The sequence below is a fragment of the Lactuca serriola genome, chromosome 7, assembly GCF_051521515.1.
Source record: "Lactuca serriola cultivar US96UC23 chromosome 7, Lser_US96UC23_V15, whole genome shotgun sequence".
Taxonomy (NCBI): domain Eukaryota; kingdom Viridiplantae; phylum Streptophyta; class Magnoliopsida; order Asterales; family Asteraceae; genus Lactuca; species Lactuca serriola.
The window spans coordinates 172,698,620-172,842,798 of NC_136414.1; the positions used below are offsets into that span (position 1 = coordinate 172,698,620).

At 36.4% G+C, this 144,179-nt stretch overlaps 5 protein-coding genes, 3 non-coding genes and 3 pseudogenes across 11 annotated transcripts; 5 read left to right on the top strand and 6 right to left on the bottom strand.

Moving 5' to 3' along the window:
* The first annotated feature begins 34,529 nt into the window (after window positions 1–34,529).
* Window positions 34,530–35,105, top strand: LOC145064561 (cytochrome b561 and DOMON domain-containing protein At5g47530 pseudogene; annotated as a pseudogene).
* Window positions 35,106–35,694: 589 nt separating this feature from the next.
* On the top strand, window positions 35,695–36,282 carry LOC145064562 (cytochrome b561 and DOMON domain-containing protein At4g17280 pseudogene; annotated as a pseudogene).
* A 1,342-nt stretch (window positions 36,283–37,624) lies between these two features.
* LOC145061138 (glycosyltransferase family protein 28) lies at window positions 37,625–43,165 on the bottom strand. Of its 3 annotated transcripts, none has more exons than XM_079008529.1 (5): window positions 43,001–43,165; window positions 42,678–42,747; window positions 42,311–42,517; window positions 38,145–38,244; window positions 37,625–38,033 (listed from the first exon to the last, which is right to left on the bottom strand). In XM_079008529.1, the coding sequence occupies exons 3-5, from the start codon at window positions 42,491–42,493 to the stop codon at window positions 37,777–37,779; spliced, it is 540 nt and encodes a 179-aa protein (XP_078864655.1). In that variant the 5' UTR covers window positions 42,494–42,517; window positions 42,678–42,747; window positions 43,001–43,165; the 3' UTR covers window positions 37,625–37,776. The 3 variants fall into 3 exon arrangements, with proteins under 3 accessions (XP_078864655.1, XP_078864654.1, XP_078864653.1); XM_079008528.1 differs by having other exon boundaries at window positions 42,678–42,750; XM_079008527.1 differs by lacking the exon at window positions 42,678–42,747 and having other exon boundaries at window positions 43,001–43,163.
* Window positions 43,166–58,175: 15,010 nt separating this feature from the next.
* TK1A (Thymidine kinase) lies at window positions 58,176–59,348 on the top strand. The gene is made up of 4 exons (XM_079011265.1): window positions 58,176–58,450; window positions 58,573–58,717; window positions 58,797–58,918; window positions 59,002–59,348. Exons 1-4 carry the CDS (start codon window positions 58,266–58,268, stop codon window positions 59,207–59,209), a joined length of 660 nt encoding a protein of 219 aa, XP_078867391.1. The 5' UTR covers window positions 58,176–58,265; the 3' UTR covers window positions 59,210–59,348.
* A 3,023-nt stretch (window positions 59,349–62,371) lies between these two features.
* Window positions 62,372–65,939, bottom strand: LOC145062264 (Phototropic-responsive NPH3 family protein). The gene is made up of 4 exons (XM_079009897.1): window positions 65,658–65,939; window positions 65,490–65,559; window positions 63,825–64,919; window positions 62,372–63,068 (listed from the first exon to the last, which is right to left on the bottom strand). Exons 1-4 carry the CDS (start codon window positions 65,756–65,758, stop codon window positions 62,391–62,393), a joined length of 1,944 nt encoding a protein of 647 aa, XP_078866023.1. The 5' UTR covers window positions 65,759–65,939; the 3' UTR covers window positions 62,372–62,390.
* A 2,753-nt stretch (window positions 65,940–68,692) lies between these two features.
* Window positions 68,693–71,668, bottom strand: LOC145062453 (putative serine/threonine-protein kinase WNK11). Its single transcript, XM_079010057.1, has 3 exons — window positions 71,517–71,668; window positions 70,442–70,969; window positions 68,693–69,359 (listed from the first exon to the last, which is right to left on the bottom strand). Exons 2-3 carry the CDS (start codon window positions 70,943–70,945, stop codon window positions 68,973–68,975), a joined length of 891 nt encoding a protein of 296 aa, XP_078866183.1. The 5' UTR covers window positions 70,946–70,969; window positions 71,517–71,668; the 3' UTR covers window positions 68,693–68,972.
* Window positions 71,669–84,153: 12,485 nt separating this feature from the next.
* Window positions 84,154–86,068, bottom strand: LOC145061544 (DGCR14-like protein). Its single transcript, XM_079009056.1, has one exon. The coding sequence runs from the start codon at window positions 85,815–85,817 to the stop codon at window positions 84,282–84,284; it is 1,536 nt and encodes a 511-aa protein (XP_078865182.1). The 5' UTR covers window positions 85,818–86,068; the 3' UTR covers window positions 84,154–84,281.
* Window positions 86,069–86,119: 51 nt separating this feature from the next.
* On the bottom strand, window positions 86,120–86,199 carry TRNAL-UAG (transfer RNA leucine (anticodon UAG)). Its single transcript has one exon. It is a non-coding gene; the product is annotated as a tRNA-Leu (tRNA).
* A 20,035-nt stretch (window positions 86,200–106,234) lies between these two features.
* Window positions 106,235–106,329, top strand: LOC145065077 (small nucleolar RNA SNORD96 family). Its single transcript, XR_013688229.1, has one exon. It is a non-coding gene; the product is annotated as a small nucleolar RNA SNORD96 family (small nucleolar RNA).
* Window positions 106,330–108,423: 2,094 nt separating this feature from the next.
* LOC145065078 (small nucleolar RNA SNORD96 family) lies at window positions 108,424–108,518 on the top strand. Its single transcript, XR_013688230.1, has one exon. It is a non-coding gene; the product is annotated as a small nucleolar RNA SNORD96 family (small nucleolar RNA).
* Window positions 108,519–121,491: 12,973 nt separating this feature from the next.
* On the bottom strand, window positions 121,492–123,624 carry LOC145061941 (scarecrow-like protein 21 pseudogene; annotated as a pseudogene). Its single transcript, XR_013687346.1, has 2 exons — window positions 123,201–123,624; window positions 121,492–123,091 (listed from the first exon to the last, which is right to left on the bottom strand). The product of XR_013687346.1 is annotated as a scarecrow-like protein 21 pseudogene (transcript).
* Between the last annotated feature and the right edge of the window lie 20,555 nt (window positions 123,625–144,179).

Consider the following 144,179-nt stretch of genomic DNA (forward strand, 5'->3'; position numbering starts at 1 on the left):
CCGCTAGACTCCTTTGAACCAGACTTGATCTTCTTATTGGGCCTCGTAGATTCCTCAAACTTCCTCTTTTCGCCAACCTCAATCTTGTTGGCAGCTCTTCCCTTAATCATATCTTCCACAGACTTGGCAGCCCAGATAGCTGCCTCCAGAGTAGGAGCCTGACGCACTGGCACCGCGTACTCCCATGGAAGTCCCTTTGCGTACTTGTCAATTTTCGTCAGCTCATCCGGAACAAGTCGCAAGGCAAACTCCATCTTTTCTGTGAAGTTGTTCGTGTATTCATCGATTGACATGCTTCCCTTCTTCAGGGTTAGAAACTGGTTCTCTAGCTCAAGCAGGTTTTGAGCTGAGCAGTACTTTCGTTTGAATTGCACCAAAAATTCTGCCCATGTCAGTTGCAGGGGCTCATTAGGGCTCAGAGTCTTCCCCAAGGTATTCCACCAACGTACAACACTTCCTCGAAACTGACGCACTGCAAATGTGGTCTGTAGCTTCCCTCTGCAACCGCATGTCATGAAGGCTAACTCCATCTCCGAGATCCAATCCATGACCCCGATCGGATCCTCCTTTCCAGTGAAAGTCGATGGCTTGCAAGTCAGAAAATCCTTGTACTTGCATCCATTCCTCTCGACTTTGTCATCTTGGTTGTTTTGTCGAACTATTGGTGGGTTGACTTGACCAACAGTCCCACTGTAGTTTCCTTCCTCAGTCTGCCCTTCGTTCAACTCGGGCTGTTCGATCTGAATAGTGGCTTCCTCACGATTTTGCTGGAGCAAACGTCTAGTTTCCTCCATTTGACGATCCAACATTGCCTGGATCATCGCTTGCACTCCGGCCATCGTTATTGGTCCGGCAGCGGCTTCCACAACTGGTATTTGCTCGATCACGGGGGGTTGGTGTCCGTTCCCATTTGCATTCACGTTTCCACTACGGGTTATTGCCATCTTGATCTATACACCGAATAAGGTGAATCCAGATCTTTACTTAGGATTGACGGTTAAATCATCCTTATCACTCCGAAACGTTTATATGCTAGTTCTAATATCGTAGTCGTACGTTTAGAATCCTAAACACATAAGGTTTCCAGATCCGGTCGGCAACAGACCATAGATCCGAACAACTAACAGCATATCAGGCACAAGTATTTAGCACATAAAAGCATTTTAGGCACAATTCCTAAAATAAGCTAGTGCTCACACCTCACAATCATCGCTTAGCATTCTAAGTTTAAGTCTAGAAATAAATCCATATTCCTAGTTCGCTTAAACTAATGCTCTGATACCAACTGTGACATCCCCATTTTCACGGCCAGAAAAGACCGATGTTGTTTATGCTTTATAAAAATCAGAGTACTTCATTTTATAAAAATGTTGCGGAATTTGTTCCCAGAAAAACATGGTAAATACGTTATTAAAACATTTTCGAAGAAACGTATTTATTTCATTTTAAAACGTTTGGGATGTCATCGTTAATACAGAAACATAAGCATAAACAGAACTTACAATTATTTACACTAGTGATCTACATCTCTTTAAATCTCTCAGTGTAGTGTCACTTCATATCAACACCTGTGATATAAATAAACTGAGTGGGTCAGGTTGGGAAACCTGGTGAGTACATAGGGTTTTCAACCTACAATAATATAATTATTATGTTTAAACAATCAAATAATCAACCCAATTACCCATCCCCATTATCTTCTTTATTCTTAAGGATCTACCCTAAGAATCAGCTATTTCTCATTCATTCATTCCTAAGGATCATCCTAAGGAAACAACATGAAGTCCATTGTTGCCAATGACACTTTGGTCAAGCGCAGCTGCTAATCTTGTCACTTAGGCACAGCTGCCAGAATTGGGACATTTCCTATGAGGCGCTTCTGCCGGTATTGACCTTTTAACGCCACTGTCATGGTCATAAGGCTCCCTATTAGGCACAGCTGTTGATACTGTCCTTAGAGCGCAGCTGCTAGGACGTTTACCGTAGATCTAAAACATCTACGGGTTGTGGCGCAGCTGCCAGTGCTCATCTATAGGGTACTTGGTCCACTGCTGCCAATGTATTACCTATAGGGCACTAGGTCCGTACTACTAATGTTCCTCTATTTCAGCTTTTATCCCTCATCATTCATCTACCCATGTTTTACGCAACATATTTTGTAGATATAAAATACTTTATACAGTTTAAATCATTTAAAACATGTATAAAAATCTTTCACCAGCATAGACAGCAAGTATTAAGACAATATGCACACATAACACGTAATTTATATTAAAATACTTCATATCTATGTGTAAGATGAAAGGGACCATGCACTCACTTGAGAAGGTGGTGACTCGGTACTCGGACAGCGCTTCGTTTACTTTAAAATAATTTCCTTTGACGAAACCTAGTATTATCACCACTAGATTTTAGTCTAATATTACCGTGACTAATTATTAGTCTTATTATTATTATTATTATTATTATTATTATTATATAAGCGTTTAAACAATACTTTCCAACTACTATGTACAGACAGGGGCCAGACATAAAACACCGGAGGGCAGGACCATTTTGGCGTATAGCACTTCTGAAATCCAACAACCCTATGCGGCCCTTTAAACCAGATTCCCCGTACCGCGAGTAGTTAAAAGATATTATAACGACACTTATATAAGTCATAATAATAGCCCAAATATTTATTATAAATTTATAATAACAATACTAATTTTAAATATAAACTATATTTAAAATAGGGTAAACATAACTTACTTTCAAGGGGATTTTAGCTAGGAGTCGGGCTCTGCAGGGGCAGAACTTCGTCGCTGAATCTTTCTAAGAAAGATTCGTGCAACGCTTCAGCGCTCACCTTACTATACTAAAACTACAGAAAGAGAAGTCGAATCACGAGGGACCGAAATGCTCGGGGGATAAGGAGAGAAAGACTCTTGAATCAAGAGAATGGTGCAAGAAATATGAGAGCCCAAGCCTCTTATTTATAGTAATTGAATTTACAAAAACTACCCTCCATAATTACTTAATGACCTTATAGTTATATAAACAACTAAACACCCCTTTATAATACTATTTTAAATAGATTTAATGATATTTGCACTAAACTAATGTCGAAAGAACTCAACATTAGTCTTATAATGACCGCATCGTCGATACCTTTCTAATGATATATACATATGTATATATATGTGTACGTATATATGATTTATACTTTATTTTAATACGTAAATATGCTATTATAATTTGTAACTCGTTCATACGAACTCCGTTTTTGACGTTATTTATATCCACGCGTAGGTGGAGACATACTCTACAACTTTCGTTTAGACTCTGTCGGCTAATTTTGACTTTATTTTTAAAGTTATATTTTTAACAGGTCGGGACAGGATTGGTCCGTTAAAATCTCATAACTTCTTCATCCGATGTCCATTTTCGTCTGTCTTTTTATTGTTACACTACTAATAATGAGATCTTCAATTCTCGTTTAGGTTGTGTCGGCTAAAAATCGCTCGATCTAATATTCGAATTTCGGACTGTACACTGCTAATCCGAAACTTCGAAAAATCGTAACTTCTTCATACGAAGTCAGATTTGGGCGTTCTTTTTATCGAAGTTCTTAGTTTAACATATTCTACGACTTTCGTTTAGAGCGCTAAATCTAAATCTCGCTCTATCATAAATTTACTATTTACGCTTCTCGGCGCCGTGCCGGTTCCGACGCGAAACTTCGACGGGTCATAACTTCTTCGTTATAACTCGGATTTCGGCGTTCTTTATATGTACGGAAACCCTGTGACATATTCTACAACTTGGTTAAGATTATTTATTCTAAATAATCTTTTTGTCGAAAAGTCGTTTTCGAACCCTATTGCCTCTAAATTGACTAGCCCGGATCTGCAGGCGTTACACAAAGTACAAACAACCATTGAATTAATAAGTATAAGTTTTACATAAGTGTTTAAACATTACATATTCAAACACCAAAGTAGATACAGTAGAAGACAGGAGTCACAGTACGGTACTAGGTACTCTTCTCAAAAGCTTCGGGAGTGTACCCGTCTACTGGATTCCTGAGAATACACGTTATTTTGAAAGAGTAGATCAACATTTAAGATAGTGAGTTCATAAGTATTTTAGTTCTATAAAGTATACTCTAAGTTCTTTGCAAAAGTTCGTTGGTTCCTCCAGAAAATCCTATATTTCCTGATGTGATAAAATGATAACCTCAATAGCTCCCTCTACAATTACTTAGTTGATACTAGTTATATATAACCTGATATCGAATGGATAGTTAAATGGGTGTATCTGCCCTAAGCCCACAACCAAACAAGGAACATGAAGTAAGGCGGAAGTCATACATTTCACTATCAATCGTATATTACTTATATACAACTCTGATGTATAAACTAAGGAATTATAGAATTAGTCACTTAAGGTCCTAGATGTGTTTAAAGAGAGTGAATGACTAAGTTCCATCTAGTAAGAAGTTTTAAATCCCCATCAAACCGTTTCTGACTAGTAGTTTTAAATCCCCATAAAACCATTCCATTTGTAAAAGTAGTTTAATCCCATAAACCGTTTTATTTGTAAAGGTATTCTTAGTTATATCTCTTCTACAGTAAAAAATTGGTATTAATCCTGTAAAATATTATATTATCCATAATACTGATTTGTGGTTTTAAACGTTCCAAAACCAAAAGTAAAAGTATATTTTCCATACCTGATTTCATGATACGTAGTTTTTACTATAAGTAAAAACTAACAGAAGGTATATTTGGTCAGTAAAATAGATAGGATGTAATTATCTTTTCTTACTGTTTTAAGAGAAGTATATTACTAAGTAATTTACTCGTTCTTTTATCCATGTGAGTTCTATTAACCATACTAATATGACTGATGTGCCTGATGCGACGTTCTTCAGGCGTCGGAAATGATATGAAATTTGTCACCCTAGGCCTGCCGGCCAAACTGTAGCGAACAGTGAAGGTGCGGGATTGTCAGTCCCCTATAGATCTATACACAAATTCACGCTCTCCCTCCAGGAGATTCTAGTTAATAAGTCGGGACTTAAGGTTGTACTTAGATAAGTACACCATGAAGAGTCTCACAAATTTATTGTTTCAATGAGATTACAATGTATTATTACCCCGTGATTGCTAACCCTAGTACGTTTGTACCCTTGTTAATGCAAACCCGGTATGATGTATTATTACCCCATGATTGCTAACCCTGGCACGTTGTATGTGTACCTTTGTTAATGCAAACCCGGTATGATGTATTATTACTTCTTTAATATATTATCCATATACTAAAAGTATTATACATATCCTGGTATAAATAAATGAATTGTTAGTAATTTCCTTGGAATAAAAAGTATACAATCGTGAATCATACTTGTGTATTTAGTTTTGAATCATAAATTATAACTATTATAATTTATATGTTCTATCTGATTAGCATGATTTCTCATGGGTGAACACCTTTGCTCAGCATGATACAAAGGTAATGATACCGAATGAAGTAACCTTTTATATTCATATATATATATATATATATATATATATATATATATATATACAATTAAGAAGGGAACGACCTTCGGACAAATAACACCACCTTAATTCCACATCCAAACAAGGAAAAGGAAATAAGATAATTCATTAGTCCTAAGCCCTTCAAATCTTCTTTATATATTTATCGATATATAAACATGATTTTGGCAATTATAATTTGAAATAGTTTACAAAACCTTTTACAAAGAATTTAATAGTATTAAAAGAGTTCACATGACTTTAAAGATTTAACATGGCTTTAAGTCATTTTGGAAGTATTTGGAAATCATTAAAAACATAAGGAAATCCTTTGTGTGATTATTATCACATACAATTATTAACACAATTTATATTGTGTTCAATTTGTATTCCCCCCCCCCCTAAAAAGCATTTAAAAACCATATAGGGGTATGAACTCACTTGATAAGTGGTGATTTGGGCAACGTTTCGTTTCTATAGATGATCTTTCTCGAAGAAACCGCGAGTTTTTGATTAAAAACCGGCTTTACGCGGGCATCACTTCGATTAGAAAGAGGTTAGCTTCTCGAGACGGGGCTTTGGGGCTTGCTTCGAGTTTTAGACTTCATACCGAGGCTTTGGGGGGTTGTAAAGAAGTTTGGGGAGGTGAGAGAAGTGAAGGCCACGTGGCCGAAGTTCGGAAGCAGCCACGGTGCGAGGCGCGTGTTGGATCAGGAGTGGACCGAACTTCAGTCCAATCAGGAGGTGCCACAAGCAACTTCGGTCCAATCAGCAGCGAACACGTTTCCGACACGGGGAGGTATCGCATGCGAGGTGACGTGTCCGGATGCCAGCCATGCGAAATTTCCCGGTTTTCAAGATTTTTCGATTTTTGTGCCCGAAACTTGCGAAATTCATAACTTTCGTATACGAGCTCCGTTTTCGACGTTCTTTATATGCACGCATATTATTATTTTTAACAGACCGGGATAGGAAATCCGTTAAAATTTCATAACTTCTTCATCCGACGTCCGTTGTACTACTTTTGACGAGACCTTCGATTCTCGTTTAAGTTGTGTCGGCTTAATATCGATCGATTTTTATTTCGAATTTTTAGTTGTCTACTGCTAAACCGAAACTTATAAAAATCATAACTTCCTCATACGAAGTCAGATTTTCACGTTCTTTTTATGAAAATTCTCGGTTTAACATATTCTACAACTTTCATTTATATTGTTAAGGCTTAAAAGCCTTTTATCGAAAATTCACATTTTACACTGAACAGTGTTTTGCCAGTTTTGTTGCGGATCTTCGATTGGTCATAACTTCTTCGTTATAACTCGGATTTTAGTGTTCTTTATATTTTTGGAAACCTTGTTACAATCTCTACCACTTTGTTCATCCCAATTATGATTATTGATCAATTTATTTTCGGACCTAAATTTGACTGTTGTTACAAGATCTTAAGGGTCGCGTATTTAAGTAACCTACTCGACGATTTGGGAGGCCTCAACTCGAAGAGTAGGCTGGCATAAATGATACCTTAATTCCAGGGTTTTGCACCCTATTTAAACACCTCAAACCTTTCATGATGGCCTCATTTCCCAGCCTCCGCTGTCCTAAACCTAAATCTCAAGACCTTAAAGCTACTTTGAGTGATTGTGAGCCATTTTGGGTGTTATGGTGTGTGTAGAAGCCATTGGAAGAAGGAAAAGCTTTAGTACTCAAGAAGGAGCTTGTAGATCCAGAATCCTTGCCTCATCCATTACACTTTGCTGGTATAAAACTTGAATCATGCCTTGTAGTTGAGTAGATCTCCTTTTTGGGTTATTTTGCTTGGTTTTGGCCCAAATATCATGGTCCTTGGGAGTTGGACGTCCCAAATGAGTTAACACTTCAAATCTAGGGTCTTGAGGGGTTTTCATGGCTTAAAGGTTCCAACTTTATGTGTAACGTCCCAAAATTTAAGACTAAAAATTTCTTTTAATAAAACATTACTTTAAGCAAATTCATCATTTCAAAACATAAATAGAGTATTAGTTTCCAAAATACATGTTCGTTATCAGAGTAAACATTCCCAGGCTGTCTAAACTATGGTGTGTGCTATGCGATCACCCCGAGCTCCATCATCCGCTACCGGAAGTACCTGAAACCAAAACTGAAAATCGTAAGCACGAAGCTTAGTGAGTTCCCCACCCTACCACATACCATGCATAACCACATACTGCACATACTGAGCCACGCCCGCTAACCTGGGCCTCGCCCACTATAACGGCCCCGCCGCTCCAGGCCCCGCCTGGCTTCGAGCCCCGCTCGGATACAGATCTGTTTCACTTAGGCCTCGCCCACTAACATATAATAGCACGTAAACATATCACATCACATCAAATAAAGCTAAACACATACTGACTGATCTTGTCCTAAGGCCTCGCCTATCTCTGGGCCCCGCCCATGTCCTGCTACTGATGAGTCATGGAACCCCGTCCATACTCCTGCTGATGGTGAGGTACGGGCCCAGCCCACCCTCACTCATTCCCTAACTTGGGCCTCGCCCCTGATCTGCTGCTACTGAGATGTGGAACACCATCCACACTCTGCTATTGGTGAGATACGGGACCTCGCCCACACTCACCTCCCTACCAGGCATATACAAGTATCATACAGACAACAAGTATTAACTGTCACATAAACCATTCCTTGGGAACCCGCCCTCTATCATTGGACCTCGTCCCGAATATCATACTAGCATACTGTGCCTAGGGCTAACCCCCGGGTCTTCTACTCATAACTACATGGGCCGGCATTATGGCCGTAGACCCATTCATACCAAGGGAAACTCACCTGATACTGCTGAACTGTTGCTGCTAATCCTTTTGACCGCTACCTAACCACTGACTCCGAACTGCTGCTCCACTAGCTCCCCGAGCTACTAATATCAACATAACACTTAGTCTAACTGACCTTCAAAGGTCAACTAAGTCAACTCTGGTCAAAGTCAAAGTCCTGGTCAAAGTCAACCTTCTAGGTCAACCCTACTCGTCGAGTCACCTTATTGACTCGCCGAGTTCATATGTCCAGAGTCCTTCTCTTTGCGACTCGACTCGCCGAGTCAGTCCATGACTCGCCGAGTCTACCGATTACCGAGTCCTGACCTGTCCAACTCTCCGAGTCTCCATTCGACTCACTGATTTGAGTCTCAACTCGAAGGGTTTGGGGTTTCGCGACCTGACTCGCCGAGTCCAGGACAATCTTCGACAGACTCGTCGAGTTCCTGCCCAACTTCATCTAACTCGACGAGCTGTTCATCCCACTCGTCGAGTTCCTCCTCATCTTCATGCTACTCGCCGAGTCCACTCAAAGGACTCGCCGAGTCCATTCAGATCTCCAAACATGCAGAGGACTTTTGAGTCATGCAGGGACTCCAAACCATAGATCCATACTTCCAAAGCTCAATCCCCACGTAAAGTTGCAAACTTTACGTATAACTAAAGAGATCTAGGCTCAAAACATACTAGGGTTTGGTTTAAGGACAAAAGGGCTTCACCAACTACTCTTCTCCTAATGCTTTATGACATATTGGACCATCCCAACACTAGATCCGAAGTGGAAACAACATATCTAAGCCCCTAACTCGAATTGGGTCTCAATCAACCATAAAACCCACAAATCTCATAACAAAATAGATCTAGATGCAAAGAAGGGAAAATGGCAGCTTAATACCTCCAAGCTGAACACAAAATGAAGTAGATCTCGGATGTACACCTTTCCTTTGAAGCAAACTTCTTGATCTTCATGTTCCTTTCCATAATTTCCTTCTTCCAAAGCTATATCTCTCAAATGATGGAAGCTCACACGAAGTATAGGGTTTACAGGTTCTCTAGGATGATAAGGAGGCTGAGGGAGGGACATAACACCCTTTATATAGGATACAACTCCCGGAATTAGGGTTTTCCTCGCACAGACCAGACTCGCCGAGTCGGTCACTTACTCCTCGACCCGGATCCCGCTCGGACTCGCCGAGTTCCTCCTTGGACTCGCCGAGTCGCCCCTAAAAATTAGGGTTTTCTTTCCTTTCTTGGCCTTCAAAAACTTGGGTGTTACATTATGGCCATGGAAGTCCCATGCAACCTTTAGACCATCATTTTGGCGTTTTGGAGCTTCTAATGGCCATGCATGTAGAGAAAGCTGGGACTTTATGTGATCTTTCAGTCCCTATAGTCCAGATCTATGACCTCATGGTCTATCTTGCAGTTTTGGTAGTCTTCGGATGAAGACTTTTGCCTTTTTGAGTTAGGGTTTGAGCTTAATCTCATTAGGAAGGGTATTGATGGGTAAAGTTTGAAATTTACCCTCTTAGAGGCGTTTTCCAATCTAGATCCAGAGTACACGGTATAGATCTGAAGAATAATGGCTTAATGCATTAAGAAGGGTTAACATACTGAAAAACCCGACGAGTTTATAAAGGAAATCGACGATTTGATTAGAAGTGTCCCAATTTTGTTATAAAGGACGAACTCGAAGAGTTGGGGGAAACCCTGACGAATTGACCCGGGATATCGCGATTCTATGAGTTATGGAAACTTGCCGAGTTGGAAGATAACTCGACGTGTTGGATCGCGATTTCATGATTATGCGATTCAAGGGAACTCGGAGAGTTGAAGAGAAAACTCGACGAGTTGAGTCAACTCCGAGTGTTGACTTTGACTAGACTTTGACTATGACTTGGACCAAAGTAGACCCTTAAGGGGATTATAACTAAGAAAGGGTAATTAATGAAATCTTTTATATGTACGGGATTGAGTTGGGTTGATATTCGGAGTCGGGGACTGTTCAGCTACTTTCCAGTATTCGAGGTAAGTTGCCTTCCCGGTATAAGTGGGTCGAATGAACCAATGTCGGCCCACTAGTATTTGTTTATAGTAGAGATGATTGTCTTTGTGATAATTTTCTGGTATGCCACTATATGTTGAGATTTATGTGCTTGTGTGCTATGTTATTACGTGGTAGGGGTAGGGGTGAAGTAGACTTGTAACCGGTCGAAAGAGACCGAAGGGGTAGGCCAGCACCCAGATATGCTAGGCAATATGTATATGCTTTTATGCTAGGATATTATGTGATAGTGGTAGGGGTGAAATAGACCCCGTAACCGATTGAAAGAGACCAAAGGGGTAGGCCAGCACCCAGATATGCTAGGCAGTATCCGATTGAAAGAGACCGAAGGGGTAGGCCAGCACCCAGGTATGCTAGGCGGTAATCGGTTGAAAGAGACCGAAGGGGTAGACCGGCACCCAGATATGCTCGATGGTAACAGGTTGAAAGATACCGAAGGGGTAGGCCAGCACCCGGATATGCTAGGCAGTATGTTTATTGTATGGTATGCGGTATGATGGGGGAACTCACTAAGCTTCGTGCTTACGGTTTTCAGTTTTGGTTTCAAGTACTTCTGCTTCGAAAGGAAAGGAGCCGACAAGATCGCAACGCATCACACTATGATTTTCTGCACATGAGATCTTTCAGAGTTATACTCTGATGTTGTTTTCTTATGACATGTTTTGGTTATTGAGATATTGGTTTTTGATTATGATATGGGATGACACTATTGATGTTTTTTTACTATTGGTTTTTATAATTACGTAATTAAAAATGAAATTTTTGGTCATGAATTTTTGGATGTTACAAGTTGGTATCAGAGCCTTGGTTTGAGGGATTCGAACACACCTTCGGGGTGTATGTACTCCAATCGAGGGTTTGAGAGATTTTTACAAGAAAAATAATTTTCTAAAATTGAGAATAAGGGTTTTAGATAAAGAACAAGGAGTGTGATGCGTGCAATCGGTCGAGCTCAAGTAAGTTTTCCCCAAGATACCCATACATGTTATATTATGATGTGTAGTGTGAATATGTGAACTGCATGCTAGATTAGGGCTAAGGATCTAGGAAGGATGCCTTGTATTCCTACTGTAGGTACTATTTGAACTGCATGCTAGTACTGATTAGTCAGTGATATGATGGCTTGTTTAGGATATGCCTTGTTTTGGTTACTCAATGCTCGAATGTTGCTTGCTTTGTGCTTTTAGGAGTTCTAGTTATCTTTAATTAACTAGTAAATGAATATGTTAAGTTACATATTATAAGGACTAAATAATTTCATAAGGATAGTTCTAGCCTTATTTCACAACTCTTGTCTGATTCCAATCATTGTAGGGTAGGACCTCTCATTCGAAGAATTATCTGGTCTTAGTAATATGTAATGATGTTCGCGAGCTAGTTAGGGATAGATATCAGGGACTTCTTATGCAGCTGATGGCGGAGAATGGGTCGGAGACTACCCTAGGGCAAGCCTAGGATGAAATTAGTGACAGGAGCTATTCGATTGAAAATTGTATTCACGGATAGGAAGCGGCTTTAGTAACCCAAGATGACCTAGGAGGAAAGTATGGATAGATGTGGAAGGTAGTATGGGCCCGTACTAATGAAAGCAGAGGATCTATACTGGACTCTAGGAAAGTTATGGGGAACCAAGAGTGGTAGAGTGTGAGACCTCTCGATGTTATGTATGACCCTGACGATTATGTGTTTTGTTTCAGAATGGCGGTGACACGTCACAGAGCAAGGGGCTCCGGGTCTGGATCTGGTTCGGGTACGGGTTCCGAGCTAGTTGATGATGGATTACGCAAGTTCATTACATCCGAGATTACGAGAGGCATCCTTGAGTCGAACCCGATGATTTTTGGGTCGATCAAGGAGGGTATCATTGATCCATCATGGAGGATCGCCTTAGGGCGTTCAGGAGTGACATGGCACCTGGCTAGTCAGCGACTCGTACGCTCTCCTTCAAGGATTTTAGGGGATGTGGAGCACCATACTTCTGTGGGGTGAAAGACCCCATTGTGGCTAGGCAATGGATCGCAGACATTGAGTCTGCACAGGCAACGAGCTTCTGCCCTGAAGGGTCGAAGGTCAATTTTGTTGTTGGGTGTTTGAGGGAGCGAGCTAGAGACTAGTGGGAGGTAGTCGGTGATACTTTGGGAGCCCCAGCCATTGAGGCCATGACCTGGTTGGATTTTGTATCCAGGTTTCGGGTGGAGTTTTCGCCAGCTGTGGAGGTACAGCAGCTGGCCAGGGAGTTTTTGGGTATGTGTAACATCCTGTTTCGGATCGTCTATGATTTAGGGTTCGTGAGCTGCAACCCAGGCATGAGGAAGCCTCAGAGCTGCGACGAGTTGCTAGAAGCGTGGGGGCTTCTCGTCACCTTTCCGTGGATATGTGGTTCATTGGAAACGGAGTTATATTAAGGAAACTATGGAATTTTGAAGTTTTGACAAGATAGGTCCATAATTTGAGAAAGATGGCAGCGGAGTACGCTGGGCGTACGTGTGTGTACGCTTAGCGTACTTATGTGCATGACTTTTAAGCGAATCCACCTAGTACGTTGGGCGTACCAGAGGATACGTTGGGCGTACTAGGCACAAAGTGAAAACCCTAAATGAGGTGGGGGTGTTCCTATATAAAGAATAAGATTGTCTCACTCCTGGCCACCATCCTCAGACAATAAACCCTCTCAAACTCTAAATACTCGTCCATTGAGCTTGTGTGACCATTTGTGAGCTATTAAGTGTTCTTGTGTTTCTTTGGAGTGAAGAAGGAGCCTTGAAGAAGAAGGAGTGGGATTCCAGGCTTTAGATCTGAGCTTGTCTGAGTTAGAAGCTTCATGTTGAGTTATAAAGCTCAAAGCTTTCTCACCCTTTTGATTTATGCATCATTTTAGTGTATTTTAGGGTTTTAGTCCCAATGTTGGAGACATTGTGAGATATTGAGCTCCAGAGATTATTATCAGCTTATTTGAGTGTCTTTAGTGGTGTGGAGTTATAAAAATCGAGACTTAGACGTTTGAATCAACCCATGCATGAGATATGTGCATTTTGAGATGAGAATATGAGAGTTTTGGGTGTTTGTGACCTTACCAGCCATACAAAGGTGTAAAGTCACAAGCTTTATGGAGTAACAGCCATTAGGGAGTCCAGATTTGATATTTGAGTTAAGGTCTTAATGGGTTAAGACCAAAGGAGTAGGAAGAGCAAACCTGGACGTACGCTGAGCGTAATTCCAGTTTGCCTTGCGTACTGACCAAATGTCCCCGATGGCCAATTTGGATTTGTGCGTACGTTGATCGTACCAAGGGAGGTACGCCCCGCTGAACCTCACTATGAACTTTTGGGATAAGTCTCATTTTGGGCCTTAAGTGTTAGGCCTGGAGTTTGGGCTTGTTGCACTGGAGTTTTGGACCTGAGGAATATATATATATATATATATATATATATATATATATATATATATATATATATATATATATATATATATGTGTGTGTGTGTGTGTGTGTGTGTGTGTGTGTGCACCTTAGGCCCTTAAGCTGGGCTTGTCACTTGGACTTGAGAGTTGGGCCTCGGGAGAGCCCAATCATTATTGGGCCTTGGTGGGCCCAATAAGTTTTAGGTTATTGATGGGCTAGTTAGTGGACTACCTTTAGACCTAAAGAGTGAGGGTTTGGACTTAGATCTTAATTGGGTAATTGTGGATTTTGGCCCAGTGTTAGAGGTCAGTGTGCAGCAGCAGCATCTATAGGAGTTGTTCATCACCCGAGGTGAGTCTTCTCACTATACTTACCTAGAGTGGTAACCTTTGTGTGACCGGAGGGTCTTATGTGCTTATTTGGGTTATGTGATATTATGCATTTTGTATGTGTGATATATAAGATATATTATGTGTTTTACTGAGACAGGACCTAGGAACCAACCCGAGTTGTGGGACCAGAGGGTTTCCACTGAGACAGGACCGGAGGGTCCAACCCGAGTTGTGGGACTGGAGGGTTCCCCCTGAGACAGGACTGGAGGATCCAAACCGAGTTATGAGACCGGAGGGTCTTCACTGAGATACCACATTGGAGGGTCCACCCAAGTTGTGGGACTGGATGGTCCCACTAAGACACATTGACCGGAAGGTGTTATTGAGCTATATCCATGAGAGGATAATGAGATATGTGTGGTATTTTGGGAAACTCACTAAGATTTGTGGTTACCGTGTTATGTGATATGTGTTTCAGGTTCCTCTCAGGATCGCGGTAAGGCGCCGACTTGATTGTACACACCAGAGAAAGAGTTATGTTTTGAGGATCCTGGATTATTAATCTAATAATTATGGAGTTGCGTTTTGTAAATTAAATAAATGAGACTTTTGTGAAATGTGTTATGAGAAGTATGTGATTTTAAAATGAAAATTTTGTTTGAAAATTTACAACGTTACAATATGAGACATACTACAGACACGGTGGCGGAGATTACCGCCAAGTTAAGGGAGAGGGCCTTGTTGGTGCCCCGGTACGCGGGTGATGAGGAGATGGATAAAACTCGGTACCATGATATGTTGAGAGCTGACATTTGGAAATATGTCAGCTATTCGGCGTGCCCGACTTTGGATGATATGATAGCCAGGGCATGAGAGATGGAGATTGATATAGAGCACATCAAGAAAAGGAATGCGGAGACATGGCAGACGACTGGGGTTTCGGCGAAGAAACCCAAGGGATTCGACTCGAGGTTGAAGAGCCAGCAGGGCCAGAGCCGCTGTGGGAAATGTGGCAAGTCGCATGAGGGAGTTTGCAGAGTGGGGGGATCAGGCTGCTATAAGTGCGACAAGTTAGGGAACTTTAGCAGGGATTGTATTGCCCCTACCCCTACCATTTAGACATCAGACATGCTATGTTTTCACTGCAATCAGCGAGGCCATAAAAAGGCCAACTGCCCGAGATTGGTATCAGGAGCTCCAGTAGCAGCGCTAGCTCCAGCGACCCTACAGATCACGGATGGCCACCAGGGCAAGTCAGATGCTCCTGTGGTGAGGAGTTGAGCCTTCCAGCTGACCGCCGAGGAGGCGCGTGTTGCACCAGATGTGGTGACGGGTATGTTTCTTCTCCCTAGTTTTTTTATTTTATGTCAGTTGTAATATTTATATTCTATGTATCTTGTTTTAGGATCGTTCCATGTGAACGGTATCTCAGTGCTGGTACTATTTGACTCGGGGGATACCCGATCCTTTGTATCGCTCGCGCTTAGCAAGCAAATTGTTGGAGCTCTAGGGGAGTTGGACTGTCCCATTGATGTAGAGATTGCAGATGATAGGACCGTTCCGGTCGCGAGGGTTTATCGGGGATGTACACTGCAGTTGTTCGATGAGCAGTATTCCGTGGATTTGGTCCCTATTCCCCTGTGAGGGAATAAGGTTATCGCGGGTATGGACTCGTTGAGCCCCAATGGGGCAGTGATCGACTACGAGCGACAGCTAGTGCAAGTTAGGACCCCAAGAGGGGGAGGGTTGGTGATTCAGGGCGAGAGGCCGCAGGGTGGACTGACTTTGTTTTCGACAGCGAGGGCGAGACGCTACCTTCACCACGGTTGTGCATGTTATGTCGCCTATGTCATGGATACCCGGGAGAAGGGTAAGGCTACCGTACACGATGTATCGATCGTACGGGAGTACCTAGACGTGTTCCCAAAGGATGTGCCTGGGATACCTCCGTAGAGGCAAGTAGAGTTCAGGATTGACCTAGTTCCCGGTGCGGCTATGATAGCCAAGGAACCACATCGGTTGGCTCCTCTCGAGATGCAGGAGTTGTCTACACAGATGCATGAGCTGTTAGATAAGGGACTTATCAGGCCAAGCAGTTCGCCATGGGGAGTCCCGATCCTGTTTGTGAAAAAGATGGTCGGATCACACCGGATGTGTATAGATTACCGGGAGTTGGATAAGGTAATAGTGAAGAACCGCTATCCCCTCCCGAGGATTAATGACCTATTTGTCCAGATTCAGGGAGAATCTTGGTTTTCCAAGATTGATCTGTGATCAGGTTACAATCCGATGAGAGTCAGAGACGAGGATGTACAAAAGACAGCCTTTCAGACTCGATATGGTCATTACGAGTTCGTGGTGATGTCATTTGGACTCACCAATGCTCCTGTCGCGTTCATGGATCTCATGAACCGCGTATGCAAACCGATGATGGATAGGTCTGTGATTGTCTTTATTGATGACATCTTGGTTTACTCCAAGACGCAGGAACAGCACGAGGAGCACCTGAGGGAGGTGCTAGAGACGTTGAGGAGGGAGATACTTTTCGCAAAGTTCTCCAAGTGTGATTTTTGGTTACGCGAGGTGCAATTTCTGGGGCACCTCATCAACTAGAACGATATACTAGTCGATCCGGCCAAGGTAGAGACCGTGATGAGATGGGAGGTTCTGAGGTCTCCATTCGAGATTCGGAGTTTTCTTGGTTTGGTGGGTTATTATCGAAGATTCACCCAGGATTTCTCCAAGATTGTTGTTCCACTAACCCGATTGACCAAGAAGTCGGTGACATTCCATTGGGGGCATCAGCAGCAGGCAACTTTCGAGACTGTGAGGCAGAAGTTGTGCGATGTGCCAATATTGACCCTACCAGAGGGCGTTGAGGATTTCGTCGTGTATTGCAACGCGTCTATCATGGGCTTAGGTGCAATATTGATGCAGAGAGGGTGTGTCATCACTTACGCCTCGAGGAAGCTAAAGCCTCACGAGGTGAATTACCCGACACACGACCTGGAGTTGGGGACAGTTGTTTTTTCCCTCAAGATTTGGCGACACTACCTCTATGGTGTCCCCTGTACTATCTACACAGACCACAAGAGCCTGAGATACTTGATGGATCACCCAAATTTGAACATGAGGCATCAACGTTGGTTGGACATGGTGAAGGATTATGATTGCGAGATCCTCTACCACCCCGAGAAGGCCAATGTGGTGGCCGATGCTCTCAGCCGCAAGGCGGCCGCTGCTCTGATTCAGGATATATCCCTGAGGATGACAGTGATTACTCCGTTGCTGGAGCGGATTCGGGAGGCTCAGGTCGTGGGTATGAAGGAGAAGTACGGGAAGTGTGAGCGGATCATAGTAAAGGTGGCTTCATTTGATTATGATAGTCGTAGGTTGTTAACCCTGCATCATAGGGTATGGGTTCCTTACTGGGGAGGTGTACGCCAGGTTCTGATGGAGGATCCTCACAAGTCGAGATTCTCCATTCATCCTGGGGCGACGAAGATGTATTGGGATATTCGCCCTGATTGTTGGTGGCCCTACATGAAGTGGGATATACCCTGGTTTTTGGAGCGGTGCTTGACTTGCAGGAAAGTCAAGGTCGAGCATTAGCGACCTCACGGCAAGATGCAGTCGTTAGAGATTCTTGTGTGTAAATAGGAATACATCACTATGGATTTCATCAAAAAGCTTCCCAGAACCGCATGAGGAGTAGATTCTATTTGGGTCATCGTAGATCAATTAATCAAGAGTGCACATTTTATCCCGATCCAGGAGAGTATATCGGCAGAGAAGCTAGCCGAGATTTACGTCCGCAGGGTAGTGGCTCGGCATGGGGTGCTATTTTTGGTTGTGTCAAACCGAGATGCTCGCTTTACTTCCAAATTTTGCAAGCGGTTGCATGAAGAGATGGGTACTCGTCTCCACTTTAGTGAGCTTTCCACCTGCAGACGGATGGACAGAGTGAGAGGACGATTCAGACTCTAGAGGACATGTTGCGTGCTTGCGTATTAGATTTTAGTGGGAGTTGGGATACGTATCTTCCATTAGCGGAATTTTCGTATAACAACACTTATCACACTAGCATAGACCGACCTCCGATCGAGATGCTCTACGGGAGGAAATGTAGGACCCCGATATGTTGGGGAGAGGTTAGTCAGAGAGTCATGGGGAGTATGGAAGTGGTACTCAAGACTACTGAGAAGATCCAGCAGGTCCGAAGTAGACTCCAGACTGCTTAGAGTCGGCAAAAGAGTTATGCCGACAAGTGCCGGTCGGGCCTGAAGTTTTAGGTGGGAGATATGGTTCTCCTGAAGGTGTCACCTTGGAAAGGTTTCATCCAGTTCAGGAAGGAGGGCAAGTTGGGCCCCAGGTACATTGGTCCATTCAGGGTTTTGGCTCGGGTGGGCCGGGTTGCATATTGACTGGATCTTCCAGCCCAGCTTAGTCAGATCCACATCACTTTTCATGTCTCCCAGTTGTGGAAGTGCTTAGTGGATGAATCCTTAGTTGTGTCTTTAGAGGATATTCAGGTGGAGGACAGCTTGAACTACGTCGAGAAGCCAATGGTGATTCTGGATTGGAAGACGAAAACCTTGAGGAACAAGGTTGTACAGTTGGTGAAGGTGCAGTGGATGCACCACAAGGGGTCAGAGTGGACTTGGGAGCCAGAGGAGGAGATGAGAGAGCATTATCCAGAGTTATTTGAGATAGCAGACTTTGAGGACGAAGTCTGAGACAAGTGCGGGAAAATTGTAATGCCTGGTTCCTGCTATGTATTAAACTTATAATTTATTCTATTTTATAGAGCAACTCGACGAGTTAGGAGCCCTAAACTCGTCAAGTGGAGATCTTAAGGGCCGCGCATTTTAAGTAACCTACTCGACGAGTTGGGAGGCCTCAACTCGAAGAGTAGCCTGGCATAAATGAAACCCAAATCTCAGGGTTTGTCACCCTATTTAAACACCTCAAACCTTTCATGCAGGCCTCATTTCCCAGCCTCCACTGTCCTAACCCTAAATCTCAAAACCCTAATTCTACTTTGAGTGATTGTGAGCCATTTTGGGTGTTTTGGTGTGGTAGAAGCCATTGGAAGAAGGAAAAGCTTGAAGACTCAAGAAAAAGCTTATATATCCAGAATCCTTGCCTCATCCACGACACTTTTCTGGTACAAAGCTTGAACCTTGCCTTGTAGTTGAGTAGATCTCATTTTTGGGTTATTTTGCTTGGTTTTGGCCCAAATATCATGGTCCTTGCGAGTTGGACGTCCTAAATGAGTTAACACTTCAAATCTAGGGTCTTGAGGGGTTTTCATGGCATAAAGGTGTCAACTTTATGGCCATGGAAGTCCCATGCAACCTTTAGACCATCATTTTGGCCTTTTGGAGCTTCTAATGGCCATGCATGTAGAGAAAGCCGGGACTTTACGCGATCTTTCAGTACCTAGAGTCTAGATCTATGACCTCATGGTCTATCTTTCAGTTTTGGTGGTCTTTGGATGAAGACTTTGCCCTTTTTGGGTTAGGGTTTAAGCTTAATCTCATTAGGAAGGGTATTGATGCGTAAAGTTGGAAATTTACCCTCCTAAAGGCGTTTTCCAATCTAGATATGGAGTATAGGGTGTAGATAAGTCTAGAACTTCGAAATTTGAACTTGGTGTTCCATAAATGACTACTTGCAAACTATTAAGGGGTTATTTATAAAAATTGGATATAATTAATTTCACCTAGAATATATGCAAATAGAGCTTTTATGACATGAAATTTTGCATGTCAAGTTATTTATAAAAATTGGATATACTGTAGCAAATAGACATGAAATTTCCAGAGCAAAGGAGGAAATTCCGGCGTCAAAATGCCTTAAAATGGTGAAAAGTCCGAAAATGGTGAAAATCCGAAGTCATTATGAAATTTCCGGAGCAAAGGAGGAAATTCCGAAGCAAACAATGAAGTTCCGGAGCAAAGCTCGCAAATTCCGGAGTGCTCTTCTCGGATCTGAAGTCGTCTGATCAATTCCGAAGCCATCCTCCAGATTCCAGAGTCATGCGAGCGAGGTCCGGTCTGTCCAGTAGCCTTCCGAAGCGAAGTTCCGAAGCAAGAAGGGGGGAAGTTCCGAAGTGGTGAGTACCTTCTGATTCCTTAGAAGGGTGTCCGGACCAAGAGGAGTCCTTTTGGGTTTGAAATGGCCGGTTTCCCCGCATCCATAACATGTGCAGCTAGCCCCGGCATTGTTGTCATTGGGCTGCTTGTTTTGTTGTGGAGGCATTTTGCAATATCGGACAGTATGCCCCTTTCGGTTGCATTTGGTGCATTGGAAATCCTTGCATGCCCCGTAGTGGTGATAGTTACATTTGTTACATTTGGGATTGGAACCCGCGTATGACTTTGCTGGTGTTGTTGTGGTTGAGGCAGGGACGGCTGGGGTTGGTGTAGTTGGAGCAGTAGCGGAATGGATTGCTACCGTCTGTGGTTTCTTGGATGACCCTGCATCCTGCTGTCCCTTTCGCTTGTTTCCCCAATTCTTCTTGTTTCCTCCTCCTTGCTTGCTTTCTCCCTCGTTTGTTTTGGTAGTTTTCTTATCACCGTGATCATAAAGTTTCTTGGCCAAGCGCTTTGCACTGTCGTAGGTCTCGGGTTTTAAGGAAATCACGTTGCCCTGAATAGGAGGCATCAACCCCTAGATGAATTGTTCGACTTTCTTTCCCTCGAATGTGATCATACCAGGACACAATAACGCAAGTTTGTTAAACCTTGAGATATATGCATCAATGTCCGAGTTCTGCACCGTCAGGTTCCACAGTTCTTGTTCAAGTTTTTGTACTTCCCCTCGGGGACAGTACTCAGCGATTAACATTTCTTTGAGTTCTTCCCAGGACATTGCATTTGCAACGGGGAGTGGCATGGCTTCAATGTAACCGTTCCACCATGTCAATGCCTAATCGACGAAGGTGCAGGCCGCGAACTTGACTTTACTCCCTTCCGTACATTCGCATATCTCGAACACTGACTCTACCTTCTCGATCCATCGTTTTAAAGCGATAACTCCTCCAGTCCCATTGAACGTGCGGGGTTTTGCATTGGTAAAGTCCTTGTAGGTACAGACCCTTATAGGCCCTTGGTTCATCCCTTGATGGGAGCTTCCCGTCCCTTGACCATTACCACCATTGTTTCCGTTATGGATGTGAGCTAACGCCGTTGTTACTGCTACCGATACTGCCGCTTGAAAGGCCACAAGGTTCATCTCTGGTGGGGGCGGCGGTGGTGGTGTTGTGTTGTTGTTCTTTCGGATCGGTCTCCTCGGCATCTTTCTGTCATGGATCAGAAGGACAATAGATGGGGCTACAATGGCCCTACACCTCCTTGTGTTGTTTTTCTTTCGGATCGGTCCCCATCTCTCAATAGAAGTCAGAACAGTTACTGTTAATTTTCAGACTATTTGGGATAAGTTCGAACATTTTATGATTAACACTTTAGGAGATGCCAGGAGAGGGGATGCTCTTAGGTTTATTGTGCAACAATAAACTTTCATACTATAAGAAATTGGAAATTTATGACCCAAACATGGAGTTTGCGGTCCAAAACCCCAGGGGTATATATATGGTCCTTAGCCATATTTATTCATTTGTTCCATTTCCAACTAGAGAAAAGCCAAATTCTCTCTCACGGATCTTCGGCCTTTCGTCCCAAATCGTGAGTGCTTCTATCTAAGAGTATAATAGGGCTTGTTATGTGTCTAATAACCAAGAAATCATAAGAAAACAACAAGATCAAAGAGTTTAAGGCCCAAGAACACCTTGGTGAGTAAACCCTTCTTTAAGGGCCAAAAGTGTGCCCTAGTCCCTTCCTTTCATTATGAAACTAGCCTAGACTCGTACCCTAATGTATGTAGGACTTGAAAACACAAAAACACCATTTCCATGAGATATTACGGCCGTAATCTCTAAGGGATTTGGTCCTAGGGCCGTGAACTCCTCAAAGGAGTTGAAAGGTGCCCTAATCTCTTCCAAGGACTAAGCCATCAAGTAAAAATACTTCTAAGGGACATGTAAGGCTTCAAAACATCAAATGAACTAAGGCTTAGGAGATTACGGCCGTAAACTCAAGATTTTACGACCGTAAACTCATTTTGTTATGGTCTTGGAGAGTAAACTCAAGAATGGGGTTCTTTGGAACCCTAAACCCACTAGCCTTGTCCTACAACAACTTAGATGCAATCCTTAGGGATTATAACACTTATATAAGGTGTTTAGCATGTTCTAGGATGTCTTAATATTTTCAATTAGTATTTTAAGACTAATTGGGTACATATATGTGTGATTATATGTTAACTAGGATCTTTGGGTGTGTACAAGTTTTCACTTGACACTTAGCAATCCTACATCGTTCAGTTCATCCAAACCACCCTCTACAGGTGAGTTCATACCCCTTAATAAATGTTTTAAATAATTTTAAATGCTTTAATGGGGGAATACAAGTAGAAAATAACATGTTAATGAATCAATCATATGTGATTTATAACTGTGTTTTCATCCAACAGATTTCACATACTTCAAAATGTGATGCATGAAATGGTTTTCTATCTTAAAAATACTTTGTTATCAAATGTATTACTTTTGAAATGTTATTAAAATGACATCAAGTCATTGTTAATTATTGTTCAAAACTCTTAAATGCCTTATAAAACCATTTTCATCTTCTTGATCAAAACTATATCTATACACTTATGTTCTTATATATGTATTGGTATGATAGCTTTCATCCTTCATTTAGTTCCCACACTCTTGTGTAGCAAGGGTGTATAAACCTTCTTGGACAATCAATTACCTTCCAGTTAACTATTATAGTGATAGTTAGGAGATACAAAACATTATTCCTATTGCAAGGAATTACACCAGAGTCAGTTCATTCATGAGTCTATACTATACATTACATGTTACATGAATACGTCTACATAGATACGCCTACATGAATACATTTACTTGTATACACTTACATGGATACTTGTACCTAGATTCTATATGATGAGTTACTAGTACATACCATACGTGTAAATTTGTTCTGCCTATCCTAGTGCTAAAGGATAACTAGACGGGACTAACCATTCCGGCACCCACCTGTTAGCAACAGAGGTAATGAACATCTACGGATGCCTACGGTTGACACTTATATTAGGGGTACCTTTACGGGACTAACCATTCCTTAAACCTGCTGCCAGCTACAGAGGAAAATGAACAATCTACGGATGTTCAAGGTTAATAAATTTCGGCAGTCGCGATGTCGAGTTGATCCTAATACAAAAGGATAACACTTACATGGCTATATTTTTCCTACTACTTTATTTTGTGATACCTTCACATAAACGATGAGGTAGACTAGGTACTGTTATTAGTAGTCAAAAAGAGGAAAAACATACAGGTCTTGGTAGAAGACTACTTTCAAAACATACAAGTCTTGGTAGAAGACTACTTTCAAAACATTCGGGTCTTGGCAGAAGACTACTCTTATACTAATAGGAAATATAGGATTTTCTAGGGTTTTCATACTTATATCAAATGTTTCATTTAAAAGATTTACATGGCATTCATAACAGCTTTCCAAAACAATCAATGACACTTAAATACTTATGAATTCACCAGCTTTATGCTAATACTCGCTTTCAAAATAAGTTTTATTCTCAGGTCACCAGTAGACAGGTACGATGGTCAGGTTTTTGAGAAGACGGAGCACAGACAAGACTCGTCTTTTATTTTGATTACATATTTTGGTGTCATTTTACTGTCAATGAACACACATGTATTAAAACTTTACTTTTAATGCAATGGATGATGTTGTTGCTTGTTTACTACTTTACACTGTTATGATACTTCACATGACGTCCTTCACCCCTGAACGTTTCCGCCGTTCTTGGTTTTGGGGTGTGACAGTACCCTTGCCTTGTAGGGAGGGTTGATGACTTCAGACTCAGCTTCTGATTTTTCGTCCTCCTCAATCTCTTCTTCGTCCTCTTCCTCGACCTCCTCATCGATGTCTTCCTCCTCAAACTCTACCAACTCTTCAGTATCTTCCATGGGTTCCTCGGGGTCTTCTTCTGGGTCTTCCTCAATCCAACCCCCATTCCTCGGATTGGGAAAGTATGGGTCGCCAGGGAGGTGAAAGCCTGCCATGATGTCTGTGCGAGGATATATAAGTACGAGAAAATAGATAGGATGCCAAAATACTCCTATAGTATTTTAATTATTTTAGGTTTGGTTCTTAAAACTTTTGGATAACGAGTTAGGAGGCTTTAGGCTTGTTGCAACACTACTATCACTCCCAAACACATGTTGGTCATATCTCAAATAAATATAGTTGATCAGGCTATATTTATCCCAGATATGATTACATAACTTTCTAAGTTTGACTGTAGTATTCAACAATTTAAGTTATCTTATCTGTTCTTGTTATGATATAATCCTAGAAAGTATGTATACTTTTAGTCAGAGTGTTTTAGTCCCATTGTATTTATATTTTTATATCTTGTATGGTTAGATATACTAGTTCACTATAAACAATGCTCTGATACCAATCTGTCACACCCCCAGACCAGAATGGCGGAAACGTCCGGAGGCGGGTGACTTCATTGTGTAGTATCATAACAATTGCATATAAATGAAACATGGCAAATCCAAAACAACATACATAAATATAACAAGCTTACATTGTTTTACATCATGTTTATGTTTTCAAGTGTACACAAAAGAAACATCAGTAAGCAAATTTCCCAAAATACAGCAAAATAAGCTTGAGTCCGCAATCCATAAACTGTTTATTGATTTCCTGAGAATACAAGTCGTTTAAAAAGCGTCAACATAAAATATGTTGGTGAGTTCATAAGCATTTGAGTATAAAAACTTTGATGATAGTTTAAAAATCCAGAAAATCCAATATTTTCTTATAAAGTGGTTGTAATTCTTGTTTCAAATCGAGTATAGTTGCATGTGTGTCTTAATTCATTATTTTCCAAAATCGTACGAATCGTTTTGTCCAGAAAATCCTATATTTTCTGATGTATAAAATAGTAATTTTCGTAATAACATACACGGGTGCGAAAAAGCCTCATTGAGGTAGTCAGAATAGTTGATTTTTAACCGAAGACGAAATCTGTATAATTACATTTTTGATATATTCTAGTGAGTCGTTATAACCATACGAATATGACGGAGTGCCTGTTATGATGTTCTTCAGGCGTCATTTTTGTTCAAGACATTTGTCACTCTAGACTGGCCGGTCTAGCTGTAGCGAACAGCAAAGGTGCGGGTGTCAACCCCGTATAGATCTATACACAAATTCCCGCTCTCCCTCCAGGAGACTCTAGTTATAACTCTTACATGACTTAAGCTATACAATATTGTATATAATATGTGTACTGTGAAGATTTCGTCTGACTAGAATACTAGTAGTTTCACGCAAAGCGTTGAAATTCATTATTTACCAAATAATTAATACTAGTTGTACTTGTTGACTAGATATTCTGTTTCATTTCATTTATTGAAAATGATTCGCTCTAAATATTTATCAAATCAATTCAATATTAGCGATGTCGGCTAAAATGGCTCTCCTCTCTATATGTTACTGAGTGAGACCCCATTTACCGGGAAAATGTCAAGTTATGATTTGTGTAAAACTTATGACTTCTGTGAAATTATGACAGTAGCTTTATGACATGCAAAATTTCATGTCATAAAAGCTCTATTTGCATATATTCTAGGTGAAATTACTTATATCCAATTTTTATAAATAACTTGACATGCAAAATTTCATGTCATAAAAGCTCTATTTGCATATATTCTAGGTGAAATTACTTATATCTAATTTTTATAAATAACCCCTTAATAGTTTGCAAATAGTCATTTATGGAACACCAAGTTCAAATTTCGAAGTTCTAGACTTAGTGTGAACCTTTCAAGGTCTATTTCAACAACTTTTATCTCTAAATATGAAGAGAATGGATACAAGGATGCATGTTAAACACCCCCAAAAACTTGTGAGGCTCCTTTTGTAAATTGTATTACTCATATTATGATTAAAATATTGTTTATTTTCATGGGTTCTGTGAGACTTCACGTTCACAGAGAGTTATAAATACAAAAAAAAATATGATAATATTTCAACACACATATTAAACACACGTACACATGTAATCATTCAAGAATTTAGAACAAGAGGTGACTTGTACTCTCCCCCAAAATCAACAAAAACTAAGGAAAAAGGTGGGGTATGAAGCTCACCTTGGTTTAGTTTGCAGGAGAATTGAGGAGATGATGAGGAGCTTCCAAGTTTCCCAACACTTGAAAGGTTCTTGGGACTTCAGAATAATTTATGTGTGAGTATAGTGAAATCTTAGGAATGGTGAGGAAAGATCACTATTCAAGGAGGATGAACACTTACCAAAGATTCTGGAAATTTTCCTTGAAGGAATGAAGCTTAAGTCTTGAAGGAGTTTGAGAGAATTCCTAGGAGTTTACTGATGAGAAAGTAGGAAGTGGGATGGGGGAGGAAAAAAGATTCACGTATCTAAAGGGGAAGGATAAGGAATGACTTGACATTTGCATGGAAATCTGGTGGGTAGGGCTTATTTTCTAAGGTTAATGTGTGTTTAACTGGGATTTGCATGGGAAAATAGAGGATTTGAGCATCACATCACAAAGTCAAACCCCTTTATCTTCTTAGGATCCTCTTAAAATCTTGGGTGTTTATTTTATAAAAATTTATTTAAAATATTTAATTTTGGCATAAAATAGGAGTTTCAGGTGCTTAGGACATGAAAATTACGAGTTTGGTGTGATTTCCGACGTCAAAATGCCTTAAAATGGTGAAAAGTCCGAAAATGGTGAAAATCCGAAGTCATTATGAAATTTCCGGAGCAAAGGAGGAAATTCTGAAGCAAACAATGAAGTTCCGGAGCAAATCTCGCAAATTCCGGAGTGCTCTTCTCTGATCTGAAGTCGTCTGATCAATTCCGAAGCCATCCTCCAAATTCTGGAGTCATGCGAGTGAGGTCTGGTCCGTCCAGTAGCCTTCCGAAGCGAAGTTCCGAAGCAAGAAGGGGGGAAGTTCCGAAGTGGTGAGTACCTTCTGATTCCTTAGAAGGGTGTCCGGACTAAGAGGGTTCCAGACCAAGAGGAGTCCTTTTGGGTTCTCTCTCCGGTTTTGGGCTGTTTTCGACTAAGGCAGATGTTTAGGGAGATTTGGGAGAGATTTCACATACTTGGAGAGATTTGGGAGAGATTTCACATACTTGGAGAGATTTGGGAGAGATTTCACATACTGGGAGAGATTCCATATTCTTGGAGAGATTTGATATTCTTGGAGAGATTTGAGAAAAGACTTCATTTTCTTGGAGAGATTTGGGAAAAGACTTCATTTTCTTGGAGAGATTTGGGAGCGAGAGAGATACAGTGGGAGAGATTGGGAGAGACTTTGTCGGGAGCCTTTATTAGTGTTTTTCTTCATAGTGCAAGGTCCTTAGACTTAGATACATTCTATTTTGAGTGTTATACACCCCCGAAGGGCACTCAATAGTGCTTTAAAAAGCTGTTACTTCCCTAAATCAAATTAGGGTTTTAAATTTTTGAACTTTTGAGACTTCCAAGTGTTACTTTTCATTAGGAATTATAGTTGAACATTAGGAAACATAAAGAATATCCTAACATATAAGCACTACTTGAGTTGACCATATGGTCCGTTGACCTTGACTTGACTTTGACTTTGACCAGAAGTTTGCCGATTGTCACAAAGGGGTAGGCCAGTACCAAGGTATGCTAGGTGGTAACCGGTTGAAAGTGACCGAAGGGGTAGACTGGCACCCAGATATGCTCGATGGTAACCGGTTGAAAGAGACCGAAGGGGTAGGCCAGCACCCGGATATGCTAGTCAGTATGTTTATTGTATGGTATGTGGTATGATGGGGGAACTCACTAAACTTCGTGATTACGGTTTTCAGTTTTTGTTTCAGGTACTTCTACTTCGAAAGGAAAGGAACCGACATGATCGCAGCGCATCACACTATGATTTTCCGCACATGAGATCTTTTGGAGTTGTACTCTGATGTTGTTTTCTTATGACATGTTTTGGTTATTGAGATATTGGTTTTTGATTATGATATGGGGTGAAACTATTGATGTTTTATAACTATTGGTTTTTATAATTACGTAATTAAAAATGAAATTTTTGGTCATGAATTTTGGGATGTTACATTCACACTTGAATTCATGGGAGTACTCATAGGAAAACAATCATTGAAATTAAACTGTTTGAGAATTTTCTCAACATAATGACTTTGAGTCATCACTAAACCTTTGTTCAAACTCTTAATTCTTATACCAAGAATCACATCCGCCTCTCCCAAATCTTTCATGGAAAACTTAGATGACAACAATTTCTTTATTTCATCCACTTGTTCTTAGTTAGTACCAAAAATCAGCATATCATCTACATATAAGCAAATGATCACTCCTGCACCATTAGCATCATTGAATCTACTGTAAACACATTTTTTTGCATTAGTTTAAATTAAAACTAGAAGACAAAATAACCTCATTAAACTTTTGATGCCATTGTTTGGGTGCTTGTTTCAACCCATACAAAGATTTTACTAGTTTACATACCATATGCTATTTATCGAGCATAACAAAACCTTCTGGTTGTTTAATGTAAACTTCTTCATCTAATTCACCATTTAAAAAGGTTTTTTTGACATCTATTTGATGGATAATCAGATTGTTAATGCTTGCCAAAGCAATTAACAATCTAATAGTACAAATACGTGCAACCGGAGCATACGTATCAAAATAGTCAACACCGGGTTTTTGCTTAAAACCTTGAATGACCAACTAGGATTTGTACTTGTCAGTAGTCCTATTAGTATTCATTTTCTTTCTGAAAATCCATTTGCAACCAAGTGGTTTAGAACATGAAGGTAAATCAGACAACACCCAAATGTTGTTCTCAAGAAGGACATTTCATCATCAATTGCTTCTTTCCAAAAGACGACATCTCGAGAATCCATGGCCTCTTGATAACTCTTAGAATCATCTTTAATACTATACCAGTATGAGTATTCAAGACTTATTTTATCCCTTGAACCTTCCACCAAATACAGTTGGAAGTCGGATCCAAAAAAATTCGTAATTCGGCCTCATTTGCTTATGTGAAGCTCTTGTGGTTCTTGACCATTACTACCATCTTGAATCTCTTGATTTTGCACTTCTTTAGTGCCAAAAGTCAGATCCTTAGGCCTTTGAATCGATGAAAAGTGCATCTCATTAAAATTGCATCTCGTGACTCGATAACGGTGTTAACCGGTACCAAATCATTAAGTTCTATTACATAAAACCTATAGGCATTGGAATGTTCAGCATATCCAATGAATATAAAATTAATTCTGCGTTCTGCCAAAGTTTTCCTTTTGGGCTCGGTGAGTTTTACAACTGACCGACATCCCCATACCCGCAAATAGCTCAAATTTGGCTTTTTCTTGAACCAAAGTTTATATGGGACTGTTTTGTTCCTTTTTTTGGAACCCTATTCAGCAAATAGTAGGATATTAACCTAGCCTCTCCCCATAATCCCTCACTCAATCCCAAGTAAGAAATCATCGAATTTACCATTTCCTTTAAAATTCCATTTTCACGTTCGGCGATTCCATTTTGTTAGGGCGGGTATGGTGTCGTGGTTTCATGAATGATAACCACTGATTGGAAGTATATAGGATCCATATATTCACCTCCCTGATTAGTTTTCAGACATTTAACCAGATTGCCCAATTGCAATTCCACCTTAGTTTTAAATCTTTTAAACTTTTTCCAATGATTCATTTTTAGCATTAAGCAAATACAAATAGCAAAACCGAGTACAATCATCAATGAATGTGACCATATACTTTTTATTTCCCAAAGATGGAGTAGTGTGAAAATCACACAAATCACTGTGTACAACTTCCAAAATAGCTGATTTAATTTTCTAGAAACACTGGGAAATGGTTGTTTTGTAACTTTCGTAAGCATGCATGTTTTACATTTTTCAAGATTTATGTCAAATGGTGGTATAAAACCATCTTTTGACATTTCATGCATCCTTCTAAAATTGACATGACCCAATCTAGCATGCGAAAACATGGAGTCTTTAATTTTAGAAGAAGTCGACACAAATGCAGAATTTTGATTAGATGACAATTTATCAATAACATTCAAATGAAGCATTCTATTATTTAAATATCCAAAACCAACAAATAATCCACCTCGAGATAGGATATACCTATCCGATTCATAAACTTGTTTATAACCATCATAATTCAAAAAACTACCACTAACCAGATTCTTTCGAATCTCAGGAACAAAAAAAAACATCAAAAAGTTTAACAATATTTCCAAAAGTAAATTCAAGATTAATGACACTGACACCACAAATAGGTTTAAAAGAATCGTTTCCCCATGTGCAACACATATCCATCTTCCAACGGTGTTCATGTTTCAAACAACCTTTATCCTTGCATACATGGTTTGTTAGACCCGAGTCAATCCACCAAGCAACATCATCATCATGTACATAAAATGATTCAGGAACAAAGGAAACATGATAAACATAATTCTAATTAGAATTATCAAAGTTAGTCAGAAACTGACCTCCTTTCACTTGGTCCTTGGACCCGTTTCTACCTCTATTGGCTCCACTGTTTCCAGCACCATTATTGCCCAGATTCACATGAAAATCACGCTTGCAATGTCCTACCCTTAAACACCTCCAACAAACCATTTCATTTTTCTTTTTGTTGGGGTTATTTGGGACATGTTCCTGCTTGCATTTTCCTTGACCTTTTTCGTTCGGATTTCTTGGGTTGTTTTCAATCATATGAACTGAGGGTTGTCCAGATTCAACTTTTCCCTTATTTTTATCACTTTCCTATGCACAAAGGGATTCCTCAATGCGCAAATGACTACCAAGTTGAACCATGGACAATTCCTCCTTTTGATGCTTCAGGTTATATTTGAAGTCTTTCCATGATGGTGGAAGTTTGTCGATTACACTCGACACACCAATGGTTTCATCCATATTCATGTTGTGCAGTTTGAATTGACCCAAAATGTGAAGGAGTTCATTGTATTGTTCCATGAAAGATCTTGAATCAATCATTTTATAGTTATTACAATCACTGACTAGAAACTTCTTGCTATAAGCATCCTCAGCCAGTAATTTGATTCAAGAGTGTCCCACAACTCCTTTTCACTTTTAGCCTTAGAATGGATATTAGATAAAGAATCAACCATACCATTCAGAATGTTTCCTCTGCAGATGTAGTCATCATTGTCCCGCTTTCTCCTCCTTCTGGTTTCTTCCAATATCTCATTCTCCACCACTTTTGGTCTTGGAGTACTTAGTACATACGCAGCCTTCAGCGTGGTCAGCATGGATAGCATCTTCTTCTGCCATCACCTCAAATCATTGCCTTCAAACTATTCCAGATTCGTGAACTTTTTGGTTAACTCACGGGTTGATTCTGGCATCTCCACTAGACGAAGATATCAGTTCAATTATTGGAGGATATTGAGTAGGGTGATGGTGGAGAACCGGAATTCTCTTGGATCGTGTAAGTTAACTTTCTGAACTAATACTTCCACCCTATGCTTGGGTTACAGGAAATCCAGTCTAGGATAATCCAAGGGGATACTTATGTATCTAGGCACAGAAACACAAGCCAAATCTCCAAAGAGAGCCAAGAAAAGGGTATATCACGGCTCAATTTAGGAGTCGTATTTATTTTAGACAGATTAGGGTTTTCGTCTTCTAAATTAGTTAGGTGAATCATGAATTTAATGTCATAATCAATGGTTACTAAAATTGATAATATTTATCAGTTTTACCATAACCACCCACTAGAATTTGTATTTACCATAATGTAACCAATCTAAATTTCCGAAGACCTTTTGGGGCGCTACCCCTCGACCCTACCCGCTGACTGGTCAGCAGGACCATCGCCAGGGGTTCTATCCCTTAGACCCCACTAGGGGTCTTTCCCCTAGGACCCTGCAAGGGGGCGCGGCCCCCTTGACCCCCACATTTCTGTCATACCAACTTATAATTCGATCTTATATATGCATGCACTCCACATTCTCCAAACATATAATATAGAGTACAAATGATAAGCTCCTTAGCTCACATGTCAGTTCCATTTACATAAAATTCCTGGTGACACTAAAATCACCAACAGTTTGTATCACTTTTAGTAAGGTGGAAGATGTTGCAGGAGTCATCGGTTGTGATGTGACTCGGATTTTGTTTGTGTATCTTGGTTTGCCTTTGGTTTGCCTGTAGGAGACAATATGAACCACGCCGACTCTTGGAAAGTTGTGACAAAAAGTTTCCATTGAATTTATCAACTTGGAAAAACGAAAACTCTGTTGATTAGAGGTATATTAACCCTTACTAAGTCAGTGTTGGGTAGTTTGGCCATATATCCTTTGTTTCTCTTTAAGCTTCCTAATTTGGTGTTGAAAATGTTGAAATCCCTTAGGGGATCAGTTTTTTTAGGGTTTCAAATTAGGGGAAAGAAATTTTATTGGCTTAGTTGGAGTAAAGTCATGGAAAGCAAGAATGAGGGAGGTGTTTGAATTGGCAAACTTTTTTCTTTCAACCGGTCTCTTCTGTTTTAATGCCAATATCATTTTTAGCAACATCATGCTTTCTGGGTTAAAGTGATTAAAGTGTTGCATACGGATAAAGGTATTCTCGGTTCTAACGGTTCTAACTCTATTAGAATCGATCTCAATGAGTTGTGGATTATTTTAGTTCAGGCTACTTCTCATTTATGTTTGAAAGGTCTTGATTTGGAAGATTTTGCAATATTAAAGTAAGAAACAATCAACATACCAAGTTTTGGTTTGATATTTGGATTGGGTGTTCTCCATTTACCCAAAAAATTCCTAGAGCTTTTGATTTAGATGTAAAGCATGATTGTAGGTTTTGGAAAGATCTAATGTGGAAGATTGGCATCTTTGTCTTATGAGAAATTTGATAGGTGGTGTTAAGGAGGGTCATTGGCATCAATTCACTTCCTTACTTAAATTTTTTGTTTTCTTGAATCAAAGGGATTGCTTGGGCTCGACTTTTGACCTGGGAGAGTTTTCTTTCTCCTCTATGAGAGTTGTTTTTGGATGGTGTGACTTTAGCTACTAGTAAGGTTTTAACTAGACAAAACAATTACATTCCTTTCAAGTTGAATATTTTACTTTGGGGGGTTGCTCTTAATTGGTCGCCTACACGTGCTAAGCTTGTTGATGTGGAGTACACGTTTTGTCCTTTATGTGACCTTGCTCTTGAAATTGTGTCTCGTTTGTTTGTTTTATGTTCAATGATTGTGGATATTTGGCACCTTATCGGAAAATGGTGGGATATCTAATACCCAATCAAACGGTACTTCAAGTGATAGTCGGATAAAGTGGGCGGACAACATACCACTTAATGGAGGGCAACACAAATGTATTGATGCGGTGATCATAACTATTATTTGGATAGTTTGGAGGTCCATAAATAACATTATCTTTAGAACATTAAAGCCAAAAAAAAAATCAAGGATTTTCTATTACTTAGTTTTGTACACTTTTCATTGAGATTAGCAGTAGACGCCAACTGTATAATCTAAATTGGTCGGTGACTTTAAAACCGCTCTTTTGCTTATTTGACTTTGTAATATTTTTCTAGCATATTGCTAGTTTAATACAAATCTTCCGTTTTAAAAATAGTCAAAATTTCTAGTTAATCTTATGTTTATTGTAGACAAAACTTGATTATATTATGTCTAGGACAAAACTTAATTGATTATGTGATGACTTCTTTATGGTTTTAACAAAATAATAGACATGGTTCTTTCAGCACCGAGGATCACCCATGCACGTCATGCCAAAGCTACATCATCTCAAAATCCAACCCCAAACCTAAAAGAATATGAAGCAAACAGATGAGATTCATTTTCCTCAACACAATCACAAAGTGATCATTTATCACATTCTTTACAACTATGGAAGGTTTTCACGTTTCCAACTCAAAAACCAAGAATAACACATAGTAATAGCGCAAAAAAAAACAAGTTTTCTAAAGATAACAAGTAGTATTAGAATTTTCCTCAACATACGATGGTTATATTGACAATAGCCTAGTAGGTTTATTTGCCATATTATCGAAAATGCCATACCGTTGGAAGGTAATAGCTCCAAAGAACCAATTTTTCTAAGGATTGTTTAGTGATGGGTGGGATGAATCATCTATGCACTAAAGTCCTTCATGATGTGAAATTACAAATATACCCTCTCTCCACAATAAATTAGAACACCTCAAGATTCTATAGTCAAAAGCTCAACAAACTCCACCATGGCTATAGGTTTAAGCTCTCCATCCATTCTATATATCTCCACCATTCTTATTTCTCTTTTCTTCTCTACATCTTCTCAAACTTGTTCAAATCACACTTTCACGTCCAAAAGAACCTTCACTTCCTGCAAAGACCTTCCATATCTCAATGCTCATCTTCACTGGACTTACTTCAAGTCCACAAATCAATCCAAGATCGCATTTCGGGCCCCACACACTCCAAAGGGGTGGATCGCATGGGCAATCAATCCATACAGAAGAAGCATGGTTGGATCACAAGCACTCATAGCTTTTCGGAATACTAAAGGCATGATGTCAGCATACACAACAACAATCACAGGGTACAACCCATCAATGCAGCCTAAAAAACTCTCCTTCCATGTTTCAAAGCTTTCAGTCGAGTATTCAAACAATGAGATAACCATTTTTGCGGTTGTGGGCCCACTTGCAAATGGGCCGGTTGTTAACCAAGTGTGGCAAGTTGGGAGCTTGGATCAGAATGGTGTTCCTATGATGCATGAAATGGAGTTTCAGAATCTTCAATCGAAAGATGTTATTGATTTTTCGTCTTTTTGATTTATTGAAATTTATAAAATCTCATACACTTATGTTGATGGTGTTCAATGATTGGTAAAATGCACATGTGATCATGTTAACGATGGTAAAAAGCATGGCATGCCATCCTTCTACTAAGATTCCCTAATTGAGTATATCTATATAAAAGTGAAAATGCCTTTATCTTAAACTTTTTTGCCTTCCCAAAAGATCTTTTTCTTATAATTGTGCCACCATACTTTTACATAATATGTATACCCCATGTTTGTCTTAATGATAAGGATAAGATACAATAATCATAATGATACCAACCTGTAAAGAGTACAAGAGTTAAATTACAAGTACTTTTCATAGGTAAGCTTCGAAAGTATTCAACTTAAAAGTTAAATAATAATAATAATCTTTAAAGTTGACTTTTTTGTGATGAAGTCATGTAATTTTTCACACATTTACTGCTTTGATCACATCAAGTAGTTGGTTTATCACACATGATGCACCTCCTATGAGTAAATAAAAGTTTCATGACAACCTACATACACTTATTACAATCAATATAAGTTGTTATTAAACATTAACAAGATCAATAACCAAAGTTTTTATAATTCCATCAATGGCCATAACTATAACCTCCGCCTTCGTTATATTTTTTTATATTCTTGCATTTCATTTTGATATATCATATGCTCGAATGTGTTCAGAATACAAATTCACATCCAGAAGAAGCTACAGTTCTTGTAGGGATCTACCCCATCTATCTGCAGAGCTTCATTGGACGTACAATTCATCAACGGGTATAGCCCGGATCGCGTACCGGGCCCGCCAGGGCCCACGCGGGTGGGTCGCATGGGCGGTTAACCCAAACCAAATAGGCATGGTTGGGTCGGAAGCAATTGTGGCTTTTCATAATGGTAATGGCAGTATGAGAGTGTATACGACATTGATAAATAGTTATAGTCCTTCAATGGTGCCGGGAAATCTTAGTTTTCAAGTTTCGGGTTTATCTGCTGAGTCATCGGTTAATGAGATTGCTATTTTTGCTGATGTGGGCCCGTTTGAAGGTGGGTCCGTTGTTAATCAAGTGTGGCAAAGTGGGAATTTGGTTTTGAATGGTGTCCCTCAAATGCATGCGGTTTCACAACAAAATCTTCAATCAACGGGGGAGATTGATTTCTTGTATGATCAAGAAAAGCATAGATAAGAAGTTTGTAAAAAAAATATGTCAATTTTCTGAGTTAAATGTAACGCCATATTCAACTACCAAATGTTGCTAAATTGAAGTGAAATTGAAAGAATATTCTATAATAACAAAGATGGGAAGTACTTGTAGGCATATAAGAATATGTAATCATTTTACCCACTACTTGATGGAGATTGTCCTACTTTTGCTTTTTCTTGTTGGTAGCTCCACAATCACTTGTTCAATAAATCAAGAAAAGATGGACGATATTTTCCAAGAAAAATCTTTAAGATTATTTATTTTCTTAATGATCGGAAATCAATTTGGATACCGAAATGAAAATTCCACAGGGTGGCAGTTAGGTCGGTATGTTGTACGTAGACTGATGGTGGATAAAAAAGATGCATGGGAATATAACTTGGAAGTTAGACTTGAAGGAGTTGACACTTTTAGAAAACATGACCTCATATAGGAGAAAGGAGAAAGTGGATTCTTAAAATTAGGGTAGTTATACTCATTTTACCTATTTGAGCATCAAAGTAAAGTATTTATCAGCTTATCTACTTATTTATTCCACTTTTTACTTTCAGTTGTATTGCTAACATCGTCTTTTTTTATCCCTTCTTTACTCGCCGTTGTTTAGCATGCACTTATTGTGGGAAATCTTATATAGATACAACCTCTATATATGGGCAAACATGGAGGGACCTAATTGTAATATTTATTATTTTTAATTTTGCACCCTATCTAGAATCATCTCTAGGCTAGCATAAATAACATTACTCTAAGGAGTATTGGATAATCGAGTATTCTTCATATTTTAGTCATGGCGTTAAGCTTGGGCTAGGGTCGTCTCTTTTGAGAGCCTTTCTGATTAAGGCAAGGAGAAACATTTGGTTTCTTTGATGATTTGTTTCTCTTTCTTTTCTAATGTATTATGTAATAAACAGCATTCACAATCTTATATTATAGTGTATTTTGATTTCAATTGAGATGCAATACCAGATGCTGAGAATCAAAATTAACTATATAAAGACTAGAAGGTTGCTAATTACATAATAGAACAGAAAAAAAAAATCAGCAAAGAAACTAAATATTTCTCCCTGTCCTAATCAGAAAGGCTCTCAAAAGAGATGACACATGCTCAAAACTTAACGGGATGACTAAAATATGAAGAATACTCAATGATTCAATTCTCCTAAGACTAATATTACTTATGCTAACCTAGAGATGATTCTAGAATCTAGATAGGGTGAAAAACTGAAAATAACAAATATTACAAATAGATCCTTCCATGTTTGCCCTTATATTTATATAAAGAAACGTTCTTTATCAAGATCCAAGATTGTAAATCTCTCCAATGTCAAAAAGCAAAAAAGTCTGAATCTCATGAGGTATTACTACTCAAAAGTAGAGTGGTGTTTTTACAATGTCTTTTTTTTACGTTATAGATGTACGAGGAGTTCAATAAATGGGTATAACATAATAATATCAATACGAAGTTAATTTGATTGATCAATCAGCAGGAAAACCCAGATGCCGATTGATTAGTTTAGCGACAGGAGTGGCATCACCTGGGTGGTATGGAATGATGGATTCCAATTCCAATGATTGAATGACTTGGTAGAGTGTTTGAGGGTGAGCACAAAATAAATGTTTCCTTTCTGCTAATTCTTCTGCTAACTCACTTTGATGGTTGTCCATTAGGTCTTCATTCACTACCACTATTAAAGGTTTCCTTAGCCTTAATGTCTCAAATATGCTCCCTGAACCTGCCCCACATAAAACTCTAAAAATTCAAACACTCATTATTATTATTATTATTAATTATTATTATATTGGATAATTGGAAGCATGAAAATTGTAAAGAAAAATAATAATACCTGCATGGCTTATAACAAGAGATGCTGATGTTAAATAGTCTGCAATGCTTGAAGAAAAGGTGAAGTAATCAACAACCAGTGATCCATCTTCACCACTAGACTGCATTTTATGATGCATCAAGATTATTTCTACATAAAACATATTTACTCTATATGTGCATGTTGCATCAAGTGTTCAATTTTGGAATCTTATAAACATTATAAAAAGTAAAAGGAATGAAACGTCAAAGCGAAAAAATATGTGTCAAAGAAGTAGATTTGTTTGATAACAAAACTATAGTTTATAAAAACAATTAAAACTGTCAAGGTTAAATGCTGAGTGATCAGCTGAAAGACTCAGCTGCTGAAGATTTAATTTTTTTTTCAAATTAAAATAATGTATTAAATACTTTATAGTGGGACCCTCGACAAGTATTGAGCTTCTCTCGATGTGTATTTTCTCTAACAAGAAACTCTAAAGGGATTCAGTAAATTTGCAACTATCTTAAAAAGTCGACCACAATCTATGCTCTGTTTTGAAAGAGCAAATGTTAGTTGAAGTTGATGAACAAACAGATGTAGCTTCCTATAAGATTGAAGTCTTAAGGTCTAAGGATTGCATTTTAAAGTTGGCATCTTTGATCTTTCATTTTCCGAAAGCGACATTTTCAATCTTAACACCCATAACTGTTTCCTTTTCTACACTACACATCAAAGCATCCTCACTCATTTTACTAAGCAATTCGGTCTTCACGAGTTGTATTGCAGAAAAACATATTTCAAACGTTGCAGTAGCAACAAGAAAACCAAAATTACCTATAGACCAAAGGAAAAGAGCGATGTTTCCAACATCAAACCAGTACGGTACACAATTCCTTTCAAGCTGACCAACAAGATACACCATTTTCCGAATCATTAAAATCATTTTAGTGGACTTCAACAAATTCGATTTATCAAACCTAGAAAGTGAATCACAAAAACACAAAACCACAATGTTTTCTAAAAATTTTGTGCTTACTTTACTACATCGAATGAGTTATTTGTCCTTTTTTATGAATAAAATCGTTTCCAAAATATCTTGATCTTTTCTTTGAAGATGTTTTGACAAGGTATCCATTAGGCTTAAGATTTTCAACATCAAGTGTAAATAAAATATGAAATCAAGTGTCTTGAAATGTGACAAAAGAAAAATCATTGTCATATTTCAAGTCATTTGATTTCATGTTTTATTTACACTTGATATGGAAGATTTTAGGCTTAACGGATACATTGTCAAAACATATTTAAGAAATGATGAGTTTCATTCAAGTTTAAAGAATGTATATTATTTTTGTCAAAAAAAATAATATTAGAATTGTGGAATGTCGGAAGATTATGTTACTCCAAGAAGTCAAACATACGACCAAAAATTACTAATCGACATCACTTTGTAGTTATTTTTAACACGATTTTAGATAAGCAAAGTTCATGAATTTGATGATCGATGTAGTGAAGTAAGCACAAAATTGCTAAAAAACATGGCGACTTTGAGTCTTTGTGATTCGTTTTTTAGGTTTGATAAATCGAATTTGCAGAAGTCAAGTGAGATGCACCAAAACTATTTTAATGATTCGTAAAAGGATGCATCTTAGTCAACTTGATATCTATCATCATTGTTTGCTACATGATAACAAAGATGTTTAACTTGAAAAGAATTGTCAGCCTTTCTCGTTTGATGGTGGAAACAAGAAAACAACCTTTTTTTTCTTTGGTTAATTATTTAATGCTAACTATGGTTTGCATGTCGCGACCGTAGTCGTTGAAATATGTTTTTGTACAATAAAACTCTTGAAGATCGATTTGTATAATAAAATGAGTGACAACTTTATGACTGATGTTTTGATTTGTAGTGTAGAAAAGGAAACACTAATTGATGTTAAAGATTGAAAATGTGATAAGTCGCTTTCAAAAATGAAAAAATAAAGAGGTCTAATTTAAATTGCAATCTCTAGACTCGTCATATTTAATGAAATCGCAATTTCTAATTATTTTTATGTTATATATTATGGGGAAAAAATGTGTACCACCCAGCTCTTTTTTCTGGGTACGCCCTAATTTGATTTAAGTACATTCATACATGATTCCGAAATGAAAAAAAAAAAAAAAAAAAAAAAAACATCCTTGATAGCGATCAAGTTGCAGTTAGGAGAAAATATATGCAAACCTTGGAGGTAATATGAGTCCCTTTAATCCCACTTGATTTGATAAATATAATTGCTTTGAATAGTGTTGAAAAAGGTGCATTATTTTGTATTCCATGTAACTTATTCAAAGGACAAGGATGAATCTAGGGAAAGGTGAAGATACTTTTGTTAAGAACCAATTTAGAAGTTGAAATATATTATATAGGTTCATAATTTTAACAGTATTCATAGTTTGAGATGCTTACAAAACCTAACAAATCAATTCAAAGTGTTTTTGATCACCGGTCTATAAAAGCCAAAAAATAATATCATACCCACTTGCTTGCTTCTCTGTAATGTTTGGGGTGTCCTCTAAATCAAGGGTTGCGAACCCGAGACTATGATAAAAGTCAAGCTTCAAGGATCAAGTAATAAAGGAAATTATCTCAAACTTCTTGAATGGTTAGCGAAACATAATGAGATGTTGATAAGGTTGGGTTGCAAGGACAAGAATATGACGAAGTTAACAATATGAACGGTGATATCAATGGCCTTAAAACTCCAATCTTAAAAAAAAAACTTCATTTGCGTATTATGTTCACTGTTTTGCTCATCAACTTCAACTAACACTTGTTCTAATTTCAAGAAAAACAAAAGCATTGATTGTGGTTGGATATTTGAAATACTTGTAAAGTTATTGAATGTTATTAGAGTTTTTTGTAAGAGAAAAAATGTTGAGAGAAGCTCAAGCTCAATGGTTTATTATAATGGTGAACTTGGAAGTGGCAAAGGATTAAATAAGGAACTTAGTTTGGGAAGATCACGTGATACTCTATGGAATCTCACTATAAACCGATTGTGAATGTTATTTCTTTATATATCATATAGGCGTGAGTTACTTGATAACAATGGAGGTGTCCTTCAAGTTCACATGATCAACTAAAACCAATGTCGTTGACTATGCACTTGAGTTTTCGATTTTATATTCTTAGATATATTTGATGAAAATTATTTTTGGTGTAGAAAATCATTTGAAGATTGCTTTACAATGAAAAGATAAAAACATAGTTAATGTCATGTCTTTGTGATGTTAACAAAATTACGATTGCGTCAAATAAGATATTATGGATGGGAAACTCTCTTGAGTTCACTCATATCTTTTTTGTGAGAAAAGTTCCATTGAAGCTCCCAAGATGGAAGATGTACATGTTATTCCCGGTAAACTACACACCACAAATCTTCATCATTTTAGAGTGAAATTCTTTTTGTGATCATTAATTTGTAACTTTAAGGGATAAAAGAAATCAATTTGAAGAGGTTAGTTTGAAAAAAACGCACAAAATAATAGATTCAATGGATTGAAGGATCTTAAAAAACTCTTTAAGGATTAAACTTATTACATACTTGTGGTTGGCTTTTTGAAATACTTGCAAGTATAAAGAATTTGCAAAATTTCATCCTAATAAGTTCCCAAATACTAAATTAGTTCATCCTGATGATGAACTTATTAACTACATCTATGCTATGAAAAAGGATAATAGATTCAAGGGACTCAAGGATCTTAAAGAACTCTATAAGGAGATGGTGAGATCAAACAATCATAAAGTGTTAGAACATCTCTATTTACTTATCAAGTTAGTGCTAAGTCGACTACTTTTTTATAATATTGTTAGCTTTTCATAATCTATATGTTTTCTCACTGCTAGCTTACTACTACTACTATTCATTAAATTTGTTTAAACATAAATTATTATTATTACTACCAAATCGCCTGTGACTAGGTGCTTCTTGATTGCTACTTTTTTTTAATTTGCTACAATTTGTTATATAACAAGGAGACTTCAATGATTTTTATTTTAAATATTGTATTCAATCCTCTTTCTACAATACTTGTGTGATATAGATATATTTGTACTCTAAAGTTATGCTAATACCTCCATATAACTCAATGAACTAAAAGTAGAATAATAGAAAACATAAGTATATATATATATATATATATATATATATATATATATATAGTACCTTTTTCGGGATGTAGGATCCACGACCCATTTGAATGACAAGGTGAGTGTATCCTTTCTTTGACAATTCTTCTTTAACTTGTTCAGTATCCACACTTCTAACAAGAGAATCAAAAGATGTTGTTCCAACAGTCACAAAAACAATTCTCTTTGATTTAAAATTGTTATCACTACTAGTCTCCATCTTGTTATACTGTGTTCTTCACTCCTGTCAAAATAATAAAAAAGAAATAATAACAATTTACAATTATCCTAAATAGGAATTTAAGATAATAAGATATTTGCAGTGTAGTATCAAAACCATCAGTTATAACTTATAATTAGATTAATACTTTTATATAAGATTTTTTCAACAGATGAACACTAACACTATGAAGAAGCATGATCCATAATAATATAAATGAATTGCTGTAATGCAGCTCGATTCCACACAGTCAACTACTGAAATCAGATTGATCAGATAATTACTATTTGGGTTTTATATCCACAATCAAATGATGCAAAATTGGTTAACTTTGGCGATAAAAATCAAAATTGTGTACACGATGTTGATGAAATTAGGGTTTCAGAATTCAATTTATGCTTAAAACCACTTTCAAGCTCCGAATGCCCAAAATAGTAAGAAACCTTCAACGGTTCGACCATTCCCCAACATTAATACATCAAGAAAAACATCAATCTTGTGACTAACCTTATCTGTCCATGCTCGATTTCTAGTTGTAGGTAGAATCCTAGGCTTCAATTTCGAGTTTCTTCCCTTCGATTTTTTAGATTTAATGGTGTTGTTGAATGGTTGAAGAGAGAGGAATCAGTGAATTACCGATTACGATTTCCTAGGGTTTAACTTTTGACTAAAGTAAAAATAGTCAACGGGATGTAGCTGAACATTAACCTGATTAAAGCCAATACTGGGCTTATTTTGTTTTCAACTTAAGCCTAATAAAAATTTCCAAGGTAAGTTGTATTATTGGGATAAAATCGAATTTTTTAATAGATAATTATGATTGGACTATTTGGTTTGGATAATCTAATTTTTGTATTGATTTGAATCAAAAGATGAATAAATATTTTGGAATTTTTATTGATTTTGGATACGGACTAAAGAATCGAATAGTCCAAAAAAACAGAATAAAACTTTAGTATTTATTAATTTATATTTTTATGTTTAATATAAATCTTTAAATTTATTATTTGTAAGTTGTCTTCAATACTATATAGTAACTAACAGAGTTTGGTTGATTTAAACTTTTTTTAAATCATATCGTATAAAGGCGTAAAGCTATTGGTGTTCGGTTGGATTGGATTGGATTGGTTTAATCCGATCCGATTAAGTGAATCCAAACTAATGTTAGTTTTCAAAACGTAGATCCAAAATAGTCCAAACTAAATTCAAATATGATATAATTTGGTTGGATGGGTTTTTCACAATTCGGTTTTCAAAAATTAAAACATTCTAATAAATATCATTTTAGTATTAACTTATTCTATAATACAAACTAAAAAAAAAATGTTTAATTAGGTATGAATTAAAATTTATAAATAACTATCAAAGAAAAATATATTATAGTTTAATGATTTATAGACAATTTTTTTTATAAATACATATTAAAGTATTATAATATATGAAAATTTTTAATCAACTAAAAGAATAATTTAGTAAGTTTATAAACTATTAAAAATATATATATTAAAGGAATAAAATAATAAATTGTTATTCAGTTTTTTTGGACTATTTGGTTTCTATTTAATAAACCAAAATCAATCCAAAATAATAACTCGGTTCTGCTAAAAACGAATCTAAGAATCCAAATATCCGAATTGTAATTTGGTTAGTTTGGATCTGATTTTAATTTAATTTGTACTATTTTGATCAACATATTAAAAACCATAATCAATTGGGATTTACTTGATCATATCAGATCGAACCGATCCATCCAAACGAACAACTCTAAATGTAAGAAACATCAATAGACTATCGATTTTTTAACCAATCGGTCGTAATTAGGTAAAATATTTACCAATTACTCAATTGTTTGGAAAATATTTACTAAAATATATTAAATTAAATTGGAACTCAATTTTTAATTAAATAAATAATAACACTAGGGAAAGTAGTCCCTCCCCCTCTCATTCGTCAATGCTTATCGTTGCTAATTAACCCTTCTGTTCCGAATTATGATAGACTCGCTATTAAAACAAAACTACTGAAGGACATCATTTTTGCTTAATGCAGAAAAACGCAAAGGTTATGAAGATGTTCTGCTCAATGACGAATCAGCCATAAAAAATTCGTCATAAACCAACCTATTTTTGTCACCATTTAAGACGTTTACTGGGATTTTCAGTTGAATATGCTATTGTAACATCCAAAATTCTGGTATGTCTTGAAACCCTAAGGAATGATAAGTACTTAAGAGTACGCTTAGCGTACTACATGGTTGTGGTCGCGGAGGAATCAGGGTACGCTGGGCGTACCTTGGGTTACGTGGGGCATACACAACAGGGACGCAAAACCCTAAATCCCGGACTTGAGGCCTATTTAAACATCTTTAAGTCCCTTGGACTAAACCCCGGAGAGCCTCCTCAGCTATAGAACGTTCTTATACTCTTGGAAACCTTGTGAGATCATTCTTGAGCCTTAAAGAGTGCATTTGTGGCCTTTTTAGTGTGTATTTCAAGAAGAAGGGGTGGTCAAGCAAGTTTGGATCAAGTGGGTGCTTCAAGATCCTACACCAAAATCATCTTGCAAGGCTACTGGAGGTAAAAAGCTTGCATCTTTCCTTTCTAATCTTTAGATCTAGCTAGGATTTTGGTGGTTTGTCCCTTTTGTGAACTTTAGACCTATTTTGTCGAGCTAAGCCTCCCCGTTCGATATGAGAGGCATATATGAGGTCCCCTAGTCATGTAGAAGTATAAAAATGGAAGCTTGATGAGAGATTTGACCTCATGCTTGGGTAAAAGACCTTGGAAAGGTCTTAATGGGGTAGTTGGGTATGTATGAAACATGCAAGGGAATAAAGTTGCCAACTTTATGCTTTAGGACATCTTGTTAGACTTAGATGTAGCTTTTGGACGTGAAAGATCCGAGCATTAAGCACTTAATGGAAAAAGTGCTTAACATGGTTGTACGTTGGGCATAACTGGTTGTACGCGGCGCATAGTCCCTAAGCCTTCATTACGATGCGCGTACCAGGGTGGTACGTTGGGCATACGCAACTCAGTTGGGCCCTAATCTATTTTGGGCCTTTGGGTCTCATTTGGTTGTTGGGCTTGATTGGATTCTGTGAGTTAGAGGCCTTTTCATCTATTTGGGTCATGGGTTGGGCCTTTCCTGGAATAATTTAAGGTCTTATCATTGACTATATTATTATTGTTATTATTCAGCTCAAGAGGTTGCGGATTTTTAGGAGGACAGTATTCATATTCATCGGACGGAGGTGAGTCTTCTCACCATACCTATGGGTCTACGACACAAAGGTCGGCTCATTATGTGATCATGTTATGTGTTTGTTATTCGTTTATGAATTGATATGTTATGTGATATTATGTTGGTATGGAAGACCCGGGGGGAGCCCGTGACATTGGATATAAGACCATGTGGGGTAGCCCATGGCATTCCTAGGTAAAGACCATGTGGGGTAGCCCATGGCACTGGATGTAAGACCACATGGGTAGCCCATGGCAGTCCTAGGTAAAGACCATGTGGGGTAGCCTTTGACGTTCTTGTTGGATTATATTGCATGGTTTATGTGGCATGTGTATAGCTTTATTAGCTAACAGGATATGTGTATGTGAATGTGTGTCGTATGCTCTGGGAAACTCACTAAACATTTCGCTTACAGGTTGTTGATTTGTTTCAGGTGCTTCTGAGACCAAGGGCAAGGGCAAGGCGTGATGACGTGGCGCGCACTCTATCTCTATTTTTAATGTATTTGGGACCCTCTGATGTTTTAAAAAGGAAAACAATGATGTAATGAATGTTATTTTGAAAACATATGTTTGGGAATCTATGGTTTATGAGATTGGTTTTTGATTAACTTAAAAACGAAAAGTTTTCTTTGTAAAATTGGGTCGTTCCAAGTTGGTATCAGAGCCTTGGTTTGAGGGATTCGTGCACATCCTCGGGTGTGTCAGGAATCAAACTAAGGAGGTGATAAAATGTTTTCAAAAGTAACCTAAAAGGAATTTAAAAGAAACCCAAAAGATGAGAGTGCGACGCACGTGATCAGCCGAGTCAAGTAAGAAGTTTCCCAATTTAAATAACCATGTGATACTAATATTGAGCTTTGTTGATTATATGGAACCTGCTAAGTGTATGTTTTAAAATTGTATACGGTTAGGAGCTTATAGCCTCAGAATGATTGATTTGGCCTTATTTTTTTCTCCTCGTTTGGATATAGTCTTAGGGTAGAATCTCTTACTCGAAAGTCTATTTGATCCTTTCTGTGTATAATTTACATGCATAAAAGCAGCCTGTCATGATTGGTTTGGTTAATATGAGTAGAGTGAGTCTTAGGACAGCCTGAGGCTGATATATTCAGTAATTGCGGAGTATAGTTGGGTTGTGGGACGAAGTGAAGTTATCAAGTAGAGCAGTGGGGAAAAGGTACAGGTAGGTGTTGAAGGTGGTATTGGGCCCGTACCACTGGAAGCACATGACCTGCACCCGAAGCGTTGCTAGATCTGACGACCTCAAGAAGGACCAGTGTGGGAAGATCCTTTATATATAGAAATTCTGATCATTTTGATTTATAATATTTTAGTTCAACATGGTGATGACACGGTTAGGAACAGGAGGATCAGGATTGGGATATGGATCTGGGCTGGGTCAGGCAGCACTACTGATGGTATCGATGAGAGGTTGCGTGAATTGATTGCGGTCGAGGTTACGATGGGCATCCTTGACGCTACCCCATTCATCTTTAGGATGGTCAAGGAAGGTATGATGGAGATCATGGAGGAGAGACTTAGGGCATTTAGGGCTGATGTTGTTGCGGGTCAAGGTGGAGCCCGAGCTCCCTCGTTTCGGGAGTTCAAGGCATGTGGAGCTCTAGAGTTCTCTGAGGTTAGGGACCCCATTGTGAGCAGACGCTGGGTAGCGGACATTGAGAATGCCCAGCGCACGAGTTCTTGCCCAGAGGAGGCAAAGGTTGGATTTGCTTCCTATATGTTGAGGGACTGGGCCCGAGATTGGTGGGGCGAGGTTACTAGCCAGGTGGGAGCATCTGGTGTGGCTGAGATGTCGTGGGCTAATTTTTTTTGACGTTTCGATGCGGAGTTTGCACCACCTATTGAGGTGTAACGGTTTGTGAGGGAGTTTCATGGGTTGCAGTAGACCACCGAGACTGTGGCGGGGATCACCGCCAAGTTTTGAGAGCAAGCTTTGTTGATTCCTCAGTATGCTACGGATGAGGAGATGAGGCTGACCCGATATCATGCTATGTTGAGGGACGATATCCTGGATTTTGTGAGCTTTACAGGGTGCAAAACCCTGGATAAGATGGTGGAGAAGGCTCGTGAGAGGGAGATTGAGTTGGAGTCTCGCACGAAGCGGAAGACTGAGCAGGTATAGGCAACAAGGGCTCGGGATAAGAAGCCTAAGACCTATGATTCTTTGGGTAGGTGCCAGCAGGGTCGGGGTCGGTGTGCCAAGTACGGTAGGTTTCATAGTGGGGCTTGTCGGACAGCCGGGATATCAGGATGTTACTCTTGTGGCCAACAGGGCCACGTGAGTAAGGATTGCCCCAAGAAGGGCTTGATATCTTTCAACTGCAACCAGACAGACCATAAAAAGGCTGATTATCCGAGGTTGCAGGGAGGAGGATGAGGATCAGTGGCGGCGCCCGCGCCCACCACTATGACGATTACTGACGGCCGCCCTGTCAAAACGGAACCTCCAACGGTAAAAAGTCGTGCTTTTCAGCTGACTACCGAGGAGGCTCGGGCAACACCAGACGTTGTGGTTGGTATGTGTTTATTCTTCTCTATCTTGTGTTTGATAATTGCTTATATGTATGTATTATGTTTTGCATATGGACCTTTTTGGTCAATGGTATGTCGGCTCATGTTTTGTTTGGTTCGGGTGCTACCCAATCGTTCGTGTATCTTACGCTTAGCAAGAAGTTCCGAGACGCGCCGAGGAATCTGGTGTGACATCCCCAAAATCTTGGCCAGAAAAGACCGATTTTCATTTATGGTTTTAAAATAATTTCAGAGTAAATCCTTTTGATTTGAAAGAGTTGCGGAATTTGTTCCCAAAAACAAAACGTGATAAAACAATGTTTACCTAAGCATTTCATAAAAGAAATGTATTTTCATTATATAATCAAAACTCGGGATGTCATGTTCCGATACAGACCATAAAGCATAAACGACAACATTACAAGTCATTCAACAAATATATACATATACAGACTTGTAAACAAAACAACTTGATGGTTCATCCATCTTATGCCATTGCACCACTTCCTGTAATACAAATAAACTGAGTGGATTAGGCTTGGGAGCCTGGTGAGAATATAGGGTTTTCAACCCACAATAAATAATTATATTTAATTTCCACCAACCAACAATAACCCAATTACCCATTCCCGTTATTTTCACTTTACGTCCCTAAGACAACTAACATAAGGGACCTAGTCTAAGAATATTTCATCGGGGCGACAACACATGCTTCGGGGTTCCTCAGCAATATAAGTCAAATAAGGCAACCATGAGGGGGATGGAATACAACGAATGAACACCCAAGTTCATTAACACCTACAGGTTATGAGCCTGCTAGCGTTCCACTGGACTATCTAGAAAAGTCCGTGGTCGTCATCTAAATTCCGCTAGATGAATGGATCAAAACAACATCGAGGCCTTTCATCTGTTTATTACACACCAACTATCATGTTCTATCCAACATATTAGTATATACATAGTTTCAAAACCTATATAGCATGCTCAATCAATACATTTTCCACATAACAGATGAGGCACACACACACATAACACGTATTTCATAGAGAAATAATCAAATCTATAAGATAGAAGAAAGTGAATATACATTCACACACATAACAAGAAAATTATACACATAACATGTATTTTGTATAAAATACTTCATAATTATGCGTTAGAAGAAAGTAACTACACACTCACGCATATAAACAACAATATACTTAATACACTCAAACCATACTTGTATTATTATCGTGTTTATGAAAGGTAGTATACACTCACTTGATCAGAAGATGATCAGATAGCACTACGGCTTGTAGAAGTAGTATCTCTCCGCAGATCTGGAAGATCTTCACAAAAATCGAACTTCTCGCGGGCAGAGCTTCGGCTCGGGAATCACGCTCTTCGGGATTCTCGGGGCTTCGGATCTTGCTTCGGGAATCGGGAATGATACCGGGGCTTCGGGGTACTTCTGGCATGCAAATCGAGGTAAAACGGGAGAGAGAAGAGAGAAAATAGCAACCCTAAACGGCTGGCCTTTCAAATCTATTTATAGGGCAAATTTGGCCCTTGCCACGTCGTGGCAACCTTTTTCCACGTCGTGGGCTTGGTCGTCACTGCATGCGTCATCCCAAGTTGCATCTGGGGCCTTCCAGAGGTGACAGGAGATTTGCCACGTCGTGGCACTGCTTGCCACGTCGTGGTCTCTGACAGTTTTGGGGTTTCGCGCCCCGAACTTCAGAAATTCATAACTTTCGCATACGAACTCCGTTTTCGACGTTCTTTATAACGCCGCGAAGGTGAGATTATGCTCTACAACTCTCGTCTAGACTCCATTGGCTAATTTTGACTTTATTTTTAATATATTATAAGTATATTATTTATATATTATCTTTAGTAGGCCGGGACAGGAAAACTCCGTTCGAAATTCATAACTCCTTCATCTGAACTCCGTTTCCGTCCGTCTTTCCGTCGTTGCACTACTATCGACGAGATCTTAAATTATCATTTAGATCACTAAGGATAGATATCTATCTACCTTAAATTCACTATTTACGACGCACTGGGTCGCGCTGGGTCGAGCCGGTTCTGTCGCGAAACTTCGACAGGTCATATCTTCTTCGTTATAACTCGGATTTTGGCGTTCTTTATATGCACGGAAACCTCGTTTCAACTACTACAACATTATCCATAGATATCGGCTTTATCTAACATTTCATTTTGATGCTTATTTTTATTCTTAATTAAATTAAGACACACAATTAAGCACATAACACATAATACTCAAATAATACACTTCTATTATTTCAAAACGAGTTACAAAGGTTAACCTATACTATTATACCAACATTAATGACAAGCCCAGAAACACAGGCGTTACATCTGGATACCCCGCTCGAGGTGGAGATTGCAGATGATTACACTGTGAGTGCTGCGAGTGTATTTTAGGGCTGTGTCCTGAATGTGTATGACAAGAGGTTTCGCGTGGATTTAGTTCCCATACCATTGCGAGGACCGAAGGTGATCAATGGGATGGATTGGCTGGGGCCCAATAGGGTCATGATTGATTGTAAGTGACAGTTGGTCCGAGTTTGAACCCCAAGTGGGGGAGAGCTGGTTATTCATGGTGAGAGGGCCTCGCAGGGACCGACCCTCTGTTCGGGTGCGAGGGCAAGGAGGTTTCTACAGCAGGGTTGCTAAGGATTTCTGGCTTATGTTTCGGATACGAGATCGGAGGCCGTAATGGATTTGGGCAGTGTGTCGGTGGTGCTGGAATTCCGGGACGTATTTCCCGAAGAATTGCCATGAGTGCATCCAGAGAGGTAAGTGGAGTTTCGTATTGACTTGGTACCGGGTGTCGCCCCGATCGCGAAGGCACCATATCGGTTGGCACCACCCGAGATGCAGGAGTTATCTACACAGCTTCAGGAGGTGCTAGACCGGGGGTTCATACGTCCGAGTAGTTCACCGTGGGGTGCACCGATTCTTTTCGTGAAAAAGAAAGACGGATTGCACGGGATGTGCATTGATTATATGGAGCTAAACAAGCTGACGGTGAAGAACCGCTATCCTTTGCCAAGGATCGATGGTTTATTTGATCAGCTTCAGGGTGCATCTTGGTTCTCCAAGATTGATCTTCGGTCCGGGTATCCTCAAATGAGAATATACCGAAGACAACTTTCATGACTCGTTATGGGCATTATGAGTTTGTGGTGATGCCATTTGGGCTCACCAATGCCCCGACAGTGTTCATGGATCTCATGAACCGGGTGTGCAGACCGATGTTGGATCGGTCAGTGATCGTTTTTATTGATGATGTCCTGGTTTACTCCAAAACCAGAGAACAACACGAGCAGCACTTGAGAGAGGTGTTGGAGACTTTGAGGGCAGAGAAGCTTTATGTAAAGTTCTCTAAATATGATTTCTGGCTACGGGAAGTGCAGATTTTGGGGCATGTCATCAATCAAGAGGGTATTTTTGTGGACCCAGCTAAGGTGGAAGTTGTGATGCGATGGGAGGTACCGAGGAACGCTTCGGAGATTCGTAGCTTATTAGTTTTAGCGGGTTACTATCAGAGATTTATCAAGGATTTCTCCAAGATTGCTACGCCATTGACCCGTTTGACCAAGAAGAATGTGACTTTATGGTGGAATGAGGATCAGCAGAGGGCTTTTGAGACTCTGAGGTAGAGGTTATGCGAGGATCCAGTCCTAGTACTGCCTGAGGGGTTGGATGATTTAGTGGTATATTGTGATGCAACAATTTCAGGGTTGGGTGCAGTATTGATGCAGCGAGGGTATGTGATTGCTTATGCCTCGATGCAGTTGAAGCCTCAGGAAGCAAATTACCCCACGCATGATCTGGAGCCGGGGGCGGTGGTGTTTGCACTCAAGATTTGGAGGCATTATTTGTATGGGGTGTGGTTCATTATTTATACCGATCACAAGAGTCTAAAGTATTTGATGGATCAACAGAACCTTAATATGTGGCAAAGGATATGGTTGGATGTACTGAAGGATTATGATTGCGAGATCATATACCATCCAGGGAAGGCCAACGTGGTGGCCGATGCTTTAAGTCGCAAGGCGACGAGGTCCCCGATTAGGGACATTTATATGAGGATGTCAGTGATTTTGCCTTTGTTGGATATGATCATAGGGACTCAGGATGAGGGGGTGAAGAAGGAGAACTGGAAAACAGAGAAATTAGGGGTCGGTATCCTTTGTTTGTCAAGGATAGCTGCGACCTTTTGACTCAGTGTGGTCGAATGTGGGTACCATTGGCAGGGGGAGTGAGGCAGAGATTGTTAGAGGAGGCGCATAAGTCCAAGTTTTCTATACATCCAGGTGCAACAGAAATGTATATGGACTTGAGACTGAGTTATTGGTGGCCCTACATGAAGCGGGAAATCGCCTGGTTTGTGGAGCGGTGCATGACCTGCAGGAAGGTCAAGGCCGAGCATCAGTGGCCTCATGGAAAGGTTCAGTCGTTACCCGTTCTCATGTGGAAGTGGGAAGAGGTCACCATGGACTTCATTACGAAGCTACCAAGGACGGCGAAAAGAGTGGATACCATATGCGTTATCGTGGACAAACTGACGAAGAGTACCCATTTCATTCCAATCTCCGAGAGTATATCCGCAGAAAAGTTGGCGTACATTTATGTTCGAGAAGTGGTGGCTAAGCATGGGGTGCCGGTGGCAGTGGTTTCGGATAGGGATGTTCGGTTTACATCCAGGTTTTGGGGAAAGTTCCAAGAGGAACTAGGTACACAACTACACTTCAATACAACATATCACCCTCAGACGGACAGTCAGAGTGAGAGGACGATCCAGACATTGGAGGACATGTTGCGGGCATGCGTGCTGGATTTTGGAGGAAGTTGGGATACGTACCTTCCACTAGCAGAGTTCTCGTACAACAACGGTTATCATGCTAGTATCAATATAGCTCCTTTTGAGATGTTATATGGTTGGAAGTGTAGGACCCCAGTATGCTGGGACGAGGTTAGACATCGGGTGATGGGGAGCACGGAGGTGGTACTCAAGACCACCGGGTTAATCCATGAGGTACACGATCGGTTGCGAGTCGTGCAGAGCCGTCAGAAGAGTTATGATGATCAACGGCGATCGAACCTTGAGTTTTAGGTGGGGGATTTCGTTTTGCTGAAGGTGTCACCCTGGAAGGGGATTATCAGGTTTCGTAAAAGAGGCAAGTTGGGGCCTCAGTTTATAGGCTCGTTCAGGATCATAGCCCAAGTGGGCAAGGTAGCCTATCGTTTATAGCTTCCAGAGGAGCTTAGTCAGATTCACAACACCTTCCATGTTTCTCAGCTTCAGAAGTGTGTTGTTGACGAGTCTGCAATTATATCCTTGGATGATATTCAGGTGGATGGGGGCTTGAATTATGTCGAGAGGCTGATTGCCATACTAGACAGGAAGACGAAAGGGACTTCAGAACAAGGAAGTAAAGTTAGTAAAGGTGCAATGGCAGCACCGAAGGGGCTCCGAATGGACTTGGGAACCAGAGGATGAGATACGGGAGCATTACCCAGAACTGTTTTTAGCCACAAACTTCGAGGGTGAAGTCTAGCTCAAGTGGGGGAGAGTTGTAACATCCAAAATTCTGATATGTCTTGAAACCCTAAGGAATGATAATTTTACATAATTGGTCCCTTAAGTACGTTGGGCCTCTTTTGTTGAGCTAAGCCTCCCCATTTGATATGATAGGCAGATTTGAGGTCCCCTAGTGATGTAGAAGTATAAAAATGGAAGCTTGTTGATAGATTTGACCTCATGCTTGGGTAAAAGACCTTGGAAAAGTCTTAATGGGGTAGTTGGGTGTGTATGAGACATGCAAGGGCATAAAGTTGCTAACTTTATGCTTTAGGACATCTTGTTAGACTTAGATCTAGCTTTTGGACGTGAAAGATCCGGGCATTAAACACTTAATGGAAAAAGTGCTTAACATGGTTGTACGCTAGGCGTAACTGGCTGTACGCGACACATAGACCCTAAGCCTTCATTACGCTGCGCGTACCAGGGTGGTACGCTAGGCGTACACAACTCAGTTGGGCCTTAATCTGTTTTGGTCCTTTGGGCCTCATTTGGTTGTTGGGCTTGATTGGATTCTATGAGTTAGAGGCCTTTTCATCTGTTTGGGCCGCAGGTTTACCGGTTGGGCCTTATTGGGCCAAGGGGTCCATTAAGGATGATGGAATTGGACTTGGGGATAAAATTGGAAGGTTGGGCCTTTCCTGGTATAATTTAAGGTCTTATCATTGACTATATTATTATTGTTATTATTCAGCTCGAGAGGTTGCGGATTTTTAGGAGGACAATATTCATATTCATTGGATGGAGGTGAGTCTTCTCACCATACCTATGGGTCTACGACACCAAGGCCAACCATTATGTGATCATGTTATGTGTGTGTTATTCGTTTATGAATTGATATGTTATGTGATATTATGTTGGTATGGAAGACCTCGGGGGGGGGGGGGGATGGCATTGGATATAAGACCATGTGGGGTAGTGGATGACATTCCTATGTAAAGACCATGTGGGGTAGCCATGGCATTCTTGCTGGATTATATTGCATGGTTTCTGTGGCATGTTTATAGCTTTATTAGCTAACATGATATGTGTACGTGAATGTGTGTGGTATGCTCTGGGAAACTCACTAAGCATTTCGCTTACAAGTTGTTGATTTGTTTCAGGTACTTTTGAGCCCAAGGGTAAGGGCAAGGCGTGATGACATGGCGTGCACTCTATCTCACTTTTTAATGTATTTGGGACCCTCTGATGTTTTAAAAAGGAAAACAATGATGTAATGAATGTTATTTTGAAAACATATGTTTGGGAATCTATGGTTTATGAGATTGGTTTTGATTAACTTAAAAATGAAAAATTTTCTTTGTAAAATTGGGTCGTTACAACTATCCATCTAAGATGTTCAAATCATTATAAATGGATTTAACTTTTGATAGATTAACAACGGATGTGTTTAGTGGTCATTGTAATTATGCAACAAATTTGGACAATGGGATGCTTGGAGTTAGGTACGGAATTGAACTCAAAATAGAAAATATTATTGAATAGTGTAGACCACTTGTGGTGTAGACAATGGCGGATCCAATGCATCACAAGTGGGTGTATGGACCCACTTAAAAATGGCTCCCAATAAATTTTTAGCAAAAAAAATTTTGTTATGTAGTTGAACAATCGACCCCAGTTAAGTTTTATTTGGTACCCATTTGTAACGTCCCAATTTCCAAAATAATTTTTTATTTTGAAAATAATATAAACACCCATTTTTAATAAAGTTACATTCAGATCAACCATTTGTTTGTAAATCATAGTGATAAAGAAGACAATGTGGAATCTCGAATCATAAAACTATTGATGTGTGTGTACAATCTCACATTCGCAATCAGATAAGTACCTGCAAAATATTTAATCCACAACTATAAGCATAAATATTAGTAAGTTCCCCAAAATATCATGTACAACACATCATAATAATCAGTTATGGGTTATCAGCGAGCTTGAGACTATCAACAGTCCTGAATATCACATACATCACAACAATATAAACAACTATGGGTTAACAACAACCTTTGGGACTATCAACAGTGCCAGTGGGCTAACAACATGCCTTGTGGATTAACAACACACCTCACGGATTATCAGCACCCCTGGAGACTATCAGTAGTCCCATAATTCACATAAGGCCCAACCAAAGTATCCATAATTCATAATATTAACAATTATCATTCCCTTGATAATGGGCCTAAAATCCAAGTCCAAAATTATTAATGGGCATCTTGGCCCAATAAGCCCAACCAAATTATCCATGGCACATACCAGATGAAATAGCCCATAATTCACAGAATGTAACCAATCCAATAACCAAAATGAAGCCCAAAAGCTCAAAGGCCCAAAACATATTCAACCCATTATGTAGCATGTACGCTCGACGTACCATTATGGTACGCGCAGCGTACTGGCGTCTTAAGGACTACGCGCAGCGTACATTGAGTACGCCCAACGTTCTTCCAGATCAAGCACTTTCTCCATTAAGTGCTCAATACCCGATTCCTTTACGTCCAAATGCCAAATCTGAGTTGTTTAATACGTCCTAAGGCATAAAGTTGCCAACTTTATGCCTTTGCATGACTCATATACACCCAAAACCTTCATTAAGACCTTTCCAAGGTCTTTAACCCACACATGAGACCAATAATTCCACCAAGACTCCATTTTTATGCTTCAAAACGACCAAGGGACCTTAGATCTACCATTCTCCTCCCATGGAGTTCCTTAACTCGCCAAAAGAGGTCCAAAATCCAACAAAAGGTGCAAGCTTTTTACCTCCAGAAGCCTTGCAAGATGACCCCAATGCAGATTCTTGAGGCACCAAACTGATCCAAGCTTGCTTAACAGCTCTCCTTCTTGAAATAACTCCAAAATGGCCACCAAAACCTTCTACTTAGGCTCCAACTCTCACTCACACACTAACTCAGCTGTAGGAAGACGAAATGGGGCTAAAGAGACTGATAGGGTTTGGCCCAAGAGGCTAAGAGGCGTTTAAATAAGGGACAAGTCCGGGATTTAGGGTTTTGACCCTTTGATGTGTACGCCTGGTGTACCCTCATGTACGCCCAACGTACGTAAGGCTCCTCCACGATCATTCATGCAGAGTACGCTAAGCTTACTCATAGGTACGCCCAACGTACTCATGGGACCAATTATGCTAAAACTTAGATTCTTGAGGGTTATAATACGTACCAGGTTTAGGGTGTTACATTAACTAAGGTTATTACCCACTTACTTCTCATGTTACTATAAGAATGATCGAGTGTGGGAATGAAAGAGATTGTACAACTATTGTGAAGTGATATGACAATGCGTGATCTTCAGTAACCGTGTTCTACATAAGTCGACAACAACGAAGTTAACAAAAAGTGCAGTCTTTTTTGAACATTTTGGAAACTTCGTTTACCTGAAGTACCGGTTACCACAAAGTTTTATTTGAACACATGTGTACTTCGTTGGTATTTTGTGTATAAATAGTAACTTTAATGGTATTTTTTGTACTAAAAAACAACAATAATATTTTTTGAACATTTAATAACCAGGTAACATGATGGTTATCTACAATAATCGGTTCAGTGATATTTTGTGTACTTAAAAAACCAATGGTCTTCTTTAATATATATATTAAAACATAAAACTTATGACATCATCTTAAAGAATCTATGCCCTTGATTGTATTTCAATCATATGTTTTTCACACTTAGATCAAATTGCCGACATCATCTTCTCAAAATGGAATATATTTAATTCCGATAAAAACTTTTCAATTGTCAAAAAACTAATCTACATCTATTGAAATATTTTTCATATCGTTAGATAGTGACTATCCAAGTAGATAATGTGATTGTATATATTTTAAATTGCATTCGAAAACCATTGTTTTTTTCTAACGAAGATATTTACTATTTTATATGAGTTTATGATTGAATATTTTTTTTTTTTGAATTTATAGTTTTAATCGTCAAGTTATACTTTATTTTGTTTTATAATATTAATTTTTTTGTTGTGTCGATTTTTCATAACTTTATATGTATTTTTCTATATCTTCTCTTAAGTTTAACTCGGATAATAATCTACTTTTATATATTTTGGAAACTTTTTTAATTTTTAAGTCTTTTTCCCTTTTGTAAATTACGTCAACACAACTCAAGAGAGAGACGTATTGAATCCTCTAAATCTAAGAGGCAAAAATGTCATAAGGTAAAACTATAAGGGTCTTAAAGAAACAACAGCAATACGCTCCCACTTTTTCAATATCTTCTGTCGTACTCTTCAGTCTTCCCTCCAATAAATTCATCTTGTTCCCAACGAAAATATTTCGAACTACTCTTTCGATTCCCTCCAAACTTCAAAATCAAAATCAAAATCCAGACCTCCATTAATTCATCGTCTATTTATACCTGATCAAGGAAACCGCATGTTTCACATCAATACAGTTCCCCAAAAGATGTCGCTAACCCCTACTGTTAATCACAGTGATCGCGATCTAATGGCGCAGCCTCTTCGTCCTTCCGGCGAGATTCACGTAATTGTCGGGCCTATGTTCGCCGGTAAAACCACGGCTCTTCTTCGCCGGATCAAATCCGAAGGCACTAACGGCAGGTAATTGAAGTGCTCTTGTTTTGATCTACTCAATTGCTGCATCTTAATTTGATACTTTTAGGTCAGATCACACATGTATGTCGATGATCTACTCAATTGGTGCATCTTAAATGAATACACAGGAATATAGCGATGATAAAGTCAAGTAAGGATACCCGATACGCCGTTAATTCAGTTGTAACACACGACGGGACGAAATACCCATGTTGGGCACTTCCTGATCTGTTGTCTTTCAAACAAAAATTTGGAGAAGAAGCTTATGAAAAGGTGGGTTTTCCAGAAAATCTTTTAGATCAATTAAGCAGAATTCTATTTTAAATCCTCATATCCTTTGTGGGTTTTGCAGCTGGATGTTATTGGAATCGATGAAGCACAGTTCTTTGATGATCTATATGAATTTTGTTGTAAAGCTGCTGATACTGATGGAAAAACTGTCATAGTTGCAGGTCTTGATGGTGATTACTTAAGGTACATTCCATAGCTAAATCATTAATCATGTATTTGTTCATCATCAATCATGCTTTCTTTTTCTAATTACTTGCAATTTACAGAAGGAACTTTGGTCCAGTTCTTGATATTGTCCCACTTGCTGACACCATAACCAAATTAACAGCTCGATGCGAAGTATGTGGGAAAAAAGCTCATTTCACTTTCAGGAAGACGAAGGAGACAAAAACAGAACTTATAGGTGGGGCAGATATGTATATGCCTGTTTGTCGTCAACATTATGTTAATGGGCAAATGGTGATCAAACACTAATACTATTTTTTTTAATGTTTCTATAGTTATTAAACATTAGTACCTTTTGATTTCAAATGTTGTTGACGTGTTTACAACTATGTTGTTGTTGTCTTGTGTGTGTATATATATGAGAAGTTGAAAGAATTATGTTCTTGTTTGTCTGATCTCTTTATTGTGTCCTAACTTGGAGAATCAAGAATAGCATTTGATTATTTTGACCATGGATTCATGTGGCATCTTTTTCTTATAAATGACGATGTGATAATATACATGTCAAACAATTATATAACAAATACCTATGGAAAAGATCAATTTTCAAAGGATTTGAACCTTACACCTACTACATCATTGACAAATGTGTAAATACATTTTTTAAATAGGTTTAAAAAAGTTTGAAAAAATAGCAATGCCAAAAAGTAAAAGTAAATACAAACTAGACAGTTTAATAACATTTAAAAGTTTAGGAGAATAATAAGGTCAACACAAAATGCAAAAAAGGCATTGGTATGTTTTCCCTTTGGGCAACTTTTTAGAGATTTTAGGTTTAGTTTTTAAGAAAAAAAATTTGAAAAAAAAAATCCTTGGATAAGAAGAGTGTTTAACTTTTATTTTAGACAAAACATCAAAAATAGCCCCTGTGGTTTTTGAAAATATTAAGTTTAGTTCTTAAATTCAAAAAACCTTGCAGATGGTCCCTGTGGTTTCAAAACTTTTAACAAATGGTCCTTTTCAAAACTTTTACTACCACAGGGACCATTTATGAAGTTTTTGCCTTATTTAATAAAAAATATAATTATTTAATATTAAAGGTCTCTCTCTCTCTCTCTCTCTCTCTCTCTCTCTCTCTCTCTCTCTCTCTCTCTCTCTCTCTCTCTCTCTCTCTCTCTCTCTCTCTCTCTCTCTCTCTCTCTCTCTCTCTCTCTCTCTCTCTCTCTCTCTCCAGTTACCGACGATCATCAAGAACCCAACCACACACTCTCTCTCACTAAACTTTGGAGGGATTCGTTCACTGGAAAATCCGATGCAATGTCTTAAGATTCTAAATGTTGGCAAAGATGTTCTCTCAAGCAATTCGTCGAACACCTTCAGTGCACGACTTATCTTCCCCACTTTCCAACCCATTTATTAAACTATCAATATCCAGAGCATGCGAATTAAACCTTCCCCTTATACATCCAGTTCAACAAATAAAAAGATCATGCATAAGGGGGAAATACGAAATTGAGGAAATAGAGTCAAATAAGAGAAAGATTAAACACTAGAACGAGAATAATAAGAAAATACAGAACTCTAAGAACAACAAAGAACTCAAAAATCAAAAGATATGAATGTGATTTATGGATTTTAGAAGTGATTTGAACAGAAAAGGGAGTTGGACTCCTGTTCGTCGGGTTCAGTTCGTCTGATGCTAGAGTGTTGTTGGTGACAGAGAGGAGGGAGATGGAGGGTTGTCGGGGACATCGGCGTTTTCTGGCAAGCATTGGAGGAGAGAGGCGGCGACAACTTCTTTTCATTTTTGGGTGTCTTCGGTGATCTTCACGATCAGATCTAACCCACTAGAACGAGAGAGGCATGGAGTTGGGCAATTGATTGTAGTGGAGGTTGTTTGGGGTTTCACTCTAGGGAAGGAACAGGGAGAGTGGTATAGAGATATAGAAGAGAAGGGTAGGTTTGGCCATTTGGGTACATACTGGTTTCTTAGGTGATGATGATGGTGGTGGTAGCCCCAACGATGGTGAGGCCAGTGAGATGGCGAGACTTGATGAATGACAACGTCGATATATGCCGGAGACGAAGGGGTTTGCTGGAATATAATTTTTTGTGTATGTTTGGACTTTGGATGAAGTGTGGTGGTAGCAGATCTAGATGAAGTTTAGACTTTTAATTTGGAGAGAGAGAGAGAGAGAGAGAGAGAGAGAGAGAGAGAGAGAGAGAGAGAGAGAGAGAGAGAGAGAGAGAGATGGGGTGGGACCCTTTTAATATTTATTTTTAAAAAAAGTAATTAAAAACCTCATAAATGGTCCCTGTGTAGTGAAATGACAAAAATGCCCCTGACTTAATGGCTAAATGGTAACGGAGTTAGCCGGAAGGACCAAATGTTAAAAGTTTTGAAACCACAAGGACCATCTGTGAGGTTTTTTAAACTTAGGGACTAAACTTGATATTTTCAGAAACCATAGGGACCATTTTTGAAGTTTTGTCTTTATTTTAAATAAAAACTTCTGATACAAAATCATTTCAAATAACTTTTGGGTGATTTTAATTTTTTGATTTTTATATTTTTACTCTTTCAAAAGTTAAATTTACTTTTATCGAATATACATGCATAAATAAAGGATTTAACTTCTAGTTTCCAACTAATAACTTTGTTTTGCCAAAAGCACCATTTGTTAGGTTAAGAGGAGCTCTTAACACTTTGCTACGTCAGGTTTTTTTAGTGTCACCTCACTTTTCTCTATTTAGCATAATATCTTAACATTTGATAGAGAGTGGTAACACTCTTAGCACTCCATTTTTTTATTTTCTTTTTCTAATTTAATGTAATTACTTTATTTTAATAAACAACCATTTTTTTAATATTACACAAACATTTTTTTGATTTAAATAATATGACATAATAGCACACAAACATTTATTTGACATTTTAACAAGTTCTTAATTTTTTAACTTTTTACAACAAAAACATATATTTTATCTATATATTTCAAACAAAAAGTGAACTATTAAGAAAAGATAAGGATGTGATTTTGAAACTTCCATCAAATGGAATAAAAAAGAATTGAAATAACTTACACCTGATTGATTGGTTAAGATTTTAAAGAAAAGTCAATAGCTAATAAGATTTAATCAATGTTCTCTCTCTCTTCCCTCGTTATGCCATTGACGAGCTTAAAGGTAGCGAGCCCCCTAGCGAGAGCTAGGAGGCGATGTTCTTTCTTCTTAGCGAGTGCTAACGAGCTCCTTAGCATCTCCACTCCCATCAGCCTTAATGAAAGGTTGAATTTCTAAATTATTTTTTTCATTTTATTTTCAGTTGGCATTATTCTTTCATTTATATTGTCACATCGTCATTAAGAGTATGCCACATAATCTTAAACATTGTTATAATCAATAGAAAATTATAAACAAGTTATACATGGCCTATAAACAAAAAAATATATATTAAAGAAGCAAATTGCGTTGCTAAAAAGGGACATTTTTACATTGATTTTGGCCGAATGCTAGTTACACTTTGTTTTCTCTTGGGTTTTGTTCTACCAAACAAACTAAATCTTCTAAACACTTTAAGCAACCTACTAGCATACTTCCTTTGTGAAGCAAAATTCACTGTCCCTATACAATTAGTCACTTGACCAATTGGGGTTCTCCTTTTATTCATTGTTCTTCCCTCTAACTCGCCTTTTGTTGAAACCTGACCACCTTTCTTGGACGTGTTTTGTAATTGAAGGGTTCTTTTCAATGTCATCAATTGTTGTTCAAGTGATTGAATTCTGAAACTTGTAGACTCATATTCTGTCTTGTGTAACTCAGGTTTTTGAGATGATAAATCTTTTTGTATCAAGAAACTGAGTGGTTTGTTTCTCGTGTCTTGTAAATCACATGGACTCTCTACAAGATTTTGGCTTTTTGAGTGTGCGTATCTTGAGCTTGTGAGACTTCCCGAAAAGTCTCCATTGTGTGTGTATCGAAAGGAGTCCGAACATTCTTTTAAGGCTTTGTGTGTGTTTAGTTGTTGAATGAAAAGTGCTTGGACTATTAACCGTAGAGGCATTAATTCGTTTTGGACGGCTTCGACACAAACTTCTTGTGATAGTTTTTGACAGTTGAGGTATTTGCATACCGTACTCTTTTCGTCTTGTGACAATTCGGGGTGCATCTGCAAAAAGAAAAAGAAAAAAAAGCATCAATACACATGTTTTTATATATAACAATAAAAAAACCAAGTAATTATTTCTAAAAATGTTTATTTTTATGTAAGATGTAAATCAAATATGACAATAGTATGATAAAATCATCTCCACTCAATTAAACTATTTTTTTGCACCAAAATGATCAAATATTTGATGTAAAGAAGGATGTGTGCAACCCATTACACCATTTTAACACCCAAAAGAAATATCTAAGATATATTTTTATCACTTATATTTTTTTATAAAATATATTTATCTTAATTAGCTTTTATAAATTTAATAAAGATCTTTTTTATTATAATAAATCACAAATTATATTATTTGACAATCATAACCAAATTAAATTACTTGTATATATGCAAATTATTGTTTTATTTAAATATTATGGTGTAATAAATTATTAAAACGACTTAACATTTCAAATAAATTATACCTATAATAAACTAAAAATATATAGAATCCAATGTTGATGAACTAAATTGTATAAAATGAAGTTTAACATCAAATTTGGTATAAATGAATATTATAACCCATTTGATGTTCTATTATGGTGTCTTACTATTTATCAGCACTAAAGAGCTCAATCCACGTTGAAATTGAAACTCTTGGAGTTTAAGACTTGAACTCCTGACCATTTCTATAAGTATATCACCGTATTTGATACACCTTGAGGTCAAATTCAAGAAAATTATGATACCAAAAGTGAAAGTAAAAAAAGTTACCTGTAGAAAAATATCCAAAGCTCTATAAAGATGATCATGATTTTGCCTACAAGATACGGGTACAATTTCAATGAGCTCCATAAATCTTTTCAACTCCATTTTCATGTCACTAGCTACACGAGTAAGATATGAGTCCCATAATTCCGCAACAACAAAATTATAAGGTGAAGGACTATTATTTCCACACATGTTAAACAAAGCATAAGTCGAAAATATATTCTCTATTATCTCCATCTCAATGCCACCTGTCCCACTTTCCGTTTCAAGAAAATCTTCAACTTGCGCCATATGTAACACCCCAGAAATCTGATTTTGTAACTTTAGAGTATACTCCTTGTCTAAATCAAGTTTTAACGATTTAGATAGCAAAATGAAATAAAACCCAACTGGAATTACCTTACTACCCTTTTCACCCATATTAAGCAAATCAAGAATCCCTTTTAGCAACATAGCTATATCTTCTTTCCTTCCATTTTCATCACAAAGTATAGAGTTCGCATAGAATAATACAATCGGTGTAACGTATTTTTCTTTCATCCCTTGTCTTCTTAAAGACGCGATTACCCTTTTGAAATACCCAAACGGAAGGGCGATAAGGTCTTTTATCCACACATCTTGGCTCAAGACCTCTTGAACCATTTCATCACTCCATTTTTGAAAGCTTAAAGCTTCTAAAGTCACAACGGGTTGATCTCTTCTTCTTTCTGGATCAAGAATCTCCATGCAAGCCATGAAAGCTAAAGATTCAATGCATCGACTCACAATCAAAAGCTCTTCAGCCCATGGGACAAGATTTTGACATTGTTGTAGGACAATTAATGTGTCTTCCCAACTTTGTAATACTACTTGGTTTAAATATATATCAAAACGTTCACATAAGTTGCCTGAAGTGTATTCTTCAGTCATTTCTAGATATTCGGATGCACATCTTAATGCTGCAACATTAAAAGGGTCGACTAAAGTGGATGATCCATATATGAAAAGTGAGATCATTTCAAAAGCCTCGGGTCCACCTGGGAAGTTATCGGGTAACTTAATTTCGTTTGATTCGGATAGTTTTCTGTTGAAGTATCCGCTTTTGGAGAATAAAGGATACTGTAATAAAAATCATGAGAAATGATGTTAAAAATTTTTTAGAATATAAAACTTTTGATAATTTTTTTTTATCTAATCATGATGTGACATTTCATAAATTGATTATCTTTTTGTTATGAGGACCACCAATTTCGTAATTAGTCGAATCATAACTTTTTTTTAAATGGTATACACCACAAAAAGCCTTGAAAGTTAAAAAAGAAAATGAAAGTTATATTTCGCAATTAAATTGCAAAATTGTTCGTCATTTAGGAAAGAAAAAGAAATAGATTATTTTTTTTTCTCAGCATTTTGTAGTAAAAAGTAATCTTGTGAATTTTTGCAATCTCACAATTGACCCACTAAGACCTTACAAAAATAAATCATTTTTTTTCGCAATAAAATTACAAAATTGTTCATATTTTGCAAAAAAGATTGAAGCTTTTTTTGCATCCTTTTATCGATAAAAAGTAGTCTTACAATTCTTTCGTAATTTCACAATTGACTTGTTGTCATTTTATTGCGAAAATATGAACAATTTTGTAATCATGCATGTTTATGATTATGATGATCCTTTTTTATCCAACTTACCTTGTGAAGATTGAAGATTCTGTTAGCGACATGGACACAAACTGAAGCGGGTAAGCCTGTTTCTTGACTCCTGATTCACAAACATGAAAAGGGTATGAGTGGAATTCAACAAAAAAAAAAGATAAAAAGATAAAGTTGTGATCTTTTTAGCATAATTTGATTAGTTACCATGAAATGATCTTGATCTTGAGAAGAGCAGTGACATTTGGAGAAGACAAAGGACTTGAAAGTATGGAAGCAGAAAGAGAAGTGGAACCAGAAGCATTCATTTGTGAGTATGCAAACCTTACAAACAAACTCAGAATTTAACCATCTTTTTTGAGTCTTTTAATGATTATAATTGCTTGATCCGGATTTTCTGATGTTATAAAAATGAAAATGGTACGGTGTTATTAGTTCTAGATTAATCCAGAAAACCAGATGATTTTAAAATGGATTTCAGCCGTTGGATGAGTGGGATTGTGTTGGTCAAAGTAGAATGCACACGTGTGTTAGTAGAAGAAATGGTGATTTTTTTAAGGTTTCGAAGTTTGTTTCTTGAATTTTGGGAAGGTTGAAAATGTGATCAAAGGGTGTTAATCTTAACCTTTTTAAACTTCTCACATGTGACGTTTTTGACAATCTATACACTTTTTGTGTCCTAATTCACCTACAAACCCCTCCAACTTGTTTTGTTTTGTTTTTATATTAGAGACTATTTTTTTTTCTTATTTAAAAATATATTTAGTCATGTTAGCTGAAAAGTTATTTGTTATCTGCTAAATTGATAAATTAGCTGCGCCATGTCAAACACAACCTAAGTGAGTAATGATGTTAGTCTTAATAAAATTTTATATACAAAAGGTACGTTTTCTTTTGTAGACCGAATAAACCGTTCTCTTTCATTATAATATAACAATAATCATCAATATTAACATGAGATAGTTTGAAGGAAAAAGAAGACAAATAAGTAAAAAGTTAACATCTTGAAATATAACCCAATGTTATTTATTTATTTATTTATTTTGTTTGTTTGTTTGTGTAAGTCATTGTGTATTGATTAAGAAAAAAAAAACATTCACGTATAACTGTTTATATTAAATCTTTAATATATTAAACTTATATTAAGTAAAAAAAACATGTAACAACTAATAAGTTTTGTTAATTTCTAACTTTATGCAAACTCCTTAAAAATTTGGAGATTTTAATTGGTGAAATTTATTATTTTAAATTAAAATGAAGTGTGAAAGAAAGGAGATGAAGTGAATATGAAGTCTTTCGTGTGGATTGTAGCATAAGTTAACAACCAGGACGGCACGGCTCCTGAAATCCTCCTCTGACTTTTTAATTCCTTATTCTTTGCATTGTTTCCTCCCACACTACTCAATCCCCACAAATCCTTTAGAAAATTTAATTTATTGTAGAGTAAATTACACTTTTAGTCCCTATAGTATAATGGTTGTTATGAGTTTAGTCCAATTTTTATTTTTATGTTTTGCCATGGTAATATTTTGTCATGCTTTTGGTCACTAACCCTTGCACCATGTACTTTCAAATGAGTAAGTACATATAAAATAACTATGTTGCCCTCTGTTAGACCATCTGGTATGGTGGCCATGAACCACGACCGCGCACACCATCCCGGTGGTTCGTGGTCGTGGCCCTTCATGCTTCGGACAACAATTTCAAACGACCAATCAATTCATTTCTTGCCTAAAATCTCGTTTGACCTCCTTTGTAACGACCACTTTCAATTTATTTTTCTTCCTTCAATATTTACCTATAAATTACCACTCATCTTCTTAATTTTCACACGTCTCTTCTCCCTTTAGTCATCATACATTTTTGTTGTTTGATCCTTTAAAAACCATGCCTCCCAAAAATAAGAAATTGTCAGAGGAAGAAGAGAAATTAGCACAAGCATGGGTGACGGTTTCGAAAGAAGGCACTGGTCAAACTTCTGGTTCTTTTCGGAGAAATGTTGAAAGTGTTTTTCATGGTTTAATGGGTTGTGCAATTCGAAATGTTGATGAAATATGTTCGAAGTGGTGCGATATGAGGACCAAATCTTCTAAGTTCAATGAAATTTACAATTTTGTTATAAATAACATACACGAAGCCGATATCGATCCGGTTAATGTTGCCATGGATCAATATGAAAACACAAATCATAATCATTTTAGACATGTCAAAGCTTTGTAAAAGTTGAAGAATCCCCCAAAATGAAATAACCTTGCTTAACACAAATTAGAAGTTTGATATTTTTACGTTTTTAATTCTTAATGTTATTTTTACTTTTAATGTTATTTTTATTTTTTATTTTAATTAACGTAGTTTTTATTTAATGTAATTTGGTATTTTAAATTAATGAAAACTTGTATTTAAAAAAATTATATGATTTTTATGTATTTTTTTATTTAAATTTAATTAAAAGATGAGGTGGAGTGTGTGTTTAGTGTTAGATATTTCATATGTTTAGTAAAGGTTAGTGGTAATGATGTGACATCCACCACTATAATGGTTACTGGTGGGTATTACGGATGACTTTACATATCCACTTTTTGTTGCATTTTTTTTTTATCTCTATGGTATTGGTTTGTCACGTGCTTTGTCATGGACTCTTACACCACATAATTTTGGTTGTTAAATATGTGTAAAATGACTATTTTTTTCTGTTCTCTATATTCACTTTTTCTTGCTTATGTTATCCATGTGTTACCATTTTGTTTTGTCATTACCCGCATGTCACACCGTGTAGTTTTGGAAATAAAATGCATATAAAATGACTATTTTGCCCTCAATTGCATCCCAAATTTCGTGCATTTTTTTTTATCATTTTGCAATGGTAAGATTCTAGTTAAATACATATAAAATGACTATTTTGTCCAATGTCATTTATATACCTAGATTTTGTTTGCACTTTTATCCATGTGGTGTACCACTTTGTCATTGCATTTTGTCTATAATCCCCACGCCAAGCCGTTAAATGCATGTAAACAAATTATTTTGTCCTCATTTCATACTCACTTTCGTTTGCAATTTTACCCCCATAGTACCATTTTATCACACTTTTGATCCCTAAACCTCACACTTGCATTTTTCTCCATGGTGTTGTACCACTCTTCACACTTTCACCTCATGCAACTTCATATAAAATTGACTATTTTGCTCTTTATTATATACACATTTTTTATAAATAAAACACACAAAAATATGCTATAAACTTTTATAAGAATCAAAAGCACTTGAAACTTGAATGAATACAAGTACAAACCCTAGCTTTATAAGCCCTAATTTCTAATAAAATCCTTACATTCATGAATCGACCTCAAACCATTCGAAACCGTTCTTTCTCACGAACATAAAACAACTAATCGGATGTGAATCCAATACAAAAAATAAAAAATAAAAGAACACACGATATTATACATAATATATACACAACATAACAACATATATAACAGGAAAAGGTAAACTGTATCCCGACAGACAGTCTCTGTCACATCAAACACTACAATCACTCTCTTCGCTATTAGCCTCCATAAGAAACGGATCCTTAAGAAGATCCGAGGCTGAGGGTCTAACCCGTGGTTGACCAATGCATCTTTCAATGAATGATTTTAGTTCAAGATCAGTTACTTTGTTAAATGCTTGAGGCATTACACCACTTGTAACCTTTCTGTATATTTTAGCAATACTGTCACATTCGCTATAGGGTATTTCCATTGTAGCCATTTCTAGAAGACACATGCCAAATGAGTAAATGTCAACTAATTCGTTGTAGTCTTCTTCATAAAGCTCAGGAGCCATGTACTCGGGTGTTCCTAGTAGTGTATGGGCGTTGTGGTTTTTTCCTACTACTGCTGCTAAACCTAGGTCACCGATTTTGACCTGAAAGTTTGTGTATGTATGTGAATATATGTATGTGTATGTGTATACATGAGTATTTTTGTGTATGTATATACATATATGTATTGGTATTTGTACGTGTGTATGTATTTATGTGTACATGCATATTTGTATGTGTATGTATCTATGTGTATATTTGTATATATGTATGTGTATCAATGTATGTATATGGATGTGTATGTACGAAAGTATATGTATGTATTGTATGTATGTAAGGAAGTATATGTATGTATCATGTATGTGTATGTTGTATATGTATATATGTTTAGGTATGTATGTATCTATATATGTAAGAAATATGTGGAGTCCTTGGTTTACTCTCCAAAAGAGTTATTATGGACAAAGAAAACTCCAACATATATGCATGACTATGTGTGTAAACATATGTAAATATGTGTAAATGTATGAGTCTCTTATGCATGTATGTATGTATATGTTTGTGTTTGTATATACATGTATGCATGTATATATCTATATAGAACATATAAGCGATAATTTTATAATTATCCTTTAAAAATGTCGCTAATCATTCCCTGATGCTTGGTTTTATAGTAGTGATCATGAAAATATTTTTTCTTCCTTCTGTAAGCCAAAAAGAAAAGAGAAATGAATCTTTATAGCTATTGGTTCATAATATATATATCACAAGCAAGTACTTTAGCAAAAAGTAAACTAATTCTTTTATTATTATTATTATTATTATTATTATTATTATTATTCTATCACTAACAAATGCCATATGTTATTCAGTCTCACATTTCCATTAATTTCATTTCTAATGATGATCATGCTTAACACAAAATTAATGATGAACACACTTTCCGTCCCACAAAGAACTTTTGACCAAAAAAGCAAGTCATGTGCTAAATTATTATAATCCTTCATAATGTCATTAATTAAAGAAGAATTTACAGATCACCCATTTGATGTTAGACTTGTATTATTAATTCCTGTTAATGCTAGTTTATGGAGTTTAGATGCATCATATTATCATATATTCATATACCAAACTTAAAATGAGCTCCAATGATTTAACAATGCTTGAGATAAAAGAAAGTACTTACCTTTCCAATGTTTCCATTGATGAAGATGTTACTGCAATTAAGATCTCTATGAATGATACATGGCTCATGATTATGAAGATACTCCAAGCCTCTCAAAATCTGTCTTGACCAATTCTTCAATGCCTTCAATGAAACCCGTCTATGTTTCTTCCTGTAATCCCTTAAATTACCTGAAGCACATGCTTCTGTGATGAAATTCAAGGTGCTGTTTTTAGTATCCCTCCAGAAACTGTAAAGAACAATGATGTTTTCATTCTCTAATGTCTGTAACAGTTTGATTTCTGAAAACAGTCTCTTGAGAACAGATGGATCTCCACCGAAGCTTCTTAGTTTTACTTGGTTCCATGCCACATCCCTTCCTTCTTCTTGATCAAATCCCCTGTACACCTTCTTTACTGCACCAGCTCCTAACAGATCACTGTATCTCCCAAATCTTCCTGATGGATCAACCTCAACGAACAGTTCTCTGTCTTGATCAGATGTCTCAGGATCTGCAGTTGGCATTGTTCGGAAATTTTTTCTCTGAACCTGTGATTTCAAACAGAATTCGCCATATTTAGCTAAAAGTTCAAACACCGTGGTTTTTTCCAAAGCTGATTAAAGAGATTGAACAGGCGTAATTGAGTCTCGTAAGTCGTATCATCTATCAGTTATCGACTCTAGCATTGTGAATTAAGCAAAATTAGCAATGATCCAATACAAACACGAATCATCGACAGTTAGTGTATTCATGAATTCAACATGAACAATAGTTAAACCTCTTCACCAACGACGTAATCAACACCTTACTCGAACATTTGACATGAATTATCGATTGATCGTTACACAAAGAGTCCTCGAGTATGATCACCGTTTATGCAAATCCATTGTCAGCACTCAATCAAAGTGAATGAGTACAAAATTCAATCGAAACATCGAAATTCTAAGACCTAATTGAATGTATTCAGTGATATAATTACATCACATCAAACTTTAGGGATTCGAGATTAGTCGTAGGAGAAAAGCAAATAATGATCATAAGAAGAGGAAGAAGAAACAACTGAAAAATTAACCTGTAAAACTGATAGTTAATTACCTCGACGAATGCAGAATCAACTAGAAGTTCTTCAAGATCTTCGATTTCTGTAAGTGTTCCAGAGATTACGCGAGCATGAGAGAAGGATGAATGGTTAACCGGCCATGGCTATATATGGGATTGCTTAACGAGGAGAACTACAGAGGTGCACGAGAAGATTATGTGCATTGACGTAGTGTAGTATTTTTTTAATAATATGACGTCGTTTTGGAATAAAATCTAAAGATAAGCTTTGAACGTTTTTCTAAACAATATGGTGAGTCAAAAATATAATGATGTTTGAAAATAGAAATTTATTTTGATTTTTAGAAAACGGTAAACTAGAATGAAATTAAATATTATTATCTTTTACTATCAATATAATAAAAAATGGGTTTTGTTTTGTATCAAATATTAATAATAAAATTACACTTACTTATGTTTAAATTCCATACTTCTGTTACATTGAAATCACAAAATTCCAAATAATCTTTTCTTTAGGTGTCGATATAAGAATTCAATGAAAAAAGCAAAGCAAAATTCATGTGACACCCGTGCACACCATCCCACTTGAACACACTAATAATAACTTCCATGGTTTTGTTGTTGGCTAAAAAAGTGCTCCCAACAATACATTGAATCAAAATATCAACAATGAAAATATCAACGAATCACACTAAAAACGACACTTCCCCCTCATATGCAAAATGTGACAATCTTGAGTTAATTGATATTTACACAAGTAGGGATGAGAATTTGACCCGAAAACCCGAACCGAACCGAGAACCGAACCGAACCGAACCGAATTAGACCCGAATAAGCAATTCGATTCGGTCTTCGGGTATCTATATAAGGCTTATTCGGTTTTCGGGTTATTCGGTCCGGGTTACCCGAATAAGGGCTTATTCGGTCCAAAGAACCGAACCGAATATGAAGAGTCGTTTTTTTTCCCTTGCACAATTTATGTATTTGGTTCTGTGATCATCACAATCGATCCCAAAAAAACCAAATCGAAGATCGTCACCCACCTAATACACCAAATCGAATATCCTATTACACCAAATCGAGTCGACTACTTCCATATTGATGATTGCGACAATTTTGTTTGATCGACAGTTGTTGATTGCGAATTGCTCCTTCCGACAATTTTTTTGATCGACAATTGCTCCTTGCGACATTAGTTTTTGATCGGCATTAGTTTTTGATCGACTTCCGTACTTCAAACTTCTGTGAATCATCTCCTCATCTTGTTTTCTAGTTTATACTCCATTCAATTCATGAAAAATTGGGTTCCAAATCAAGAAACACAAGTAAGAATTTGTATCTTAATCTACTAATCAATCTTTCAATGTGTTATTATGTATGTTACTCATTGAAAATTGGATGTGTTAATCAGCTACTCAATCTTTAAATGTGTTATTATGTATGTTATCAATTGAAATTTGAATGTGCTATGTTAACAGTTAACTTTTTTTCTATAAGACCGAGCAATGGGGACTTTGACCTTGAATAAGAGAATTTAATGAAAATAACCATATATGTTCTTTTACTTGTTTCATTCCATATTGATGAAGTTATTCGGGTTATATACTTATAGATAGATTTTTGGGTGTTTTGGATGTTTAACTTTTAGTGTTTAATTTGTTTCTTTAAAAGATTTGTTATGAAATCATAAGCTACAAAAGTAATACAAAATATTCGGGTTACTCGGTTATGCGGGTTATTCGACTCATCAATCATCTTGTACATGTTATTTGGGTTATTCGGGTCGAAACCGAACCGAACCGAACCCGTATTGCTTATTTAGTTCGGTTTTCGGTTCATACAATTACCCTTATTCGGTTTTCGGTTTATTCGGGTCGGTTCGGTTCGGTTCGGTTCCGACCCGAATAACATCCCTATACACAAGTATCAAAAAGATTTGGAGTTAGCAAGATATTTAATATGAACTTATGTAAACTAGTTTGTGATAGAGGTGAACATAGACATATATGTGTCTTAATTGTTTGGAACTTGAACTGTTGGTTTTTGAAACTTTGAAACCGAAACTGACTTCAATGGAACTGTTTCTAATTAAGTTTCATAAAATGCAATCATTAAAAACCATAAAACCAACCATCTTCTCTATATATTAAAAAAGAAACATGATGACATCAACTTCAACAATCAGGGTAATTTATTGTGTTTTCTTGATTAATATAAACCATTGGATCATTTTGATGATATCATCCTAAAATAAAATAAAATAAAATAATTATTAACTAAATTTGAAAGCTTAACTAACTGATTTAATGTTAACGTCATTTATAAAAAGAATATATATTCAATTTATTTAGATCTTATCATAATTTTTGAAAGTAAATTTCGTTCAATCTTAATTAAAATCACGTTCTTAGCTGACACCATTTTTATATTCTTTCAATTCAATCTATTATATGAAACGTATCTACAAGATTACAGGATATCGTTGCTCAATTTCAAAGAATCAAAGAATTCGAAATTTGATATCCTTTCCATAATCGTTGTTGAAAATTATGTATAAATCATGTGATGTTGTCCGTACATTATGTTTTCTTCAGACCCTTTGCAACATCATGTTCAAACAACATCACATTTTGTAGCATCATGTTCATCATTCAGGTTTCTTCTTTAGTATGATGTTCTTAACTTTTATTAACCGTGTTCATTTTTTTTATTCTCATCAGTGTTGTATTTGAATGTGATCTTTGAATGCATGAATTATCTTCGATTATAAATATTAGTATTAAATTTTCAATCTTTTAATTTTGTCTTTTTAACCTTGCATTTGATGTTGCATTCTACATATTTGATAAAATGCCTATGAGAAAAAGTACAATGACTTTTGATTAACTGTATGTATGTATGTGTGTCTTACGTAATTAAATTTTTCTGAGATTGTTTGGATTGCACGGTAATTGATGATTGAAAACTACCATTTACCCTTCAGTGTTTTTAGTTATCAATATTATACTTGATTAATTTCAACAATCAGGGTCATTCATTGTGTTTCATTGATTAATTTTAACACTTTGATCATTTTGATGATGTCATACTAAAATAAAATAAAATTAAATTAATATTGATTAAATTTGAAAGCTTGACTAACTGATTTAATGTTAATGTCATTCATAAAAAGAATATATTCAACTTATTTAAACCTCATTATAATTTTTGAAAGTAAATTTCGTTAATTTCTAATTAAAATCATGTCACCTTTCATATGTCCTTTCAATTCACACCTATTATATGAAACGAATCTACAAGATTACGAGATATCGTCACTCAATTTCAAAGAATCAAAGAATTCGAAATTTGATACCCTTTATATAATCATTGTTGAAAGTGATGTATAAATCATGTGTTGTTGTTCGTATATTATGTCTTCTTTAGAGCATTTGCAACATCACGCTCGAACAACATCACCCTTTGCAGCATTACGTTTGTCATCCATGCTCCTTCTTTAATATGATGCTCTTAATTTTTAGTTATTGTATTCGAATTTTTTATTCTCATAAGTGTTGTATGACTTTGATCTTTGAATACATGAATAATCTTGATTATAAATGTTGGTATTAGTTATTCAATCTTTTATTTTTATCTTTCTAACCTTGCATTTTGATGTTGCACTCTTCATGTTTGAAAAAATGTCCATGAGAAAAGCACATGAACTTTATGTATGTCTTACGTAATTTAATTTTTCTATGATTGTTTTGATTGCCCGGAAGTTGTTGATTGAAAACTACCATTTACCATTTAGTGTTTTTAATTATCAATATTATACTGCTATTAATTTGGCATATTTACACATAATTCTTGGTTTTTAACCCCTTTAGTTAAAAGCAATGTACTTTGACTTTAATCTATAATGTTTTGAATTACAATTTCTAAATTTCTTTTGATTTGTTGTAACTGTGTTCAGTGGATACAAAGTGCATTGTAATTTCTATTTTGTTTTTAACATATTTAGTTAATAACAATGTGCGTATGTAGGGTTTTTTTTTTAATTTTTTTATTTAAAAAGCTCAAGCTCTTATTTCAACATTTTTCCCTAATTTGTGTCTTTGAAAGATCATATATCGGTCATGAGAAATCGAAAATCCTATGACTTTATTTGAATAAATGAAATATTTGTAAATATTTAATACTAAAATTAAATCTATATAACATTTAATATTCCATAAATTATACTATATGACTTTATTTGAATAAATGAAATAGTTGTCAATATTTAATATAGTAAAAAACAGTATATTGACTGTCAATATAGAATTAAATTAAGTAACATTATTATGGAAGGAATGTCTAATTAGAATGTTTATGCTTATATAACAATATAATTAAGTAACATTTATAAATAATAGAAAAACATAGAATAATGACAAATGGAAAATAGTTAATTCAAAAATGTCATATGGAAAAATGAATGACAAAATAACATCTGATAAAATGATACTTATTTATTAGGATAAATTTTTATGTTGCATTATTATTTTGTTATTGTGTAGGTTTTTTATAACTTTATATGCATTTTTTATATGTTCCTCCAGGTAAAAAAATTTATATTTTGATGGCTTACGCGTTTTCTTTATCAAATTCAAAATTTCCAAAATCGGATTCCGATCGTAACCTACCAATTTAATCGTTATTAATTTCATCTAAGATATCACCCAATTTAAATTTGTATTTACCTTATATAAATTTTTTTAATGATCCCGATTTTCCCTCCAAAAATATTTCAAACATTTATTTTTTATGTGTTTCTTTATAAAATTTATATTTGTATTTTCCTTATATCCATAAAAAAAATATTTTGATAACTTACGTGTTTCCTTTATCAAATTTAAACTTTCCAAAATCAGATTTAGTCATAATCTACAAATTTAATCGTCATTAATTTCATCCATAATTTCACCCAATTTAAATTTGTATTTTCCATATATAAATTTTTTTAATGATCTTGATTTTTTCCCTTCAAAAATATTTCAAGCATTTATTTTTAGATAATTTTGCTCCATTATAATTATTACTTTCCTTATATAAAATAATAAAACTTACAAATATGCATATATATATATATATATATATATATATATATATATATATATATATATATATATATAAAAGCAAAATTAAAACTAAAACAAAGTGATTAAATTTTTATTTTTGTATAACATACCAACCTACTTTCTTTTATATTTATATAGTAACAATAAGATTTATAAATTTACATAACAAATATACATATTTCGAATTTTGTCATAGTATTATACCTTACAAAATACAAATCCCTCCAAAATAATATTCGTCGGTACTTTCATCCATAACTCTCCAAATCTAAATTTGTATTTCTCTTATATAAATTTCTTTAATGATCCTGATTTTTCCCTCCAAAAATATTTCAAGTATTTATTTCTTAGATAATGTTTCTTCATTATAATTATTGTTTTCCTCATATAAAATAATTGAACTTACCAATATGCCTATATATTTATATTTAACTTTTATAAATAACATTATAACTAAAATAAAGTGATAGGTTCAAGTGATGATTAATCTTCCTCAAGAAAAAAAAAAAAAAAGTTAAAAGTATTGTCCCTATTGTTTTACTCATCAATCTTTCATCAAATTGCACTAATGAAATTATCTATTATTTTGAACGTACTCATATGTGACGAGAAATGTCGTTCAACTAATAAAACAAAAAATGTTATCTACAAAGAGGTCTTTCAACGATTATAAATATTTATCGATATCAATATATCTTTTATACATTTCAATAATAATAATAACCATAATTTTTTTTAATAATTATTATGCAATATCTGTAGACATTTGTATGTTTTTTAATGCGTTTCCTTGTGTTGAGCGGATTATAATCTAATTATCAATTAAAAAGCATTTATGAGTGTTTACCAATAAGTATTATTGATTCACGGACATAACAAATTGAAATTTAAGTTTAGTATTATTCTCACATTAAAAATACTTGTATTTTTTGGCAACTTTGTTTCTATCTTAAATATGAAACTGTATAAAAAAGGAAACTTTTAAAAGCCAATCATGATGTTGTAACCATTGTTGATGCTTTACGTATACAATTAGATACAATTAGGAATAATACTAGTAATCAAACATCTAATGGCATAATTATTTAGATATCGTTTATAACAAATTGAAAATTAAATTTTTTATTTAACATTAATCCATGATTATATGTTGCTTGGCCTCTCAGATAATCCAAAACAAATGAGTCTTAAAACATCTACAATGAAAGATTATTTTATAGCTTATTTCTATTTCAATTAATCTGTGTTGATGTTAATACCATTAGAATGAAGAGTTTTCTTTTATCCTCAACCTCTGAATCTTATATTGTGTTATCCCATCTCAGTATCATTTTCATTTGCCCCCTTCATCCTATTTTAAATTTTATTATATTTGACTAATTAATCTATTTTGTTAAACATATAATATAAAATTGAATATTTTTTATTGTTTTTTGAGAACTACATAGTTGATCAACATCAAATATAACTTGCGTTTGAAAAAGATAACTTAGATTAGAGGCATATATAAAATATCTAAAATCGGTGGGTCTACATATATAATTATTTTAAAAAATAAATAAAACTTGTGCATTGAAGATGATATTTAGAGATAGCGTTTTCTTAAATAAAATTAGTAGATATGGAAAAAAAATAACAGGCTGTAAAAAAGGGTTAACAATAATCACTCCCCCCCCCCCCCCCGCCCAAAAAAAAAAAAAAAAAAAAAAAACGATCATGGCTACTTCCTTTGTGATAGAAAATGTGATACATATCAGAGACCTCTATTATCACACAAGTGGTTACAAAGTCCATTTGGGTTTTAAATTTAATCTATATGTGGGCATGTGATCATTATAAGAAATACAATAAACAAATAGGAAGAAAAAAGAAAGGTGCATAGGATTCGTCTTTAAGTAAAAGCAAGAAAGAAAGAAATGTAATCTTAAAACACATTTCCATCATATCTTGAAGCAAACTGTGAATATGAAAATAAGAAACCTTTTTTTTGCTCATTTGAATGAACCCATGTGGAGTCATGTGATATTGTGAACCTTTTTTTGGTGAACGTTTCTTGTAGAAATGCACTACGTAGACTACTGTTTAAGCATAGAAATTGTGATCCCAACTTCTCTTTTGTTAACGCCTTAGGTACTGTTTGTTTTTTCTAAGACAAAATATCTGCAGTCTGTGGACCACATCTGTAGACCTCTGCAGTAGAAGAGGTGGACCAAACGTCTGCAGTCTGAAAAAAAAGACTGTTTGTTTTTTTAACATCTGCGGGCTACTAAAATAAATTGAAATCTAAATAAACTGATTTTTTTAAACTTCAAAGTGATTTTTTAATATTTTTATAACTTTGTTATAAATAATTAACGAATCTATATCAACTTTAATGTATTATTGTATAAAAAATAAAAATAAAAATGATATGAATTAACGTATATATTTAATAAAAACCAACAACTTTGGTTGCAAAGTTATAACTAAACATTATAATTAGTGATCAAAGAATTTGATACAAAAATGGATGAAAATAAACTTCGATTTTTTCAATTAAATCTATTAAAAATGTACCATAAATATTTTCTCGAGAAATTGACGATGTTGTATTAAATAATGTTTTACAAAATTTGGCAAAAAAATATAAGAATATATTATGATTTTTTTTCATATTTATATAAACAACTTCCACGACTATTATTGTAATAAATCTTTATTTATAAATTTGTCAAAAATATCATGTTTGTATCGTCGAACGTTTTTTTTTTAAGTTTTGTATTTTTTTTTTCAAATTGTTTATCATTAATAAAGTTGGAAAAAATAAAAATTAAAAAAAAATAATAATAAAGATATATATGTTTTTTAGGCTAGAAGATGTCTGAAGATGTTAGAAGACTTTAGTCTACATCTGCGCCAAGAAGAGGGCGCGCAGACATTTTTAGGTTTGCAGTCTTCAAAAAAACAAACAGTCTGCGAAGGTTAATGTCTGTGCGTGGTCTGCGCGGCGCAGACAGAAGAGGTCACGCATATCTGAAAACAAAAAACAAACACAACCTTAGTGAACATACATATGTATAACTAGTTTATAACCCATGGGAACCACGGTTACAAAATTAATTAATTTTTTATAGTAAAAACTCAAAATTATTAATTAATTATTTTAAATAAATTATTAATTAAGAGTTTTTTTAGTTATATAAATTTTAATCATTGATTTAAATAAATATGTAAAATTATATCATTTGTATTATTTTTATTTTAATTTTTATTCTAATGTTATTAATTTAATATAATTAAAGTGGAAATTTTAAATTTTGAAATTTGAAATTGAGTTGACAAGTGGCATACATTAATTAGGAGACATAATAAGGTAAACACATGGCAAAAGGAGAATAAAATATGCATTAATTAGGAGACCTAATAGGATGACACATGTCAAAAGGAAAATAAAACTATTATTTTATTAGAATAGGGATTGTGACAAAACTTCAAAAATGGTCCCTATAGTTTCATAAAATCTGAAGTTTGGTCCCTAATTTACAACAATCTCATGGATGGTCCATGTGGTTTTAAAACTTTTAATGTTTAGTCCTTCCGCCTAACTCCGTCAGCTTTATACCGTTAAGCGAGGGGCATTTTCGTCATTTCAATACTCAGTGACCATTTATGAGGTTTTTTTTTCTCTCTCTCTCAATATATATATATATATATATATATATATATATATATATATAATTATTAAATTAAAGGGCCCCACCCTCTCTCTCTCTCCAAATCGAATAATCGATCAAAGGAAGGAAATGAAAGCGAAAAATGAATACGATCGAAACAAATGTGTGCCTCCGGTGGTTCATCTTTTGTGCAAAAGGGAAGAGGAAACTAGAGGCTCGATCAGATGGATCCGTGGAGGGATTTAATCGCAAAGAGGAGGTAACACCTCCATTGCTCAGTTGGTCCGAAGAAAAGAGAATGGACGAAGTAGCGAGGCTTCTCTCTTTCTACCTCGGAAAGGAATGCGAAATCGGAGGGGAAAAGTGGTCTGGTGAGGCGTTTTGTTCTGGCTTTTTGGGGAATCGGTGAAAAAAAAGGGAAAACAAGATGGGTTGTTGCCTTGTGATTTCGTAGGAGAATCTCAACTGAAACTCGATGGATGAAGCAGGATATGGCGAGGGATCTGCTTGGGATTCGAAAACAGAAGGAAACAAGAGGGAAGTCGGAGTTTCTCGGCTGCCTTTATTCTCTGGTGAACAAAACTTACTACCTTGTCCTAACGGGTGAAACAAATCACAAGTCGTCTTCTTCACTACTGTTACATAATCATTCACACGAGGTTTACAAAATCGAATTAAACAAACTATAGGTGAAACAAAGCATAATTTGAATCAAATGTTGTCTATTGTCATGTACCAATTTAGTCAATGGGTGGTGCAGAGTAGGTAAGAACTGGTCATATAACTCATGCACACGATGTGTTTGTTGAAATGCTTAAGCATAAATCAAACCTAGTGCATATAAAGATTTTTTACTTAGCTAAGAAATCATTTTCCTGACTGATTTAAACTTAGTTCCCTTGTTTTTGTTACTGTAATCATGGATTCATATAAATATTTTTGGAGATGATGTTTCGTCATTCTCTTCTTGATGATCATTCTTTTGTTGATGAACTTGTAATCGTGGGTTTAAACAAAGATTCATTGTGTTAAATCGGTGGCTTTGTGAAGGCCTGTCAAGTGTGTACGTGTGTGAAAGATGCAGGTGAACACAAAGAAGAAGACCATAGAGATAAGATGCAGGGAGAGAGAGAGAGAGAGGGGCCCTTTAATTAAATAATTATATTTTTTCTTCTTTTTTCATAAATGGTCTCTGGGTATTGAAATGACGAAAATGCCCCTCACTTAATGGTAGAAAGCTGACGGAGTTAGGCAGAAGGACTAAACATTAAAAGTTTTGAAACCACAGGGACCATCCGTGAGGTTTTTGTAAATTAGGGACCAAACTTCAAATTTTGTGAAACCACAGAGACAATTTTTGTAGTTTTATCTATAATTCTTGGTATAAAGGATCTCTCCTAATAACAGTGTATTATTAATTGTGAATTCCATGATAAATATAAATGATATCTTAATATGAATGTGTTTTCTCCTACTTGCTTTGTGATTGTCACAATAAAGAGTAAAGAGCATTGCATACCCAATTCTTGTTTCATGCCCAAATAAATAGGAAGTTCTTGAGACATGTTTCTTATTAATAAATAAAAAAACTAAATAAAATAAAACCAATAAATAGTGAAATGAATGTTATCTTAGAAAATAAATTTTAATAAAATAATTTGTATATAAACATATTTCATTTCATTCAGAATAAGTATTATATATTTTGTAAATATTTAAAAATATATCTAGACCTAAATTAAACTACAAAATAAAAAGAACTAGATACCATAACATATTAAATTATAATTATGACAAATCATATTTTATTTTAAAAAGATTAATTACTATTAAAAATTATATAAATAAAAATAACTTATAGTTATATATGAAAAAATTACAAAAATGGTCTCCATGATATGACATAATAGACATCTATAATCTAACTTCAATAAAATAGACAAACTCAATCCTTATTTGGATATTACAAACTTTGTCCCTCCGTTAGACGGCGCCAGTCACTTGTCGTTCTTATTTGGATATTACAAACTTTGTTCCTCCGTCAGACGACAGTTATTTGTCGTTTAGTGTCCATCACATGCATAGCATGTAAGGGTATTTTCATCCTTTTATGTAGCTCGTTTAATTAGCCTTATATATCTTTTTGCCAAATTTCACAGGAGAATACATATTTTTACCCGTTTTCTTCATCATCGTCACCTCTTCTCCATCTTCAATTCTGACATTTGGTTGCTGCCAACGCCACTATAACCACCATTATATCTCTCTTGTCAACCCAACCACTTATTCCTTCCCTCTCTCGCTGAAGTCAATCATCACCGCCTATGCCACGAGAGTAAATTATCACCGCCACTGCAACCGGAAAAAAGCACCCCAAAGAGTCATTCCAACTAGTAATCAAACAAAGAAGTGAAATTGGAAATCAAACTCTGAAATTCATTCAAACCAAAAAGCAAATTCAAAATTCGATCCTATAAGTCAAATATGTTCAAACCCATAAATGAATAGATATTTTGCCAGATTTTTGGAGAAGTAATCAAATCTACTTCCGACGGAGGCAAGATAAGAGTGAAAGAGGGCGATAGACGTGTGAAGGTTGGGGAAAAATGGGGTCTAGGTTTTGTTCGCCAGATACAGCCAAGGCAGCAATGATTTTTGTTGCTAGTCTTCCAAAAGGATAGGGCCTGGGACTTTTAATCGTTTATGGAAAAGCACAAAGGTGGGCAGTAGAATGGGTGAGATGGAAAATAGAGTGGCGAAAGTATCACCAATGATCCTATATGTCGACTCATGGTATTGATTAGAGAGAGTTGCTAGATATAGCGATTGAGGAGAAAGAATAAGGCCTCAGTTTGTTTTTCTACAAAAGTACTTTTTGAGCACTTTTCTCTTCTGACGGGTAGACGTTTCGCAACACGTATTCTTCCGCAAAGTTGGAAAAAGACAAAAGACATTTAACCACTTCCAAAACAAACAACACCTAAGAGATGTGGTGTATGTGTTGTGTTCGTGTTCTTCACGTAAGGCTTTGCCTTCTCTAGCGACTTCTTGATTCAATACATCGATGATGTGTGGCCCGGTGAGCTAATTGGTAATGGTGTGATGGGAGATTTTGGAACAAGGAAACGAGTGTGAAGGATAAATACGATAAATAGAGAATAGGGAAGAGAGTGGATCTCTCCCCAAAAAATTAGAGTGGGCGTCAGCGACCTATTATCGAAAAAAGGGTTTGGGATAGACAAAAAAAGGAGAGATGGAAAAGATGGGTGGGGATGAAATGTGGAGTGGGGTGTTTATTTCCTTTTTCTTTTTAATTTAAAAATAATAAATATCACAAAATTAATATAAAATATAAAAAGAAGGGAAAATTACAAAAATGATCGTTGTGTTATGGTAAAAGGCACATAACTCGTAAAAGGACGAAAACACCCTCACATGCTATGCACGTGATGGGCGGTAAACTGCAAGTCTGACGGAAGGACCAAGTTTGTAATATTCAAATAACACAAGGACAACGTTTGTCCATTTTATTGAAGTTGACTATAGATGCCTGTTATGCCATACCACAAAGACCATTTTGTATATATCATTCCATTCCCCGAATCCATGAAAAAAAAAGGCACTCCTCCCTCGGTGGAATGAAATTCTTTTATGTCAACCAAACATGATTTTTCACATTCCGTAGTAATATTCCATTCCATTCCCTCTTCAATGACTTTAGTAGATAACTACATACCAAAATATAACATCAAGATTTCCTCATTAAACACAAATCATACTCAAGAAAATATTAAAAGGGAATCTTAATGTTTCAATCTGATCTTCCCAAAATCAACAAGCTCAAAGAACAATTTAATACATTCTTGAGTAAACCCACATAGCAACCAAATTAGAAAAAGCATATTCAAATACACAACCTTTAAGAACATAAGAGAGAGTGATCATATATCAAACTTATGCAAACTTAAAGAGAATCACATGAGACTAAAAGTTGTATATCATTCAACAAAAATCTCAAATCATTGGTCAAAAGTCAAAGATACATATTACCAAGGAGGATTAGAGGCTTCCCCAACAGATGGTGATCTTGAACTCATGCTACCATCTCTTCCTAACCTTGACACACTTCTTCCAGCTTTTGGTGTAGACAAACCAGGGCTTGATCCGCGATAACTTGCACGAAGTGATTCATCAACATTTGAATTTGAAGATTTAGCAATTGCATTTCTCACAAATTTTTGGGCAGCAGGGGAAAGAGTTCGGGCACCTGGACTAGCACTTCCTCCTCTATGCAATGGTGGTTTCTTAAACATCTTAGACCTGTCCCTAAGTTTTCGGGCAGCTTCTCTTGATAAAGAATGAGCTTTTAAGTCTCTTGAAGGTGGAAGTGGGATCTTGAATTGAGGCCCATTACCACTACCACCAATGTCAATTGGAGTATCTTCTGGTTCTAATCTTAAAGGTGTTCCTTCAATTTCTCCCCATGTAATGAAAGGGGATTCATCTACACCTGGTGCAGGAGATGGAGTTCTAACAAAGGTATACCCGTTGTCTGATTTCTTGTTGGATTCAACGTAGAATGGATTTGGGGTTTTTCTTAAATCTTCTAAATCGTATCTTTTGAACTTGTCTCCATCTCTATCTGACATGGACCATTGAACTGGTGTGCCACCTGCAACAGGGTTGTAAAGAACAGACATGGGGTCGTCTTCTTTAGGCTTTGAATCCATCATCTTTCCATGGAAACGTGTGTTGGGTTTGCTGATTTCCTTTGTCATTCCTTTCAATCTTTCAGCCAATTCGTCTTGAGTTAATGGGGCTTCTCCTCTATCGGCTGGATGATACATTAATAGATTCTTTGCAGTGTATTTCCATCCTTCTAATGTTGCTAATGGCTGATCAGATGTCCCGTATCCATCTGTGATTCTGTCCTTTTTGGCATCCTCGATCAGTGCTGTGTCTCGATTCTCACCTTCAAGTAAAAACGCATACCTTTCTCGTTTCTTTCTGTTAACCTTCTCGATGAGTTTGGAAAAACTATCGTTGTCTTCACTTGTATACTTTCTAAAAAACTCATCAAGTGTTAAAGAATCAGCGTCTACAGACCCATCTTCCTTAACAAGTTCCCTAGCGGCATTCAAGAGCTCATCCTTCACAAAACTATCGGTACCAGGAGTCCTATCGAACTCCAACGGAGTCGTATTTCTAAAAAATGTTGAACCAGGTGTACGAATTTTACCTTCTGTATCCGTAACCGAAACTTTCCCAGAGCGTCTCTCGATAATCTTCAACTGCGCATCACGGATTTGCATAGGATCACCGGTACGAGTAGCTTCCAGCCAATCAAGTCGGTCTCGGAGCTTAGGTATATCAGGGAAGAAGTCCCGCTCGATGATCTTCTCGATCGCAGCAACGTAGGTGTCCTCGTCGAGGACGGTGGAAGAAGCGCGTTTTCTAGGGTTTTTGGTGGTTGTGGTGAGTAAAGAATTGGAGGATCCAACGCTTTGATGAATCGGTGTTTCAGAGACCGAAGGTGACGGAGAAGAGAGCCGACGGGGGGAGTGGCCTGGTGATAACAACATGATTTAGGGTTTGAAGAGTTTGTGAAATTAGGGCAAATATATTTCTGTAAATTAGGGGTTTGGGGATGGCGATTTGTGCAAACAGGGGGCGAAAAGGTGGAGGTCTTCGGAATCTATAGATCGGCAAAAGAAGACCGCGGTTTTCTGTACGGCGGTGGAAGGCGGCGATATGGCTAAAAATGCAAAACAAATCAAAGAATGATTGCGTCTGATCCCTTTCTTGATTGAAATCGGTGGTGTTCAGATTTTTAATTCGATTTTGTTATTTTAATTTTTGAAAGAAAAAAATATAAAGATAAATATGACAGCTGTGGGATTTGAACCCACGCCCTTTCGGACCAGAGCCTAAATCTGGCGCCTTAGACCACTCGGCCAAACTGTCTTGATGAAAATATTCGTGAGTTAAGGAAGGAAGTAATTAACATTTGTTGTTTTTCACATAAGGAACTTTTGACACTATTGAATCATTTTAAATAGACAAAACTACACAAATGGTACCTGTGGTTAGCTCAAAATTGACACTTTGGTCCAAAAAAGTTTGAACTAGCACCACAGGTCCAAACTTTTCATTTTGTTGCGAGTTTGGTCCAATTTGATATGAACTTTTTTATAATGACGATTTTGCCCTTATTTTTTTTTTCTTTTTCAGTTTTTTTTATTAATTCTATTAAGTTTTTTGATGAAATAAATAAAAAATAAATTAGAAAAACCAACTAACCCCTCATTCTCTCTCTCTCTCTCCCTCTCTCTCTCTCTCTCTCGTCCAACCAAAACCAGATCTGAGATATGTTTCTTCTCTAGACTTTCTCCCTAAACAATCAAGGAAGGGAAAATAGAGGGAAGATCGAATAATGGAGAAAGAAGAATATGAAATCAGAAGACGGAATCAAATCGAGTTCATCGGTTCTCGGGTTCTTCATCTGAAAACACACATGGTGATCTGAAGACGAAACGGTGGAGGATAAAACCTTGAATCAAAATCCGCCTCTTTGCCTCGAGAGTCTTCAGTCGCGAGCTCATGTCTCCAATGTCCTTAGACGAGAACAGATCTACACCGGTGAAGTCTGAAAACTTTCTTCAGATCTATCGATCTGAAAACCCTCTTCCTCTTTATATCTGGAAACCCATCCCACAGTGGTAGCTCGATTTTCAGGACAAAAACCTAATCCATATGGAAAGGGCGACGAAGAAGAAGAGAAACTAAGAAAAATCCTATTTTCGTCCTTTTACAATTCTGGAAAAAAAAAACTATCGTCCTTTTTTCAAGATCTAAAGACGGTGGAAGCTCTGATGAAGGGGTTTCAACACCTTCGAACGACTCAGGCCACGTATTCGCTGCCAGTATTTTTTTTCTTGGTCTTTCTAGATCCATATCAGCATCGTGTTCATCTTTCTTGATCCATATCAGTGTAGATTTTTTTTGAATTTTGATTTAAGAATGTTAAGCTTCTACAAATCTGTAAATAGTTCTTGTGCCTTTACAAATCTAGTTAATCTTGTGGTTTACAAGTTTGTAAGTACTTCTTGTTCTTCAGATCAGAAAAAATAGAATGTTTTGTTCTTCATATTTGGAAAAATTATGTTTGAATTCATCAAATGGTGGTGACAGTTCATGAGGTTTTCGGAGAAGAAGAGAGTGAAGAAGCAGAAAGTTGAAATGCGGATAGAATGGAGGTTTTGGAGGTGGTTTCCGACAAGAATGGTGGTTGTGGTGGCGATTTCCGACAGATTGTGGTGGTTTCCGGCAGGTGACAGTGGCTTTCGGCAGCTATCAGTGGTTTCCGGTGACACGGTGGAGAGAGAGAGAGAGAGAGAGAGATGGATGGGTTAGTTGGTTTTTTATTTTGTTTTTTTTATTTCATCAAAAAATTAATAGAATTAATAAAAAAACTGAAAAAGAAAAAAAAATAAGGGCAAAATCGTCATTATAAAAAAGTTCATACCAAATTAGACCAAATTCGCAACAAAATGAAAAGTTTGGACCTGTGGTGCTAGTCCAAACTTTCTTGTACCATTATCTGTGTAGTTTTGTCTTTTAAATAAAACAAAAACATAGATAATGGTACAAGAAACAAATATAACAGAGTAAATTACACGAATGGTCTCTATGGTTTAGGATAATTTGCATGTTTGGTACCTAATTTATTTTTTTTAACTCGGAATGTCTCTATTGTTTGCTTTTGTTACATGCTTAGTCCATGTCTTACCTAAAAAACTATTTTTCCATTGATTTTTTAATTTATTTAAATAAACACACCCTCAACCTCACTCCCCTCACCTTACCTTACCTACCCCACCACTTTTCCTTACCTAAATAATAGTCTTTTTAGGTAAGATATGGACTAAACGCGTAACAAAAACAAACATTAGGGACCAAACGTGTAACAAAAACAAACAGTAAGTACTTTTCGAGTTAAAAAAATAAGTTAGAGAACAAGTAAGTAAATTACCCCATACCATAAGGACCATTCGTGTAATTTACTCAATATGATATATCTTTGTTATTCATGGTATTTCATCACAAATTTGATAAATTTATTGTAGATTATGGTTCCTTTTTTGACACATGACATAAACAAATTATGATAACGAGATACAAAGAACTTGTATTTGCAACATATCAGCTTTTGAAAAATATTTAATATTAGAATATAATATAATGGGGATTGACTCAAACCGTTGGTTTAGACCGGAGTTGGATTGTGTGGTCTTAAATTGGTTAGGTTGAAGTTTTTTTTGTTAGGTCGGTATGATCTGATGTGTATAATAGATGAAGAACAATATTATGTATTTCTTTAATGTCATGAATTTCTTTTAGTGTCTAACTTGTTTTCACGTGATCTATAAAAAAAATGTTAACATTAAGTGGAGGTTGTGAAGGGAGTTTAGTCTCTCGACATGATTTTGAATGGAGTTCTAAATATCTCCGACAAAATACAAAAATTTATAAAACAAATGAACGACAATCAACAATTCTCCAAATGATTCAGATGTCAATGTGACTGTCTAAGAAATAAATTGAGGTTGATGATTAAGGGGGGACTATAAACCTCACTAGGCTAGATAGAAGATGACCGGTTGATAAAAAAAAATGTCAAGTGGGTCTATTTTGAGTATATGGAATGATATTTTCCTTCAAAAAGTGAATATTCTAATGGGAAAAATCAGACGAGATAGATTACCAACAAGAAGAAACCTTGACCAACGGAGTATTGATATTCCGAGTACTTTATGCCCCATTTGTAATTTGGAAGCGGAACAATTGAATCACTTGTTCATTAGATGTGAGGTGGCTGGCAGAACTTTGAATACAATTTTCAAATGGTTAGAAATTCACGTCGATTCTTTTGATTGTATTAATGCTTTATTTGATCAAGTGGGCACGTTCAGATGTAGTGTCATTAAGAGAAGAGTGATAGTTGCGATGGCTAACACTACTCTTTGATTACGTTGGAAGTTTCGTAATGACGTCATTTATAACAATGATAAGATAAGGAAATATATTATTTTTAACTCTGTTAGAGAGCTTTCCTTTCTCTGGATTAGCAATAGATCTAGACAATTCTTTGTTAATTTGGAATTGTTGGTTACAATTCTCTCTAAACAACTTGTAAATCTCTTTTTGTCTCTAGTGTTTTGCTAGAGTTTTTGTTTATATATCTTTGTTGCTGACGGTTTCAAAAAAAACAAAAACTCACTACATTATACGGAATACATGTGTGAGCAGCTCGTGAATGGCTTGACAAAGCCAAGTCACGCGTGAGACGCCAAGGAACACCATCCCCAACCTACGTAATTGGTTGAGGATCTCTTGGGATTTATTTATTGTTGCTTTTCTGAATGCCAAAAATTGTTAATAAATCTCTTGAGACATTTAGATTGGTTTTTTTAGGTAGAGGATTGTGAGCGAAATCTCTATTAGGTGAAATGGGATATTGTCTTGGCTAACAAAATAAGGTGGGGTGGGAATTTGTCACACCCCAAAACCGGAACGGCGGAAACGTTCTGGGGCTGAGGACATCATGTACAGTATCACAACACAGAATAATAGTAAACAAGCAAACAACATCATCCATTGCATTAATAATGTATTTTAATACAAGTGTGTTCTCTATAGTTTATAAGACACCAAAAATATGAATCAAAATAAAAGATGAGTCTTGCATGTGCTCCATCTTCTCAAAAGTTGGCCTCGGTACCTGTCTACTGATGACCTGAGAATACAAGTTATTTTGAAAGAGTTTATCAGCTTTAAAGCTGGTGAGTTCATAAGCATTTTAGTGTCATTGTTTGTATGAAAATGTTTGTAAGTGTTTGAATGTATAAGTTTGTAAATGTTTGTAGTAAATATTTGTATCTCCTAGAAAATCCTATATTTTCTACTAAAAGTAGCCTTCTACCAAGGCATCAAATGTATTGTATGTTTGTTATTGTAAAAGTGAATATTCCTCCCGAATGTGACTATCTATAATAAAATATAGTTTTTACATTACAATTAAGATCACAAAGTGAATGTAATGGGAAAAATAATGAAGTACTGTAGTATTATGTTATAGTAACTACTTATGTACTAACTACCTTAAACCAATTGTTAATTAAGGTATAATGTGATATAATTGTAACCATACTTGATCGACCTAGTAAAACACGACGCTCGAAGACATCGAGATGGTATGACATTCATCACCCGAAGACCTGCAGGTCCTACTGTAGCTAGCAGCAAGGTGTAGGACGGTCAGTCCAATATATATCTATACACAAATTCACGTTCTCCGTTCAGAAGACTCTGGTTACAAGTCGAGCCATGATAGAGATGCCATGCCCCGTAGTAGTGCCTCATATTTATGTTATAGTATATATGTATTGTATGTACTAGTGTAGTGTATGTTCTCTCTAATTCCCATCATAGTATGTTCTTTTGTATAGTATATGGTGTGTATGTATTATATGTACTAGTGTAGTGTATGTTCTCTCTGTATAGTGTATAGTATGTATTGACTCATGTGTGAATTGACTCTTGGTATGTTTCATTGTACTAGAAAATAGTAAGTAGTATACCTCTAAACTATACCTATTATAGTTTACTAGAAATGTTGTTTGAATGACTTAGTATGTTTATACACCTTTGCTACCCAAAGGTGATGGAACTGAGGTAAAAGCTTTATATATATACATATATACATAATATATAACTAAGGATCAAACGACACTCGGACAAACAACATGGTACTCTAAGTCCACAACCAAACAAGGAACAGGAATTAAAGTGAGTTATCAGTCCTAAGTCCTTCAAACCTTACTTGTATAACTATATTTGTATTAGACATGATTTTGACAATGTATTTGTTTAAAGAATTGAAAGTAAAGATTTGGTAACTATAATCAAGTTTTATAAAGAGTTTAACATGTAAAAGAGTTTGATAATCATTTTAAAATAGTTTTTGTTGACAAAAACAGTTAAAAGTATAGTAAATCCAATTGTTTGATAGTTATAAATCACATGTGATTAATATTATAACTATAATGATTCAGCTTGTATTCCCCCCCCCACCACCATAAAAGCATTTAAAAACATTTAAAAGGTTAATTAAGGGGTATGAACTCACCTACAGTGAGTGGTTTGGATGAAATTGATGTATAGGATGCTAAGTGCCAAGTGAAGACTTGAATACACACACGGATCCTAGTTAGCACATAATGACACACATATGCATCTAATTAGTGATTAAACAACTAATTAAGCAAGTATAGACACCTTAAAACATGGACAACACTTTGATTCAAGTACTAGAAGTACAAAAGGGTTGCATCTAAGGGTTGTAGGGCCTCACTTTGGAGTTTACGGCCCAAGTGTAAACTCCCCATGAGTTCACGACCATGGGTTTACGGACCTAATGAGTTTACGACTGTAAACTCATGGTGACTTGTACCATTTTGATGTTTAAGGTCCTTAACTCAACTTGGAAGTGTTATAGACCTAGTTCCAATGCTAAGGAAAGAGGTGTGGCAACCTTGCACACATCATTAGGGTTTACGGCCAATGGGGATTACCTTGGCCGTAAACACCCTTTGTTCTTGATTTCTTGGTGTTTTCAAGTACTTGATTCATCAATCTAACTAACAAACATGTATAGGAGGTAGGGACTTTCATTTTGAAGGCTAATGGAGGGTGTTTTCGGCCCAAAACACTTAAGTGTTCTTGGTGTTCTTGATGATCTTGAAGATCTAGTTTCAAAAGATGAAAGTTGTTGTGACAACCCGAAATTTTCATTCGTACAAACCCTATATTCAAGCACTTCAAATAAAAGTCAAATACATTTCTACTAATTTTTAGTCAGTTTAAAGTCCGTTTGGGTGTTTTCAGTATTTATTCTTCAAACGAACGAAAGAAAGGAAGTACTTTCTCGGGTATTGGAGTAGCAAACCCACACTTAGCACCCTAATAAGGAGTTCACGGTCAAACTTTTGGATTTTGGGCCGTAAACTCCCTTGAGGCCGCAAACTCATGATTAAGGCATGAGTTTACTCTTCATTCTTTGATTCTCCAACATTCCACCTCAAGAACCCCCACCATTCTCTCTCAAGTATCATCCCACTCTTCTCCCGATCTTCCGAAAACGTAAGTGTTTATTCACTTGATTTGTTGTTATGACATTACATCTAGTTGTTATACATCATTTCATCCATACATTCTTGATTTTCACTTAGATCTTCAAGTGTTCTTCAAAACACCAAGAACACACACTAGTGTTCTTGGACCTTAAACACCCAATCAAGCTTCTATCTTGTAAGTACACTTGTCCTAGCTTGTCATGTACTTGAATGAACTTATTTACACTTAGAAAAAACCTAAGAAAACATAAGATCAAAGGTGTTTACGGCCAAGGCATGTTCTTGGGCCGTAAACCCTTAAAAGAGGGGCAAAGTGCACCCTAGTCCCTTGCTTGGCCTTGTATACTAGTCTAGATCACTTCCTTGAAGTGTTTAGGACCTTAAACATCAAAGAAACCAAGTCCACATAGAGTTTACGGCCATAAACTCATAAGGAAATGGTCCTTAGGCCGTAAACTCTATAAAGAGGTGATATTGTGCCCCTAATGCTTCCTAAAGCTTGGACTTGATCATAGAATGCTTACCCATGACTTATAAGACCTTAAATCACCAAATGACACTTAGTACCATGAGTTTACGACCGTAAACTCATGGGGGAAATGACCTTAGGCCGTAAACTCCATAAGGAGTGGTCCTTGGGCCATAAACTCCAATGCCATGCCATGCAACCTTTAGATGCAACCCTTTGGTACCTATATCACTTGAATCAAAGTGTTTCCATGTACTAGGGTGTATTAAATTAGTTAATTAGTTGTTAAATGACTAATTGGATACATATATGTGTTATTATATGTTATTTAGGATCATTGTGTGTGTTCAAGTCTTCACTTGACACCTAGCACCTTGTCCGACATTTCCATCCAATCCACTCACTACGGGTGAGTTCATACCCCTTAATTAACCTTTTAAATGTTTTTAAATGCTTTTATGGGGGAATACAAGTTGAATCATACTAGTTATTATATCAATCATATGTGATTAATAACTAGCATACAAATGGATTTACTACACTTTTAGTTGTTTTACTCAGTATACTACTTCAAAATGATTTCTCAAAACGTTTTTACATATTAAATTCTTTATCAAACTGTCTTACAACTATATATTTCCTTTCAAAATCTGTTATAACTACGTTTCAAACAAAGGTTTTCATGTACTTCAAGATGTGTTTCCAACAAAGGATTCTTATACTCTAAACTGTTCTTATCAAACAAACTGCTTTTAAATCATTTTATAGACTGACGCCAAGTCATCAATTCTTATTTATTAAACTTTTCAAAGGTTTTACAAAACTTCTTTTAAACTTTTATATTGTCAAATGCATGCCTATATATTATGTATACATACATAGACATAAAGGTTCTATCAGTCAATTCAGTATCTTTGGGTAGCAAAAGTATACTTTCGGTTATACACGTACATTACTAGTAACTATAATAGGCATAGTTAGGAGATACTACTTACTATTCCTAGTACAAGAAATCACAAAAGAGTCAGTTCATTCATGAGTCTATACAAATATATTACATACTATATGAAGAGATACTATTACATACTATATGAAGAGATACTATTACATACTACATGAAGAGATACTATTACATACGATACGGGACTGACCATTCTACACCCAGCTGTTAGCTACAGTGGGAAAATGCACATCGACGGATGTCTACGGTAGTACTATTCGGCGAGTTACCATGTCGTGTTTATCCTAAGACAAAAGGATACGATTGCAATAATTATATTATTTTCCTTATTACCTTTATTTTGTGACACATTCACATAATCGATGAGGTACACTAGATTTTAATAATAATAGTTGTACAAGGGAAAAACCTTCATTTTTGCAGAGGTTCAAACCTTCAAAACTATCCGGTCTTGGTAGAAGACTACTTTTTATACTAGTAGGAATTATGGGATTTTCTAGGATTTTTATACTTATACAAACTTTTTCTCAAACAATCAAGTCTTTCATTACAGTCTTTACAAATCAATGACACTAAAATACTTATGAATTTACCAACTTTATGCTGATCTATGCTTTCAAAATAACTTGTATTCTCAGGTCACTAGTAGACAGGTACGATGACCAGGTTTTGAGAAGACGGAGCAGTCAAGACTCGTCTTTATTTTGATTACTTATTTTCATGTCTTTTTCTATGAAAGAACACACATGTATTAAAATCTTACTATTAATGCAATGGATGATGTTGTTGCTTGTTTACTACTTTACACTGTTGTTGTAACGCCTGTGTTTCCGGGCTTGCCATTTTTAGCAATGTAATAGTCTAGGTTAACCTTTGTAACCCGTTTTGAAATAATAAGAGTGTATTATTTGAGTATTATGTGTTTTGTGCTTAATTGCTTAATTATGTGGTTTGATTAATTAAGAATAAAAATAAGCATCAAGATTTAAGTGTAAAATAAACTTGATATATTTGGATAATGTTGTAGTAGTTGAAACGAGGTTTCCAAATATATATAGAACGCCCAAATCTGACTTCGTATGAGGAAGTTATGATTGATTGAAGTTTCGACTTAGCGATATGCAGCCTGATATACTCGATTTGAGATCGAGCGGTTTTTAGCCGAAGCAATCTAAACGAGAATCGAAGATCTCGTTGTTGGTATCGAAGCAATGAAAAGTTAGGCGAGAACGGACGTCAAACGAAGAAGTTATGAATTTATAACGAAGTTTTTCTGTCCCGGCCTATTAAAAATAAATAATAAAAATAAAGTTAAAATTAGACGACGGAGTCTAAACGAAAGTTGTAGAGGGTAGTCTCACCTTCGCGTGGATATAAAGAACGTCGAAAACGGAGTTCGTATGAAGAAGATATGAATTTCCAAAGTTTATTAAATAATTAATATTTAAATTTAATTATAAAAGCCGACATTATCCGAAGAGTAGTCACCGATCTAATCCGAAGTACGCCCAGCGTACCGCGAAGCATGACGCACCTCGCACTCAAGTGACTTCGGATGACGAACGCCATGACGATTTCGGACCAGTACGCCCCGCGTACTCCGAGACTCCAGCCTCCTATAAATAGGATGCGAGGGCAGCCGACTCAATTAAATTTCCTCTCTTCTCTCCCGTTTTGCCTCGATTTGCGTGCCAAAAGTACCCCGAAGCCCCGGTAATATTCCCGAGTCCCGAAGCAAGTCCTGAGATCCCGATGATCCCGAGAAGTGCGATTCCCGAGCCGAAGCTCTGCCCGCGAGGAGTCCGGTTTTTGTGAAGATCTTCCAGATCTGCTGAGGATTACTACTTCTGCAAGCCGTAGTGCTATCCGATCATCTTCTGATCAAGTGAGTGTATACTACCTTTCATAAACACGATAATAATACAAGTATGGTTTGAGTGTATTAAGTATATTGTTGTTTATATGTGTGAATGTGTATTCACTTTCTTCTATCTTATAGATCTGATTATTTCTCTATGAAATACGTGTTATGTGTGTGTGCCTCATCTGTTATGTGGAGTATGTATTGATTAAAGCATGCTATACAATTTTTTTTAACTATGTATAAAAATGTATATTTTTATCTACTAATATGTTGGGTAGAACATGGGTAGATAGTTGGTGTGTAATAAACAGATGAGAGGCCTCGTTGTTGTTTGATTTAGTCATCTAGCGGAGTTTAGATGACGACCACGGACTTTTCTAGACAGTCATGTGGAACATTAGCAGGCTCGCCACCTGTAGGTGTTAATGAACTTGGGTGTTCATTCGCTGTACTCCATCCCCCTCATGGTTGCCTTATTTGACTTATATTGCTGAGGAACCCCCGAAGCATGTGTTGTCGTCCCGATGAAATATTCTTAGACTAGGTTCCTTGTGTTAGTTATTTTAGGGACATAAAGGGAGAATAACGGGAATGGGTAATTGGGTTATTGTTGGTTGGTGGAAATTAAATATAATTATTTATTGTGGGTTGAAAACCCTATATGCTCACCAGGCTCCCAAGCCTGACCCACTCAGTTTTATTTGTATTACAGGAAGTGGCGCAAGGGCATAAGATGGATGAACCATCAAGTTGTTTTGTTTATAAGTCTGTATATGTATATATTTGTTGAATGACTTGTAATGTTATCGTTTATGCTTATTGGTCTGTATCGGAACATGACACCCCGAGTTTTGATTATATAATGAAAATACATTTCTTTTATGAAATGCTTTGGTAAACATTGTTTTATCATGTTTTGTTTTTGGGAACAAATTCCGCAACTCTTTCAAATCAAAAGGATTTACTCTGAAATTATTTTAAAAGCATAAATGAAAATCGGTCTTTTCTGGCCGAGATTTTGAGGATGTCACAGTTGTGATGCTTTACATGACGTCCTCCGCCCCAGAACGTTTCCGTCGTTCTTGGTTTTGGGGTGTGACAGTTGTGGATGGATTCAAGCATGAATCAAGAATAAGTGATGTATAATACATAAATGGAGTGATTTACTTACATTTTTGGAAGATTGGAAGCAAAAGTGTCAAGATCCTTGAGAGAAAATTCTGAATTCTTGGGCTTGGAAGGTGAAAAGTGATTAAAACTCACTAAGGATCATATATATACCCTGGAGTTTACGGCCACCTTGAGTTTACGGTCGTAAACTCAATGGTCTTGGTCGTAAACTCTTATTTCGAGGGCATAAGGCTTTCTTGGTAATTTACAAATCCAATAGACACTTCCTTTCACTCATTCCTTTGGTTTATTAAGCTCAGAATGCTCATACAGACTCAACACAATGCTAAAAGTTAGCAGAAGCAAGTTTGACTTTTATTGAAATGTAGGGTTTGTACAAATAGAAATTTTGGGTTGTCACAAAATTGATTTTTGTATATTTGTTTAATGTTTTTAAATGGAAGTGGAAATTCTTAAATAATTCGAATGACTTATGGTGCATGGTCTTTCTAACATCCGAATTTTCAAACCAATTTTTTTCATTTTTAAATCCATAGAAAACAGTTTTCATAAAAACCATCCCAAGAAAAGTCATGATGTCAAATACAATTTCACATCAAAATATCAGAGTGTCCCAAAATATCCAATAACAAAATCTCTCGTTTAATGTGTACATCAAGCCTTCATCTTCCCGCGATCCTCAAAAGTACCTTAAACACATTTAATCAACAACTGCAAGCACAAAGCATAGTGAGTTCCCCAAAATATCACATACAACACAACACATAAAGCAGTTATGGGTTATCAGCAACCCTGGAGACTACCCTAAGTCTCAACTGGCAAACACTACACCTTATGGGTTATCAGCAACCCTGGAGACTACTCGAAGTCTCAGTACATATAAACAACACAAACATGGTAATAACATTTAGACCCAACTGGTCATCACACACACACACACACACACACACATATATATATATATATATATATATATATCTTCCTATTCTAATAAATGAATATGTTTAATCTTCTATTGACAAGTGACATTATATTAGAACTACTCATTAAAATTATATGTTCCATATCATGCCACTTGTCAACATATTAATTATCCATTTTAAAATTCAAAATTTAAATTCTCACCCTAATTACATTAAATTTTAAATTTTTTCACTTTAATTATATTAAATTTATAACATTAGATTAAAAAATAAAATAAAATTTATACAGATTAGATTATAATATAATATAACTCCATGTACTTATCTAAATCAACGATTATAATTTTATATAACTAAAAAAAATATTTTTAAGTAATAATTTATTTAAAATAATTGATTAATAATTTTGATTTTTTAATATAAAAATTTAATTAATTTTATAACCGTGGTTTTCACGGGTTATAAACTAATATATATATATATATATATATATATATATATATATATATATATATATACAACTATTCTACCACACATGTAAGAATAAGTGAAGAGAATCACCTGGTACTGATGATTGATACTACTCACACCCGAACTGCCAGAACTATACCTCGCCTAATTAAATACACCAACTAACCCTAATTAATAATTAAGGTATTCACACACACACACACACACACCACTGAACTCATACAAGTTTAGTCCACACCTAGAGTAGAAGACTGCTTTGCCCCTACAAAACCCCTCACAATCCATCTAAGACACAAATGTTCCAAGTTAACAAAAGTGAACAAAAGTTAATAGTCTCCCATAACCAGTATGTTGGGCGTAATCACTCTACGTGAGACGTAGAACGCAAGGCAAGAGGGATGGGCTCGAATCTGGCTATGTTGGGCATAGCCAGGTGTACGCTCAGCGTACATAAGCTAATATCAACACTTCTGATGCAAACGTCTTAATCATTAATACATCCATTCCAAACACAAATCTAGCCCCTAAAGAACTTCTTAAGCTATAAAGTTTCTGAATTTAAGCCTTTGCATGGATACAAGGAGATAAAGCCCAAAAACCCTAACTTCTTACCTCATTAAAACCCCGTATCTCTTGCATGGAGGAAAATGAATGACCAAGATAACATTTTTATGACTTTAGACATCTTAGAATCTCTGGAAGGATGAATTAATAGCTCTGGATTACTCCATACTCGTAAAGATCAAAGCTTTGGGACATAAAGAACCAAAATGCACGGCTAAGCAATATCTAACTAAATGAGCTCCAAGATTTGAACTTTATACCTTGAAAATGTGCACAAAGAGATGAAGTTGTTGAATCTACAAGCTATAATGCACCACCACCACTTGAATGATCATCCTTCTTACACCAAAACACTAAACAATCACTTTCCAAGCTTCAAAACACTCTCACAAGGTTAGGGTTCCGATATAGGGTTTAGAGGCAATAAAGGCTAGATAAGATGATGTCAAAGGGAGGGATAAGATGATTAAATATGGGTCACACCCTAAAATTTACGATTTAGCATCTGCATGAGTACGCCCGTTGTACTCACACGTACAACCAATGTACCCCCTCTTCCGCCTTGACTACCTCGAAGACCTACGTTCAACGTACATGGCTAGTACACCCAACTTAAGTGGCCAAAATGCAAATTACATTAACTTCAAGGGCTGAAAATAAAATACATGACAACGGGTATTACAAATCTCCCCCACTAGAATCAAACTTCGCCCTCGAAGTCAAGCATCTCCGCCTCGGGCTCCCAAGTCCACTCTGAGCCCTTCCGATGTTGCCAATGAACCCTGACCAGGTTCACTACCTTATTCCTAAAGGTCTTCACCTTCCTATCCATAATTGCAATCGGGCTCTCAATATAGTTCAGGCTATCATCGATCTGAATGTCCTCCAAAGGAACCAAAACTGTCTCATCAGCTATACACTTCCTCAACTAGAAAACATGGAAGGTATCATGGTTCTGACTTAACTACTCATGGAGCTCCAGCCGGTAATCCAGCTTGCCCACACGGACTAACACTCTTAAAGGGAAAATAAACTTGGTCCCCAACTTGACCCGCTTCCTAAATTGAATAATGCCCTTCCATGTTGATACTTTCAGAAAAACCAAATCACCAACCCAAAATTCCAACTCAGAGCGTCGTCGGTCCGCATAACTCTTCTGATGACTCTGAGCCGTTAGTAATCTCTGTCTGACTTGCTGAATAAGCTCAGTCGTCTTGAGCACCATCTCAGTGTTCCACATGACTCTCTATCTGACTTCTCCCTAACAAATAGAAGTCTGACACTTCCTCCCATACAAAAGATCAAAGGGAGGCATGCCAATGTTGGCATGATGGTTGTTTTTGTAAGAAAACTCAGTCAAAGGGAGGTAAGAGTCCCATCTCCCACCAAAATCAATGATGCACGAATGCAACATATCTTCAATCGTCTGAATAGTCCGCTCACTCTGCCCATCAGTTTGCGGATGGTACGCGGTACTGAAATGCAATCGGGTGCCCAATTCTTCGTGAAACCTCTTCCAAAACCTGGAAGTAAATCGAAGATACATATCCGACACAGTAGAATTCGGCACCCCATGTCGAGCCACCACCTATCAAACATAAATCTCATCTAACTTATCGGAAAAAAAGAGCCCCTCACTTATGTCTAAGAAGTGAGCGCTCTTCGTCAAGCGGTCAACTATCACCCAGATAACATCAACTCCTTTTGCAGTATTTGGCAATTTTGTGATGAAATCCATTTTGATTTGTTCTTACTTCCATAATGGAACCCCTAAAGGCTGCAAATTGTCATGAGGACGTTGGTGCTTAGCCTTCACCTTCCAACCGATCAAGCATCGCTTTACAAACCAGGCCACATCCATCTTCATACACGACCGCCAATAATTATGCTTCAAGTGAAGATACATCTTGGTAGCCCCCCCCCAAATGAATGGAGAATATCAACTTGTGGGACTCCCCCATCAACACCCATCAAACCCCACCCGCATACGGTACCCAAACTCGTCCATGAAGAGTCAAAAGCCCTATGTTGTCGATATCAAAGGTTGAAACCTGACCGATCACTCGCTCACTCTTCCGATTCTATTTGTTTATGGCCTCTGGCTGCGCTTCTTTGATCATTTCCAAAACTATGGTCATCACAGTCATCCTTAAACACACATCGTAAATCGGGGTACTGACCGCCCTCCGAACCAAGGCGTCGGCTACCAGATTTGCCTTGAATGGGTGATATGTGATCTCATAGTCATAATATTTCACTGCATCCAACCACCTCCTCTGCCTCATGTTCATGTTAGGCTAGACCATAAGATATCTCAGGCTCTTATGGTCCGTATAGAGAGTACACTGAACTCCATAAAAGGTAATGATGCCAAATCTTGAGATCAAAAATCGCCGCCCCCAATTCCAAATTATGGGTGGGATACTCCGCCTAATGAGGCTTCATTTGCCTCGAAGACTATGCAATCACATGCCCATTTGCATCAACACAACACCCAACCCTAAAATGGAGGCATCGCGGAAGACCACAAAATCCCCAACTCCCTCCGAGAGGGCAAGTACCGATGCCTCACAAGTACCGGGGCCCGATGCCGGACTTCTCCTGATGCCGAGGGAGGGGGGGGGTGAAGCGGGCAAGGCCTTCGATTTTTCTATTATGTGATTATGTGCATGGTATGTGGTAGTTTGGGGAGACTCACTAAACTTCGTGCTTACAGTTTTTAGTTTTGGTTACAGGTACTTCCGGTAGCAAGGGGAAGAGTTCAGGATGACTACAATGCACATACCATTTGTTTAGTCTGGGATGTTTTACTATGATATATTGACATGTGTTTTAATATGATACTCTGATTTGATATGATGACTTATGTTTTTGGATAAAATGTTTTGATAACTATGGTTTATTTAATAATTAAAAATAAAATTTTTGGTCATGATTTTCGGGATGTTACAAGTTGCTATCAGAGCCTTGGTTTGAGGGATTCGAATACACTCTTGGGTGTGTCTGAACTCAAACTGAGGACCTGGTATAATTTTTTTAATAAAGAAAACCGTTTTATAAAAAAGATCTAGAAAAGAGAAAAGGGTGTGGTACATGCAATCAGCTGAGCTCAAGTGAGTTCTCCCAAATTACCCATACAAGTTATGTTATGATATGAATTGTGAATATATGAATTGCATCCTAGATTAGGGCTAAGGATCTAGGAAGGATGTCTTATATGCCTGCTATATGAGCTTTATGAACTGCATGCTAGTACTGAGCAGTCAGTGATATGATGGCCTGATTAGGATATGCTTGATTATGTTTACTTAATGCTTGAATGTTGCTTGCTTTGTACTTTTAAAAGTTTTAGTTATCTTTGACTAACTAGTAAACAAATATGTTAAGTTACATATTACAAGGGCTAAATAATTTCAGAAGGTTAGGTTTAGCTCTATTTCACAGCTCTTGTTTGGGTCTAACCGTTGTAAGGTAGGACCTCTCATTCGAAGAATTATCTGGTCTTAATGATATGTAATGGTATTCGCGAGTTAGTTAGGGGAGATAGCAGAGACTACTTATGCAACTAATGGCAGAGAGTGGGTCGGAGATTACCCTAGGGCAAGCCTAGGATGAGATTAGCGTAGAGAGCAGTAATAGCGAAATGTACTTGGTGGAGTCAAGGCAGTTCTTGATGAAAGTACGGATAGATGTGGAAGGTAGTATGGGCCCGTACTACTGAAAGCAGAGGATCCATACTCGAATCAAGGAAGGCTAAGATGAACCCATGGAACATGTAGTGTGTGTGATCCCTCGAGTTATGACGAGTGTACTGGTGTTTGTTATGGTGTATTTTCAGTATGGTGACACTACGTACGAGACCAGTTGGCAGCTCTGGCACCGGCGAGGGATCAGGCTCGGGCTCTGGAGTCGGGCATCCTGATGATCAGATGAGTGAGTTCATCTCATCATTACTTATCTACATCATTACCTAATATACAAAAGATTATATAAAATAACTACTCTATGTACTGAAGCCGATAAGCTTTATATGTTGGCTCTAGTTGTAGAGTACACGTTGATGCTAGAGAATGTGTAGAGTGTTTGACTCATCATATCATAAGGTGTGACCTTATAATCTCCCACTATTTGATGATGTCAAAGCTAATCTTCAATGAATTCTTCAGTTCGTGCTCCCTCTAAGACTAAGAATGAAGTTTTAACGTTTCAACTTTAATTAATGCTCCCCCCTGAGAATATGAATGACTTATCAAGTAATCGAGGCATCATTTATGAATCACAACGGACAAAGGATGAATATGTAAAGGTGACGAGTTGGCAACTCTGGCACCGATGAGGGATCAGGCTCGGGCTTTGGAGCCGGCCAGCTCGATGATCATATGAGGGAGTTCATTTCATCATTACTTATCTACATCATTACCTAACATACAAAAGATTATATAGAATAACCACTCTATGCACTAGCTTTATACGTTGGCGATGGTTGTAGAGTACACGTTGATGCTAGCGAATGTGTAGAGTGTTTGACTCATCATATCATAAGGTATGACCTTATAATCTCCCCCTATATGACGATGTCAAAGCTAATCTTCAATGAATTATTCAGTTTGTGCTCCCCCTAAGACTAAGAATGCAGTTTTAATGTTTCAACTTTAACTAATGCTCCCCCTGAGAATATGAATGACTTGTCAAGTAATTGAGACATCATTTATGAATCGCAACGGATGGAGGATGAATATGTGAAGGTGACGAGCTGAAAGTGTGGATCAGCTTGACCCAACTAGCTGAGAATATTGATATTAGCTTGACTCGACTCCCCCTTAGATTGTGCTTTTATGTATAGATTTTCTCCCCCTTTTTGACATTAGCAGTAAACACATGAATAAAGTTGTTGTAGCTTGTAGTTTAGTAAGATTATGACGTCTATTGATAGTATTGGCTTAAACTATCATTCACTAACACTGTATTGCGAGATTCATCAGCATGTGGTTTCATACGCTGACTCATTACTCACTTTTATTAAAAGAAAAAGAGCAATGATTTTATGTTGTGTGTAACACATTCCGATATGAAATGTACAAATCGACAGAGAGTGTCGACGTTTTATCAGTGTATGGATGAATTATTGGGAAAGAGTAGGTAGGCGCGTGTAATATATCACGTGCAATGATATACCCATCGGCACAGATTTTCGAATTCTCATCAGTGTCTAGTATCATACGCTGAATCATAAAATTCTACATAAGAATTTATGGAAAGAATAGTTTGATGCGTGTGATAAGCTGTGGTGTTTTAGCTTAACCATCGACATAGATTTTTCAAGCTCTCATCAGCGTGTGTACATTACATTGAACCATAAAACTTTAAAGAAGAATATCAAGGCAATAATGGGTTGGTGCGTGTGATAGCCTACAATACATAGACTAACCACCGACACATTGTTTCAAACTTTTATTAGTGTGTGGTATATCACAGTGAATCGTCCAGTTTTATTAAAAAAAATTAAGGAAATAATAGATTGTTTAAGTCACAATGATGTGGAATCAACGTGAATCATAAACGGTGTTAACTCATCAAAAAAAATGGTTCAAACTTCCGTATCATATAGTTAAGTTGCAGTCTAGAACTATAAAGTTCACCATCAATTATTTAGAATGGTACAAAAATAATAATAAATAATATAAGAATACAACAAAAAAGTTAGTCAAATAAGGAAAGGAATATACAACCTTTTTCAGAGGCTCTCTATATAGCCTTTTTCAGAAGATGTTTTGTGAAAAATAAATCTTTTGAAGTAATTACTCATTTATTAAATTTCTTTGTTCGAGATATCTACCCTTCAAGATTGGCTATTAATCACTGAAATATTCCAGATGAACTTCAACCTTCATATTTATCAAAGAACAAAAGAGAAGTAGAGATCAGTCTTTGTAACCAACGAGTTAACTGACTCAAATCCATGAAACCATTGTGTCCTCAAGATTAACATGAGGGCATTTGAGGTTTTATCAAATCAAGAGTTAGTAGATGAAAACAAGACCTACTGCATTGATGGTTACTCTTTGCATCCATAACAATTAGTGGAGGAGAAAGAGTGTATCCTCAAGAGGAAGAGGATTTTCTCCTAACTATCCCTATTGATGGCCCAGACCAACATATGTCTAATGTGGAGTACCGAACTATCCTTCGTTACCGCCTCATGATTCCTCTATTCTCGATTGACGAGATATGCCTAGTTTGCTGCAAGGCATTTTGGATACATGTAGGGAACATGCAGTTCTTTGTACATACATGATGTGGTTAGGGATGTTCTCTTTGATGTTTGTCGGCTGCTGATATTTTCGTGAAGAAAGAAATGTCAGTGAACTTTTTGACGGACCCACTGGATGGAAGATCCACACTCAGGCCGACTGCCATTTTGGTCTTTAGATATGTAGGAGGGAAGCATGCCTGTGTGAATCTTATTGGGGTCTCCCCTTTCGTCGGTTTGAGATGCGAGGGTTTCACAGTAGAGCATGTCGCTTTGAAAGCTGCTGCATGCAAAGTGGCAAAGCACGAGAATGCATGTATAGAAAATCACATGTGCTTATACCTTTTGCATTTGATACTTTTGGTTTTATCAAACCAAAGACGATGAAACTCCTCAACAAAGTTTAACAGATCATGCATTATAATGTTATATCTTCAACATCCACATATGTTGTTTTCAAAAGAATTAGTTTTGTCATTCATAAAAATTTAATAACACAACTTATTATCCATTTGCTTTTCGTCGATATGCAATATATATTTTTTTTATTTTTTTTTTTATCATCAATTTAAATTGGAATTTGATTTATTCAAATGTATTATTTTCAAAACAAATCAAATGGTTAACATTGATTTACTCAAGTAAGCCAATACAAGCCCATTGGGTCAAAAGAACGGGTTTCATCCATTGATTCCATTCTATGATTATATCCTAACACCATCTGACGGCTCACAAAGCATCACCATCATCACAAAGACCTCCATCCTTCTCTTATAATAAGCCTCTTCACCTCGCCACATCAACAAGTAACCCTAGCTAAACATACAACCATCATCAAGTCACACCCCCTTCAATCCTCTCAAATCTAGGGTTTTTTTTTTTGTCTAAATTTCAAATGTCAAGACATCATAGATTTGTAGCTCTCGTAGCCGACGATTTACAAAAATTTGGGGCGAAATAGTTGATGTTCGTAAAACTCAATGGTAAATCGTCGCAAATCGAGCCGTCTCTGTGATCACAGCGGTTGTGCCGCCCTTCGCCGGGCGGTTCCCGTTAACCGGAGAAGGCGTTGTCACATCCTATCGCCTTGGGGAGCGGAGTCTCTGCAATTACCTCTTGGGATTGGCCGTGAGAAAGACATTCCCTAATCGTTTAAATTCCATACTTGAAATCGGCCTGTGATGAAATCTATTTAAAAGAACACCATCTTTCGGGACTGAATGGTCTTTCTCGAGATCTTGATGTCAATTCTGCAATTCTGAGGCCATTTTTCTGTGATTTTTTTTTTTTTAATTTAAAATGTTGTAACAAATGCGTACTGTATTTGAATTCGAATGTGGATTCAAGTATCAATAATCATCATTCATCAATTCCTTTTGCTATCAGAATGATGAATTATTTCAAACAATATGAACACTTTCCTGGATTTTGGTCTTTCATAAAATGCATCGATAAAACTCTGAAATCTCAATTGATAGCTTGTTTGTTACCGATTATTTACAAAATGTTTGGGGCAAGATACTTTATATTAGTTAGAATAGTATTTCTTAAATATAGAGTATTTTACCCAAGGTGCGTCTGTAAATGCTGAATTTTTAAAGTGGATGTTTTCTTTTAATTTGTATTTATATGTTGGAAACCTCCGACTTATGGTAAATCCATCAAATATTGATAAATTCGATTACTTTTGTTATCTACTCGGTTTATGGTTTTTATGTGATTTGGTATTTGTATAATCATTCTTAATTTGTTTTTCGATGTGGTAGAAACATTTTAAAATTAAAATGTCTTTTTGGGCTATTAAATGATCCACATGCTAAAACAAAGCCCACAACATATTCAATCTTTAAACAAATACTTTTACTTTAATGAATCAGAAATATTATGAATTTAAGTTGGCATGTTTACTTGTATATATAACTATTAACATTTTAATAATATTTTTACTTGTTCACTTTGGGTTTAGCGGCCTTGAAGGTTGTATCTTTGAAGATAGTTGTATTATCTTTTTTAGAATTTTGTAGCTTTGTTTGTGGTTAATGGTGCCATTAGAAATTTGAAGTATACTACCTAAACAACATTAGGAGTTGGATCATTTTTTGTTAGAATGTCTAATAACCGTAGATCACAAACATCTCTTACCATCTTTTGTGCCATAAAAAAGGTTGTTTGTGATTTGGAGTGGTTAGACATGAAAGACGATCAATTCCATGTTTGCTTGATTTGAAGTCTATCTATAATTTCTAAGACCATCCATATGAAATCAATGAATGAGTTTAATGAGTTGAAATGTCTAGTTATAATTTCTAAGACCATCTTATTGTGATGTAATTCTATCGTAATGAGATTTTATCTTGATAGATTTGGAGGTTAATGGTCATTGAGTTATTTAATGAAAAAAGTAAAAGTTTTTTAATTTTAAATATTTATTATAAATCAATTTCTGTACCTTTTTATTGAAATTTGTAGAGTTTAATGCATAGTAGGATAAGATGATAGAGTTATATGGAATGTAAAAAAATAATGTGATATTCCTTTAAGTTTTATGGACTTCAATGCATTGTGGATACCATAAGACTTCAAAGCAAGTGTGAAAGTCTATGTGGCATCCCAACGGACGTTGGAACCCCCTAGGGTTTAGTTTGGCATCTCCATGAGGACGAATGAAAACACCTTATAAGAAATTAGCGGCAACATCGGTCATTCTTTTTTTTTTTTCTTTTTTCTTTCTACCTCTTCACCACCAATCTACCGGCGAATATCATTTCTACTACCTAGTTGGATAGTTGTGGAATGGTAAAAAGGCGAATATCATTTCTACTACCTAGTTGGATAGTTGTTGAATGGTAAAAAAACTATGTGACCATCTTTTCATACCTAAACCAACCTTCTTTTCATTACTAAACAAAAAGATATCCTACCTAATGTCGCTATTGTATAAATTTCTAGAAAGGTTAATGAGACGGTAAAAACACAAATTACAGCCATTTGTGACTTCGGCATTTGAACTGTGAAGATACAAACAAGTAAAGTAGGGTTGTGCATTGTGGGTTGTATGTTTGCAGATGGAATTCAATTTGTTACTATTTTTTTGTACACATAAAGATAGTTCTTGTAGCCGACGATTTACAAAATATTGGGGCGAAATAGTTGATATTCGTAAAACTCAATGGTAAATCGTCGCAAATCTAGCCGTCTTTGTGATCACAGTGGTTGAGCCGCCCTTTGCCGGGCAGTCCCCGTTAACCGGAGAAGGCGTTGTCACATCCTATCGCCTTGGGGAGCGGAGTCTCTGCAATTACCTCTTGGGATTGGCCGTGAGAAAGTCATTCACCAATCGTTTAAATTCCATATTTGAAATCGGCCTGTGATGAAATCTATTTAAAAGAACACCATCTTTCGGGATTGAATGGTCTTTCTCGAGATCTTGATGTCAATTCTGCAATTCTGAGGCCATTTTGCTTTGATATTTTTATTTTATTTAAAATGCTATAACAAATGTGTATTGCATTTGTCTTCGAATGTGGATTCTAGTACCAATAATCATCGATTCCTATTTCTATTAGAATGATGCGTTTTTTCGAACAACATGAACATTTTACTTGATTTCCATCTTTCATAAAAATGCATCGATGAAACTTTGAAATCTCAATCCATTATTTACAAAACTTTTCAGGCAAAATAGTTGATATTTGTAAAGATTTCTTAAAATATAGATTACTAGTTTATAACCCGTGAGAACCACGGTTATAAAATTAATTAAACTTTCATATCAAAAAATCAAAATTATTAATTAGTTATTTTCAATAAACTATTACTTATGAAATATTTTCTTAGTTATATAAAATTATAATCATTAATTTAAATAAATACGTGAAGTTATATTATCTTATAATATGTATTAATTTTATTTTATTTTTCAATTTAATATTATTAATTTAATATAATTAGAGTGAGAAAATTTAAAATTTGAAAATTAAAATAAACAATCAATTATTATTTTAATGTAATTAGAGTAGGAAAATTTAAATTTTGAAATTTGAAATGGATAATCAATTATTAATGTAATGTAATTAGAGTGGAAATTTAAAATTTGAAATTTATAATTAATAGGTTGACAAATGGCATGATAAGTGATATATCATTAATGAGGAGTTCTAACTATATGACACTTGTCAATAGGAGATTAAACCTATTCTTTTATTAGAATAGAGATTTTACCCAAGGCGGGTCTCTAATTACTCAATTTTAAAAGGGGATGATTATTTTAATTTCGATTTACATTTTTGAAACTTTGGACTTATGGTAATTTCATCAATAATTGATAATTTTTGTTGCCTTTGTGTCAATATCCACTCTGTTTTTGGTTCTTATGTGATTTGGAATGGTTTTCGATGTGGTAGTAACATTTTAACACTAAAATGTCTTTTTGGCCTATTAATTGACCCCCCTGTTAACATTTTTGAGTACAAAATCAAATTTCCAAGAAGTGATGTTTTAAACACGACCAAATCCCTTTTCGTATTCCTCAACCTTTTGTGATTTAACCATCCTATTGTAGTGTTTATCAAAGCGATTGTTTCCTTATCCTTTATTGATTAAATGCTTAAAGCGTTTGTTATGGATTCTAGTAAAAAACAAAAGAAAAATGCATATGATAATCTTAACAAGAAATACAGTATATTATTTTAAAACAAAGCCGACAGTATATACAATCTTTAAACAAATACTTTTACTTTATTGAATGAGAAATAAGAAGTATTTATGTAAGCAAGTAAACCTGAACCTAAACAACATTGCGGATGGAATCATTTTTTTTATCATCTCCAACCATTATAGATCAGAAACATCTCTTTACCATCTTCATCTTTTATGCCATGAAAAGGAATGTTTATGATCTAAAGTGGTAGGACATGATGAGAGAAAGATGATCAACTCCGTAAAGCTGTTTGGTTTGAGATTTATTTGTAATTTCTAATGTCACTATTACACTATCAAACAAAGTTGTATAAAGTTCTAGAAAGGGTAATGAAACATTTTTTGAAGACGTAGCCTTTGAATCTTTATGCAAACTCTATCTTTTTTATAGACCATGTTTATTTTTTCAATGCAAGTTTGCTATAAGCATTTTATATAAACACTTGACAATTGACCACTGTTGTTTCTCTTTCATTTTTGATTGTCAATAACATATAAAAATTAGGTATGAACGCTATTTCATTAAACATTTAATTTAAGTTAGAATGTCATTTTCATCAACAATAACATTGGATTTTAATTATTTAGAACACCATTTTAAGATTTCAACAAATCATGTATATTTTGAACATATTATTTTCTTGCCTTAGAAGAGCTTAGAAGACTTTAGAACCTTGATCATATCTCTTTCAACAAGAGTATGCACATACCATCTTTGGTCTGTAGTCTTCTAAAAAACATATATTTTTAGGTCTGTGGTCTTCTAAAAAACAAACATTGAAATGTTTGCTCGAGGTAGACATAAGAGGTTTAGAAGCTTTTATATATATATATATATATATATATATATATATATATATATATATATATATATATATAAGTTCAATTGAGAAAAAATAAAAGTTTGAGAATGGGGGAATCATTCTCAACCAATCATTTTATATATGTAAAACACGCTTAGATTAAGTCATTAAAGACACGCTGTTTTTCTGAATCGTTCATTCGTTCTTCAACAACATCTCTTATTCATTCATCTGGATCGTTCCTCTGTTCTTCATCAACATCATATCTTCTCCATCAACATCATCTGTTCTTCATCAACGTCATCTGTTCTTCATCAAAAAAACATCAACGTCGTGATTTCATCTGGACACTTCATAAAACATCAATTCTTCATCAAATATCTTCGTTATTTCATCAAAATGTTGTGATTCATCATCAAAAACATTTATTCGTACTATTAAGTGTAAGTCGTGATTCAATATTGTCCAGTTTCATTGATGTCAAGCAAAATCGATAAACATAATCCATATTTATCGATGTCACATCATTTTGCGATCACCAGTCATCGAAACTTCATCAATCGAACCTTCACCAATATAAAAAAAAGATAGCAATCGAAAGTGCATCAAGATAACCATATATTTGAAGATTTTTTTTTAAAATCAATTTTCAAGCTTGAAAAACTTCGTTTTTCATAAAAAATTTCACAATTTTTGATCTAAACCTACTGATTATTGATCAATTTTGATAGGATTTGATTTGTGTTGTAATTATTGGCTTCAATTGTTAATTTTTTTACCATAATTATATAAGTTAATTTATTTACACGCCAACTGTTCGATGAAATGCATAAACTAAATATATCACGTAATATTCACAAGTGAATATGTCTTTACACGAGTATCAATGTATGTCTTTTAAAAATACAGAGTAACTATGTAATTACTATGTGAATAACATATAAAAAATATTTTCACATGCGAATACATGTAATATTCACAAATGAATACAGGTAATATTCATAAATGTTAATGTATTTTTTTTGAAAAAAAAAACATTGTTTTGAGGTCCTAAACAAATTTGTAATTCATATGTGAATAACATATAAAAATTATATCTCCATGTGAACATATGTAATATTCACAAATGAATATATATATGTAATAATCAAATGTGAATATATATGTATTATTCACAAATGAATAAAACTGTCAATAAAACTGAGGACTACAAAATATATAAAGTTTAAGATAAAAAAATATTTGATAAGAATATATATTTATTCACATATAACTAATATTTTTAGGTTAATAAAATAATTATATAAGCATATATATTTTTATTAATGTTATATTTATTTGTGAATAAATGATAACTTTTTTTTTTAGGAAAATTATAAAAATAGAAAAACGTCATTTTGAGGCCCTAAACAGTCCCGAATGGCCGAAAAACACCGTACGTCACGGCAAAGCCGTGAGTTTTGTAAATCGCACCATTTTACATCAAATATGCGAATTTTGTCCAATTCCAAGACTAAACTTCATTGCGGCAAATTGTTTTGATGATGTCACTAAATTTTCATTCCTACTAGTGATGACATCATCATGACATGCTATGTATTCATATATGAATAAAGTTTAGAAATCATTACGACATATTTACTGTTGATGTTACTAACTTCCATCCCACTAGTAAAAACATCATTGTAATCTGTTATTTGTATTTATGTGAATAAACTATACATGTATATTTATTTATTTTGTGAATACAACCTTTATATATAAAAATAAACAATACACTATAAGAATTAGTTTGTGAATAGTTTTTTTTTTTGTATATTGTAACAATATTATTTTACATGTAAAATCAACATTATACTAAGACAAACAACATTGTATTGGTTAATGAATATCATTTGCATTTAAATTTAACACGATCAAAATGAAGAATATATTAAATTGTATAACATTTACACGTGAATATAAAAACATATTGTCTTCGTCAATGATATCTTCTCAATTACGTCAACCAATCGTCAACCACCAGGATATGAACAAGCCATTGATTGAAATGTTATTCTTTTATTGAGTTATAACGATACCTGAAAAACATGTGAATACACATAAAAAAATGTTAAAAATATACTTTTAGTTCATAATAATAGCGATTTATCACATTCTAATTATCACATGATATATTCACACATAAATGTATAATCATATGTGAATATTATATGATATATGTTGTTTATATTGTATATTTACATGTGATATTACATGGTATATTCACAAATGAATATTACATAGTATATTCACATATGAATATTATATGGTAGATTTACATGTGAATATTATATAGTATATTTACTTGTGAATATTGCACATTCTAGTCACATCTAAATATTGCATGGTATATTCATTCATGAATATTACACAGTATATTCACATATGAATAATATATAGTATATACACTTGTGAATATGATACAATATATTCATATTTAAATATTAAACGATGCATTTATTTGTGAATATTACATAGTATTTTCAATTGTAAGTATTAGATGATATATTCACTTATGAATATTAGATGATATATTCATATGTGAATATTACACAGTTTATTCACATATGAATATTACACAGGATATTAACATATGAATATTACAAGGTATATTCACAAATATATATAGTTTTTATATGTTATTCACATATGAATAACATATAAAATTATATATTTGTTTTGTGTTTTAATAATCATATACTGATTAAGGTGCGAAAACATATTCATATGTGAATATAACGTGGTAATTTAGTTTATGCATTTCATCAAACAGTTGGAGTGCATACAAGTAAGCTTTTTTAAAAATGCTAAAAACATGATACTTTGACTATTTAAAACTTACAAAATAGTAGATTGATAGAAAATTATATGAAATTTTTCAAAAAAAAATGATTTGATGTTTTTCTAACCTTAATTTCGAAATTTTGTTTGATGATCGATGTTGAATGAATGATATGAAGTGAAACTGTTGTTGATTATCGATGATGTTGATCTAATGACACTGGGAGTATAATTAATCGTAGATGTTGAAGATATGCTCGTATTCAAACAAAATTGAAGGTTGGATTGAAAGAACCAAAAACGAATTTTTTTTGTCTACTGTTGAATGACGTTGTGTTTTTGACGAAGATGGATGATTGATTAACACTAGATGATGTTGATCGAGGATTTAATTGAAGAAATTTTGATGATCGTTGAAGGTTGGAGAAGAAATTTGGATGATGAACAATCGAGTAGTAATGAATTTGAATTGCTATCAAATTATCCACAGTGACGTATCTGTGATTGAAGGATATCATATCATATTTACAAGTTTGTCATCGTGTATTTTATGTTAAGGTGCTAATTAAATGATTGGCTGAGAATGATTCCCCCATTCTCAACCTTTTTTTTCTCAATTGAACCCTCCTCTCTCTCTCTCTCTATATATATATATATATATATATATATATATATATATATGCCTAGGTTATTCTATTCAAAGTAATTATTGTGTTATTGTATGCATAATTGTGGACCAATCAATTTTACTTATTTTAAAAAAGTGATTAATATATATTATTGAATTAAAAATATCATCTAATTTAATTACAAGGGTATTTTAGTCAATTAATATAGATTTAATAAAAGAAAATTGCATATTTTAAGGGATCATAGATTCTATTAATTTTAAAAATCCGATTTTATGAATTATAATTATTTTAATTCAGACATTCTGACAGAATATGTTTATTTATTTAATTATTTACTCAAAAATATAAATATTTTTGAACCATAAATAATAAAAATATTCTTGAACCTATTTCTTGATCATGACTTTAAGAACTTCTTGTAGAATAACAAATTCTTGAACAATCAATTGAGATAATTGTTAAAAAAGAAATAAGGAATAATGTGATTTGACGCCTCATATTTGATCATTTTTATGAATAACTCTTTATTTATTATGTAGTTTTGCTTTGTATAGACGAGTGATCAATACAGTTTAAGAACTTGTAGCATATGGTGGTAGGGAAGCTAATAATCAATTTTGGATTATTGATAGGTTTATTCACTCGGTTAATGTTTAGTTTCCTAGGCCTTGTTTTTAATCATTTGGATAGTGAAATCATTGGGCCTTGTTTTATTTCTTTGATCATGTGATTTCATGAGGGAAAAGCATGATGCATTTTGAAGAAAATATTGGTCCTTGGACAATACTGATCATGTAATCATTTTTAGGGGTTAATTTGTTTATTCACTTGGTTAACGTTTGGTTTCCTAGGTTTTTTTTAATCATTTGGATAGTGAAATCAGTGGGCCTTGTTTTATTTCTTTGATCATGTGATTTCATGAGGGGAAGGCATGATGCATTTTGAAGAAAATATTGATCCTTGGAAAGTGATTATGGTGTATGTATTAGTGGAAAGAAGATGTTGCTTCAAAATGGACTTTTATATGGGCATTATGAATCTACATTCTACCGTCAAGAGAATCTAAACCATTAGATCTTTGATATTTTTATGATATCATTTGTAAATTTCCAAAACAAAATAATATATTATCACGAAACTTTGAATAATTTTAAAAAGATAATTGAATATTATTTGAGCTTGACACCACTTCCAAATGTTAGAAATGAAAATTAAAATGTGATGTATACGAAAACAATTTTCTTAAGAAAGCACTAATAGACCACTAACCATAACATCTTGGATATATACATAAAATAAAATTTAACCTCAAATTATAGACAAAGCGATTCGTAAGAGGTGCCATATAAACTAAAATTTTCACAAAGTTTGCTTGATATTTAAATTCTTATAACCCCAAAGCATTATATAAATAAAATTTACAATTAAATCCTTTGAGTTTTCATTTGTTAGAAGTGATAAATGATATCATCACGAAAATGACCAAAGAACACATCATAATAATTCGTTTTTGCTCTCCTCATCCTAATAAATGATTAAAAATGACAATACCATCATTTTTCTCGGACTAGGTAAGATTGGTAGCTAATATAGATATGATACATAAAAAAGGTATCTATATAGGTTGTTCGTCTGTATGGTGTCACCCATTCAATCACATTTGACCGAGACAATAAGTGTTTGACTTACATTTGGTTAATTCCTTGGTGATGTTTTGGTACTTAACTAAACTTCAATTACATTGCTTACCCATAATATGATAGGTAAATCGAAGTTGTCAATCGAACACTTGAGAACATGTTTGGATGCTTACGTAAGCAGAAACCAAAAATATGGAATGTAACCCTAGATCAAGCTTTATTAGCCTACAATAATTAGTGGCGAATCTAGAGCAAAAAATATGTGGTTTCCAAATTAAGTAAAGCCAATAAAAAATCAACAACACTTGTGGGGGGTTGGGTCATGTACCTTAAAAAAATGGACCAGCCAGTTCAACTTGTTAAAACCGATTAGGCACCACCGATTTTTTTTAAACAACTGAAATATAGTTGAAAAAAACTGTACGATTTAATGAAAAAAAATTGATTATTAGTTCGTTGATAAAGTGACGAACAGAAAGTGAGAGTCTTTGACAATGTTCGACATCAATTATAAAGCAGCGAAAGGATGCGAGAAAGGCACGGTTGGAGTTTTTATTTTTCACTTTTAGTTTTATTTATTTATTTTCTCTGGATTTTTAAATGTTAATGAATCGGAAGGAGTTGAGGCATGTGAGCTTCCTTTTATTAGAGCAATTTATATATTTATTGATATCTTGAGAGTGTCGATAAAGATTGGTTAACGTTTTTGTTATCAATCCCATAATTTAAAATAATAAATTGCCCCTAGTAACATATTTTTTACTCATTTTAAAATGATTTTTAAGACATTTAAAAAAAAAAAACTAAAGATAGGTTTTTTATTTTTTCTAAAGTAGTTCCAAAATTTTCTACTATATATATTATAAATAAATTTGAAATTTTAGATAGGTCTTAGGACCTACCTTTAGTCTTAGTAGATACGTCTCTCACACTAATGTCATTCATAGTTCAAAGGAGCTTCACCTTTTGTTGTGGTATACAAAACTCCCCCACAACAAGTTGCAGACTTCGTCGAATTTCCACGGAAGATTAACAACACAGATAACAAACTTATTGAAGACATAAAGAAAACTCATGGAGAGGTGCGAGCAAAGATTTCCCAAGCCAATGTAAAGTATAAGGTAACGACAAATACACATGTGCGTTTAAAAATATTTTGAAGCATGAAATGAGGTAATGGTACAACTATATAAAAAGAGTTTTCCGGGTGGGTACATTCAACAAGCTAAGTCAATGGATGAATGGTCCTTACAAGATTTTGCGGAAGATTAATGATTATGTTTATATCGCTGACTAGGTTTGAGCATAATAACAAAAAAACCGAAACAAAACCGAAATAATCAATAAGACCGAACTATTTTTAAAACTGTTTGTTTTAGTTTTTTTTGATATCCAAAATCTAATGGTTCCGTTTTGGTTTTATGGGGAAACCAACCCTATATTAACCGAACTGACTATAACATAAATAATATATAAATTATAAATCGATATCTATTGAACTTTCTTTACAGAATATATAGTTCTAAATTCTAATTCAAAAAAAAATGTGCATTTATTTGGTTTTTATGTGTTTTCTTTATTTTAGTATAAATAACAAAATGTAAGGGTTAATATTGAAAACTAGTTATTAATTTTAGAAACATTGAAACAAAAAACAAATCCAGCATCGTGCTAAAGCACAGTACACTGTACCGGATCTTTTGACAGGTCGCCAAAGGCAGTTTATCATCATCAATTCCTCCATTTATGGTCTTAATATTAATTCCCCTTAATCTTGGAGCTTTTACTTTTATTTTTACTTTTTATTTTATTTGTTATGTTTTTATGTCATTACTATATATATTTTTTTTTTCGAGGTTAATCGGAGAAAATTGACGGTCAGTTTTATTTTTTAGAAATTGGGTAATATGAGCCAAATTTAGCCCCCTTACAGCTGATTCACATTTCACTATTAGGATAATGACTTGAAAAGGTAACGAATTTTTCATTTTGTTCATATTTAGTCACTAAATTTTTTTTGTTATCTATTTGTCACTGAACTATTGAAACTGCTCACATTTTACCCTTATGACCGGTTGTTACCGGTCATAAGGGTAAAATGTGAACAATTTCAATAGTTCAGTGACAAATAGATAATGAAAAAAAGTTTAATGACTAAATATGAACAAAAACGAAAGTTCGTTTGCCTCTAAAAAGTTCAATGACTAAATGGGAACAAACTTCCTCTTTTATTATGTTTTAGCAAATTATTTATTTTTGTTAAATTCTAGCAACAATGCAACATTTGTTAATAAAGAAATCTATGAAATAAAAAAAACAAAACCCCGAAAATATATTAAAAAAAACGAAAAACCAAAACCGAAATAAAAAACCAATGATTTGGTATTTTCCAAAATAAAAAATCAAAATTTCCAATCTGATTTTGGTTTTACAAAAATTCAATTTTCGAATTTTCATTTCTAAATCTCTTTCCCTTTTTATAATCGAATTTTGGGTAATTTTTTGGAGAATGAGAAACTCCTAATTAACTTTTGATGCTCGACTTGTATGGTCTCACATTCTAGAACCCAAATTGAAAAGTCATGGAAGAATTGAAGATTTGATGTTCATCTCTATATGTGTCATGTTTAAGGCTCGGTTTCTGAAGCTGCTCGAGTTTGGAACATTTGAAGCGAATCATCCATTCCTAACTTTGAGGGGGAGAATATTAGGTACAAAGTTATCCATGTATGACTTTGTAAATGGTTTGACTTTTATAGACCTACTTGCATGTGGTAAAGTAGCCTTGTGACAAGAGAGAGAGAGAGAGAGAGAGAGAGAGAGAGATGTAAACACCTCAATATTAGGCCTAAGCATGGGTCGGTTTTGACCCAAAACCGAACCCAAACCGATGGTATCGGTTTTCAAATATATAAAACTCAACCCTAAACCCAAACCGATGGGCTCGGTTTCCCGGTTTTTCGGTTTTTTCAAACTTGGTTTCGGTTTTAAACCCAAAACCTGTTTGAAATTTTACTTGGTAGGAATTAGTAGTTTTTATTGCATTATATAAGAGGTGAATAGGAAGAATGTTTGATCCTCGGTCAATGTGGGATAAAGTTTCGAATAAGAAATAGAAGAAACAATGGGAACTGATAATGGTAAACAAAATAAAAGCTCCACACGTCGAAAGTGGGGATCGAACCTTGGTATTTTGCCTTATAAGTCAGCCGCCTTAACCAACACACCAACCATATTTTTGTGTTTACAAGTCAAGGAAAACATATATATATATATATATATATATATATATATATATATATATATATATATATATATATATCGTAGAATTCATATTTTTTGTAAAGTTCTGTTCGGTTCGGTTTCTCTCGGTTTTGCACATTCCTAAAACCCAAACCAAACCGAATTTTTTGGTTTCTAAATAATACAAACCCAAACCATCAGTTTATGCTTCAGTTTCGGTTTCGTCGGATTTTGTCGGTTTTTCGGTTTCTGGGTTCGGTTTTGCTCACCACTACTCAATATAATGTGGGTTCATAGCACATGTAGATGTGTGCTTGAGAAATGTAACATTGAGAGTGTTAGTGTGTATTAATTATGTAGATTTAGATCTAGATCTTTTTTTGTAAACACATTTCATAATTGAATGCATCTCTTAAACACCCAAATCACCGTGTTCTTTGTATGTTCTTTAATTCCGCATGCTAAACCAATGGTCATAATTCATATCAGTGAAAATGGTTCATTTTTTTGTAAAACCAAAATCAGATTGAAAATTTTGATTTTTTATTTTGGAAAATACCAAACCATTGGTTTTTTCATTTCGGTTTCGGTTTTTTGTTTTTTTAATTGTTTCGGGGTTTTGTTTTTGTTTTTGTTTTTTTTATTTCATAGATTTCTTCATCAACAAATATTGCTAGAATTTAACAAAAATAAATAATTTGCTAAAACATAATACAAGAGGAAGTTTGTTTACATTTAGTCATTGAACATTTTTAGAGGGAAACGAACTTTCGATTTTGTTCACATTTAGTCACTAAACTTTTTTTTCGTTATCTATTTGCCACTGAAGTATTGAAAATGTTCACATTTTACCCTTATGACCAGTAACAACCGGTCATAAGGGTAAAATGTGAAAAGTTTTAATAGTTCAGTGACAAATAGATAACGAAAAAAATGTTTAGTGACTAAATGTGAACAAAATTGAAAGTTCGTTACCCTTTCAAGTCATTATCCCTTCACTATTCAATTATTTCAGCTTCAAATACTTGTAACTTGTACTATATGACTAACTTCACCTTTAGCAACCTGTACCATTTTATAGTTTATTTCATTTAAATAGTTAAATAAAAATTTATTTAATTTTAGCAAAAAAAGTGTGTACCTTTTAAAAATCACCACTCTATATTATCATATTATGTTTAGGATCCATAAAAATATGATGTGTTAATGTTTTAACACATGCTACTACATGCTACCACTCCCTACAGCCTAAGGTTTCATATAATCATTTATAGACATTTTGAAAATCATAAATACATTTCCTTTTGGTTTTCTTGAACAATTGTATTGTTCTTTCTTCCATTGTGTGTTATTTCTAGAATGTTCTTAAGTAGAAGATTTTCATAATTTTACGTTGATCTTTACATGTGACACTTAAACTTGACGGGTCATGACTCAGTAATAAAATACACACTAAACTTGATTTTTAAAAAGAACAGAACCTATATTACTAAACTTTAACGTCAAAACACAATCTTTTTAGCTCACCCCGGCTACATACAAGCCCCCAATAGGAGCCCACTAACGACCTTTAGACCATAGGCCTATTTTCTACACATTATCAAGTCATGCAACTTGTACATACACTATTAAATTCTTTTTTAATAAAGAAGAATATTTTAACCAAAGAAAGGGTTGGGATTGCTTATCTCTTTATCATCCTTTTTCAACAACTAAAACAAACCCTTTATCAAGATTATTCTATCACACATATAATATAACTAAACAAACCTTTTTTCAAGATTATTTTATCACACAAATAATATGTCCAATCGTAAGCATATAGCAAAATCAATGGGAGATATATCATATCACACTACTAACTTGCTTTTAGTGTACCCATTGGTAGGTATACATCACATTGGTTTACAAGTCATAATCGTGACATTCTAATGACTTGTCATGTATTGCTATAAGATTTCTAGTTTTTATATTAATTTTAAATGTTTATGAAACCATGGACCATATGGTGGTTCTAGGTGGATAGTGTTGACCAATTTGGCCGGCACCGCCTGGTTTCAGATAGATAGATACCAGTCAACAAAACATTCAAGTCCCCAAGAAGCTCACACATGGGTTTGTCTTCAAATCTTCATGTTGACCTTTTTCTGGTCAACACTTTACTGTGTTTTGTGTTCTTACGAATGTCCTCCTCATGCCAAACAACACCAGAATAAGGCTGTACCCTTCTCTTTAAACCCTTCTTTTGTCCCCCAAACACTTTTGTTAACCAACAAGGAAACATTATAAAAAAATAAAAAATGTTTCACAGTCGAATCGCGAAACAATAACAATATTTTAGATATGCGAGAGTTTTAAACCCTACCTATACCACTCCTCGGCCATTAGACTCTCATCACTTACGAGTTACGACAAAAACATTATAGTGTGTGGAATACTAATATTTTACTTATATGGTTTTCTTCTATTTTCATAACACCCTTTCATGTTAAAATTAATGAATATTGTGAAATTCGTTTTTTAATGTAAGGGTAAAATGGTCATTTATCCCGTTCAATACAAATAGAGTTGAAGTATCATAGCTCAAATATAGATCAATATATAATCATTGATTCATTAAAAAACTTGTCTCGGTTACATTTCGTTCTAACTTACCGAAAACTATAAAAACGAGACATTCGATCACTTCCAAGCACAAGAAGCGACTAAATCACGATTCATCCATCCAAGATACAAAGCTCCATCTCTTTCTTCAAGTCTATATCTCTCACTATAATTCTTTAACAACCGTTTGATCGTTTGGTTCACCAAGGGGCTCATCGGGCTCGGGCTAAACCCTGCCATACCGAATCGCAATTTCCACTTCCCCAAAAGCTCATGCCTTTCAACACGTTCACCCCCCTCACACGCTATAATGTTTACAACATCACGGGCCAAACAATGTTGCTCGATATTTATCCTTTCCTTGTGATGACGTGGCAACGTGATGTCAATCGACTCAAACATCGCGTTATAATAATCGAGAGCTTCAAGAAACCGAGGATAAAACGGGGCAGTATTTGTGTTAGATTCTTGCTCGACTAGGGTTACAACCTTCGGCTTCATACTCTTAACAAGCCTCAACACCCGGTCTCTATGATTCCGGATACTCACACTTTCATCGGGCATTTGATGTAAAACAAAAGCGAAATTTACTGCTAGTGATTCACCTGGTCGGGCCTGAAAATTTTCAGGTCCGGATTCAGTGTGAAACTCAAAAGGCACATTGTAGGCTTTTGCAAGCTTACATAGCCTTTTGCCAACGGGACCCAACTCACTTGTTGAGTTGTGGAATCCCGTGATCCGGATATGCGGGGGACCACCAGGTCTCTTTGCAAATGCCTGGATCAGTGGGACCCATTGGGTCCCATGTGCGATGTGGAAGTCGATGATGTGGACACGTTTTTCGTCTTTCATCGCTTCTGCTATTGCACCGTTTGCGGACATGTAACCGAATTTGAAGTACGGGCAGATTTCATATAGTGTGTGGGTGTTTAATGGAGGATCTGACCGGTAGATTGTGCTGCCCGAGGAAGAAAGTCTAGCTACTAGTCCTTCCAGCATGTAAGCACCCAGCCTCTGGATTGGTTCTCCGGCGACTGACACCATTTGCCGGAGCTCCGATATTAACAATTGAGCTTTTGAGAAATCGTTATTGGAAACGGATTTAGCACAAGCAATGAGGACTTGTTTCAGGTCTCGTCTTGGAAAACCCACCATCATCTCTTTCCAAATTTCTAAATCCGGCAAGTCTACTACACCGCCGGTGAATGATCTCCCGTTTCCGGCATCATCTTCGAAATCTGAATCTCCGAGCATTACAGTCTCTAACTGGCGCAATTTATACCTGAAATTGCTTACGTCAGGGGAATGAGGTTCGTTCTGCGAGGAAGAGAGAGTGGAGGGCGAGTAGTACATGGTGGTGCAACTGCCGTTAGCGGAGGAGGATTCGAGGGTGCAGTAGGGTTCCGATTTGGCCAAGTAATTGGTTCCACGGCTGAGATCATTTAAACACTGAGCTTGGGGCTTACAGAACGAATCGAATTCTTGCATCGATTGACAGTAAAAAGCGTTGGATATAGCGGATCTATTGTAATCAGATGCTTGCATTGCAAAATTCGTTATAAAACCCAGTTGCAGAAAGCTTCAATCTTCAATATGCACAAAACCCAGGTTGAAATCGTTCAATAAAATTAGGTAATCAACAGTAAATCATTACAAAATAGGTCAATCAACGAATAAAATCCCATAAAAACTTACCCAAGTCGTGATTTGGGCATGGGGACCATATAATCTTCAATCAAACAACTGACCCACCTTTCCAGACACCATTAAAGTTGAATTCCGAGCTCAGAGCTGTGTAAACAGGGGAGTTATCGAGGAAGACGAGAGAAGAAAAACGAGACATTTAGAGTGTCAAAAGTCAGAAGCAGCAATTATGGAGGATGAAACCAATTATATGGAGGTGAATCGATGATTGACAGATGAAGGAATCTAACATGGCTCTGAATTACACTCAAACCATAGTTGAGGGAGAAAGGGGACAAAGGAGATAGGTACTTTGAGAAGGAAAGAGAAGTAGCAAACTATCGTATGTTTATAAAAAGAAGAGTTCATGATAGTCCTCCATTTTTATCACTTTTTAAAGAAAAAAAATTCTCTCAAAATCAATGCTCAAACAACTATATTTTGTTTTTTGTTTTTTCTGCTGTCAAAGAAATAGATTGTTGTTTTCTCACGTTGCTAAATACCAAAATAATATTGTTTGGCACTAAGTGAGGACATGCTAGACATTGATACTTTTCTTTTTCTTATATTAACATAAAAGGTACAATCTTTGTCTTGTTTGGATAACATCTTAGATCTATGATACATTGTGAATACTTTAAGTGTTAAAAATTCTAAAATTTAAAATAGTAATCAGAACCGATTCCAATTAGAAAATTGGAATCGGAATTGATTCCATTCGGTTCCCAACTTTAGAATTAGGAACCGAAACAAATAACATTGGTTTCGTTTTGAAACGACTGTATAGCTTAAGTTTCAAGTATATAGTCGTGATTCTCACCCATTTATCTATCGTTTAGAAAACATGTATTTCACTACCCCTAAACTCATAAAGAAATATACCAATTGATAGGGTGGGGACATGCTTCATGATCGATGACATAATCCCGAAATAAGTTGGCGTGTATGTTCATTTTTGTTATATGAATATTTTGTATTTTGATAAAGATAGTTATCATATATATGCATACATGTTCGTTACTTTTCTCATCCACACAATTATTAATGGTTATAGGTACTTTATGAATCTATAATACATCATAATGCACAAAGGTACACATGCATGACATATAATATGATTGCCTTTTATTAGTTACTCTTTTATTAAAATAAAAAAACTAGAAGTAGTTGCATTTATATATGTATATAATGAGGGCAACAAACATCATCATTTTAAAACATTTCTTTATCTTTGTATATTTGTGATTGTGAAAGGCAAAATAAGGTGCGTTTTGCTCTAATTTAACACATACGTACGTATATAATATATATAATATAATGGATATATTTAGGCTGAGTTTTTTCGGAGTTTCATTATTACATGTACGATATTATGTTTATGGTGTACGTATTTATGATGCATGTGTATGGGTAAGAAATGCATGCATATTTAGAAAAACTTTTGGTTTATAGTGTCCTGTTAACATATAAAAATATATCTTTTGTATATCTATATCTAAATATTTCTTATTGCAAATCAATTTAAAATAACATATTTATGGATAATATGAACATAAAATTTAAAAAAAAAATAGATATGTAATCAAACAATATCACTTTAATTTGCCGTCACCAAATGTGTCCCTTTTCCCTTAGTGGACCATTTTAGAACACAACTTGTCATCACTTATTCACTTTCAAGTGAACCCCCCCTTTCTATTTTATTCCATCTTCAAAATTTTCTCTATCTTTAGTTTACTACACTTTACAATAATTTAATGCCTTTACATATTCAGGCAAAAAATATCTTACGTAGGACATTAGGACGTATCGCTCAACAAAAGTATTTTTACTACACTTTTTTGCTATATTTTCTTTATGTCATGCAATAATCTTATTGAATATTGAAGACCTTACTTACATTTGAAGGCTTTTAGTGAAAGTCGACTAACAATACCAATAATCTCATGTAACCGGTTTTAGCCGAAAATATACCAATAATTTCATATAATTCTTATAGGCCAATAATCTTAACGCACTCTGAATCTTAAACTTTAAGAACGAGAGCTTAAAGACTGGATTACAATTTTTCGGAATAAAACTCAAGTCTTGAAATTTCATCACCAACCTAGCTACATCCACCTCAATAGTTAACCCTCATAATTAATCTTATAATTCTTCTTTAGCTAAATTAAAAAGTGGCATGAATCAAAACTATGGATCATGATGTTCATAAATATCTTCCTATTAGTTAAATTGCGAGTATCATAAAAAGGTATGATACTGTGATAGTCTTTGTGCCTTCTTATGCAACTACCACTTCGGGGTGGATCTAGTCACGTTTGTACTTATTTGTATATGGATTTTATGATCCTATTTTCAATACAATCAAATTTAAAACAAGAAATAAAATTTATTGATTACTATAATATTATTGTTAGTTTATTTTATAAACACGCTTTTATAAGTGACTATATATGTTGGAGTTTTCTGTCTCTCTATAAATGTTGTTTGGAAAAATAATATTGGGAGTACATATGTAACACCATAAATTTTCAAACAAAATTTTTATTTTTAAAAATCACATAATTCTCATAATCATAGTTCACAAATCACCAAAATGACAATTTATCAAAAACACATGTTCATAAATTGTTTAAACACAATCCAGGATCCTCAAAACATAACTCCGCCTCGTGTATATAATCAAGCCAGCGCCTTCCCGTGATTCTGAGAAGTACTTGAAACACATAACACATAACACGGTAAGCACGAAGCTTAGTGAGTTCCCAAAATACCACACACATCTCATTAACCTCTCATGACCATACTCAAATAAGACCCTCCGGTTAAATATGTCTCAGTGGAACCCTCTGGTCCCACAACTCGGGTGGACCCTCTGGTCCTAACTCAGTAAGTTCAGAATAATACACAACATAAATCACAAAGACATAATGCAGGATATCGCAATACTCAATATAAGCATATAAGACCCTCCGATCACACAAAGATTACCACTCTAGGTAAGTATAGTGAGAAGACTCACCTTGTAAGCAAACAAATAAACCTCGTACACGAATCACCGATCTAGCCTCCACCTAACACATATGATAATTATCTCTAATTAACACTCCATTCAAAACTCTAAATAACCAAATGCTATTCTCTTTCTCCCTAACTCTTGGAATGGGTAAAAGACTATTCTACCACTTCATAGTCTCCGTACACCCTGTCTTGACCAAACCCTACAGTCAACTGAAGTCAACACTCGAGTCAACAGTCCATGTTGACTCGAATCGTCAAGTGCATCTATGTGACTCGTCAAGTCCCTTCGTTCCTTCAGAAAATTCGTGAAAACCCAACTTAACTCGTCGAGTTATCTCATCAACTCGCCGAGTTACTCATGTCCAGATTCATCGGGGAAAACCCTAGCCGACTCGTCGAGTTGGCTCATCAACTCGACGAGTCTCTTAAGTCCCATTTCTTATTCAAACATTTTAAGGCAGATTTACAGCCCCAAACTCCAGATCTAGCCTCCTAAGGCTGAAATACCACGTAAAGCTACAATCTTTACGTCCATGCATGGCACTTAGGGCTTGAAATGCCAGAACAAACTCCATTTAGGGTCTTAAGCATAAAAGCTACTCTATAGCTGGATAAAGCTGGGACCTTTGGACTCTAGGGACCTTACAAGGTCCAGATCTGAAGTCTCAAACTCTTGGTGAGTTCAATACACTCAAAGCCTCAAGGAAAGATGGAATAATCCCTAAAACTCCATAACATGAGATCTAACCAAACTAATGAGCAAGGTGGAGACTTTTTACCTTCAATATAAGCTCTAGACGAATTAACACCAAATCCAACAGTCTCTTCTCGATCCTTGCTTTGATACTCCACTCTTCTCTTCAAAAAGTGCACTAAAATGCTCAAAGATTAGCTCTCTTTCTCTCTTAGATCACTATAGACGATTAGTGTTTCACACAGGGGGGGTAAGGTGGCCGGTGAGGCGGAAATGAGGGATTAAGGTCCTTTAAATAGGACCCAACCCCGAAGAATTAGGGTTTCCTCTCACAACGCCAACTCACTGAGTTGGTCTCTCCGACTCGTCGAGTTGGTCATAAAACCCACATGGTCAATCCGCCTCTACTCGACAAGTTGGGGCATCCAACTCGTCGAGTTACTTAAACAAGTCAAAAATAAATGCATAAATATTATACCTGGGAGTCGAGATGTTACAATTCTCCCCCACTAGAATCAGACTTCGCCCTCGAAGTCATGCTTCGAAAACAAATATGGGTACTGTTCGTGCATCTTGGACTCCGGCTCCCAAGTCCACTCGGATCCCCTATGGTGCTCCCACTGCACCTTAACCAGTCGCACCTCCTTGTTCCTCATGGTCTTAACTTTACTATCTAAAATTGCTATCGGTTTTTCAATGTAATTCAGGATAACATCAACCTGAATGTCCTTTAAGGGTACCACCTCCATCTCATCAGCCACACACTTCCTCAATCGAGACACGTGGAAGGTGTTGTGAATCTGGATTAACTCTACAGGTAGCTCCAACTGATAAGCTACCTTCCCCACTCTAGCAGTCACCCTGAAAGGACCGATATATCTAGGACCCAACTTTCCCCGCTTCATGAATTGGATCACCCCTTTCTATGGGGATACCTTCAGGAGGACAAAATCTCCAACCTGGAACTCAAGCTCGGATCGCCGCTGATCTGCGTAACTCTTTTGGCGACTCTGAGCTGTCAGTAACCTCTGTCTGACCTACTGAATCTGCTAAGTCATCATGAGCACTATCTTGGTGTTACCCATCACTCTCTGCCCTACCTCTCCCCAACAGATGGGTGTCCGACAACTCCTCCCATATAAAAGCTCAAAGGGAGGCATACCGATACTGGAATGGTGGATGTTGTTATAAGAAAACTCAGCCAAGGGAAAATAGGTGTCCTAACTCCCCCGAAGTCCATAACATATACTCGCAGCATGTCCTCAAGCGTCTGAATCGTCCGCTCACTCTGTCTGTCATTTTGTGGGTGGTATGCGGTACTGAAGTGCAATCGGGTACCCAACTCCTCATGAAACCTCTTCCAGAATCTAGAAGTAAAACGCACATCCCAATCTGACATTGTCAATGTTGGCACTCCATGCTGTGCCACCACCTCTCTCATATAAATCTCGGCCAATCTCTCTACAAAAGAGCTCTCACTGATAGCAAGGAAGTGAGCACTCTTTGTCAACTGGTCCACAATTAATCAATTACCCATATCGCGTCGACACCTCGCACGGTTCTCGGTAATTTGGTGATAAAATCCATGGAAATCTGCTCCCACTTCCACTGGGGAATCTCTAGAGGCTCTAACGGGCCATGTGGACGCTGGTGCTCTTCCTTAACCCGACGACAGGTCAAGCACCTCTCAACTACCCATGCCACATCCCTCTTCACACAGGGCCACCAATTATCTCTCTTCAGATCCAAATACATCTTAGTGGCTCCTAGATGGATCGAGAATATCGATCTATGTGCCTCCTCCATCAGTATGCGTTGAGCTCCACCTGTAGAGGGCACCCAAATCCGCCCACGGAAATTCATAAGCCCCCAACTATCTGTCTCAAACTCGAAAACTTGTCCGATCAATCCAGAACTCCACCTACCTCTCGGGAGGCATACCCGGCAACTCCTCGGGAAAAACATCCGAAAACTCGCACACTATCGGAACCTCAAAGATAGAACTCGACCTCTCTGTAGCAACCCGCATATCCATCACGTACGCCAAAAGCCCATACATCCATGCTGTAGACTCTATCTTGCCCTGACAGCAGAGTAGAAAGCTGATCCAGATCTGGTACCCTCGCCATACACCATAAGCACTCCCCCCACTAGGGTCTCGTATGGTCACCATCTGAGTATCTGGCGCTCACATTCGATCATAGCTCCAAACCGACTCAACCAGTCCATGCCCACTATGACACATACATCACCCATCGCGATCGGTACCAGGTCTATCGGAAACTCAACACCAAAAATCTCTAGTACATATCCTCGGAATACATCAGTAGCGAAAACCACATGCTCGTTGGCTACAGAAACCCTCAGAGGTCAACTCAACGCCTCACGTCGGATACTGATGTGACAACTAAAAGCTAAAGACATGAAGGATCGACTCGTACCCAAGTCAAATAACACCAAAGCAGGTATAGAACTCACAAGAAAAGTACATAAATACAACACAAAATAAGCACTACAAATCTCAAAATAATATAAATAAGGAAATACGTACCGGCCACGACATCAGGTGCTGCGCGGATGTCCTCCTCTGTCAGCTGAAAAGCTCTCCCACGAGCCCTCGGAGCCTCGGCCTTCACCAGCCGACTATCAGTAGCACACAAAGCAACAATAGTGGAACCCTAGAATGAACCGTGAACGATTTGAGGGCACTCGGCCTTCTGATGGCTAGTTTGGTTGCAGTGAAAGCAAACTGCAAACCCCTTGGGGCAATCCTTCACCATATGCCCCTCTTTGCCACATTTGTAGCAAATCCCTGCTTGACATGATCCCTTGTGACTCTTGCCACACTTGCAACAAGTGCGGCTCTTCTGGACCTCAGCTCTCGCATCAGCGAGCTTTGCCCGCTTTGTCGCCGACTGCAACTAAATTGGTCTCCGGTCCCTCCTGTGGACTCTCCCTCCTCCTTGGCCTGTAACTCTAGCTCAATCTCCCTCCATCGGGCATTGGTCTGCAACTCGGCCAATGTCCGATAAGACGAGTTCGCCACGACCTCCCGTATATCCCTCCTTAGTATACTTAGATAACATCTCACATGTGCCTACTCAGTAGACACATGCTCAGGGTAAAACAACGCCCTCTCATGAACATCCTCGAAATCTCAATCACGGTTTCTATCTTTCACTTGAGAGACAAAAACTCCTGGTCCAACCGTTCCCTCTCCACCTGGGGAACATACTCGTCTCGGAACAACTGTGTGAACCTCTCTGTGACATCCCCAAAATCTCGGCCAGAAAAGACCGATTTTCATTTATGCTTTTAAAATAATTTCAGAGTAAATCCTTTTGATTTGAAAGAGTTGCGGAATTTGTTCCTAAAAACAAAACATGATAAAACAATGTTTACCAAAGCATTTCATAAAAGAAATGTATTTTCATTATATAATCAAAACTCGGGGTGTCATGTTCCGATACAGACCAATAAGCATAAACGATAACATTACAAGTCATTCAACAAATATATACATATACAGACTTGTAAACAAAACAACTTGATGGTTCATCCATCTTATGCACTCGCGCCACTTCCTGTAATACAAATAAAACTGAGTGGGTCAGACTTGGGAGCCTGGTGAGCATATAAGGTTTTCAACCCACAATAAATAATCATATTTAATTTCCACCAACCAACAATAACCCAATTACCCATTCCTGTTATTCTCACTTTATGTCCCTAAGACAACTAACATAAGGGACTTAGTCTAAGAATATTTCATCGGGGCGACAACACATGCTTCGGGGGTTCCTCAGCAATATAAGTCAAATAAGGCAACCATGAGGGGGATGGAGTACAGCGAATGAACACCCAAGTTCATTAACACCTACAGGTGGCGAACCTGCTAATGTTTCCACAAGACTATCTAGAAAAGTCCGTGGTCGTCATCTAAACTCTGCTAGATGACTAAATCAAACAACAACGAGGCCTCTCATCTGTTTATTACACACCAACTATCTACCCATGTTCTACCCAACATATTAGTAGATAAAAATATACATTTTTATACATAGTTTAAAAACCTGTATAGCATGCTTTAATCAATACATAATCCACATAACAGATGAGGCACACACACACACAACACGTATTTCATAGAGAAATAATCAGATCTATAAGATAGAAGAAAGTGAATACACATTCACACATATAAACAACAATATACTTAATACACTCAAACCATACTTGTATTATTATCGTGTTTATGAAAGGTAGTATACACTCAATTGATCAGAAGACGATCAGACAACACTACGACTTGCAAAAGTAGTAATCCTCAACAGATCTGGAAGATCTTCACAAAAATCGAACTTCTCGCGGGCAGAGCTTCGGCTCGGGAACCGCACTTCTCGGGATCTTCGGGATCTCGGGACTTGCTTCGGGGCTCGAGAATAATACCGGGCTTCGGGGTATTTCTAGCACGCAAATCGATGCAAAACAGGAGAGAGAAGAGAGAAAAGAGCAAAAGAACTCGGCTGCCCTCGCATCCTATTTATAGGAGGCTGGAGCCTCGGAGTACGCGGGGCGTACAGGTCCGAAATCGTCACTGCTTACGTATCCAAAGTGCTCGAGTGCGAGTGTCGACATTCATCGGTGTACGCGAGGCGTACTTCGGATCAGATCGGTGACTCCTTCGGATAATCATCCGAATTAAAGATTAAATTTAAATACAAATTATTTAATAAACTTCGAAAATTCATATCTTCTTCATACGAACTCCGTTTTCGACGTTCTTTATATCCACGCGAAGGTGAGACTACGCTCTACAACTTTCGTTTAGACTCCGTCGACTAATTTTAACCTTATTTTTATTATTTATTTTTAATAGGCCGGGACAGAAAAACTTCGTTATAAATTCATAACTTCTTCGTTTGACGTCCGTTCTCGCCTAACTTTTTATCGTTTCGATACCAACAACGAGACCTTCGATCCTCGTTTAGATTGCTTCGGCTAAAAACCGCTCGATCTCAAATCGAGTATTTCAGGATGCACACCGCTAAGCCGAAACTTCGATAAATCATAACTTCCTCATACGAAGTCAGATTTGGGCGTTCTATACATATTCGGAAACCTCGTTTCAACTACTACAACATTATCCAAAGATAACGAGTTTATTTTACACTTAAATTTTGACACTTATTTTTATTCTTAATTAATCAAACCACATAATTAAGCAATTAAGCACAAAACACATAATACTCAAATAATACAATCTTATTATTTCAAAACGGGTTACAAAGGTTAACCTAGACTATTACATTACTAAAAATGGCAAGCCCGGAAACACAGGCGTTACACTCTCCCACGTCACTACAGCATGGTCTGTAGGAGTAAAACTGACTGTCACAAACTTCCACCAGTCCTTCGCTCCCAAGCGAAGCTGGTTCAGCGCAAACCGAACTCTCAAGTGCTCGGAGCACGAACACATATAAAACACCCCTCGATATCGGAGATCCATCTCATAGCAGCAATTGGATCCTGTGTCCCATCAAACTCTGGTGTTGAACTCCCGGAACAACACCGAGTCACCTCCTTGTGGCCTAGCAACGACTATGGCTGCGGTAGCTGCAGCGGCAACAACCTCAGTAACAACATCATAACACTCATCAAATGTCTCAATCAGTGTGGTCTTAATAGACCCAAACATCTCCGATATCGCCTCTCGAATAGCTGCGACCACCTCCTCATGAATGATCCGACAGATCTCCTCGTCGTTGGCACTACTGCCCTCGGGGTTGTGGCGCTTACCCACCATGATGTCTCTGAAACACAACACAAAAATCATTAGAGACTCATTCGAGCATACTCACACTCGATTTCCCTCCCCTACATACTCCTTAGGACCCTAATGATTCTTACTTGGTTTGCATACAGATCCGGTGTTTTCAGTAGTACGAGCCCAATACTACCTTCCACACCAACCTGTAGTCACCCCAAGTCCTCTTCCTAGGATTCCAATACACAAGTACTCTATCTCTCATGGATATCAGATTACTCTCTTAGGAGACTCCTCATATACTCATCTAGATATCTCTCTTAGATTATCCCTCGACTCAGAACTCTTTCCAAGTGATTCCTGCTAGATACTCCTACTTATCACATATTCAAGGCAAACAACAGATAGCAGCAACTCCTAGGATAAGGCATCACAAATCAGGAAATTCTATCCCTAAATATGAAATACCTAACCTATCCTCTAGCATGCATCCCTAACATCTCATAAATATCTGATAACACAAATAAGTAAGGGTATTTTGGGAAATCACCGTTTGGGCTCTGGCTGATTGTACACACTGCTCCAACTCGTTTTTTCTCTTAGACTATTTCTCATTTTGAAAAAATCATTTCTTTGGAATTTTTTTCTCAAATCCTTTGTTTGAGTCTAGACACACCCGAAGGTATATCCGAATCCCTCAAACCAAGGCTCGGATACCAACTTGTAACACTAGAATTTTTTAAACAAAATTTTCATTTTTTTAAAAATCACATAATTCTCATAAACATAATTCACAAATCTCCAAAATGACAATTTATCAAAAACACATGTTCATAAATTGTTTAAACACAATCCAGGATCCTCAAAACATAACTCCACCTCGTGTGTACAATCAAGCCGGTGCCTTCCCGTGATCCTAAGAAGTACCTGAAACACATAACACAGTAAGCATGAAGCTTAGTGAGTTCCCCAAAATACCACACACATCTCATTAGCCTCTCATGGCCATACTCAAATAAGACCCTCCGGTCAATGTGTCTCAGTGGAACCTTCCGGCCCCACAACTCGGGTGGACCCTTTGGTCCTAACTCAGTAAGCTCAAAATAATACACAACATAAATCACAAAGACATAATGCAGGATATCACAATACTCAATATAAGCACATAAGACCCTCCGGTCACACAAAGATTACCACTCTAGGTAAGTATAGTGAGAAGACTCACCTCGTAACCAAGCAAATAAACCTTGTACACGAGTCACCGATCTAGCCTCTACCTAACACATATGATAATTATATCTAATTAACACTCCATTCACAACTCTAAATAACTAAAGGCTACTCTCTCTCTCCATAACTCTTGGAATGGGTAAAATACCATTCTACCCCTCCATGGTCTCCGTACACCCTGTCCTGACCAAACCCTAAAGTCATCTGAAGTCAACACTCGAGTCAACATTCCATGTTGACCCGACTCGTCAAGTGCATCTATGTGACTCGTCGAGTCTCCTCGTTCCTTCAGAAAAGTCACGAAAACCCAACTTAACTCGTCAAGTTGTCTCACGAACTTTCCGAGTTACTCATGTCCAGACTCATAGGGAAAACCCTAGTCGACACGTCGAGTTGGCTCATCAACTCAGCGAGTCCCTTAAGTCCCATTTCTCATTCAGACGTTTTAAGGCATATTTACAACCCCACACTCCAGATCTAGCCTCCCAAGGCTGAAATACCACGTAAAGCTACAATCTTTACGTCCATGCATGGCACTTAGGGCTTGAAATGCCAAAACAAACTCCATTTAGGGTCTTAAGGATAAAAGCTACTCTGTAGCTGGATAAAGCTGGGACCTTTGGACTCTAGGGACCTTACAAGGTCCAAATCTAAAGTCTCAAACTCTTGGTGAGTTCAATACACTCAAAGCCTCAATGAAAGATGGAATAAGCCCTAAAACTCCATAACATGAGATCTAACCAAACTAATGAGAAAGGTGGAGACTTTTTACCTTCAACAGAAGCTCTAGACGAATTAACACCAGATCCAACAGTTTCTTCTCGATCCTTACTTTGATACTCCACTCTTCTCTTCAAAAAGTGCACTAAAATGCCCAAAGATTAGCTCTCTTTCTCTCTTAGCTCATTATAGACGATTAAGGTTTCACACAGGGGAGTAAGGTGGATGGTGAGGCAGAAATGAGAGCTTAAGGTCCTTTAAATAGGACCCATGCCTGGAGAATTAGGGTTTCCTCTCACAGCGCCAACTCGCCGAGTTGGTCATAAAACCTACGTGGTCAATCCGCCTCTACTCGACGAGTTGGGGCATCCAACTCATCGAGTTGCTCAAAAAACTCAAAAATAAATGGGTAAATATTATACCTGGGAGTCAGGATGTTACAACATATATTTACATGGTATCAAAGCCAATGTCCCGTACCTTATGACTCAACACATCTATATCGATAAATTAAGTAAAATTTAGATTAATTCAATTTATTGTTGGCTGATTGGATACTCACATAATTATGAAAATTAACCTCACAATTTGTGGAGGATCGATATTCATTATATAATAAGGAGTACAACACTAAATTAGGATAATTACAAAAATTATTGGGATATACACAATCCTTTACTAAAATATAAATTTTCATCTAATACCTCTCCCCCCAATAGAAAGGGCGGTGGGCTAAGACGAAGCATGGTACGAAATGTTTTAAATTGTGTCCTTGGCAAACTGTTCGTGAAGATGTCAACAACCTGAACATTGGTAGGAACAAACTTAGTGTATAATTTTCCAGATGTAACTAGTTCTCGGATGAAATGATAGTCAATATCGATACGTCTTGCTCGTTTATGAGAAACTGTGTTTTGAGTCATAAATAAGACACTTTTATTATCACACAAAAGTGTTGGCCGATCAAGTGGTAGATTACACAATTCTTGAAAAATATGAGTTATCCAGACTAGTTCAATAGTAGTATTGGCCATCACATGATACTCAAACTCACAACTAGATTGAGATACAGTGGGTTGTTTCTTTGCACTCTAGGAAAAAAGACTGCCACCAAGAAATATAGAGTACCAGTAAGTAGAATGACGAGTCTGAAGACAGCGTGTCCAATCAACATCAGAGTATCCGAAAAGAAGATTCTTATGCAGACAAGTAAAGGTAAGACCGAATGATACAATGCCTTTGACATAATGCAATATCCTCTAAACTGATTGAAAATGAGTAACGGTTGGAGCATATAGAAATTGACTTACTTGATTAACAGAGTAAGGCAAATCTGTTCTGGTAATGGTCAAATATTGTAGTACCCTCAACAAGTGATCGATAAAGAGTAGGATTGGAAAATAAAGTACAATCAGAACTGAAAGACTAATGAGGAGCAAGAGGAGTAGGAGCCGGTTTGGAGTCAACGACACCATCACGCAGAAGAATGTCGCAAGCATATTTAGACCGAGTCAAAAATAATCCATGATCAGTATATGCAACTTCGAGACCCAAAAAATGATTGAGGTCTCCAAGATCCTTAATTGCAAACTATAACGCCCAGATCCTAGTATGTACTTTAAATCAAATCATTCATTTTTGTAAAGGGACTCGACGAGTTGGAGTCTCCAAACTCGTCGAGTAGAAACGGATTTTTGGACGCGGGACTTGAAGTCTACTCGACGAGTCGAGAAGCCTCAACTCGACGAGTAGGGCTGCCAGAGTGAAACCCTAATTTTCAGGGTTTGTACAATTGTACCCTATTTAAGCACCTTAACACTTCATTGTAGCCTCCCTTAGTCCAACAAAACCCTAATTCGTGATCTTGAGCCTTTTGAGTGTGTGAGTGAAAAGAGAGTGATTCTTTGGTATTTCCTTGAAGGAGTGGAAGCCAGAAGTGCTTGGTTGAAGGAAGAAGCCTTGGATCCAGAGATTTCATGGTCAAAGCAGCCTTATTGAGGTATAATGTCTATACCTTGACTATTCATTTACTAGATCTTTTTATGGAGTAGTTTAGGGCCTTAAGGAGCCTATTATGGAACCATTCATGGATGCAAGCATGTTTTAGAGTCATGAATTCGCATCTAGAGCCCTTGAGGGACTCCATGGCATAAAGGTGCCAACTTTATGGCCATGGGAGTCCCAATACAACATGTGAACCACTTTTTAGGGCTTTTTGAGCTAAATAACCCATGCATGGATGTAAAGTTAGAAACTTTACGTATTATATCGACACTAGGGAACAAGATCTATGATTTAGATGCATTAAGCCCAACATAAGGTGACTTAATGGACATAGGCTTGGGGGGGGGGGCTCGACGAGTTGTTCATATGACTTTACGAGTTGGGTCGTGTTCCCCCAACCTTTTTTGTTATTGAGTAAACTCGTTAAGTCTAGGAGATGACTCAGTGAGTTGGCCATGGTTTTAGGTTATGAAGATTGAGGAACTCGATGAGTTCAAGGAAGGACCCGACGAGTTGTGAGTGATAGGTCCTGACTATGTTATGAAGATTGAGGAACTCGACGAGTTCAAGGAGGAACTCGACCAGTTGTGAGGAAAATATCTCGATTCTATATGAAGGAGAACTCGACGAGTTCAAGGAGGAACTCAACGAGTTGTGAGTAAAAGGTCCCGACTATGTTATGAGAAATAAACCGACAAGTTCATGAAAGAACTTGACAACTAGGATCGAAATTTCAGGGTTTTATGGATTATGGAACTCGATGAGTTGATGGACCAACTCGGTGAGTTGAGTCAACTAGGCTGTTGACCTTTACCAGGATGTTGACTTTGACTTTGACCATTGACCAGAGTTGACCCTTTAAGGGGTTATGAGTATGAAAGGGTAATTAAAGGAGTTTTTTATGTGTAGGAGTTTGAGAGGAGTTGACCCCAGCACCGAGTACAGTTCAGCTACTATGCAACATTGAGGTGATTTACCTTCCAGTAGAAGTGTGTCAAAGGCACCAATGTCGACCCACTAGTAAGAGTTATAGTAGAGATGATTGTCTTTGTGATAATTATCTGGTATGTCACTATCTGTTATGCTTTATGTGCTAGTATGCTATGATATTATGTTACAGTGGTAGGAGGGGTAGGATAGACCTCAATACCGGTCGATAGGACCGAAGGGGTATGCCAGCACCCGCATAAGCTAGGCAGTATATGATTTATATGTTTATGCACTAGGATGATATGTGGTAGAGTAGGGGTGAAATAGTCTCTGGTACCAGTCAAAAGGACCGAAGGGGTAGGCCAGTACCCTGATATGATAGGTGAGGTACCGGTCGAAAGGACCGAAGGGGTAGGCTAGCACCCTGATATGCTAGGCTAGGTACCGGTCGAAAGGACCTAAGAGGTATGCCAACACCCTAGTATGCTAGGCAGTTACCGGTTGAAAGAGACCGAAGGGGTAGTCTAGTACCCGTATATGTTAGACAGTATGTATGTTGTATGGTATATGATATGATGAGGGAACTCACTAAGATTTGTGCTTACAGTTTTCAGTTTTTGTTTCTGGTCCTTCTTCTTCGAAGGGAAAGAATCCGACATGGTAGCAGCGCATGACAGACATGATTTTCCACATATGAGATTCTTGTGATTTGTACTCTGATATTGTTACTATCTTATGACATGCTTTTGAGACATATGATCTACGGTTTTTATGAAATGAAATAAATTGATGATGTTTTTTTAAAAATTGTTTTATGAATCGTTATATCAAAAATGAAATTTTTGGTATTCAATTTTGCTATGTTACACATACTCATGATGGAGTTGTGAAATAAAAGTAGAGATAATGGACACATCCTTGCCAGTGAGGATGAGATCATCAATATAAACGAGTAAGTACATGATGTATGAGTTTCATGCATATATAAAAAGGGACGTGTCAGCATGACTACAGGTGAAGCCGTAGGTGGCCAGGAAGGTACTGAGTCATTGAAACCAAGAACAAGGAGCTTTTTTTAGACTATACAAGGTTTTTAACAACTTGAACATGTGTTGTGGGAACTAGGGATTTACGAAAACAGGAGGTTGCTCCATAAACACTGTCTCATTTAAGTATCCATTCAAGAAGGCATTCTTGACATCAAGCTAGTGTAGTTTCCATCCATTTAACACATTAAGAGATAGGACAATGCGAACAGTTGTGGCCTTAACTACATGGCTAAAGGTATGCGAATAATCAAGTCCTGATATTTGAGTAAAACCTTGGGCCACCAAACGAGCTTTATAACATTGAATGGTTCCATCATAATTGTACTTGATGCGAAATATCCATTTTGAACCAACAACATTAGATGAATTTGGACGAGGTAACAATTTCCAAGTGTTGGAATGTTTCAAAGCATCCATTTCCTCACACATGGCAGCCATCCATTGAGGATCCTTGGTAGCTGATTTGAAACCTCTTAGCTCATTTGTAGAAAAGAGCAATATGAAGAGGATTTGTGGTAAGAGATTCAAGATCAAGCACATGTTTAGGTTTGAAGATACCTGTGTTTCCTCGAGTAACCAAAATGTGCAAAGAAGATGAAACCAATTGGGAGGTGGCTTGAGTAGACACTGATGGTGTTGGGGTGGATGGTGGTGAAACGGGCAAGGATTGAGAGGTCGGTTCAGAGAAAGTGGAATGAACAGGGTAGAGGCAGGTGTATTCTAGACCAAAGGAATATCGGTTGATGTTAGAGGTGTCTGGGATAAGGTGACAGATTCTGTTTGATTCAATGGGGAGGTGGTACTCATAGATTGTGGTGTGTCAGGTAAAGGAGTAGTAGGTCGGCAGGGAGAACAATAAGAAGTATTGGTGGGTTGAAAGGATGTAGTAGGAGGATAAGGAAGCGATGAGGTCAAGGCCAGTTTGGGAAAAGGTTGATCTTCCATAAATGTTGATAAATCCAACGCATATATATTTGGTGAATGATCGGATCTAGCAAAAGGAAAAACATTTTCATCAAACCGAGCACGTCATGTTATGTAGATAGGAGCGATGATTGGATTAAGGAACTTGTAGCCTTTGTATTGAGTTCTATATCCCATAAATACACACGGGATGCTTCGTGGTGCAAGCTTATGACGAGAATAAGCATGTAAATTGGGAAAACTCGACAATTGTATGCATAGTGTAGGGTCTAAAAGGTGTTGCGTCTTGGGCTCGCTCTTTAGTCCATTTAGTCTCCGGATTGGGTCTATCCATCCGAGAGTTATATCTAGGGTTTTGTATTTATAGGTGCTTGCATGCATCTTAGTACGTAAGGATTTGGAAGTCAATTATTATCTTTATCGTTTTGTAACCCTAACAGCCTTTACAGCGGAAGTTCTTTATCGAGCTCTGCTGAGGCTTGAATCTATTGAATCATTCGACATATGTTGATTCATTCTTGTGCTTGATATTACTGTTTATCATTTTTGTGATTAATCTGTTCAAAGATCTAAACGATCAAAGAGTTTCTTAACTCTTCAATTGGTATCAGAGCAGGAGACTGTGTAATTCATACACATCTCTTCTGTGAAAGAAGTGATTAGGGTTTATTCCGCATTTACTGATATTTATTGAGCCGTCACTCCATAATTGACGTATCTCATTATTTATTCATCTTGCCCTAATATTACGTATTACAAGTCTGATCTTACAACAGGTTAAACGATCAAGCGTGGACGATTCTCAATCCAATCCTATCAACATCTCAAACAGTATAGGATCTAAAACCAAGATTCCAATTCTCTACACTCAAGATTACGAGGTTTGGACGCACCACTTTGAAGACTACGTCATTGGATCTGAAGATAATGGGTATCTGATATGGGAAGCTATTGTGACTAGATGTTGCTCCAACGAAAAGGAGAAGTTTCAGTGCAACATCAAGGCACTGATACTAATTCGATTTGCTCTTCAATCTGACACGTTTAGATTGGTGAGTTCCTGTAGTACAACTAAAGAAATCTGGGATCGGCTGCGAGAGCTGTATTCCACAGATGAAGATCTGGAGCACTCAATTCAGACCTTACTCCTGTCTGAATTTGGAGAGTTCAAGCAAAATCCTGATGAGTCTGTTACGCAGACATTTGATCGCTTCAATCATCTTCTCAGCAAGATGATAAAACATGATATTGAAAGGAAGCTCATTGAATAGAAGGTCACTTTTCTGAATGGTCTAAGATCCGAATGGAGAGCTGTTGTGTCAACGATCAAAGCACACGAGCAGTTCAAATCGTACTCGCTAGTGAAATTGGTGGGAATTCTGAAATCCCAAGAAAAGATAGTGCTGCAAGAGAAAAGCGTGGTTTCAAATCTAGGGTCTCTGGTGCTTCTGTCCAGGGGTAAAAGTGTAGAAGAAGATGAAGAGGATCTAAATCTGGGAGATCACGATCTAACAGCCGAAGACTATGCAATGATGGTGTCAAATCCTAGAAGGTTCATCAAGAAAAAGTTCCCTTCCAACAAAAATCATAATTGGCAGGGGAGCTCTAGTTCTAAAAAGGTGAAAGACGAACCGAAGGTTGAGGAATTGAAAAAGGAAGCAAAGGGTGAAGGTGACTCTGGTGTCCGTTGCTTCTACTGTGGTGGGAAGAATCACTACGCAAAAGATTGCGTGCTGAAGAAGATGGCAGAGAAAGATGAAGAAGCAAGTCTTTTGAAAAGACTGGAAGAGATAAAAAGGAAGAAAGCTGCTACTAATCCCTCTATGAATGCTCTTATTGTGCAGGGTTTGGTAGATGATGATGAGTTCGGTGGCGTGCAGGTGTGGTCGACTGACTCAGAAGACGATGAAGTGAGAAAGCCTTCTCATGGAAAAGCTTATGTTGTGAAAGGTGGTGAAATAAATGGAAGATGTCTGATGGTGACCGATGTATCTCAGATGAGGGGATACAACACTGATGGTGGAAATGAAGAGGCGAAGGAGCGAGAGGACTTATGCTTTACAACAAAACCTCTGAGTGTGCAGATCAATGAACTTGATGAACTGATCAAGAAGGTACAATCTGTTTTTGTTTCATTTAAAATTCCACAAAAATCATATGAAAAGTAATTAAATAACTTGAATTCAAGAATTTCAAATCTAGATAGTTGTTTAACTCAAACACGGGTCACAAATTCTAATTTGACTGACCAAATAAGCAGGGTGTCATCCAAGAGTGAGGAGCGAAGGATGTGGATAGAGCAGAAGGAGTTGGAGCTGATTAAGTCTAGGGATGAAAACATTTATTTACAAAGAGACAATCTCAAATTGTTAAAACAAAGGAATGTTTTTTGTTTGATCGCCAAAAGGCTTTATGCTAACATTACTCAACTGCATCTAAATTGTGAAATAGGGCAGAAGATACATCACATGATTCTTCCCTTCCTTGAGTTCAAGGAGGATGAAATCGACGCCGAAGCATACAACTGTGAAAGTGTTGTATCTTCCAATGATGTTAATCCCACTTACATGTATGGTCTGGACAAAATAGAATCTTTTATAAAGTCCAAAGACCATAAGGACATGCTTAAAAATCTTTTGGATGAAAATGATAAGTTGAAACTCCGGACCGAAACCATACAAAAATTCGACTCATTGAGTACCGATTTGAGTTCAGAAAACAAAATTGATGTTGAAAATGCATCTGAACTTAACGAGGATGATGATATGAGTGTAATTTCTGTAGAGGACGAAGTTGACTGTTCTGAGTTCGTCAGAAGCGAACCCGAAAACCACAAAAATCTGATTTCTGAAAATTCTGTGGAATTCGCTTTCTTGACCAAAACTAAGTCCCCAGTCCTTAAAGAAAAGGCCGTTGTGTTTCAAAAGGTTAGAACTACTCCCAATCAAGTGTATAAGGTCATAGGAGTAACCGAACATCAGACAACTGAACTCACTGCCATAGTGAACGAAGATAATACTAATGGCTGTGATGAGTTTTTCTGGTCAGTACGGATAGATAACGCAGACGAAACAGTTGGTCTGTCAGAGCGAACATCATCGAAGGCCAAAGGTAGATATGTGCCCGAACCGCTGAATAAGCCTACCAACTTTGACGTAGCAAGTACCAGTGGCACAAAATAGACTCCTGTAGAAGAAGTCACCTCCACAAGCGAAACCTCATCTATGAAGAGTGAACCGGTTGCTAAGAAGCTGAAACAAAAGGCTAATATCCACAGACAACCGAAACAGGTGAAAAATCAAAAGCAACAGAGAAACCTGAGATATAAGAAAAATCTCTCAGAGTGAAAGCAGTTTTGGCGCTCTCAAAATCCTCACTACTCTTACCATGATAAAGATTCTATGTCAGAGAGAAAGACTTTTGGGCCACACGAAGAACAGAACCGAAAGGATAGGTTCGGTCCCGAAAGCAACTGCAACCGAAAAGCTAGTTTCGGTTCGCCAAATAACAACAGGCAAAGACCTGATTTCAGTCCATCAAGCTTTTACAATAAAAGACCCATTTTCGGACCACCAACCAACAACATCCAAAAATCCAACTTCGGCTCATCATCAAACGACTACCGAAGGTCCAGGTTCGGTCCCCCAAATGATCACAATCGAAAGGGTCATTTCGAATCTCGAGTCAGGAAAGATTCTCATTCTAATTTATTTTCCTCTAATTTTACTCGTTCTCAATCTTCTTCTAAGCCCAATTCTGGTCCTACACAAAATTCAAGATCATCAAGGGATTTGAAAGGAAAAAGGAAGATTTCCTCAGCTAAAGAAGACCGAAAGCAGGCTAAAGTCCAAACACCAGAATCTGAATCCAAAATGCCTGCAACTAATTCTAATAAAATCAAAGTGTTTACTATTGAAAGAAAAGATGAAACAACCTTAATAAAACGAACATATCTTGTTGATGTTTCTCTTACTATTCCTGTTCCTGTGAAAGGCTCACGTGGACCCAAGAAACTTTGGGTTCCTAAATCTGCTTAATTTTTGTAGGTTATTAGTGACGAACAGTTTGACGAAGAATGGTACATTGACAGTGGCTGCTCACGTCACATGACAGGAAGGAAGGAAGAACTAAGGGAGTTTCGATCACTTCAGAATGGTGGCAATGTCAAATTCGGTAACAACTCATATGGAACAATAAAGGGTTATGGGATGATAACCAATGGAGACTTCACAATAAGAAAGGTGGCGTACGTAGAAGGGTTGAAACATAATCTCATTAGTGTATGTCAACTGGTGGGAGGTACCGGTCTCAAAGTTTCATTCGTAGGCGAAGGTTCATAAATTATAGAGAAGAAATCCAACAAGGTCATTCTCAAATCAGATCGAAAAGGAGAAATGTTTCCTCTGAATCTCAGACCAATCAAAGGAAATCCAGCCATATGTCTTTTGTCCAAAGCTCATTCAGACGAAAGTTGGTTGTGGCACCGAAGACTCTCACATCTCAACTTCAAAGACATCAACAAGCTTGTCACCGGCGGTCATGTTCGGGGTCTTCCATTGCTCAAGTTTGATCGGGAACACTTGTGCGCTGCATGCGAAATGGGGAAACAGAGTCGTCAAAGTCACCCATCGATTATAAACACAAAAGTT

Bases quoted from the DNA above. Each gene is read 5' to 3' on its own strand.
- LOC145062264 (XM_079009897.1), bottom strand. From the start codon at position 65,758: ATGAATGCTTCTGGTTCCACTTCTCTTTCTGCTTCCATACTTTCAAGT. The intron at 65,560-65,657 runs GTAACTAATCAA...TTTGTGAATCAG, and splicing joins AAGATCAAGATCATTTCATG to GAGTCAAGAAACAGGCTTAC. The intron at 64,920-65,489 runs GTAAGTTGGATA...TTTTTATTACAG, and splicing joins GAATCTTCAATCTTCACAAG to TATCCTTTATTCTCCAAAAG.
- LOC145061138 (XM_079008529.1), bottom strand. From the start codon at position 42,493: ATGGAGACTAGTAGTGATAACAATTTTAAATCAAAGAGAATTGTTTTT. The intron at 38,245-42,310 runs GTACTATATATA...CATAAAATGCAG, and splicing joins GATCCTACATCCCGAAAAAG to TCTAGTGGTGAAGATGGATC. The intron at 38,034-38,144 runs GTATTATTATTT...TATGTGGGGCAG, and splicing joins TCTTGTTATAAGCCATGCAG to GTTCAGGGAGCATATTTGAG.
- LOC145061544 (XM_079009056.1), bottom strand. From the start codon at position 85,817: ATGTTGTTATCACCAGGCCACTCCCCCCGTCGGCTCTCTTCTCCGTCA.
- LOC145062453 (XM_079010057.1), bottom strand. From the start codon at position 70,945: ATGCCAACTGCAGATCCTGAGACATCTGATCAAGACAGAGAACTGTTC. The intron at 69,360-70,441 runs GTAAGTACTTTC...ACAAACTTTCAG, and splicing joins TCAATGGAAACATTGGAAAG to GTCAAAATCGGTGACCTAGG.
- TK1A (XM_079011265.1), top strand. From the start codon at position 58,266: ATGTTTCACATCAATACAGTTCCCCAAAAGATGTCGCTAACCCCTACT. The intron at 58,451-58,572 runs GTAATTGAAGTG...ATGAATACACAG, and splicing joins TCCGAAGGCACTAACGGCAG to GAATATAGCGATGATAAAGT. The intron at 58,919-59,001 runs GTACATTCCATA...TGCAATTTACAG, and splicing joins CTTGATGGTGATTACTTAAG to AAGGAACTTTGGTCCAGTTC.